The sequence below is a fragment of the Callospermophilus lateralis genome, chromosome 18 (genome assembly GCF_048772815.1).
Source record: "Callospermophilus lateralis isolate mCalLat2 chromosome 18, mCalLat2.hap1, whole genome shotgun sequence".
Lineage (NCBI taxonomy): Eukaryota > Metazoa > Chordata > Mammalia > Rodentia > Sciuridae > Callospermophilus > Callospermophilus lateralis.
The window spans coordinates 18,810,977-18,955,155 of NC_135322.1; the positions used below are offsets into that span (position 1 = coordinate 18,810,977).

The window sequence follows — 144,179 nt, forward strand, 5'->3', positions numbered from 1 at the left end:
GCTGTGCACAATTGGAGTACTGCTGCCACCTCGTGGCCCAGCCAGGGATAGCAAGGTAGCTGCTCAGCTGCACGGTCTTAGCCCCACCTGGTGGTCAAGGATGGTCACTGTGCCTTTGGGGACCACGCAGATGTTACAGGGATGGGGGTGGGGGAGGGCTCAGCCAGTCTGCTGGAGAAGTCCCAGCTCCAATTCCTGAGGCTGCAGTGCAGCTCTGGCCAAGCCTCTGGTGCTCAGCCTCACATCTCTAAGAGACGCTGTCACGTGGTTGGACAGGGCCGCTGGATAGGTGAATTAGGCAATGCGCGTGAGGGCAGAGCACAATACCCACTTGGCACGGTCAGTTGTGAGCTCCCGGTTCAGGCCAGCACACCAGACAATGTGGCAGGGCCACCTAAGCCCAAGATTGGGAATGACTCACTGCTGACCTCTGTCCCTTGACCTATCTTTAAGACTTTTAGCCTGCTCTATTCCTCACTTCCTCAAGCCAGCCCAAGAGCCAGGAGGGGACAGGTCCATCTGTTCCCAAGTGACCTCAGCCCAGCCCCCTGGCTTCCCTCTGCTTCCACCTCACAGAGGAGCCCCTTGTGCAAAGGGTCCCTCTGGGCAGTGGGAGGAGCCGGGAGCAGCACTGGCCTCTCGACAAATCTGAGCCAGGAGCAGGAGCTGGCCCCTTCCAGTACCGCAGCCAGGACTCACAATGTCCTCGCCCCACACCTGGGGGGTGGGGCTCCCCAGGGGATCATCCAGGGCACTGGATGATCCCCACCCAGGATGCATGGGATCCCAGAGATGGGGGCAGTATCTGAGCCCAGACCACACCACCCCCAGCTCCCTGGAGAGGAAAGGGTGGAGACGAGGGCAGGGACAGGAGGTGGCCTTCAGTCCTCAGGGCCAGACTCACATCCCAGTGAGGCAGCTCACCCCTGAGGATCAAACTGGCAAACAGCCCTGCCTGAGAGCGGGGGACAGTGCTGGAGGACTGTCCCTCTGTCCACTGCCTGCCTGACCCTGCCCTGGGCCCCTTGGACAGGACTGTAGGGACCACCAAGCCACATGGAGAGGGCAGGGAGGCCTGTCTCAGAGGCCAGAGCTGCCTGACTCATACCTGTCCACAGTCTGGGCCTTGAGTCTTATCTCCCCAGGAGACTCAAGGCCCTGGGGCTCTCTGGCCCCAGGAAGGACCCTCGGCTGGGGATGTCTGTTTTCTTCACCTCTCAAAGAGCAAGGCTCACATCCGGGAGGTTTCAGCCAGCCAAGGCCAAAGGCCCAGTGGGAATTTCACTGGGGGCTGTTCCAGAGAAGCCCCAACTGGGAGTTGAGAGTTATTCTCACAAATCAATGGGCCTACTTGATTTCTGGCCTGTGGCCCCTCCTTGGGGACATGGTCAAATGGTGCCCTCCAGACTATACCTAAGAAATGGTGAGCAAACGGGTCAGGGTCAGGAAGGGTGAAGCAGACAGTCTCAGAGAGGGACACAGACTGTCCACAGTCACATCCCCAGTCACAAACAGGCTTATACATGTGCATGCAAACCTTCCTCCAGACACAAATACCCGCCCCCCACAGGCACGCACACTGACTCCTGTGCTCACACCCACCTACCCCCACAGCACAGGACCAGGCACCATGTAAGACACACACACACACACACACACACACACACACACGCGTCCCTGTGTTGCGGCTGAGTCCACCTTCCTGATCCCTATGAAGCTTGGGGTGGGCTTGGCTCTGGAACTGGATCCAGCACCACTTCAGTGAATTCCAGTGGAACCTCAGGGCTGGGCCTCTGGCCTCCAGTAAGAGGTCATGCTAGAGGCCAATAAGTGGCAATTATGGTCATTGTCTGGATCCTGTGCCTGCTGTCATTACCACCGGGAAAGAGAGCCCCCTTGATAAATGAGTTGTGTGTCCATCCATCCAGGCTTGGGTGTCTCTGAGAGGTGACTCAATGAGGATGTCTTGTCCTGCCCCCAACACACACACACACACACACACACACACACACACACACACAGTGGGGTGAGGGTGGCCCAGGGCAATCCTGATTGTCTCTAAGCAGCAGCATGGGGTAAAGCTGCCTGCAGGCTATCCCAGCTGGGCCTCCAGGTGTCCCCTTGCTGAGCAGATGACATGTGACACTCTGCCTCAGGCTTCACCAAATGCATCCACGACCAGAGACCCTCTTCCTGAGTCATGAATTCAGTCCCACTTGAGCCCCACAGCCCAGGGGCAGCTGTCTCGGGTCATTGTCAGCCGGGGCCCTCCCTGCCTCCTCTCACATGGCCCTGACCAGGTGGGGGCCAGCCTCTGTCTTTCTGAGCCCCTTGGCATCTGCCTTCCTGCCTTCCCTGAGTCCTGAGCCCCTCAAGCCTGAACCACAGTCTCCTCCCTGCCCCTCTGTTCCAATTGCAGCTGGAGCCAGAGAGGAGGCGCACCCCTGCTTGGGCTCCTGGGTGAACGTGGGCCTGAGGAGGGAGGCAGCTCCTGGCTCTGCCCGTGCAAGGTTTCAGAGCCCACGGGAGAGGCTGGAAGGGAGAAGCCAGTGCGCCTGGCTGGAACCCAGCCCCGCCCACGGCAGGCATCCATCCCTGTCTCCTCCCAGGGTCTGGCTGCAGCTCTACTGGCCAGCGGGAACAGACTGAGAGCCATCTCCTGGAAGGGACTGCAAAGCCGCCCACAGAGCGATACAGAAGGGCAGGCAGAGGCTCCTGGCAGACACAGGCTGACAGAGCGAGACCTCCATAGGCAGGCAGCACTTCCCTCCGGTGACAAAATCCAAACACAGCGCAGTCACACCCACACTCTAAGCCCCAACAAACACTCCCTTGGAGACCTTTCCAGCATCACCCTGGCTTCTGGTAATCTCAGAACCATTTCTGGTGTGAAATGTGGGCGTCGGAAGTAGTTTCTTCCATAGCTTCTCCCGCCTTCCCCCTAGAACTGCTTCAACCAGGCACAGGCAATCCCAGCAGCCCGAAGGTGGTCTTGTCAGGTGACCAAGTGTCATGGTCAGAGTTGGGGGTCTGCAGGTGAAAACCCTAGGCCAAACCCCCGCCTAGCCCCGAGGTTCAGAAGGCTGGGGTAGCATCCCTCCCCACGTGCAGAACCACACCCAGTGCCCCATGGGCCCCGGGGGTTGGTAGCCCTAATCAGCAGCTGACAGAGACCTGCCACTGCTCTGGCAGTCCTCAGAGGGCCCATTGCAAGAAGCAGTGACAAGGGCCTTTGTGGTGACAGGCCTATCTCCTCCCACCTGGGATACTCCTGTCTCAGGCTCCCCTGTACCAGGGCTGCAGCTGCTTGGCTCAGGCGTCCTAGGGAAGAGAGAACTCCAGAAGGCAAGGGGCAAGTTCCCACACCACGTGTTCCCACACCACCACGCACAGGAGACACCGCTGCTCTGAAAACCATGTGCTTTATTCCCCCACCCCCACCCCCGTCATAGAAAAGCTGCAAACCATGTGGTTTGTACAAGGCAATGGCTAAGGGACTGCAGGAAGTCCCTTACCGCTGGGGCCCTCATCCTCCGGGCCTCAGACTTCCCTGGTCATCGGGACTCTTGACTGAGTCCATGGGGCCTCTCCCTCAGGCAAGAAGTTAGGAAGTGGGTATGGGTCAAGGGCCAGGGCCCCCATCCAAGGCCTGGAGCCTCTCTTCTCCACGGGCCTGCTGCCTCCCAGAGACTCAGTCCCTCCCATTCTCGGAGCCCTGGGGCTGTGAGTAGGATGAGGGACCACGGAGAGTGGGAGGCAGCAGGTCCTGCGAGTGGGAGGGACAGGCCCCGCCCCTGGCCAGCCGGCCCCGCCCCTCAGTACAGGTCTGCAAAGGGCTTGGAGTAGTTGAACATCAGGTAGTCCATGTAGTAGAAGTCGTAGGTGCGCTGCCGCTGCAGGGCCGACAGCTGGGCGAAGTACTGGTGCGTGATCCTGGCTGTGGTCCGCGCCTCCTGGGAGTGCCGGTCTTTGAACCGCGGAAACGTCAGGTTGCGTGGAGCGTGGATGAGGCTCAGGAAGAAGTTGGCATCGTCCTCCATGCTCTCGAACTTGCCCACAAAGTCATAGTCGATGAGGCAGGGGCTGCACAGCCGGCTGACGTGGTCCCAGTGGATGTCCATGCCCACGGGTCGGTGCACGTCTAGCAGGTACTGGACGAACTCGGGGAACCGCACACCAGAGCCAGTCCGCAGGGCCTCCCGCGAGGCGTTGGCCCGGTACCGGGCCAGGATGGCCTTGCCAAAGACAGGGTGATAGTAGCTGTTGGGGTGCTCAAACTTGTCTCGGAAAGCTGAGACCAGCCTCTCAAAGGGCTCGCGGACAAAGAGCATCTTGGTGTAGGTGCTGAGGCGGTGCAGGATGCCCTGGCGGTCGAAGGTGTCCAGCCGCTTGAGGGCGCTGCCGTAGTGGACCGTGTTGTGCTGAATGTCCGCGGTGGATGAGGCCAACCCGGCCAGCACCATGAGCACCCGCTTCCAGTTGGAGCAACCCGCCTTGGGCACCTCGCAGTAGAGCACACGGTGGCGGTCCTCCACGAAGATGCGGGACACGTGGCGAGGCGTGACAGCTCTGCGGCTGCTGCTTGCCCGGTACTTGGCACACGCCTCCTGCATCACCCGCTTGCGCTCCTGCTGGCTCCGGTGCAGGCCCACCCAATGGCTGTCCAGCGCCTGGGTCCCCAATCGAATAAAGGTCTCTGATGAGCTGTTGGCTGGGATGGCCACCGCGGCTGGCATTTTTTTGATAAGCAGACGGCGGCGGCGCTGCGGGAGTCGCAGTCGGGCTCCCATCTTGGGGTGCGGTTGAGGCTGGTCAGGCACCCTCACGTTGAGGTCCCTTGGGGTCCGGTTGGACAAGTCCCGGATGACCTTCTCTGTGGATGTCTTCAAGTCACCATCCCGGGAACTGCCCGGTGGGTGTGCCTGAGTCAAAAAGAGAAATAGTTACCAGGTGGACAGGAAAGCTGAGCCCAAAGGTCATGCAATCCATGCCTTCATCGCAGCAGCGGTTTCTGCCGCTTTGTGGTTAGAGGTATTCTCAGGTGAGGAACAGGGAGACAGGCTGATACTGCGGTGTGACATTCTTGAACCCACACCCAGCTGCCCATAGTAGGGTAGTACGTGAGGTGCAAGTGTCAGATCCACCACTAGATGGCGCAGTCCTCCCATAAACCTCCACCTGACCACAGCGGGCGGTGGAAGTTGATGGCCTCAAGGAGGTGGCTCAGATTTACTGGGTCTATTAGCATCGTCCAAAGGAGCCATCTAACAGGACAGGGAAATTCATGAACCCAGGGCCCAGGGCTTTGTTCCCAAGGCTCCTGGGAAGAACTAGACACATTTTTCTTTCCAAGAATGAATTTTATATTGGCTCCTAAAAATTGTTTCCCTGTCTCCCCAACTTTCTCCAGGGTGTGTATGCTGAGATTGATCTGACTCTCAGAACTTACGTTATGGGGCTGCTGTGGTCTGATGTTGAACTTAATTCCTAAAAAGCAAGCAGAGGAGAGGGCAGTATTAGCAGCAGAAGTACCTCATGGTTCCCGGGACCGGCTTACAGTCTGTTGCCCGTGGATGCCCAGGCTGGAGGGAGCTTGGAGTGGGCTCTGGGGAAAGGCAGTTCTGGGGGCAGAGGGCAAGGGCTTGGTTCAGTGCTAGACTCCCTCCACCCTTTACCCATACAGAAAATAGGGGTGCAGCAAAGACATGGTCCCATTGGCTCCCAGCTGATGCTAACTTATCTGCATCTCACCTCCTGAGAGGACCTAGAAGGAGTGGATAGGGAGCTGCCCAGATGTGCTCACAAACCTGCCCAGTGGAATTCAGGGCTCTCACAGACCACCTTCCACCCCACCCCACCCCACCCTGTTATTTAGTCACAGGAAAAGGACTGTTCATGAAGTTCTGTCCATCTCTCTGCACACCTGTCAGCCATGTCCTGGTCCTAGTTGATGTGGATTCTCTGTAATTGGAATATGACCTATTTGCACTCATACCTGGCCCATACCAGGCTTTGGGATGGAAAACACTCTTTCTCCTCCTGCTCCAAGAAGTTCTCTGACCTTGGCATTCACTTTGTGATTTTGATCTTCTCAGCCGTGTCTACGATGGGAATACACCATATCCGGCTCATCTCCAAAGGCCTGCCTGGAGCCAGGCGTAGAGTAACTGCCTAGCAAGCACTAACTGATGACTTGGGGAAGATGGAGAGAGATCTGCTCATCACTGACCAAGCACCAGAATGTCCCCTGTGCTCACCAGGGAGACCCCTCACCTGGGCTGAGCCAGAACAGTCCAGGTTGACAAACTCTAGTGTGGGGAACCTCTGGCCAGAGAGAGGATTCTGCTTGATACCATGTTTGGTCTGTTTGGGGTGAAGATATTGGAAGCATAGAATTCCCTTTGGGGGATCCCATGCAGCACTCTGGGTCACCTTTTTAATCCCTGCCTAGCTATTGGGGTGTCAGGGGTTCTGTCCTTCTCCTGTGCCATGTGGGTGGATATTTGTGCCCTGAGGCTTTGCCAAAAGGCACAGTCACAATCAGAAGTTGCCATCCCTTAAGTAAGCAGAGAGGTGGAACTTCTGGAAAGCTCTGTGCCTGGCCACACCTGACCAAGTCCTGGCTGCTGCCTAGGGCAAGGAGCAGCCAGTTCTGATGGTCCAGCACTTCCCCAACTGTCTCTGTATACTGGGCAGAGGTCCAATGGCTGGAGCCCAGCTGGTAAGGGGGGCATTTAGGTCTTCCCTGACCTGGAGATTTCCCCACAGGGTCCAGTATAGATCCTCCCAGCACTCTAACCTTGACCTCATCGGTCTGAGGCTGTGCCCACACACCTTCACATATTAGCAAACAAGTGTCTATGTGTGTAGGTGGGATGACAAAGGCCACCTATGGGTAGAAAAACCTAAAATTCCCTAAGCTTTCTGGAACCTTCACTTAGTCCCAAGGGAGGTGGGAACAAAGGCAGAATTTGAGCATCTTCTCTGTCTTCTACCGATCCCCTTTAGGCGGGGATCAGGGGAATGCCTTTCCCAGGGCAAAGGGCAGTGTTTGCCATCTTCTTGGCCATTCCCTGTATGTGTGTGTGTGCATGTGAGTGTGGAACTGGTGTGAGTGGTGGTGCCGGGTCTGAGGACAGCCTTTTAGATTTAACGCCCCTGGGTGGCCCCGTCAGCGGCAGAGCCTATTTCCCTCCCCACCTGCCGAACCCCTCTTCCTCATCCATCTCTGCAGCTGTCCCCAGCTTGAGCATCCGGAGCTTGTTTCTCCCTCAGTGTGTGGGGGTTCTCTCCTGCAGCCAACGATGACAGATCTCTTCACCAGGAGGGACCCGCCGCAGCCGCTCGGTTTTCCTCTACACCACCGGGTTTCCTTAATTATTTTCTTCTGGTGACGGCAGCTGGGTCTGTTAAATCACCGCTCCTCCTCGGAGTCTCAGATATGGGAATTTACTCTGCTTGTCACCGCTGTCAACTTGTCAAGGTGTGATGGCGCTTATTTATATTCCTTTTCTGGAGCAAATGAGTCACGCTAGATTTGGCCAAGAGTGGGCCTGAGGAGCCACTTCCAGAGACAGCCTGCCAGTCAGTGAAGCCAGATGGGGATGTCTTTATCAAGGTCGCAGCCCCCATGGTTGTGGGTCCTGTCTGTGTAGACTGGTCGGAAGGGCGTCTCCTGGACCGCTGGACTCTAAGGTTGGCCCACTCTGAGGCTGGCTAGGGTCCTTGGCATGTGCTGGGGCCGGGGGGGGGGGGGAAGTTCCTGCTAGACAGAGCTCAGGGCTAGGTGAGTCTCCTGATCCGTTGGCCACATCAGCCTGCAAAGCCAGAGCAGATCTTAGGTGGCGCCTGTGAGTGTGCCCTAAGCTGTATGCCCACCTCCCATTCTGGGCAGGCCAAACCCAGGGACCCTGGTGCCTTGAGTCTGGGGTCTGTGCCTGTTCTGCTGCATTTCAGAACCCTGGACAGCTCCGTGGAAAGCCTGGGAGAAGGGTGGTTGGCACCCTGCTGCCCCGAAGCCTCCCTGAGGACTGATGCCAGCGCTATGGGAAACTTAGGTGGACAAGAGGCAGCTCTTCCGCCTCCAGTCAACCACCACCAGTCCCTCCCAAGCCCCTAAATGAACACAATCTAGATTTTAATCATCCCCCCCCCCCAAACAGTGAGCTTGTGAGTACCAACACAAGCTCAGCCTCCTCTTCTGCCCAAGGCCACCAGTGCTGTGTTGCACCTCTCCTGTCCCCAACCCCCCCTGAGAGACAGGAGAACTCCAAGGTCCACCTCGGACCTACTCCACTCTCAGGTTCTGGGTTACCTGTCCACATAAGGTTAAATATCTGTAAGGGAGCTCCATCTCCCTGCACACCAAGAAACAAACAACCACTTTCCCTTCCCGGACAGATGACATTTGCAGAGTGGCTGAAACTCAGGCGATAGGTAAGAGTGAGCATCGGTGAGAATAAACTAAGCGTGAGTTATGGGCACTGCCAACTGTGCGCTCCACGCTGTGAACTCTTCATCGGCTGAGGGTTTTCTTCTCCAGGCCGAAGCTTCCTGGTTACCTGCTAAAGCGAGGTGAGGGCTGGGGATGACGGGCAGCCTGGGCCTGGGGCAGAGCTGGGAGGGGCTTCGCCTGCACGTGGGCTGGTGGAGAGAGGGGTCCTTTGCCTGCTCCTCTCCAGAGACATTGAAAGACCTGCTGGGTCCCACACAAAAGCCCCAATCCCTGATGTGCAGGGTCACTATGGGTGGCAGCAGGGTCCAGCCTTTCGGTCAGATTGTGTAGACTCACCACACCAACTGGGGTGACAGGGAACCACGGGCTGGAAGAGCCTCATGCACGTTCGACCTCCCTCTGTGCCAGGTGGGTCCCATTTGAGAATGGGGACAATTGCTCTCTACTTGCAACTTGTGGTCTGGGCGAAGCTGTCTGGAAGCTGTCAATCTTTGAGAGGGACAGGCAGGAGAGACAACTTCAGGGGCCAGGAGAGGTGTGGGGTGGGTGCCAGTCCCAGGTGCCTGCCTGTGCGGAGTCTGGCTCATGATTTCTGAATCTCTTGGAGTTTCCTGGTTAAGCTGTTTCCCTGGCCACTTTCCATGTCCTGAATCTGGTGACTGAGCCTGCGTGGCAGGCTGCCCCACATCCATCTGCACTGTGCATTATACGTCCACTCATATTGACCCACAGGCCAGGGAACTTCCAGGCCTTTCTGCTGCTCTCCTTGGCTCAGTTTTTTGCTGGCTCCAGACCAGGGGAGACCCTGGAGGCGAGGCCCCAACTGCAGCTTGGTTCCCTACATGTGCATGATCCTGGGTCCAAGCCTGGCCCCGACCCAGATCCCCTGGTAGTCGCAGGGCCGGGGCAGAATGCTGGTGCCTGAGCCGGGGAGGGTGTTGGCATCTGCTCTGCCGCTACTGATCCCCAATTAGAAGGCTCCTGCGACACACACAGCAGTGAGGAGCTGTGGGGCGCCCACCCCAGGTGCAAGATGCTGGCAGCAGAAAGAAAGGCAGCAGGTGGGTGTGCTTGTCCCCGCTCCAGCTCTGGGGAGAAACCCCGAGGGAACCACCAGGTCCCACTTACAGGAAATGGGGACGGTTTCCAAATGAGGGATGTATTGACTAGGGTTCTGCAGAAAAACAGAACCAATAGGAGAGAATGTGGAGAGGAGAGGGAGAAGGAGAGGAGAGGAGAGGGGAGGGGAGGGGAGGAGAGACCTGCTGGGTACCTCACAACAGTCCCAGTCCTTGATGCCAGGGCCCACAAAGGGTGACATCTGTCAAGTAGAAGGAATCACTGGTTCCCATGCTTGTGGATGGCAGACTGAAATGTGCAGGGCGGGCCAGGAGGCTGAGATGGAGCGAAAAGCTGATGCTATAGTTCAAGTTCCAAGGCAGTTTGGAGGCAGAATTCTTTCTTCCTCGGGGAACCTCAATCTTTTTTTTTTTTTCCTTCAGGACTTCAGCTGATTGGGTGAGGCCCACCCAGACTATGGAGGGCTCTCTGCCGTCCTCATAGACCACTGGTTTACACTGTAATCACGTTTAAAGATACTTTTACAACCATACTTAGACCAAACAGCTGTGTCTCATGGCTCAGCCACATATCCAATTGACCATCACAGAAGGTGTCTCCCTTTGCCCAGGCTAAAGTAACAAAGTATCACAAACCAGGCGACTCAAATAAAAAAGTATTCTGTCACACTCTCCTTCGGAAGGCCAGGAGTCGGGAGTGTTGGAAGGGCCATGCTCCTTCTGAAGCCTCTAGAAGAGGAACCTCCCCCTCCTGCAGCTTCTGCGGCCAGGGGTTCCTTGGCTCTAAGTTCCATTTCTGCTGCTGCCCCTCCATGCCCCTTCTCGTGTTTGCCTCCTCCCCTCTCCTCACCAGCACGCCAGTCACCCCAATATACGGCCACGCTGATGACCTCATCGTCACTTGATTCCATGGTGCAAAGAACCCGTGGTACCGGTCCTGGAGGTTGGGACTTCAGCATCACTGTGGTTGTGGGGAGGGACACCATTCAACCCAGAACAGGGGGTGACGTGATTTCAGGGGACCTTAGAGAGTTCTGAGGGCAGGGCAGGGACAGCCTGGGGAAGGTGCAGAACGAGTTCCCCTGCTGGGTTGGGCCTCTGGATCAGTAATGATGGATTCTGTCAGTGCCCAGTGACCTCTGGGGATGGGCCACACTTATCTATGTCATTCTGATGGTGCCTGGCCCGTGGCGGGGGCTCACTAAATATCTCTGGCAAGGCCAATGCTGTCCAGATTGACAGCAGGTGCTGGGAGCGGGTGGGTGTTGGGCCTCCCCCACAGAAGCTGAGGCTGGGATTCCAGCGGAGTCACCCACCCCTGGCAGCCTGGGAAGGGCCTGTGGGTGTGGGTGGCAGGGCCAGCCTGGGTGGCCAGATGCAGACAAGAGCAGCTGGAGATGAGGGATCTGTCTACCCCCACCCCTGGCTGGGTGCCTACGAAGCCCTGGCTCCCCTGGACCTTGGACACCCCTGGCTGGCTGCCTTCTGATGCCCTCTGTGGCATGCCAGGCTGGGGGCCTGCTCCTGGGGTGGGCCTTCTCTTGTAGATGCCCTTCCTTTGGCTATTTTTCCCACCAACCCAGGCCTTGCCATTTTGAGATCTCCGCTGGTCCAGGGGTGAGGGGCGAACTGACCCCATGGGCCTCTGACTGCCTCACAGTGAACAGCTACCTTCCTCTGAGCAAGTTGCTAATGTATGCAGATGAGATGCAAAACTGAAGATCAATACACTCAGCAATTAGAGGGCAGCCTGGACTCCAGGCACAGAATATGGGAGGAAGAGGCTTCACTAAAGGGCCTTCAATTCTCTCTTGTGTTCACAGGAAAATGCAGCTTATTAAATTCTCTGCTAGGTTCCCAGGGTACAGCCGAGAGACTGGCGTCTGTCACAGTCATGCCCACCCTGGCTGCCCTGGACACAGGTACCCTGGGATCCTTGTAAATGAGGTTCCAGGAAGCAGGGCTGCCTTGGACACAGGTGTCAGCTGACCTGGATACTGAAGGTGGCTTTGTGGTCAACGTGTGGACCTTCAGGCCACACGTCTCAGGCCAGTGCAGTGGTTGCCCCAGTAACAGCCTCTACCCCGGGGCCTCAAGTCTTGGCCTCTTTGGTGGACTTCTTCCAATTGCTCTGTGACAACTCTACTTAGTTATAGTGGCCTTTCTACTATTTTCTGTTGCTATAACTGAATACCGAAGACTAGGAAATTTGTAAGGAATAGAAGCTTATTTGGCTCACAGTTCTGGAGGCTGGAAAATCCAAGAATGTCACTGACATGGGTGAGGGCCTCTCTGCTGTGTGTGTCAACATGGTGGGTGACATCTCATGGTGAGAGGGAAAGATCTTGAAATTCAGGTCTCTCTTTTTCTTCTTAAAAACTACTCATCCTGTGAAGGGACCCCAACCTCATGACCTCCTCTAACCCCGAGCATCTCCCCAAACCCCTTCCTCCAAATATCACAAACGTGTGGATTTGGGGAGTACGTTTCCAACACATAAATTTTGGAGGGACACTGTGAACCCTGAGCAGGACCATACAGTGATTCCCAAGCTCTGCTTCAGATCAGGGCTGCTTCTTTTTTTATCTGGAGAATCTACACCGAGTCACAGCTTTAATGAGCAGTCAGTGTATCAGAGAGCCAGAGAGGAACAGAGAGAGAAAACACCGTGTGACCTTGAACTCACTCTTGAACCTCACTGAGTTTGTTTCCTCATCTGTAAAATGGGCCAAAATATCCATCTGGCAAGTTCACGGACAAGTCAATGAAATGAGGTACAGTAACGGGCACCGCTGTCCCTGGAAGGAGGCTGCCCATTTCTGGTGTTCCGATGCCCCGGTTCCCTCTGAAGAGGCTGAGTTTCCCTGAGCCCAGCTCCCCCACCCAGTGCAAAGACTCTGGTATGCGTCTGCAGGGGAAGGAATCAGGAATATTCCTGTCTCAGGCTGATGGGCAGCTGATGGCTCTGACGGTTACTTGTTTTGTTTAGTGATTCCATTCCCTCGCCTCTGTGATTAGGATCTGCGATTCAACTGGGTAGTTCCCTGTCATCTCAGCCCTGGCTGTGAATTCCCTTGGAGCTGTCAAAGAGTGGAGCATTGGAGCCTCCTGTCAGTCAACCAGCCAGCCGGTTAGCTGGTCTGCGAACCCAACAGCTGTCTCACCCGCCCCATACCCACCCACCTGCTCATCAGTTGGTGGAGGGAGGGGAGTCCTGAGCATGTCCACGTGTAGCATGGACCCCTGTAGACAGGGAGCGGTCCACAGCTGCTGTTTCAAGGTGCTTCTGTCCACGTTCAGGGGACACATAGGCCCAGGGCACATGTGCCATGCGTGTACAATTTGCACACGTGTGTTGAGAGAGTTGGATTTGTGCGTCTTAGGATCTGTTGTACCACAAGTGCTGAGGGGATGCATCACCATGCACATCTGTGCTTTGGAGCACATGCTTTCTGTTGCATGTGACATGGCATTCGCTAGGTGGGAAGTGTGCGTATGTTCACGTCCCTGTATGGTCTCTGAGAGTCCACAGCACGTGCCTTAGAGCAGGCCACGCCTTTTCTTTCCTTCATTTATTCTTCAACATGCTCCGGCCAGGAAGGACAAGAAGAAGTTAGCAAACACTGCCTCAGATGAGCAAAAGTGAACTTTGGAAGAAGCTGGCAACACTGAGTTGCTGTCCCGCATCTTTGCCTCCCACCCAGTGACTGGCAGCAGGATCAATCAGCTGGCCCACCACCTGAGAGCCCCCAGAGCAGAAAAGTCATGAAGTCTAGAGCCATTGGTTTACCTACTCGACACAGACTTGAGCACCTATAAGGGTCAGGCAGTGTCTAAGACACTGGTGACAGTATCTTAGCCATGAATGGGATGCTCATGACCCCTGGCCTCATGGGATTTACAGCCTGGCCACAAGTGGGCCACTGGCCAGCAACTCCATGCGTGCTGATGTACTGGAGGCCGTAGCGGGCAGTCAGCTAGCCCAGTCCTCAGGTGCTGTCTCTTAAGAGTCGTGACAACAATTGGCACCCAAGGGAAATGAATGAGGACATTCCCGGCAGAGTTTAGTGGCCTTACACCATGATGGCAAGGCTCACAGGATAAAGGGATGGATGTAGAGATTGACAGGTATCAGAAAAAGTCGGGAAGGAGCATGGAGGAGCATGGAGGCTGGCGGGCTCGCGAGGGAGGGGCCTTGCGGTCATGGCCAAGGCATTAGACTCATGCCCTCAGGCCCGGAGGAGTCTGGAAGGACTTCAAGCTATGGAGTTATTTTGAATTTAAGGACCATTCTGAGATGAACAGCGGAGAAGATAGGGCAGCAAGATGGGTCAGGTGACGCTGCCATTGTCCAGGCTGCGGTTGGGTTTGGGATGACTTTGATCTGCCCAGTGTAGAGATCCAGAGGGCAGCTGCAGGAAGGGGAGCGAGGAGATGAGCCGTGGCTGGCGAGGGCATGGGACCAGCACTTTGAGAGGAAAAGTGGGGTTGAAAATAGCAATACGAAGGTGTCAGGCCTGGACCCGAGTTCTGCCTTCCTCTGGGGCCCATGGAGAGCCACTGCTTCCTAGCCCTGTGCCAGGTGCATCAAGTGGGAAAGTTGTAACGACTCCTCCTGTCTTGGGGATGGGACACCTGGTGACTGCTCTCCAGCCAGCGCTGCAGGGGCCTAATTTGGTCCAAATAATGGCAACGTCTTGCACTGGGGTGACTAGGAAATAAAAATAAACGAGTCAGAGGGAGCCTGAGGTTGCAGGAGCTCCACAGACAGGCTGCCAGGAAAGTGCCAGCAACACCAAGTGGCCCAGCCCGCGTCAGGCATTCCGGGCGTAGCCACATGCAGCGCATCCTTCACTGGAATGGGGTCAGGCCAAGGAGGCGGCTGGTGGGGCAGCCTCATTACCATGGTGGCCCAACCGAAAGATAATGATCTGTCCAGCTCGAGTGGCCTCGGGATGTGTCATTCTGGCTGCAGCATCAATTACTGAGCTGGCCTGTGGCTGTCAGACCTGTCACAGCTGTTGCCTGTGATACCCTGAAGAGTCACGGAAGTAAATCCGCCTTAGCCGATGCTTCTTTGAAGTGTCCCCCATTGCAGGCCACTCCATCCTGGGGGAGGCACTTCAGACCCCCCTGTGGAGAGTGGAGTTCCTGCAGGCAAGACTGAAACAGGCTGCCCACAGGCTCGGGGGTGGATGCTCTGATCCTCGGCAGAGCTCCCCAGATGGCCATGCCCTGTCCACTGATTGTATCCAGAGAGGTCCCTGAGTCTAGGCAGCAGCCCCTCCCTCCCAGGCCTGAAGCAAGCACTGGGGATGGGCAGCTGCAGCTCCAAGCCCTCCCTGTCTCCAGTGTCCTCTCCAGCACTCCAAGAGCACTGAGGGGCAGCTGCATTCCAGGGGTCATCCTCTCTGCCCTGGAACAGAACAGGGCCTCTGGCTAGTGGCAGATGGCAAGGGTAAGGCCAGGTAAGGCCAGATGGCAAGGGAGGGTAGAATTTTGTGGAACCACCAATCAGGAGGGCTTGGTGGGGCACTTGAGGGGCACTGCAGGAGCTGAGGAGTGTCCGTCTAGTTATTTCCTACCAAGATTCCAGATAACTACAGTCCAATTTTGAGAGGAGAGGGGTCTCTTCCAGGACAAGGCCTTGAACTTGGAGTTGGATCAGTCAAGGGCAGGGGCAACAGCAGCTCAGGAAGCCTATGGTCTGAGAATTTGGCTGGCTTCTCTAGGGGGTGAGACCCTCAAGTACAGATGTTAACCATGGACTTGGCAGTGGCTGCCTATGGGAAGCCACCCTTTCTGGACACTTGGGCAAGAGCCCACTTCTTGTCCCTTCTGAATGGCCAGCCCTGGCTCTGCCCAGCCCAACCTTCCATAACTAGGAGAACTCTTCTAGTCAGCAGCAAAATCCGCCAGGCCAAATGCGGTGGCTCCAGACCTTCATGGGGAGCATCTTCCAGTGGGGCTGGGCTACATGCTCCCATCACTCACTCACACCCACAGGCCCATGCACGGTAGCACCCAGCCCAGGAGAGGAGACCCGTCCTGCAGCACAGACAGCATGCCAAAATAAGGGGGAGGAAGGGTCCTCCAAAGTTCCAAGGCCATTCTGGAAGTGCCTCAGAAACAGCTGGACATGATGGAGGCCCAAAGGAGGCAGGAAAAAGGATTAGGATTGGGACCCATCTTGATGTGAGGAGTGCTGGGGCCCGAACTTGGGAGGGGCTTGGGGAGAAAGGGGGGTAGATTTTGTGGAACCACCCATCAGGAGGGCTTGGTGAGTCAAGGGTATGAGGGACGAAGGTGAGGGAAATATCTGGGGGACCCCTCCCCAACATGCTGCCAGTATCCTTCACAGAGAAAGGAGGTCTAGGGAGATGGAGGAGCCAATGGAAGAGAAGAGGGAACCCGGGCCATCCTGAACCTGAGACACAGACCCGAGACACACCTGCAGGTTGAACTCTCAACTGGAAAGAGTCCTGAGCCTGGGTGTAAAGTGTTAGCCAGTTCTGGGCCACACAGCTCAGCTTTGGAGACTGCATGGAAACAAACCGTGTGACCCAGCCCTGGGGGATTTAAACATGGCGGCATAATGCTGCCCTCATTAGATCTGAGCCCAAGATCTACTGAACATCAAGTAGAACCAAACACTGGAAATGTCATCCAGAATTTTCACACTTGTCATGTGTACTTAGAGTTTGCCAAGGTCTTTCAAGGAAATCCCTCAGCCCAGATCCCTAGTCTTCTCTCCTTCCAGGATTTTGGGGATGTAGTCTCCATCAGGGAGACACACCAATGCCAGAGTGTGCCTGGGTGGGGATAGTGGGGCTGCTGGGGTCCCTGGAAGACACTGTCCCAAGTCCCTGAATATTTCTTCCAAGGTTTAGTGAGTCTCTTCTCAGCCTCTCTCTGCATATCTGGCAAAGCTCTGGAAATTAGACCCGGCTGGCTTTGCAAATAGAGTATGCTTCCCGTGTAGTGGCTGTGTGGAAGGTGGCTAGGGTCACCGTGAAAGGAGAGTTAAAGATATTCTGAGCTGTTTTCTTGCTTCCTTTGAAATCCAACCAGTGCAACCGGATCACAGGCACAGAGGCGGCCCCTTCCGGCTGCCTGCATTTCCAGAGGAATTAAGACCCCAGTCTAGATCACTAGACTGTGTCTGGGGCATCTCTTCGCAGTCATGAAATGTGCTGTTCCAGGAAACAAAAGCAGTCTGGCTTGCGTCTTTGGCTCTCCATGGCTGTGTGTGGTGGAGGTGAGGAGCTGCCCCTGTAGGTGCGGGTGGGGCCATCCTTTCCAGAATTAATGAATCCAGAGCTGAGAGAGAGAGCTGCTCAGCCCACTGCAGCGTCTTCTGCAGGATTAAACGTCACTCCTTCTAATGACTTGATTTATGTCTGAAGGTTTACAGCTCCAAACAAAATATTGTGATGATGGCAATGAATCACATGAGGGATGCATAGAATGGCGACTTGCGTGTTTGCCGTCTGAGAGTTGATTGCAGAATGAGGCGCTGCAGGATAATGGCACCTATTGGGGGCAGGGTGAGCACAGGGCACAGGTGGCATCAGGTGGTGGGGAGCTTCAACGGGGGCATCAGAAGGCTTCAATGCCTAAAGGCTTTGGTGAGGATCGGTGTTTGGAGATGGCAGGGATTTTGCAAAAGCCAGAAGGCACTATCCTGGGCTCTAAGGGCAGCACCTAGTGACAGATGTCCCAAGAATGTAATTTCCAGCTTTCAGCCAGTGGACCCTGTTGCATGCCCCAAGTGAGAGATGCAAAGATGAGCCAGGCTAGGAAGGCTCCGTGAGACTGAGCTCCCTGGAAGAATGAGGACAGGCTGCAGACAGGTGTCTCCAGCGCTGGCCTCTCTCATTCAGGTGATTGGCAGTCAGTGATCCCTGGAAATCAGAACCCTGCCCTCCAGAGGAACAGCTCAGACACAGTAAAGTCCATTATCAAGGTTTATCTACATAACAGATTTGGGTAGAGCCCAGTCAGCTCTGGCCGGAAGTCTATGAGAGCATGAGTCTCCTCCTTGGTGAAGCTAGTCCTGGCCCTGGCACCGAAACAGAGGGAAAGGGGATAGGAAGAGTGGGATTGGGGTCAAGTTTCAGGCCCAGATCTACTCATCTCAGCAGAACCCAGCTGGTGGCAGAGAGATGTATCCTTGGAAGACAGTGTGTCCAGAAGAGGTCATGGTTCCGGGTGACTCAAGATGCTGGGTACTGGTGGAAAGTGATCCATTCCCGGGTATGCACTCCCAGTGCTGGCTCAGGGCCCTTTTAACTGGGAGGTATGGATGGGATTGGGTTCATATGTTAAGGGATGTTTTTCATGACAGATGCAATGGTAAGCGAGGAGGAGGAGATACACAGGGGTGGCACATTGATGGAGGTGGGATGTCGGGAGCAGTGCACAGAGGATAGTGGGTGGGATGATACCTGGGCTGTGAGTGGTGGATGTGTGGATGGCTCATGGGTAGGTGTGATAGTACATGGCTGGTGTGTGGATGGTGCACAAAGGGTGGGTGGGTGGCATGTAGATGGTGGGTGCCAGATATGGACAGTGGGTAATATTTAAGTTTTGTGGAAAGGATTTAGGGTAGAGGTCCAACAATGGCTGGGATTGGACAGGCAAGGAGCAGAAAGGGAGACGGAGCCTGAATCAGAGATGTGGACGCCACACAGCCACAGGCAAGCTCCTGTCTAGTCCCACTGGAAGATGCAGCCTTTGGTTATGCCACCTCCGTGGGCCAGAGTGACAGGAAGCTTGAGCCTCCCTGACCTTTTTTGGTTCCTCTTTTGCTCAGGGAGGCAGCACACATGACAGTAGCAGTGGTAGCTCCAAATCAAAGGAAAGCAAGCACCCCCCCCTTCCACAGACCCCCTGAGAGCCCTGAATATATACTCCTAGCTGCCAGGAAGGATATTGCTTCTTTTTCCACCAAATGCTAAAAGCAACCTCCAATGTCAGAAGACAAAGCTTCTACCCATCTTTGATTAAAACAGGGCAAAAAAAAAAAAAAAAAAGTGTTGTTTGTTTTACAAAGTCTGGCAAATTTTGATAATGAAACCTTTAGAACATGTAATTCGGAAACCTTTCTAATTCCATGGCAGATAAGAAAGAATGGTAACGTATTTCAACCTCAGAAGCAAAAATAACCTTTTATCACCTAATTTAACAACGTTGCTGGCAAAATATGTTAGGGGAATGTAAAATGCTATTTAAATGATAAAATACGCTGTCTTGGATGGCAAGGAATTTAATTGCCACAATCAGAGTCCAAACACACTTCCACGCCAGCCCTGACAGACATCGCTAATGACGCAGTGTCCTTAATGAGCAGCGACAGAAAGGGTCAGCCTCGACTTCTGCCGTCTCCCCTGGGAACTGCCCAAACCCGACAGCTGTCTGGGCTTTGCGGCACTCATCCACATAGTTGCTTTGTGAAGTATGAATTGGCTCTGATATTAATATTAATCGGCCAACACATTAATATTAATCAGTTAATATATACTTCCCATGACAACAAGAGATAAAGGAATCTTATTATGTGGTGGATCAGGGAACACGGAATATCTAAGTAGATTTCCTCGGGATGCACAGCATAAAGAGGACTAAGCCTCTTAGGCATGTCATCTCTGCTGAGAACCAAGCTGAGGCTCTTGCATGGGCAAAGGAATAAGCAGGGAAAGCCCCGGGGGGGCGGGACGGCGCTCCTCTCGTAGGTCGGTGGGACTGGGATTGGTGTGGGTGGCCCCCTTTCTCTCAGGGCTCAGGTGGCCACTGTGCAAGCCTCAACCCAAGCCCAGGGCAAGCACTGGGCAGGGTCAGCAGTCACAGACCGGCCACATGGGCCCCCTTGATGCCCACAGCAGAGGATATGATGATGGCGCTCTCTGCCCCGCCCTCCTAGCCCTGGTGAAGGGGGAACACGGATTCTGTAATTATTCATTTGGGACCTGGTGCATGCCAGGCTTTGAGCTGAGGACACGGGGTGGTGCATGCCAGGCTTTGAGCTGAGGACTCGGGGTAGATAAATAAATGGTCCAGGCTCAGGTGGTTGGTCCATCAGCAGGGGAAGTTTTCTGATCCTTGATTGGCAGGGGGACACTGAGTCTCAGAGAGGTGAAGCACTTCACCCTTGTGTACACTGCTGGTGTGGTGTGTGGCTCAGCCTGGGTCTAGACCAAACCCGACTCCAATGCCCTGGTTCTAATCATTACCTGTCAGTGCCTGTGGACAGGGGGCCAGCCAGGCAGAGGGTAGGACAGGGGTGGGGGCAGGGGAGAGGGGGTCACAGCAGGTCTCCCACTACTATTCCACCAGTGCACACAGTCAGAATGAGCACAGGGTCTTGGCCTTGGGTAGCTGACAGTGGGGTTCCTGGGGTGGGGGGCCAGCCTGCTTGGTGGGGAAAGGGGGCGGGCGGAGAATCACCTCTGTGTCTGCTGGCTTGCAGACTGCCTCCACAGGCAAAGGCACATCTGAGTACAATTAACATTTTAAGCACTAATTATTTTACTTGGATGTCTAAGTCTGAGGATCCTTCAATTTCAGTTTAATTGGAGAAAAATGGTCATCAGTTATTGAACAGCGGGAGGGCGGCTCCATGCTTCCCCAACACCCCGCAGAGCCATGAATCAGTGGAGCATATGGGGCCCGCCGCAGCAGCTGGGCAGCTGGGACGGGCGAGGGTGAGGTGGGGACAGCGGGGAGGCCTGGGCACCCCGCCCCAGCATCTCGGACATTTTGCTGGGAAGCCTTTCCGGCCAAGTTCATTAGTCGCCTTTTCGTCGTTTCCATTTTGTTCCGTTTTCCGCAGTAGCATCTGTGGTTAAGGAAACCAAGTGCAAGAGGAAATGGGATTCCTTATTAAATGGAGAGCTTTTGACTTTCCCATCTCTCCCACTTGTACTTGATAATAATCGGGGCTCATAATGAAATCCTCAGGCCCTCCCCGCCTGACTGACGGGCTGGCAGGGGGTGCACTTGCCTGTTGCCGGGGGACACAGGTGCTATTCTGGGGAAGAGGCTTCGTCTGAGGGCTCCTGGAGGGGTCCCAGCTGAGGGGCTCAGGCAGTGCCTCTCCTCTGCCTTGGGGAAGGGCAGCTGGTGCCTGGCATCTCCTGGGAGCACCTTAGGCTTTGGTATTCATGCAAAGCTAAAAGGAATGTTTTATTCTGTGTTTGCCTGTTTTCCCCCTTTGGTCCCCTATGCACAACCTATGGAAGAGGATGAATCATCTGGATCCCTGATGGAAAGGTGGTCCCCAGGACCTGGCTGCTGGTGGGAGTGTGGCTTTCTTTTCTGGTGGCCTTCCAGGACGGCCTGGCCAGCAGCCTCGGGATGGACAGTGCAGATGGGGGTGGCCCAGGACGCCTGGAGAGGCTGCCCTTTGTGGTTCCTCCTCCAGATGGCTCTCAGGTCCAGGCCAGAGGGTCCTGGGGTAGCTTCAGAGAGCAATGAACAAGAAACACTGGTCTTGCTCTGTGCTTGCCTTTGCGGGTGACCAGAGTCCCTGAGAGGTCATGGAGTTCTGAGCCCTGGAGAAATGGAACACAGCCATGACCCTACCTGGAAAAGCAACAGGCCCCTGCTCAAGATCACATCCTCCCAGCCCCACTGACCGGCTCCAGGAACCCTCGCCTAATCACACCCCTGGTGATCCCTGCGTCATCACTCCCCTGAGACCCCCACCCCTGTTCTCTCAGGTTCAGGACCTCCTTGCCTCTCCTCCTTGAGGGGGTCTTTACCTTCTCGAGGTCCGCCCAGGCCTGAGCCTTCTGGGCTTTCTTTGGGCACTTTGATCCCCCAAACGTGCCCGTTTCCTGGTTTGGCCCTAGCCAGGGCTCCAGGCTTAGAGGACCTCATGCCTTTTTGGACACAGTTTGAGGACAGGTGAAAGACAGGCACCATCCAGAGACCCAGAGTGCAGGCCAATGGCTATTGCATAATTCTTGTAATGCTGCAGACCCTTCCATGACACAGGCATTTCATGAGCCAGGTGGCACGGCGCCAGGCAGGACCCCAAAGTGACCTGCGGAGTGCCCAGGACGTGGTGGCTCTTGCCTGCTCTTCTTAGAGCACTTGGCCGTTCCCTCCACCCCATAGGGTCTCTTGATTTGGGGGTGACCCTCTGTGAACTGCTTCCTGTCAGTCTTCCACCCAGGCCCTGCTCAGCTGCTAGCGCTCCTCTGCCCTCGGGAGGGCACACCACGGGCAGGGAGCTCCAGGAGGCTTCCTTAGACGCTGCTCTCGGCCTTCAGTCCTGGTGTGGGCACCTCCCTCCTCGATGCACAGCCTTTCAGGTGAGTGAAGATGCCCTGAGTGGCAGGATTTGAGTTTGTGAGCACTCCTAGAAAGCCCACGGCCAGCAGTGTTTCACCTGCCTCAGTTTCACTCTCTCTACAATGGAAACTGTGGCTTTGTATCCAAGGCTGCAAGTGTCTTCTAGAACAAAGGATAACGTGAACAACCTGGCCCACGGCTAGGCGAAGGAGCCCTTGGCTTCCCAGGTCTGAGCCAGACCCGTTTTTTCTCCCTCCCCAGCTGGGACCCCAGCCAAAGCTTCCCTTGGGGAGGGACGGCTCTGGTGGAGGGAACTTGGGCTGTCGGAGGGGAAGGAGCTCCTTAGAGGTGGCAGGAGCTTGGGCTTCGGGACCAAGTCTCTCCACTTCCTGCCAGCTGCAGAGCCCTGGGCAGGTCTAGACTTGATCAGATCCTGCATTTCCTCACATGAAAAATGGAGAAAAATGGATGTCAGAGGTTTCGGGGAGAGAATGTGAAGTGGGAAGCAGGGAGTCTGGCCTGGAAAGAACCTGGGACATATTAGGAGGTGTGAGTCAGGCCTGGCTTTTGACAAGCATCTCCGGGTCAGAAGAATGGGCTTTAGATAAATGGGGGTGACATTGCCCATTGGTAGTTTGGGTAGTCTGGGGTGGAGGAAGCCTGGGACTGGGCCCCTCTGTTAACAGTTCCCATTCACCTCCCTCCACCTCCTGCCTCACCTGAGGGAACTGGAAATCCCCATCCACAGGACCTCATTTGTTCTTCCGCAGAACTCATTAGGAGTGAGAACTCTGTATCATACCCCTGGGCAAGTGCAGGGGAGCCAGGGGACCTGCCTGTGAGCCTCCACCCAAAGCCCTGCCCCATAAGTGTCAGTGGAAAACAATCCCAATTAAAAGGTTTCCTTGGAATTGTTTTTGCTGTGAAACATTTTATTCAAGCAAAAGAAAACATGTGACATACAATAAATGCACTATAAGGAATACGAACAGGACTAGGGGAAGAGATCAGAGGTGAGCACTTCCTTAGCATATGAAAGACCCTGAATCCCATCCCCAGCTCTGTAAATAGTAATAACAACAATACAAACACCCAAGGGTTCATCACCCAGGTGAAGAAAGATAAGTCCATCAGTATCATTGTAGCTCCCATCTGGGACATCCTCCTGCTCCTGCAGGTGACCACTACCCAGAATTCTGTGGTTATCATACCTTCCCTTCTTAATTGATTTTTTTCACATATGTTCTATATCCCTAAGCAACTCATTTATTTTTTACATGGCAGTTTAAAATTGGACATAGTGGAAATATTTACACCATAGAAATTGGCAAATGCTACAGTTAGAGGCTTTCTTTTCTTTCCCCTAAGAGAATGAGTTTACTCGAGTGTGGATGGAGGCAGGCCACCTGCAGGGGAAAGTGTCACCTTCAAGCAATAGAGGTCACTGTCAGTCAAGGTCAAATATCTGATTATGGGTGGCAGCTGTGAGCCACTGGTAATCCATCCAATTTCCAGGGGTGGAGAATGGGCACACCCACCTGCTAAATTAGATCTGCATGGGGTGCCTACAGTTTCTACTATAATAAGTTACACTGAGGTCCAGACTAGAAGTGACCCCACAAATCTGCCTCCTCATTTTTTATTCTATGGTACATAGTATTTACAGGCCATTCCCTGGAGTCAAACACATGCTTACCAGAGCTCTTCCCAACCTGAAATTATTTATGACTTGGCATTCAGGGAGGAAAAGCAATTTTCTCAAAATGTCTGATGTCATGATATATAGTCTGTTTGACATGCATGTGCCAAAACAGATTGCTTTGCAGGTCTGCCCCTCGATTATTATTACCCTGAATTAAAAAAAGGAGAATTAATATTGCTTGTCAGGATGCTAACTGAAGTGGTATCCAAAGAAAACGCCTAGAGCATCTTATGGAAAAATAAACGCTTTGGAAGAAATAACAAAGTGTACCGGTTATTTGACCAAATCATTGTTTCCTAAGGTCTGCAGCTACTCGACTCCTAAGTGGAGTCTGCGCTCCTGGTTGATGTGCTCTTAGTAACCTTCTGGATGGATGGCTGTGTGTACAGGTCACATCTCTTACCTGAACTCCACTAGGGATGACACTGTCTGGGTTCAGGCATGCTGTGACAGTAAATGGAGAGAACGCGTCCATTGACAGGTGAATGGATAAATGCATTATGTCACATCCATATAATGGGGCGCTACTTGTCCATGAAAATAAACAAACTACCAATATGCATGCCAAGGCAGATGAACCTCACCAACAGGATACTGAGCAAAATAAGCCAGACATAAGAGTACGCACTGTAGGATCTTACTTATATAAAATTCTAGAACAGGCAAAACTAATTTCTGGCGATGGAATAAGATCAGTGGTTGCCTAGGGGTGGCTGGCAGGACTTGAGTGAACAGGGGCGTGAAGGCATGTTCTGGAGTGAGGGGATCTTCACTAGGATGATGGGATACATTTGTCAAAACTCACAATGAATGTGTTTTCTTGTTTATAAATTAAACCTCAATTAAATTGACAGAAAATTGTGTGAACATATTTTCAAACGCTAAAGTGTCATGTTAAAAAAAAAAAACCTATTTCAGTTTTGCAAAGATCTTGCTTGTATCTCAGAAACCAAATGGCAACAGTTGGAAAGAAAAGGCTTTTGTAAAACTGTAAAGGGAAGTGGGTTCAATAACACCAGCTACAGTTAATGTTCAATGATCCCTCAGTATGCAAATTTGGAAAAACTGGCGCCTTGCGCACAGCACCCCCGCCTCCCCGCCCCTCATGCAAAGCCAGCTTTAGGCAGTTCTTGACACGCGTGGGTGGTGCTGTGAGCCAGAGGCAAGCGGGCAGGGAGGCTGGGATCAGGTAAGGTGTGGAAACCCAGCCAGGAAGCTCAGAGCTGAGTCTCCCTCCAGAGACCATTCTTTGCTGGAGAAAGTCACCTCACCAAGGTCGCAGTTTTTCCCTGGGGCTGCCTGCATTCTGCAACTGGTTGAAATAATCACATTTCAAAGGCCCAGCCCCCTTTGCATCAATCCAGCACATCCCTGAAGCCCATCCTGATTTCCTCCCTCTGCCCACTCCTTGCTTCTTCCCCTTCCCCGAACAGGTGTCAATCCAAGAGCACCCACCATCCCAATGCACTTCCTGCAGATCCTCAGAATCTGCTGTCAGTGGTCTGAGAGGGAAAATGCTATGATGAAATGTTAGGGTTACAGCACCTGCTGATCCAGCCAGCAAAAGGATATCCCCAGAACTGGTGGCAGGTGGAACACAGGTCACCCCAACAAGAAGCAAGAGGTAGTAATGGCATTGTTAAAATGTTTACTGCTGGTGAATGAGGCTGGCACACGGTGGAAGGAAATACTCTGGTTTATACAAAAGTGCATTCAAATGTGGAGAAATATGGAAAATAGTAGCTTGGGGACAATGGATTATCTGGCCACTGCCTCTTTGGCAGCTTTTTTTTTTTTAGAACTGGGGATGGAACCCAGAGGCATTTCAACATTGAGCCACATCCCCAGCCTTTTTTACTTTTTATTTTGAAACAGGGTCTCACTAAGTTGCTTAGGGCCTTGCTGAGTTGCTAAGGCTGGCCATGAGCTAGCAATCTTTCTGCAGCTAGCAGCCTCCCGGGCTGGGATTACGTGTATGCACCATCACACCTGGCTTGGCAGCCTATTTTTTTTTTTTTTTTTTTAAAAAAAGACCAAAGGACCGACTAGTCCCAGGACTTAATGATAAGAATAGCTCCAGGTACCATGGCACACGCCTGTAATCCCAGCAGCTCATGATGCTGAGGTAGGAGGATCCTGCGTTCAAAACCAACCTCAGCAAAAGTGAGGCACTAAGCAACTCAGTGAGACCCTGTCTCTAAATAAAATACAAAATAGGGCTGGGGATGTGGCTCAATGGTTGAGTGCCCCTGAGTTCAATCCCCAGTACCAAAAAATACAAAAAGAGTAGCTTCAGAATATGAATTCTTGACAATATTAGTCACCTGAATGAGAAGGAATGGGACCCTCAGAAATGGAATGGGAACATCTGAATAGATACATGAGTAATCTTGGATTTCCTTCTTTTCTTGAATCCTGTGGGCTGCAGAAGCTCCCTGCTCTGCAATATAGGCTGGGGGTCACCCTTTCATTGAGAACATTGCAGAGGTCTCTGTTGTAAAAGACAGCACATACCCCCCAGGATCTATTCCCACCTCTTCTTCACTAAACAATTAACTACAGTTAAGTTGTAATATAACCCACCTGGGGCAGTGCCGGATTTGCTAAGGGAAGAAAGGAATAATACCCTGAGAGAGGCAAAGGACACAGAAGACAGGTCCTAGGAGGAGCCAGGAGAGTATATGGAGAACATGGTGCTGAGGGTGCTGGGTAAGAGAGCAGGACATGAAGTTGGATAAGGGAGCATTCTCCTGGGATGCAGGATTGACAGTCTGGTACGGGTCCCAGAAGACAAAGCAGGCATACTACTAAGATGTTTCTTAGAAACACGGAGAAAACAATGGCACACACTGAATGAAACAAATAATCAAATTGCTGTGTCAGAAGAGACAAAAGTTTCAGAAAGTCTATCCTGTCATTGAAGACATACTATCCTACGAAAGGTTGGAAACCCCTCCACTGACTGTTTTGTGGGACACTTGGCATTACTCCCTTTTGTAAAGCAATATAGAAAGCCCTGGTGAGAGAGGGGCCAGCACCAATGACAAGTTCAGCGGGGCCCCTGCTCTGCAGGACAGGGCTGAATGCAGGAGCTGCTATTATAGACCTAGACTCCCTGTTATTGATGGGGGATGATAGAATCCTGAAATAATAGCAACCAGATGGTGATGCTTGGCCATCCTAACTAAAGTGTGCGCACTTATCCCAATGAGCAGCAATGTCAGTCAAGAGGGGCTGACCTGCAGAGAGCTAAGGAGATGGTTAATGGAACATGGCATCCCTAAGGGCAAGAGAGATGGGCAGCCAGCAAGGGTAATGACCAACATCTACAACAAAGGGAAATCAAGACAGGATGATCAGGAGGCTGAGGGCAGAGTTTCAATCAAAAGGCACAACTCCTTGCCTGGTTCTCAGATTCAGAACTCAACAGTCAAAGGAGACGTCAGGTCCCCAAGCGGAAGAGCCCCATGACGTCACAGTACCTGCACATGGCAATGTTTCCCCAATTCTTCCCCAAGGCGACCTGCAGTCATTAATTTGGGTAGGTATACACTAGGATGAAAGAAGCATTCATGAATTTTTAGATTTTGGTTCAAGTTGACATTTATACCCGGGAACCCATAGTGTCACTGTGGCACCTTAGGGAGAGTGAAGGTATATGGAGGCAGGTACAAAATGGCCCACATCTGGCTCCTCCTGGGTTCACAGACGCCTACCTGGTGATCATTTCTGAATAGGTCCTAGAAGAGTGCTACAGACTCTGAATGTGAGACCAGAATGGATTCTGTCTGTGATAACTGGCAGAACCCCTTGACCTGTGGGATAAGAAATATCACAGTAAGAAGCACCTAGAGGAAGCCTTGGAAAATGACCCTTTCTCCTGAGTCAAACATTAAACCCAACGTATTACTTCTTGGGGCATGGCAGAGATTCACGCCACTTTAAAAGACTGAAAGGATTCAGGGGCAGTGATCACCATCCAACTTCCAGGTAATTCACTCACTTAGTCCCTAAAAAAGACAAATAGGTCCTAGAAGAGTACTACAAACTCTTATCAGGTTGTAGTCGCAACTGCAGTCACAGTGTCACATGTGTTATCTTTTCTAGGGAAGATTTATGTGCCTGAGGCATGCGACCACTGGTCGGAAAAGTGGATTTTTTCTTATCCTTGTCAAAAAGGAGGATCAGACATGGTTCACATGGACTTAGAATGGACAATAAACATATATAGTTTTGCTCTATAGTTTTTAACTCTTCTGTCTTCTGTCCTAGTACAATCCCAACAAACTTCCTCCACATAGGACTTTGCCTCTGCTTTCCCAGGGACCTCAACATGCAAACGGATGGTGGGAATATAGGTTTGCAGTCAGAGGCCAAGGCTGGCTGGGAACTGGCAGGACTAAGGTTATAGGCAGAGTCATGATTGACAGAGTCATGATTGACAGCGGACCAAGTAGAAATAGCAAAGGACAATTAAGTGGTCAAAACCAGATGAAGGCCTGGTACCACAGTCACCTCTGACCCTCTAGTGTCAGCTCAGCCAACTGGAAGAAGAAAGAAGGCAGCTCTCACTATTATTTAACACCCCAGATCTAGCCCCAGGTCCTGTTCTCTGGGATAGAAAGGCCCTGGAAGTGAAGATGTGAAATCTGTGAACCATGATTAACCCATCTGAGGTTCTGGCCATCGGCATGATTAACTGACACGACTACACTGGCCTCCACACCACGGACAGCTCCTCAGGGTCTACTTATGCGGAAGTCAAGATTTGCAGATGTACCGTACCACATGATACCAGCTGATCTCTAGAGAGGTTCAGTCTCTATCTGAGGAAGACAGGTAGTGGACATGTGATGGTCTTTAAGAGTCCAAGTTGTATGTGTATGTGAGTGTGTGTGTGGGTGTGTTAGAGAGAGAGAGAGAGAGAGAGAGAGAGAAAGTGAGAGACCCCCAAATGTTAAGATCCACTGCAAAGCATTAGGATCCACTCTTCTCTCTGTACTTTTGACTGAAACTCCATATTGTGGTCTAATCTCGGGGATGTGCCAATCTAGGTCTGTTTCAGAGTGATTCTCCTCTCCCTGGAAAAGTTGTTTCCACTAAATGCTCCGAAGTGACCCAGTCCAGCAGGGTGTCTCTTTCCCATGTCATCAGACCACACAGGCCATGGGCAAATCCAATGGTGTCCTTAGTCTGGCAGGAGGTGATGGGTGTGGCTTGCAAGACAGTTCTGCAAACAGATACTGAAGTCTTGAGAAAGGTTTCTAGTGGTCCTTAAAAAGGTCCCCTGACCCTTGGGTATTAGACATTTCCTCCAAGGAATCCCACAGCCCACTGGGAGGTACTATTGGAGGGGCCTGTTTGAACCAATTAGAGTTTCTCTGCTCAGGGGCCCTAAGGCTTTCTGGATGGTTCATGTACAGTTCATATTTGCATCTCATTCCAGGACAAGGTGTAGGCATCTGTTACAAATTGATTTAGAACATATTTTTAAATAAATCCTTTAAACATTTCTTTTGTGGTGCTAGGGATGGATCCTGGAGCTTTGTGCATGCTAGGCAAGTGCTCCACCCCTGAGCCACTTCCTCAGCACTAATAATTTCTTTGAAAAAGTAACATGATGCTGGGCACAGAGGCTAAGACCTGTAATCCAGCTATCAGGGAGACTGAGGCAGGAGGATGTCAAGCTTAAGGCTAGCTTGGGCAACTTTGTCTTTAAAAAAAAGGGGTTGGCAGGTAGCTCAGTGGTCCAGCATTTGCCTACCATGTCAAAAGCCCAGAGTTCCATCCCCAGCACCAGAAAATAATGTCGACAAAAATAATGCACAAAGGTTTATTAGGAGAGCAACAGCATTCAGGTCCTTTCCCTTGCTTTTGAGAATGCCCTCCTCAACCCCAGCAGTCTGATGCATCTCAGTCTTTAGTAGAGTGTGGCTTGTTTCTCTATGGAACCTTTGTTAGCTGGCGTCTCTTCTGATACTTTGACCATTTTTTTTTTTTTTGAGAGACACCCAGAGTCTAGATATCAGGAAAGAGAGGTCTCATTTTCAGTTCTTGCCTGGCATTGGGGAGTATTAGAAGAGACCAAAGTTACTGGTTTTTTTTTTTTTTTTGCGCAAATCAATAAGTACAGGTGAACCCTTGGGAATGTTGTTTGGGGGCTCATGGAATGAGCCTTGAATTCCATTCAGCACATAAGCAGCTACGGGGGTGCACACCTGTGCATTCATAAATGTACGCACCACTCAAGTATCACTCTGTGATCTGAAGCAAAGAGTAAATGGATGACATCATGTCTAATTATTAACCAAGTGTGATCACGTGGGATAAAGCAACAGCGTAATGTGGGATCACGATTGCAAACACTGCAGGATGTGAGGATGATCAGATTCTCGGGGGAGGAAGACAAGCGGTCTCTCAGTCATGATGGAAGGGGAAGGAGGGAAGGAGGGAGGGAGGGAGGGAGGGAGGGAGGGAAGGAGGGAGGGAGGGAGGGAGGGAGGGAGGGAAGGAGGGAAGGAGGGAGGGAGGGAGGGAGGGATGGGTTCCTGCTTCCATGACTTCTGGGGGGGTGGGTGAAGTCAGAAAGGGGAGGGTGGGATTCACCCTTCTCTGCTTGTTAACACCATTTGCAGGACTTAGAAGCGTCAACTGGGGCTGGGAGTTGGAAGGGGAAGAGGTTAGGTGGTCTGAGCTAATAGTTGAAAGCAAACTCCAAATCTCCATGAACTTACATTTTTCCTTTCTCTCTGTCTCTTCCTCCCTCCTGTCCCCCAAGATAGAAAAGGAACAAAAAGTCAAGGCAAACCCCCTAACTTTCCATGGTCAATGGATTTCTGAAGGAGGGCAGGTTCGGGTGAGGGACTTTTGTCTGATCTCCAAGGACACAGCCCAGGCCAGGGGGGCCTTCAGGGAGGCGGAGGAGACAGGGTCTTCACAGTCTTAATTAATCCTGGCGATTTCCTCACCTCCCACTCTTTCCTTCTCAGGCTGGGAAACAGTCTGTGCATTTGCTAAAGAAATTGTGCTCTATCTTTCCAGATACCAAAAGAGAGAACTAATATTTACATCAAAATAATAGCATAAGGGCTCCTTACTGGTTTTCTTCTTCATTTAGAATCAGTTACTCTTTTGCTTCTGAGAGGATCTGAAGCTTTGAAGCATTGTAGGGATGTGTCTAATTAATCCTGCTCTACCTAGGGCCACCTGGTTTGGGGCATTTTGCCAAAATCCAGGAATAGGAGTCCTGGATGACTGCAGATCCATGAGTCTTCCTGTTTCTGTTGTTGTTCCGTTTTCTCAATTAATGACGCGATGAAGAGCAGGGATCAGACTTCCATATTTTCCAGGCAAATATTTTCAGGGCCTTTTAACTTGGCCAATCCATGACCCCTTGCTCTCATACAGGCTGATGGTGAATGGGAGGGTGCAGAATCCTCAAATCAGCCCCGGGAAGTTTTGAGCAGTCAGAGATATGATATATTTATCTAACAGAATGTTCTAGCTGCATGTCATATCCTCATCAAGAATAAGAAAAGGGTAATTGGATTTAAATGTCAAGATGTTCCCAGTGTAGGGTAGAAGGCACATATCTATTTTCTCAGCTACAGTTTTTTTTTTTTTTTTTTTTCCCTTCTTGTCTTAGGATAATGAAAACTGCAACCACTTGTTGCCCAAGATGACAGAAGAAAATTCTCCAGGACTTAGGGATAAATGCTGAGTCATAATCTGGGGGCCAGGAGAGTGGCTCTGGAAGGCACAATCAATGCAATGAGTGGGGGTGGGGGCAGGGGAGAGTGAAAAGCCTGGGACTGGAGGAGGAGTTGGCTGAGCAGAGCATGCGCTGGAGGCCCAGGGGAGCTCAAGGCAAGTGCTGGCTAGCAGGCCCATCCCAGGAGGGTGACTGGAGTTGAGAGGAGAGTGACAAGCTCTGGCAGTCCCTGGGAATAATTCTCTTCTGGAAAATCTGTCCTGTGGCTTTTTTCTGGGTTTCAAAAAGCTGTCAACTGTCAGCATGAAAGGTGGACTCTCTCTTCCCTTTTTTTTTTTTTTTTTTGTTGGTACTGGGGATTGAACTTAGAGGTGCTTAACCACTGAGCCACATCCCCAGCCCTTTTTGGTATTTTATTTAGAGACAGGATCTTGCTGAGTTGCTTAGGGCCTCACTAAGTTGCTGAGGCTGGCTTTGAACTCACAGTCCTCTTGTCTCAGCCTCCCAAGCTGCTCTGATTACAGGCATGCACCACTGCACCTGGACAGCCAAATTCCACCACTGGGGGAGATGACTTCAAATCCTTGAGCCAGTGGCCCTGCACCTGACTATGGAATGATAATGTCACCACACACATCCTTTCCGGTATGTTGGGGCCAGGGCCGTGGACTGCATCCTGGATGGCCACAGACCCTCAATTCCCATGGTATAGGGTAGGAGGTGGTGACCAGGACATCTGCAGGTGCTAGAGACTCTCTCCAAGAGCAGGATGGGAATTTGGACAGGCTATTTCCCAGCTACCCTGAGGACCTGGGACCTCTCTCAGTGCCTACAAGCACTCAGACACATTCATCTGCCAAGTAAGTGGTCATCATGGTTGGCCTGGCAGGCCATGTGTCCAGACTGCATTCAAGTAGACACCCAGAGTGCCTTCTCTGTGGAAGTGAGGTCCCCATCCTACAGGTAGGACGGGGCAGGTCCAAATAAATAGCCAGTATAAATCACAGGCAGGGAAGCAGGCTGTTACAGTGAGGCCAGTCCAGCCAGAGCCTTTCTAAATGCCCACAAGAGGTGTCACCATGCCCCACCACTCCATTCTGATACGAGGGCCTGGGGGGCATGTGATCCTGATGTGAGTCCACAGTTCACCCTGGTTAGAGCAAGCCCTTCCACCTTCCATCAATTCTCACAGCTGCTGAGGAGAGGGGTGCTCCCGGGAGCTGGGGTGGAGTGGAGACAGGCAGAACTCGGGTCAGCACTGGGGCCAGTGTGATCAGCCCCTGTCTAATCCCCACTGCTGATGCCCAAAACCACCCCTCGGTTTTGAGGCTTCTCTAGTCTATCCCCAGCCTCCTCTCTTGCCCTTCGATGGTCCCAAGTCGCAGCTCAGAAAGCACAATCGACAGGGACAAGAATGAACACAAACCACTCAGCTTGACAGAGGTGGGGTGTGGCTGGGTCCCCAGCCTCCGTGGAGCATGGGCCTTCGCAGGGTTTCTAGGGGTTGCCTCTACCCGGACAGTGTCCAAGGAAGATGGGCTTCTGAGATAGCCCCAGGCTGGGGGCTCACGCCAGGGGAATGAGGTCAGAGGCCCTTGCAAGTGAGCTGGGCTTAGAATCCTAACCCACCCAAGTTCTCGGCTTCTGGGTCTCTCAGTAAGGACTTCGCCAGGTGGTGGGAAATGCGGGTCCTTAGAGACGTATGAAAGGGGACTCCATTTACAGGTGGAAAGCAAGAATTCACCATCCTGCTGGAGGAAAGCAAGAATATGATCGTCTATAACTGATAACCACCAGAGAGAGAGAGAGAGAGAGAGAGAGAGAGAGAGAGAGAGAGAGAGAGAGAGAGAAGACATTCTGTCTGCCAGTGGGGGCAAGAGGTCAGGGGAAGCCCTGTGCCTGGCTGGGGGCAGACTTTGCTTCCACTGCAATCCACATTCTGTTGCTGTCAGGGGCTCATTTGACACCTTTCCCCATCAATCTCTTCTGAGCTCAATTGCTCACTGTCTAGGAGGTGTTTTAAGCCTTGTCTCCATGGATGTGCCCCCCCCACTCCCCACGGCTTTGAGGCAAGGCTGGCTCCTGGGTGGGAGGGAGGCTGGGAGCCAGGGGGGAGGGGGCCTGGAGCAGTCCCCGCCCCTCTCTTCCATCTCTCCCCAGTCAGGCTGTTAGCAAGGATGGTTTTTGTGTCTGCCAAAGGCTGGGATTTTCTGATCCACGGCCAGGCCTGGCACCGCTGCATGCCAACAAGCACAGACTTTTAAAAGGATGCCTCCTTCTCCCCTGGGCCAGGACTTCCCTGCCCGCCATTTGCTATGCCTCTGGGATCACCCAGGCCAAAGCAGGGAGGAACCTCGATAGAGACCCCCAGAGGAGACAGGTGGCCAACAGGACCTCATCCTACAGGTCACACCCCCACCCCACAAACCAGACCAAGAAGGTAACTCAGGAGCTTCCTGGGGTGTTGGCTGGGCATGGGGGACAGGGCAAGTGCTGGGAATAGGAAGGTGGGTCCCCATTCCCACAGAACTAGCTGTGGGTGCCCTTCTGGCCTGAGTGCTAAGCAAGCCATCCTCTTGCTCTCCTGTCCCCTTAGGAGCTCCTGGAGTTGAAGCTCCTGGAGTTGAAGGGCATTCTCATGGTCTCACTGGCCATCACCAGGTCCCTTCATCTCCACCTCCCTGAGGGGCTGCAGCCCTTTGTGTGGGTCCCTCAGACTATCTTCTCACAGAGTAAGGACATGTACCTTGCAGGATCTATAAAAGTTAGCAACTGAGGTTCATGGGCCTCTTTCTCTGCAGCAGGTTGCAGGTTCGGCATGGGGACCCTTATGGTGCTGCTGGCTGTTCGGTGTGACACACAGAGTAAGTTTCAGCTCTGCTGTTACGTGTTCTTTTGGATCTGAAGCTAGACCCAGCAGTAACTGATCTGCTGCACTCCACCTTGCGCAGACCAGGTTTAGGGTAGCATGTATGAAATGAGAGCATAGATTACAAGTGGGACTGATAGAGGAAGTTGAAATCACAGCCATGTGTGTGTATTTTCTTGGTGCTGTGATTGGATAAGTGATCCCCAAAGGTCAGACCCCAGCCTGTGGTGCTATAGGGAGGTGATGGACATTTTAAGAGGTGGAGCTTGGTGGTCATTTGGGGCATTCCCTTGCAGGGGATTTTGGGACCCTGGTCTCTTCCTCTCTTTTTGTTTCCTAGCCCCCATGATATGGACAGCTTGCTCCACCACACATGCCCAAACATGATGTGCTGTCTTGCCACAGGCCCCAAAGCAACAGCACTAACAGGGCATGGACGGAAACCTCTGAAACAGTGAGCCAAAATAAACCTTTCCTCCTTATAATTTGGTAATCCTGGGCATTTTGTTGTAGTCATGGAAAGCTGCCTAACACACTTGGAAATGGGTGATGATATAATAAAGAATTTATCTGGATTTTGTCCTTTGATTCCTGACACAGAGCTGCAGTTTCCTGAGTGATCAGAGTGTGAGGTTCCTCCAGAGTGTTATGTTAATGAGACGACTAACTCATGTGGGCTTCAGGATGGGGGCTGATCACCAGAAAATTCAACCACCTGAATAGAGGGTGGGAGCTTTCAGCACTCAATCACGGATGACAGGAGGACTGTTGGGGATTAAGTTCAACTATGTGACCAATGAATAATCAATCCTGATTACTCATAATTAATGAAACCCCAACATATAATGAAACCCCAATAAAAGCTTTAGACAGCAAGGCTCAGGGGGGCCTCTGGTTGAACACACTGATACACCAGAAGGGAGATATGGGGAAGGACTGGAAGCTCTGTGTTCAGAACCTCCCAGACCTTGTTCCATGGCTCTCCCTTTTTATACAACTGTAATGTTAAGTGTTGTACTTTTCTGAACCCTGTAGAACTTTCTAACAAATCCAAAATCTAAAAGGGTTATAAGAACTCCAAATTTGTAGCCAGCGGGTGGTCATCAGTGTGGGTGGCCTGGAGATCCTACTTAGAGCTAGTGTCTGAAGTTAAGGTCAGTCTTATGGAGGCCCCTGTCCTTAACTTGTGGGGTCTGATGCTAACTCCAGGTGGTCGGTGTCAGCGTTGTATTATAGTATAGCCCAGTTGGGGGTGGAACAGAATATGGGCTTATGCATTAGACATGAGCATCCCAATAGCCCACATAGAACAAAGACTCTTGGTAGTGAACTAGATAAGAGGATCTTCCAAGTGACAGGGGAATATACTTGAACTTATCCTTAAAGTAAGGTCAGTTCCGAGCTGCAGGGGACTGTTTTTCAGACCCTCAAAAGAAAGAGGATGCATCTCAATGGAGCACAATCTAGATATCAACTAAACTCACAGACTAAGTTCAGACCTGGCTGGTTTCAATGGAAGCTCAGCTATGGATTGGGGGGGTATGTGGATGACGGGCACCCCTCCCCCTGCCCTGCAATCTAAGCCACTAACACAGGCTCTTCTGTGTCCCTGAAGGTGTGAGCAGCTTCAGGTGGAAAATGGTTCTTAGGCAGCCTGCAAGGAGAACAGGGCATCTTTGTGTCTTTTCTCTTTGTGCAGGATCTTCTCAGAGACAACCCGAGAATCTAGCCACACCCTCTGAAGAACTTGAACCTTGTCTCCAATCATTGTTTGCACTAAAGGAGACACAACAAGACAAATCACGTGAACTGAAGAGGCAGCCAGACCCCAAGGGAAAGCAATGGTGCATCTAAAGGATGAGCCAGGTCTCCATGTTAGCTCAGTTAATTCTCACAATGCTCTCTGAACCAGGTTCTATTAAAGATGGTCCTCAACTTACAGGGGTTCAACTTGTGATTTTTTTTTTAACCCTATGACAGACAGAAAGCAAGAGGCATTCAGTAGAAACCATACCTCGAATTTTGAATTTTGATATTTTCCCAAGGTAGTGATAGGTGGTACCACCTTCTCTTGTGAGACTGAGTAGTGACAGCAAGCTGCAGCTCCTAGACAGCCACACAATCACAACAGGAAATTGCAGAGTACTGTGTGGCTAAGCTATGATGTAGGCTGGATGCAGCAAATGCATTTTTGACTTAAGATATTCTCAACTTGCCATGGGTTTATCAGGGCATAACCTCATTGTAAGTTGAGGAGTACCTGGATTGACCTTATACCCACCGTACAGATAGGAAAACCAGATTCAGTGAAGTAAAATTCTTCCCCAACAGACTCCCTGTATCATCCTTGCTCCACCCCAACTGTTCCCACATAGCAGCCACAGCAATCCTTTTACATAGTAAAGCAGAACATACCATCTCTATGAAAGAACCTCAGTCACATCCCAGCTGTGGTAGGCAGTCTCCAAAATGGCGCCCAATGACTCCCACTGCCCAGTAACCTGACCTTGTCATTCCCTCCCCAGGCACGTGAGCTAGATCTAGAGACCACTTCTAACAAACAGATTACAACGGAAGTGATGGGACGTCACTTCTGAAGTTAAGTTACAAAGACACCATGATTTCTATCCTGCTTCCCTCTCTTGCTTGCTCACTCTAAAAGAAGCCAGCTCCCATGTTGGGAGCTGTCCTACAGAGAGGCCCACGTGGCAAGGAACTGAGGGAGTTCTCTGGCCAACAGCCCGAGAGGGACTAAATCCTGCCAACAGCCACTTGGCTGAGCCTGGAAACAGATCCTCCCTTAGTCGTTGAACCTTGAGAGGAGAGTGGAGCCTCAGCCACACCTCGATGACAGCCTAATTCTCACTGGGCCTCTACTGGAGAACTTTCCACCGACGTCTGGAGCTCCAGAGATGCCCACATTACGGGGAATTCTGGTGCAGACTGGTGGAGAGCGCATCTCCCATCCGTTCACTCCTGCTACATGTCAGAGGAGCACTCCTCATGGCAGAGGTCTTTCTGTTTGGTAGATGTTCTTGTTTATTCCCAGCCCCTCCCACAGGACTCAGATGTGGTCCACAAGGTCTGGGGCCAGTAGTTGGACTATAGCAGCCAACACAACGTGGAAGGTGAGCTCACCTGCCCAAGAGAAAGCTTGCTGTATGACGCATCCCCTCTCCTCTTCCTTTTCCTCTCTCTCACTCTCCCCACCCCCTTCTCCCTTTCTCTTTCTCTCTCTCTTTCCAGCTCCCCTTGTCCTGGGCTCCCAGGTCTCCCCTACTTCTCTCTCTCTCTCTCTCTCTCTCTCTCTCACACACACACACACACACACACAGCTCGACTCTGAGTGTGCATGATTCCCTTTTCAGTAGGCTGGGAGGCGGTGGAGGGCAGGTGCATGTCTAGGTGCCTATGGCCAGCTCAGGGATGCTGATCGAACCAAACCCAAGTATCAGGGGAATGCAGGAGTGCTCTCCCAGATGCACGGGGCCTGCAAGGCTTGGTTATATAGGTTCTGCTAATGTGCTTCTTGTTTCTTGCCTAGCACCAGCTGGTACTCCATCCCCCACCCCTTCCTTTGATCAGGCGGCAATCCTGAAAGACATCCATTGTTGAAGTGTGGGATATTGTTTTAGTCCGTTCTCTTTTGCTATAGCAAAAATTCTCAAAGCTGGGTGCTTTGCAAGAAAAGATGCTTATTTAGTTTTGGAGGTTTGAGAGTATGACTCCCTATGAGTCTCACAGGGGCCCTTTGGCTGTATGACATGGCAGATGGCAATATGGCAGGAATGTGGGTGAGAAAGAGGTCGCAAGGTGAGTCAGGAAGCCATAAAGTGGGGAGGGGGGCAGGCTTACTCTTTCATAACAACTCACTGTCTTGGGAACTAATTGGGGTCTCACAGAAACTACCCTTTGGAGAGAGGCACCCCCAGTGACCTAACTACCTTCCATGAAGACCTCCTGCTATGCCAGAACGTGCGTGGCTGCCGCAGGTGTGGCTATGAACCTGCCACGGGAGCTGAGGCGCTTGCCGGGGGCCCCAGGCTCTGCTCACAAGAGCCCTAGGTTAGTGGTCCAGCTACACACAGCCTGCCCTTGGCTCTTTGGGCTGGAGGAAAGCATCATGGGGTGGGGCGATGTCCCAGTGCCCCCGTCTCTAGATGAACAGCCTGGCTGGGTTTGGGGCTCAGCAAGGTAGTGGGGTCCAGGAAACAGGGGTGCTGGGTGGGAAGATGCACAGGTTTATGCAAACAGCACACAGACTCTGGAACACTGCCACCAGCCTGCTCCTGCAAGAGGCTTCCCCAGGGAGCAGATCCACTTGGCACCTGGTCACGGTAATTACTGCTGAACTTTAAAACCTAACGCAGCAAAACCGCAAATATTTAACATGTGCTTCTCCTCCTGGCGGGGATGGGGGGTGGGGGGGGACAGGAGCAAATGGCCAGATTCACAACATGAACTCCCGAGTCTACTCACAAAACGGATTAATAAAGAGGCTGAGACGAAAGGCACACCCACCATCAAGCAGCCCCAGCGCTGCCTGGCTGCTCTGTGGCCCTCTCAGACTTCGTGGCACATATACGATGACAGACACTCGTGCAGAAAAAGGCCCAGGACATTGGCACTTTGTCCATAGACATGGGCCCACAGCCCTGCTCCCCTGGTCACGTGGGCAGTGCCAAGAGCACCACAGGAGCCTCATCCAGCCTTCCAGGTTAGCACAACTCATGGGCCTGCCCTGCCCGTCTGTCCCAAGCCCTCCAGATGGAGGATTTCTGGCAAGGGATGCCCAAGGGGCCTGGCAGGAACTTAGGATCAGCATGGCGGCAGTGGTTTGAAGCAAGAGAGGTGGCAGGAGAGGATCCCAATTGTGGAATTTATCTGGGGAGCTGTGAGTGGCTCCCGTGTGACTCTGAACGTGTCTTCATTACAGTGAGGGCCCAGGAGGGGGAAAAGCAGACTCAGGATCAAGCCCAGAGAAGGTGAGCTCTAAGGAGCTGGGCTCTGAAAAGCAGATGTGATATCAACTCAAGAAGGGGACCGTCAAGTGGACGAACAGGTTGTGCAGGAGCTGGGAGGGACCTGTCACAGAAGTAGCATTTAGGGAGCTTAGCAGGAAGCAGCGTCTGGGTGGGAGGGGGCTGAGCAGAAGGGAGGGCCTCAAAGCCACCTGCAGGCATCCATTGCCTTCTCCTCCTCTCTGTCCCCAGCCCTGGTCCCCTGCTCCTAGCCCCCTGTCAGAAAGAAGAGGCGAACCCAAACCCGCCCTTGCCAAGGTTGGGACCATACCGTCACCCACGGGAGCATATCTGGTGGCTTTCTTTGCTCTGGAGAATGGACTCAGCTCCATTCTGAGTCCCAGCCTTGCTTTACTTCTGGGTTGATGCCTCATATTTAAATGGGTCAGTGCCAGATCCCAGCATGGCCAGGTGCTGATGATCTGGAGTGCTGCTGGCTGGCTCTGGGCCCCACCCTGCCATGGCCACATCTTCTACTCCTGCCCAGGAAAGCAGTCATTTCATGAGGTCAGTCCCCTCTGTTTAGTTCAAGAGGGCCTCAGGGCAGACCTGGTCAACTCAGATCTCAGCTAACCACCATCCCACTACATCAAGCAATGAGCTTCGTGCCCATCCTGGTGGCCTCTCTCTAGGCCAGAGGACAGAAACCCTCCAGGTAGGAGTCCCAAATGCCTGGCTCAGCCCTGGGTCAGCTGCCTGGGTCCTATAATCAGGCTCCAGTGCAGGCCCCTCTCCTGAACCTCCCCAAAGCATCTATTACAACCCGGCAAGGGACACAGGGTGCAGGGAGTGCTGTGGCCAGGACAAGGGGCCACCTGAGGTTGAACATTCCAGCCCTATTCTCCAGGCCACCCTCAGCCCCACCTTTCTTTGTTCACACCTCAGTGCTGAGACCCCCAGAGTCCCAATCTAGGGAGGACCAGGGGAGGGCCGTGCGGGGGGGTGGAGGAGAAGGCAAGGAGGCAACAAGGGATCCCAAGCTCTCTGTGAAGCCCTGGGGACAAAGCTGGCACAACTGCCTCCAAGGCCAGACATGAGCCCCATAGGGACTCTGGGCCACTGTAGTGACCAAGAGGCTGTGGCCTTTGGATTTCAATTTTCAACTTTCTCAAATTTCACTACCAGGGATTTCAGGTTTGAGGGATTAAGACTTTGGGCTCAGCCCATTTAGGAGGAGCCCAAGACAGTGGCAGGTGGGGAGAGGATGGGGACAGAGTGCTCAAGGAGAGTCCCTGGGAAAGTGTGTGGGGGCGGTCAGCTGGCGGTCAAAGAGAGAGAGGCGCCTTTCCTGGCTCTGTGACTCTCAGAGGCAAAGACGTGGAGACTCGGTGGTGTTCCACCATCACACACAGCTCCCTGCCAGTGCCCGGGGCACAGCTGCTGAGAAGAGGGGCTGCTGGGAACAGCCCCATGGCAGGCTTCTCCAAGCCCATCCTAGCCCTCTCCAAAGCAGGCCTCTCTGCCACCCAGCTCACTGCCAGGCTTGCCATGCCCACCACCTGCAGCAGGCCTTCCTGGCTGACCCTTTCCTGACCTGGGGGCTCCAAGGATGGGAAGAAAAGGGGAGGCTGAAAAAGAGAGGGCAGGGGTCAGGGCCTGGGAGTGGCAGGCAGGTCTAGGCCTGGCCTCCGACTGGCTCCAGGGTCATCCCTGGCAGATGGGGCCCACCCAGCAGCATTGTCTGGGCCTGCTGCTGCACGCGGTGGGGGAGGGGCGTCCTCCGGGCTGCAGACACACATCTTAAGGTGTCTTCAATTATTCATGGAGACTTGGAAGAGCTGCCTGCCAAGAGCAGCCCTGCAGCAGCCTCGCTTTGCAGGAAGTCTGCTTTCAGCTCCTCTGGCTATCCCCCAGATGTCCTCATCTAGGAATAAGGGAGCCACTGGGGAGGGGGCTGCCCTCTACACTGTACCTGACCCCAGCTGTAGGGGCCTGCCATTCTCTGTCTGGGGCCTCTTAGCAACTTCCCCTTTTACTGAGAACCTGCACAGGATTAGGAGACAGGGGGTACCAGTCCCCTACACCTAGGGCACACCTGCCACCTGGGGGCGGGGTCTGTGGGGAGGGAGGGAGGTACAGTGGGAGAGAGTGTTCACCAGCCCAGGCCATGCACACGTTCCTGCTGAGCCATGGAGTCTAGGAAGGTGTCTGGGTTGCTGGGGCCCACCAGGGAAGACTAGTTGAGAGGGATGTGGCAAGAGACACTTAGGGCCTGCAGAGTGTAAGTACACTTAGTGGCTGGCAGCAGTGAGGAGCCAGGTCCAGTGTCCTATAGGCTGAGCCTTGTAGTGCCTGGGATAAAAGCCTGCACCCCAGGGAGGAAAATACCCATCTACCTCTTCTACCCACTAACCCCTCCAGCCCCATCCACACCACCACATGCTCTTCCTCAGGAAGAATACATTGTTGCCTGATGCTGTCACTTGCAATAGAAATGTTCCTGTCCCACTCAGGACCCTTCTTCCTCACACTGCCCTTGGGCACTTGCTTTCTCCAGCAGGAAGAGGGACAACAGGGCTCTGGCCACCCTTCCTTCCCAGTCATAAGCCAAGTAGGGAGTGACAGTGAGATGGTCTCAGGTAGGGGCAGCCTGCAGGGCATCTGGTTTCTTGGAGACAGGATTCAGGGGTACCCAAAAGGGCTGCAGGCTCTGACATACAGAACAGCTTCTGAGGCTGAACCCAGGCCACGATACACTGTCATGAAGACACACGTAAACACACATGCAGACAGACAGGTGTGTGCATGCACACGCTCACATGAAGACTGCAAGATAATGCACGAATGTGCACACAGACACCCTCACAAGACAGCCATGCATATTCTCAAATACCTGGATGTTCAGACACTGACAGGTGGGCTCACAGGGATCCCACAGGCCAGTCATTCAGCCTCTAGGCATGAACACACATGAATCTGCTCACACTCACATATGAGTGTTCACCAGCCCAGGCCATGCACACGTTCCTGCTGAGCCTCACACCCACCGTGGGACCGCATGGCCTGGGCCGGGCAGCGAGCAGGGCTGAGGAGCCTCTGTTGGTGCCTTCTTGTTTCTAGAAGGCCCCTCCGCAGAGCCGTGCTGATCTTTGGAAGGGTGAACACCAGGTGAAAAATGATTAGCTGTCACTCAGCGCGTGATAGATGCAGACCCCTCCTCCCCTTGCTCTTAGCAAAGGGCTGACATGTTATTGATCCACTTAGCGTATTCATATCAGCAGTCACAGAGGCTGAGCCAGACTAGCTGAAGAATAGAACAGTAAGCAGAGGAAAGATCTGCGTCCAGGTGAGGGCTGCCAGGCTGCTCCAGGTCCCCAGAGCCATTGTGGGACGAGTGGTTAGGCTAGGGGTGGGCAATATTTGTTTCCCCCTTGAAATCTCATCTTGGGACACTTTCCCTTCCGGATCGTGTCACTAGTCACAAATGCCCAGGCCCAGATGAAGGAGGGAAGGAGGGTGAGAAGGAGAGAATGAGGTGGTGAGAAACACAGGGGGCAGAGGGGCACCACAGAAGTGCTGGGTGTGAGAGCCACAGAAGACGTCAGCTCTCAAAGTGCCATTAACCTTTCTCCCTTTGGTGGGAGAATTTAGTGCCACCAGGGGTGTGGCTTCAGTCTATCAATAAACCTTTCTGGAAGTTCCTTTATGTACTTTGTTCTTATACTCTATTTATTTATGCAGTCATCCAGCCAGCCAGCTATCTGTTCATCTATTTGTCTGTCCATCCATCCATTCACTCATCCTTCTTCTGTCTGTCCATCTATGCACCCATCCTTCCACTCACCCACATATCCATTCATCTATCTATCCACCTACCCATCTATTGATCCATCCATCCCAACCATCCACCGTCTTACCCATCTACTCACCTAACCATCCTTCTGTCCATGCATCCATCCTCCCACCCACCCTACCACCCACCCGTTCGTCTTCCCATCATCCAACCATTCATTCACCCATGCACTCTCCTGCTAACCTATCCACCCATCCATCTACCCATGCACTCAACAAGCATTATCAAGCACACTGCATCTGCTAAATCTCTGCACCAGTTATGGTAATGGGTGCTGGGAATGTGGCTACGAGTGGACAGAGGCAGGAAAAGACCTGGGTGGGCCCTGTCCCCGGGAATACCCAATGCCAAAGGACTGAAGGGTGGACTAGACTCAGGGTGGACTAGACCACTGTGAGCTGGCTCAGGGTGCCCTCTGCTGGTGTCAAGGCAAACACATCACTGGAGCCCACACTGGCTCTAGGGACCTTAAACAGACCTTCTGGTTTCAGCCCCAGAATGGGTCCCCAGAGACCGCCAGACTCCACACTGGGCCTTCGCCTCCCTCAAAGGTTTCCTTTGTGTATATGTGAACTTTGGATTTCCTGTTTCCACAGACCAAGAAAAAATGACCTTGAATCTGGGGACAATTGCAAGTGCAGGCAGATGGTATCTGTGGTCAGACCAAGTCACAGCCAGGCTTGGACCAGATCTGAGCACCATCCGCCCTGGTTCCAGATCAACCCAGCGCCAGCAGCCAGTCTGCTCTCAGAAACGATGGGCATGCCCCTCACTCTTGGCCCCAGACCCAAGCCTAGGGGTGGCATTTAGATAGGGACCAGGCATCAGTCCTCAGATGCACCTGACACCATACCTTGATCTGCTCTGCTCCTTGACTCTTGTGTCCTCCTGGCTTTGCAATGGAAAAGGTCGTGAGCTCTCATCAGTGTGCCTTGCCGAAGTCACTGTGGGACTTGGCTGCCCCTCCACAGTGAGCAGATGCCAGGCTTGGCAGAGGAGCTTTGCCTGGGCAGTACTTTGGCTGGAGAACAGAGGCCAGTGGATGGTGTGTTGTGTATGTGTGTATGGGGTGACATGGTGCGTGTATATGGGGTATGTGTATATGTGTGTAGTATACATGGTATATGTGGTGTGGTATATGTGTTATGTATGTATGTGTGGAGTGTATATGTGCGTGGTGTAGCGTGTACATGGAGATATTATGCAGTGTATATATGGGTGGGATGTATGCGTATGTGCTCTGATGTGTGATGTGTGTACGTGAGTGATGTGGTGTATGTGTATATGGGTGTGTGGGCATGTGCACACTGTGATGCTGGGGTCCAGCCCATCTCTCTGGGTTCCCTATCCATCCATCCATCCATCTGGTGTTGCGATCCACCTGTGCCCCTCTGCGGCCTCTGATAGGCAGGCAGTTTCTCTAGGGTAGAAGGCCTGGCTGTGGAGTTTGGGGGGCCCAAGGGGTAATCCTGAGCCTCCTCAGGAGTGAGCCACCCACAGGGATAGCAGGATGGCCCCACATACTGTTGGCCCCCTGCCCATGAAGAAAACCAGTGGTGCCGAAGCCGCCGAGCTTAGCCAATAGCCAATAGCACCGCTTCACCTCTTTCAAAGACACTCCTCCCTGCCTTCCCAAGGACAGTCCCTCAGTGAGCTCAGGCTTTCTAAACAGATGCCAGATATCCTCAGATACAAAGCCACTTCCCTAACAAGGACACAAAGGCCTCCAAAGGAAAAAATTTGACAAAGACTGAAACCAAATTACCATCCATATGGTTTATCTCGCCTCAGCTGTACAGCCCCTTCCTGCCTGTCCTTCGGGCCCCCAACCACTCTCAGACACAGGGCGAGAGGGACCCGTCTCAGCCCCATCCCCAGGGTCTCTCCTTCTCTCCTGGTGACAACCCAGAAGCCCAGGCTGCTCCAATCCTGCCTCCCCAGAATCAGGGTTCCCCACCCGACCCACCCCCAGCCGACAGAAGGTATTTGCCTTATATCAAGGGAAGTGTAAACGTTTTTAAAAAACATTTTAGCAGCTTCAGCAACAGTTTTGAAAACACATTTTATTTTGGAGGTGGCAGACACCACCAGCCTGCCCGGTCTCTGGCTGTAGAGAGTCACACCTATGACATCATCACCAGTGGGAGCAGGGAGAGGAGGCCTGGTGGGTCCCAGGTCTGAGGAACTGGAGACCTGGGCAGAGGCAATCAAAGGAATGAGTAAACACACACCCATCCAGACTCTAGACCCTGCCTTCTGCAGGGCAAGATCTGGGAGCCCCCTAGGACTCTGGAGTCAAAGGGCAGAGGCACAGGCCCCGCCCACGGCCTCTGTCTCTCTGCCTCCTAAGCCCCAGGTGCCCACTGGATCCAGCAGAGCCTGGAGAGCTGGCAGCGGGCAGAGGGGGAACTGCTGCAGCACCTTCCTCTGCAGGCTGTGGCTTCTACCTCTTCTTGGGGAGAAGCCAGGAGGCTTTCGGGTAAACACAGAGAACTGAGCAAATACATTTATCTCAGCTTCCTCCCCAAATCCCAGTATAATGACAGCGAAGAATAAAACAGGTCCATAGTCACAAACAGAACTGGAGGGAACAGCAGCCGATGATGGATTCCAACACATTTTCAGAGATGAAAAGTGGATGGAGGGCTGTGACAGATTACCTGGAGAGAAGGGGACACGTTACCTAAGCCTTCAAGGGCATGTGTGATGATTTGCCCCATAGAATCCAGGGATCCAGGGAGGTGTGGACTTGGAGGTATCAGGGCAAGCAGACGGCAGGGACAAAGGGTGGGCTTGAAAATCCAGCAGCCAGGCATCTTTCTCCCATACCACCCCTGGCAGGAGGCAGAAGATTCACCTCTTATCAACCTTCAGAGAACAGGAGGACTCCACACTGGGAAGAGCAGGAGAGCCAGAGGATTAATTGGCAAGAGCAAGAGGATTAATTGGGAGCTTGGGTCTTTCCCAAAGCTGGAGACTGTCTCTTTGTTATGGGCTCCGTTGCGCTCCTCTCCACAAATTCCTGTATGGACATCCTAACCCCTAGTTCCTTACACTACGACTATTTAGAGACAGAGTCTTTGAAGAGGTGATTAAGTTAAAATGAGGTCATTAGGCTGGCCCTAATCCAATATGACTGGTGTTCTTATAAAAAGAGGAGAGTAGGACACAGACACAGAGAAGTCCGTGTGAAAACCACAGGGGGAAGATGGCACCAACAAGGGGAAAGGCCTCAGAAGAAACTAGCCCTGCCAACACATTGATCTTAGACTTCTAGCCTCTAGGAATGTGAGAAGATAAATTTCTGCCGTTTAAGCCACCCAGGTTGTGGTATTTTGTTATGGCAGCTATAGCAAACTAATACACTCTCCCTTGGAAATCTCCAGCAAGGTGGATGACTCCTCACACAAACACCTGGGTTAGGCCTCACCTCTTTACTTCACATCAAACAATCAGGTGTTTAGTGCCCCTCTCTCAACCATGAATGGGTCACAAAGTGTCACTCAGCATCTGAGGCCAACTCCCACCAGAAAGATCAAAAGAAGCAAAGAGGAAAAAGATGACCCCAGAGGAAATAGAAACCATTCAGAGAATGGTTTAAAAATGCTGGAAACAGATTAAACATAAATCACTAAGGATCTGGTTAAGTAAAGCAATGGTATATCTTTATAATGAATATAAAGATGCTGAAAGGGGTGACAACAATCCATGCGCATTAATGTGAAAGAGGTCTACCTTGTAGCATTAAAGGAAAGAAAACAAATCCCAGTATGTGAAGTGTGACTGTTTATACAAAGGACAGGTACATAAGAAGAGTCTGACAGAAGATGGTCAATCCATTTGCAATGTGTATGGGTTGAAAAATGTCTTCTAAATGGGACTAGGCCCATGCTGGGTGAAAAATCTTTATAGACTTCCTGATTGCCAAGCTTGATTAGGTGCCTCTGGACCCACAGACGTATTCCTGGTTGACCTCGAGGGAGAGGAACTCACATACGTGTCTGAAGACGCTAAAATGAGGCCAGGAACACAGCAGATGCTCAATGCCTGCTTGTTGGATAAGTGGGTGGATGGTTGGGTGCATGGCAGGGAGGAGGAGGAGCAGGTGGTTGGACATGACTATATTATCACGCAGGCAGCTAGATGACAGCCTGGGCCAGCTAACCCAGCCAGGAGGTGAAGATTACCCTGACCTCTGAGTCATCTGCCCACCGAAGATCCTGCCCACCTCCGTGGGTCTTATCACCTTCTGCCTGAGCAGACACCAATGCACCGGATAGATGTTATTCTGTTGTGTTGCCAAGGCAACAGAAACATGCTGGAATGCAGAGGTGACAGTCCCAAGGAAGTCCTGTCTTCTATTTGTTAAATCCCTGTCCATCGCCTCTCCCTGAAGGCCTGATCCTATCGGTTCAGAAACTGGATTGTTTTTCCTCCCTGACCCCATCTTCCAGGGGACACTGCAGCAGCCCCCAGCCAAGATCCTTATGTTGCCCACACATGGGTCTGAACTCCAGCAGGGGCTTAGATTATTTTGGAGACAGTAGGACAAGGACAGTGATGTCATACCCCGAGAGCATTGGGAGATTCCGGCCCTTCACAACCCATGGCCTTGACCAAACTCTAGCCCCAGGTGAGTGGGGAAAGGGAATATGGAAATGACCTATCAAGAGCAGGGCCAGAGTTCTTTAGGGTTTGGAGAAGGGGACAGCTCAGAAGGCAAAGGCAAGCATCCAAGACAGGTCACCTAAAAGAGGAAGAGAAAATGGAAGAAGTGACAGTAGACTTGGCACTTGGGTCTCTCTGGAGAAAGGGGAGATGAGATCTGTCGGGGTGGACTGGAGTTGGGGGACTGTGCTTGGGGAGACTGCCCGGTGGTCAGTAGGCTGCACTGTTCTCCATGGAGCCCAGTCACTCTGGGCCTGAGCCTCGAGAATGAATGTGCCAAGCCTGGACCCATGCTTGGAGGAGGTGGGGAAATGTGGGGCAGGCCCTGAACTTTAGGAACCCACACCATAGCGGGGTGGAGAAGATGGGCCGGAGCAAAGCAGATAGGACAGACAGCCACAGGACAGCGAAAAGAGAAAAGAGCTGTCAGGAGCTGGAAGGATGCAAGCCCAAATCTGTCATCTGATGGTGAATAGATGTTCTTTTGAGACCCTTTTACTGGCCTCATGAAAGCATATGCCACCTCTTCTTTGGCTGGGGCACTGAAGTCTCCTAAAACCAGTGTTTCTCAAACTCTGAAGTGCATTCAAAACTCCAGGAAATCTTGTTAAAATGTAGACTCTAAAGTCAGTAGATCTAGGGTCAGGAGTGAGAGTTCACACTTTTAGGATGTGCAAGTATTGCTGATCCTCAAGGCCCAATGCTTTATGCAGAATGATTCTGAATATAAACTCTCCCTGTTAGAAATGCAGACTCCTGGGTTCACTGCATTGCCCATCAGAACCTGCATTTGAACAAGTGCTGTCCAAGTGCTTGATGTTTATATTCAAGTGTGAGAAACTCTATTTTGAAAACAATGGCTTTCAAACTTGCTCATCCAATGGAGGCACTTGGGTGCTTTGAAAATTTCTGCTGCCCGATTGGTCTAGGATGGACCCTGGATAGTGGGGTTTCTAATATCTCCACCAAAAGCCTTGGTAGGTTGAGAACTGCTGTTTTAACCAGTGCTGGATCCTTCCGGTGCCAGTGGACAGAAGCCATAGAATTCAGGCTGCTCTTGCCCCTGCCTGCCCTCTTAAGCCAGGCTCTGTCAGGGATTCTGCAGCTCAAAAGAACGGCAGATGCAAAACACCAATCTCAGTCTTTCCAGACATAACTCAAAAAGCTCAGGCTTTGATGGCCAGCTGCACATTCACAGGGGAAAGATAAAGACCCTGAAGGAGAAGAGGGAGGTAGGGAGCTGCCTGGACAACTCAATTGCCTGGCCACAGAGAGTGGTGTTAGAGGGAGCACCTCCAAGTCTGTTGAAGCAGGGGCCAGGCATACCTCCAGCATGCGGGGGCAGGTCCCCAGACACGGAGCCTGGCAAGCATTAACCAAGTCTCATTCTCCCACTGAGAACCAGAGACTTTGTCCTCTATACAGACAGCCTCCTTATCAAGGGACCAGGCACAGAGACTCATGGCATCTCCTGGATCCCTAAAGAAGCATTTAGAACCTCCCTGAACTATAAAGTTCTGGAGAGGGCAACAGGCCCCCTTGCATGGGCCAAGGATGGATGGCCTGTGCCAGCTGAAGCTGAGCTTACCTATGACAGGTAGAATGTGAGTACCGGTCACTCAATGCAGGCTTCAGAGCCTCATCACTGATGCCCAGCTGTGTCCAGGAGGTGGACCCACCTGAGTGGATCAGTCTCCATCCCATCATTTAAGAAGCCGGGGAAGTGAAACCTGGGGCTATGGGTTTTTACAGCAGGCTCCTGTAAATGGGGGTATACAGATGGTGAAGAGAGAGATGTACAGACAGGCAGAATGGGAGGGAAGAAGGTGACCAGGACGGATGCTGATCCATTCTGGTGCCCTACTGATCCCCTCCAGGTCATTGTCTGGGGCTTCCCCATTCAGGTTAAGGTGTTTTTACCATTAGGCTCCTATGGGACATTTTGCCACTGCAGTTTAAGGCCAAAATTAGGGCCCTTAAAGTTATGTGTTACCTTGACATCTGGTGATATCAAGGAGGAACTCAGGTAGCTTAATTCCAAGTCCCCGCCCAACCCCATCTCTACCGCAACAACTTGATTGTGCAGCGTCCTCCTTCCCCCGGCGGTGGGCATATACAGCTGATAAGTTCTGTCTGCCTTATCTATTTAGTGTACTGCATTGACCCCAAAAACCATCCCCCAAACCACAGGATGATAATTCCCCTCACTAAGAAAAGTCCAGTCCCAGAAGGCTTTGCTAGTGAATTCTACCAAACACTTAAAGAATAAATAACACCAATCCTTCCTAGACTCTTCCAGGAAAATACAGGAGGAGTGGGAAATACTCTCCAACTTATTTTAAGACCTGTTAACCTGATAACAACGCCAGACAGAGACATCATAAGAAAAGTAGACTACAGATACCTATCCCTTTACAAATCCACAACAGAGCAAAGGATAAAACTCAGGGAAAGTATTTACCTAGCACGTGTATGGTCCCTCATTTGAACCCCAGTATCCTCACACACAAAACCCCACAACCTAATCCTAGAAAATTGAATCTAGTAACATATAACCACGATCAAGTGGGTTTTAACCCAAGAATGCAAGGTTGATGTGTTAATATAATACCAAGTTAACAGAACAAAGAATAAAACCACATAATCATTCAAATAAATGTAGAACAAGCATTTTTCTAAGTTTTTTTTTAAACAAACAAAAAAGGAATAGAAGAGAACTTCTTCAAACTAATAAAGATCATACACAAAAATCCTTATAGCTATCCTTATATTACTGGTGAGAGATTGGGAACAAGGCAGGGATTCTCACTCTTACTACTTCTATTTCATATTGTGCTAGAGTGTCTAGCCAGTTCAATAAGACAAGAAAAAGAAATAAAACATATTCATACTGGAAACAAGGAAGTAAAAGTCTATTTGCAGACAACAGGACCCCATTTGTAAAAAGTCCTAGGGAATTCATGAAAAGTGCCTGAAAAGAATTAGTAAAATTAATCAACAAATTGCAAGGTAATAAGTCAACATGTGAATATTAATTATATTTCTGTAAACTAGTAATGAAAAACTCAGAAATGAAATTAAGAAAATAATTCCACTTATTATAGCATCAAAAAGGAAAAAAAAATGCTTCAAAATAAATTTAACAAAAGAAGGGTAAGAAATGTATACTGGAAGTTACAACATAGTGCTAAGAGGAATTAAGATCTAAATAAATAACTGGAGACACCCATTTTCATGGATTGGAAAACCCAGTATTATGAGGACAATTTTCCCCATGTTTACTATTGGTTTTAGTGAAAATTTTAGCAGACTTCTGTTGGCAGAGATTGACAAGCTGATCCTAAAATTTATGTGGACATAAAAAATACTCATAATAGCTAAAAAAATAGCTAAAATCTTGAAAAAGATAAACAAATCTGGAGGACTCAGACTTCCCAATTTCACAACCTTAAATAATAAAAATATAAAAGAAAATTTTGACCTCATGTTAGGTAAAGATTGCTTAGATGTGTGACCCATAACATTAAAAAAAAATGACCCCTAAAATAAAAAAAATGCTGAATCATATTTCTTCAAATACAAAAATTTTTGCACTTCAAAAGACACCACTAAGAAAATGAAAGGACACATCACAGCTGGGAGAAATTATGTGCAAATCTAATATTAGTTGTGCGCAGAAAATGAAGAATTACAACTCAATAAAATAGACAACAAGTTATTTTTTTAATAGGTAAAGGATTAAATACATATTTCACTAAAGAAGATATTCGGATGGCTGATAAGCACAAGAAAATATGCTCCATATCATTAGTCATTAGAGGAATACAAATTAAAACCAAAATGAGATACCACTTCACACCCACCAGAATGGCCACACCCCTCAATGAACCACTTCCTTCAGCCACACCCCGTCTCCAGCTATCCCCCAGTTAATTCCATCAGGGATTAAGTCACTGATTAGGTTAAGACTATGACCCAATCATTTCTCCTTCTTGCACTGTCTCAGACGTAAGTGTTTGGGGGACACCACATCTAAACCATAACAGTGTGTGCTGCCGCTTCTGGCTAGCATAATGCTTTTGAGATTGATCATGTATTAGCTCATATCAGTAGTTTGTTTCTCTTTATTGCTGAATAGTATCCCGGTAGATGGAACTTGGTGTTACCTGCTCACCAGCTGATGGCCATTTGAATTGTTCCTACTTTTGTTATTAAGAATTGTGCTGCTATGAACATTCACATGTAAGTCTTTGTGTGAACATCTTTTCATTTTTCTGGGGTAGATGATTAGAAGTAGAATTGCTAGGTTGTATAGTAAATCTATGTTAAATTTCTTCTCCTCTACAATTGTGCTGGTTGGGTCCTTTACTCACAGCAGTGAAAAAGCTAAAACACACGCCTACAATCGCAGAGACTTGGGGGTGGGGGCACTGAGGCAGGAGGATTGCAAGTTCAAGGCCAGCTTCAGCACCTTAGCGGGACCCTATCTCAAAATAAAAAAGGCTGGAGATGTGGCTCAGTGGTTAAGTACCCCTAGGTTCAATCCCTGGTACCAAGAAAACAAACAAACAAAAAAACATTATGCTAAAGTGAAAGAGTCTGGATGCGAAAGGATCACATATCACATGATTACACTGATATGAAATGTTCAGGAAAGGCAAATCAATAGAGACAGAATATAGATTTGTGGTTGCCTGGGCTAGGGGTGGGAATGGGGAGTGACTACAAATGAGCAAGAGAGTTTTTGGGGAGACAATGGAAATGTCCTAAAATTGGATTGTGGTGATGGTTGCACAGCTCTGTAAATTTACTAAAAATCATTGAAGTGTATGTGTAAAAATTCGTGAATTTTATGGTATGTAAATCATACAGTCAGCTCTCTGTATGTGGGCTCTGCATTCTCAGATTCAATTGATCGCAGAAGAAAATATTTGGGAAAAAAAAAATTGCAGCCATACTGAACATGCACAGACTTTTTCTTGTCATTATTCCCTAAGCAATACACTATAACAACAATTTACATAGCATTTACATTGTATTGGATATTGTAAGGAATCTAGAGATGCTTTAAAGTCGACAGGAGGATGTGCCTAGATTATATGCAAACATTACATCATTTTATATAAAGAAATTGAGCATCCTGGGGTGGGGGTGGGGTCCTGGAACCAATCCTGATGATGTGTGCCTGAATAAAGCTCTCTGTAAGTCCTAGCTCACATGTGGGAGGTGAAGCTCAGTGGAAGAGAGCTTGCCTAGCATGTACACAACCCTGGGTTCCATCCCCAGCACACGCGCACGAACGTACACACATACACAACCCGAATGGGGAGACTCTCTAGGCATCCCTTGGAACTCATTGCTTCCCTCCAGTGCCGCTCATTTTCTGGCTCCCAAGATTTCTCTTCCCTTCTGGAGTTTGAAGGAAGTTTTAGGTTCTGTTACCCAGGGGCGGGGTGGGTACATCAGCTCATGGGCCCCATTGCTGGGTCAGGCCACACTGCCGGTTATTTGCTCTCCTGTGATTCTGGTTTTTTGCACCTACGTATGAGACAGTTCCCAGAGGAAGGCCGCCTTCCCCTGAGTGAAGCAAATTAGAGAAATCAGAAACAGCTTTGGGTAGAGGGAGGTCCTGGCCAGGGTGTGAAGCTCCAGGCAGACTCTTCCACCACTGAGCAGGGCTCTCTCCCTTCTCTCTAGTGGTTAGGCCTGGTCAGATGGGACCTGCTGTGGTTTGAACATATGCCTCAAGTTTCAAGTGTTCGCAACTTACTCCTTGGTGTATACCCAAAGGATTTAAAATCAGCATTCTTCTTCTTCTTTAAAAAAAAGAAAAAATAAATTAAAAATAAAATCAGCATTCTACAGTGTATGCAGCCACATCAATGTTCACAGAAGCTCAATTCACAATAGCTAAGCTATGGAACCAATCTGGATGCCCTTCAACATTGAATAAACTAAGAAAACAACACACACACACACACACACACACACACACACACACACAGTGGAATATTACTCAGCCATAAAGAAGAATGAAATTATGGCATTTGTCAATCAGTGGATGGAATTGGAGACTCTCATGCTAAGTGAAATAAGCCAATCCCCCCAAAACCAAAGGCCAAATGTTCTCTCTGATATGTGGATGCTGACAAACAATAAATCGAGGGAAGGGAAGAACAGAAGTTCATTGGATTAGACAAAGGAGAAGGGAGGGAAGGGAGAGGGGATGGCAGTAGGAAAAGACAGTAGAATAAATCAGACAGAACCTTCCTATGTTCGTATGTGACTCCACGACCTGTGAAACTCCGCACCATGTACAACTGCAAGAATGGGCTCCTACACAGAGTGAGGTGTACTCCACATGTGTGTAATATGTCAAAATACACTCTACTGTCATGTGGTATTATCTAAAGAGAACAAAAGATTCATCTGTGAGTGATATTTGGAGGTGGGACCTTTGGGTATTTGTTACAGGAGTCGCACCGTGCCACTGGCCCTGGCCCTTCTTCTCCTTCTCTGACCAGCGGGAAGTCCATCTGTATGATCTTAGCTTCGTATTCTAACTTACGGGCCCCTAAGCGGAAGGAGGAGGCGGCATCATCAGTCCCCTCGCCTGGGTCCTTGCTGGAGACCTGTGTGGGAAGAGACGGGGTGGGACAGGCATTCCCCACCACTTTATCCACTGTGGACTCCATCAGACCAGGGACCGCCCAGTAAACATGGGTCCAATAAGTGAGTGAAAATGGAGAAGTTCCCCAGCAGTAACCCCATCGCCCCCCGCCTGTGGCCCTGCCCTGTCCTCCCCGTTCCCCAGGGAGGGGAGGAAGCCCTCAAAACCTCTGCGAGTCCTACCTACTGGACCTGCTCCATGAGACCTGATTCACCCAGGAGAACCCTTTAATTACGCCGTTACTTCTGAATGGGTTCTGGGAAGGAACTAATTCAAGCAGGGATCACTCGACCTGCGATACTATGAATGTCATTTCATTATTTGGCCTGTCCAGGTCACGGGCGAGGGGTTACCATAACCATTTTTGCTGCGTCCCTGAGGGAATGGCAATTCCTCAGTCACTTCTGGGGCTGGCAAGCCACAGATAACTCATCCTCTGGTCCCCAAGTCGCCTGGCCCTGCTTGGGCTATGACTGTGTGTCCTCTCCCTGTGTGTGACTGGTGAAAACATCAGGGGATTATGCTCAGAGCAGCCAAACTTCACTGTGAACTATTTTTTTTTTCATGAGGCACAACCCCACTTCCATGGTTTGCTGAGGGGAGAACATATACAGGATCATGGATGAGAGCCAGACACACACATTTGCAGGACTACCTGAGCCTCACCAACCCACTACAGTGTGCATAAGAATCAGAGCACGTTTGCAACATGCAGAAGCAAAGCATGCCCAAAACATCAGTGGGACAGTCATGTGCAGGCCCCCTAGGCCGACCTTCCAATGCCCTGTGTCTTAGAGTGGGGTGTTCCCAATCCCCAATCGCTGTCAGGGTCATCAATAAGACTTTACAGATCTTTGGAATCTGGGGACCCAGATTCTAGTTCAAGTACTGCCACTTCCCGGCTGTGGGAACTTGGGCAAGTGACTTCACCTCTCTGTGCTTCAGTTTCTCCATCTGTAGAACAGGTGGGTGCTGAGGCTCCAGTATGAGATATTTACAAAGTACCATAAAGTATAGAGCCTGGTATACAGTAGGCACTCAGGACCGTCGTCACTTCCCAACCTTCTTACCGTCTTGAAAGCTATCAGGACCCTCTGTCCCACTCACAGTGACATTGCCGCTCACATGGAGGCAGCAGAGAAGAATCTGCAAAAGACCCCCTTATCCTTCCTCCCTCCAATGATGAGCACCAGGGGCAGCCTTCCCAGGACTGGATCCGGACAGACACACCCAATGCAAACGCAACCAGGGGCTACAGGCCACCCTCCTCAGGACAACCTTGGTGAGAGCCGTTGGCTAGAGGCTGGGCCTTCTGACCTTGGGGACAACCAAACAACTTCACTGGGAGCTTGGACAAGGCCAGCTTACTCTAACAGTGGCCTTCAGGCCTTCCCAGGGAGCTAAACAGTGCCTTGACAAATCCTCAGGGCAAGGCCAGAGCCAGTCCCCAATACCCCTATTGGACGGAGACCGTGAGAATGAGGAGAAGCCCCCAGGGGTCCTTCTGGCCCCTCCCTCAGGGCCTCCCAAGTGACAGCAGCAGGGGCAGCAGAACTGATGAAAGCTTGGCCATTTCCCCCATAAATAAATAGACGAATAAAAATAAATGAAATTTTAAAACGAGAGAATCTTCCAAGGAGCTCCTCTAGGATTCAAACTAACACAGCAGAACCACAAACCCTCTAACAGGAGCCTTATCACGGAAACGTCCGTGGGCACGGCACGGTGAACTGTGGGCTTCAATGGGATCTTTCAAGCCGCGGCTCCGGGCTCCCTGCAAATATCTTGAGAAGCACAAGAGCTGTGTTGGCCCCGAAGGCTCAGGAATGGCGGCAGCAGGAGCACAGGGCCAGCTGACCACCACCGTGGGCAGCTGGCCCCAGGGCATCGGCCTTGTCCCACGACCAGGCCTCCCTGGCGGACCCACTCCATCTTGGACAGGCATCAGCTTCAGGGCCCTCAGGACTTCTGTTGTCATGACTACCACCATGACCTTTTCTGGGTTTTCCACGACCAGGACTCACCCAGCGGCTATGGAGAAGGACAACCGCAGCCCAGCCGTGAAAACAGCCCTGTCCTTGGAGCGATGGCTGCCTCAGAGCCACTTTCTCACTATTCATGTTAGGAACAGAGGCTCCCGTCAGAAGGATTGGCAGGGGTTAGGAGCCCACTGGATCTGCCCCACCCTGGCAGTGGGTGCCCTGAGGCCCTCCCAGCTTGACCCCGAGGCTCCAGGCCAGGTGTGGAGAAGGAGGGGGAGGTAGGTGAGCCAGGCTGCGGGACCCACCTCTCAGCCTTCTCCAACCTCCTGCCGCACTCTGCCCTTCCCCTCTCCCGGCACACCTCCTTCTGAGCGCCAGGCTTGCCCAGTCAGTGAGTGGGGACACAGGCCAGGAGGTATGGGGCACCCGTGGAGAGTCAGGAAGTTCAGCCCCACGTGGATCCCTCCCAACACCCAGCCTGGAGTCCCCATGGAGTCCTCATAGGGCACCCTGCCTGGCCTTGGTGCAGTCATGGGACATTCTGGGACATCCCACACGCAGATCTTGACCTCCGTCTCCTCCTCCCTCAGTTCCTCCAATTCAGTCTGAGCCAGGCAGAGTGGGAAAGGGGCCACCCCACACCTGAGACCCATTCTGGACCCACCCAGCAGTGATTCACGTCTCAGGTGAACAGAGCCGGATTCATCCCCTGCATGGGGGTCCTCTGGGGGAACAATGGCCTGCTGTGGAGGCACAACTTAAAACCGGGGCTACCTGGGGACGGAGTGGGCATCGGAACCGCCAGCCCTGCTCTACCTGTGGCCGGGCCCACACACAATGGGAGACCCAGTTTCCAGCTGAACTGTAATTTCAGAAGGTGGCTTTGTTGTGAGCTGTTTAACCGAAACAGTGGAGGAGCCTTGGGGCCTGGGATCAGGGAATTGGGCTCTTACCAAAATCGGCCAGGTGTCAGCAAGAAATACCCTTTGAGGAGTTGGTAGAATAAAATCGAAAAATAAAATAGAGAACTTGATATTAACTAGTAGCAACAGGCAAGGGGGACAGAGTGGGTCAGATGCAGTGTGGGGAGCCACTCTGAATGACCCACACCTTCCATCCTGAAGCAAGAGGCTCTGACAGAGGTGACTTAGGCGTTGTCCCAGCCTAGGAAGTAGAAGGCATGTCTTTAGGAGCTACGCTCACCTGTTCCTTTGTAGTACTACCCCTTGGCCCTGTTTGGGGTAGAATGTTCCATGGAAATGCCCTTTGTGTGTCCCCTGCTCTTGCTCTGCCTTTGGGTGTGGCCTTCCTAGCTGTCAATCAACCAGCTGACAGCAGACATCAGGAAGCTAGACTCAACCCCTGAAACCTGACCCCTTGCCTCATTTGAATGGCTTCTCCCCAATAAAAGGGGTCAGCACACCCTTGCTCTCTCTTTCTGCAGACCCTTAAGGTCAGAGGAGCTGTCACAGGACCCAAAGAGAAAGGTATCTCTGGCTCTTATGTGGTTATTTCGTGCAGCCCAGTTCACCTGGAGTGACCCTGAGTGTTTTAGTCGTGAGAAACGCGACAACACGGGTTTTGGAATAAGCCAAATCTGGGTTTGATCCTGGCTCAGCCACTTCAGGACTTTGAACAACTGACTTAACCTAAGTTGAAGGGAATGGCATTGTAGGGAGAAGGGAGAGTGGATGAGGGCACTTGGGGACAGTGCCAGGCACCCAATTCACAAGAACCCTGACTTTCAATCCCACACACTGAAGCTTAATTACATTGTCTCATTTCAGAAATAATTAGCATGCAAGAGTATGGATTTCTGTGGTTTTTCAAGGCCACTTTTATCCGTTAATTCATTAGACCTATAGAGTGATCCTGTCTTCTGTTTTTAGCATTTTACTATGTAATTCCTTTAGAACATAAATCTCACTCTTACTGGATCTGATTGTCCCAATTGTCTGTTCTGTTCTCCTTTCTAATTCCGCCCCCCACCCCACAGAGGAACTTTTAACATAACAATTCTGGGACCATTTTCTATTAATATCAATTTTCAGATTACAGCAATATGATGTCTGTTTCCTAATTTAATTAGGTGATTCCTGTTATTAGTTCCTACATGCTCATTATTTTTCATTTAGCATATTTTAATGCACCAAAGGAAAGTGAGGATCCAACTAGAGACACTCCCCCCTCCACCCAAGGCATCTTTTGTAGGAGGAAGTGAGTGTTCCCCCACCTACAGAAGGGTGGAGGAACCCAGGGAATGGGGCTCTGTGGAGAATGGAGATGCTGGGGAGCTGAGGGCTAGGGCTGCTATAAAGAATGACCCAGGCTCAGGTGAGAGGGGGTGGTGACAGACCAACTCCCACTGCAGAGACAGGGCTCGAGGTGGGTTCTGCCACCTTCAGGGCTGTCTAAGGAGTATGGGAGTGAGGGTCACTTCCACGACCCCCTCCCCACATACAGTAGCATCCAATGATGGTTCCAAAGTCAGCATCTAGAACACACCAGACACACTGGGCTTAGAGTTCCAGCCCTGGTGCCTCCCTCTGGCACCTGTTGATCATCACGTGGGGGCTCCATGTCTGTCCCTTCGTCAGCACTGGCCTCTGCACAGCTACAGGGGTACCCTTCACACTGCAGCCTAAATGCACACTGAACACAGAGCAAAGAGCCATCTGTGTCCCTTGGCCGTGTCCAACCCCTAGTCCCCTCTCCATCTGCATCCTTCTCACGGTGCACGCAGAGCCCACCAGCCTCCTTCCTTGGATGGCACAGTGATGGCTGGGCTGGCTCAGAAAGAACCCCCATGAGGATGCTCTGGAGCCTACAGAAGAAAGGGGGCAGGAAGTCCAGGCCACGGCTGGAAGCGCGCTTTTACAAGCTCCTCCAGGAAAGCCTGGTGCAATTATGTGACAAGTTGGGGTCACTCCAGGAGAACTGAAAACCCAGTGGGTGGCTTTCCCCCAGAGTGAAATTATCTCTGCTGTGGCCCCAGAGAGGGGAGCGGAGGCCGGGAGGGTGCGGCAGCCCTGGTGAGCTCTGGGTGGGGTTTGGCGAGAGTTGGAAGAAGCTGCAGGTGCATTGTTTAGAAACATTGGGATCCGAGAGTCCCAGCCCTGCTGATTTTGCAATGATATATTGCCAGCTACTTAACAGGATGGATCACTGCAATTACATGTCACTTCTGATATTCACAGTCACAACAAGGATGTGTCAGCCTCGCAAGGTTTGTAGGAAATATATATGATGTTCCGCAATGCCGTTAGAAAACCGTTTCAGGAAACAGACTCGAGAGGATTCCAATAAAACCCACCTGCCTGGGGAAAGCAGCGGCTCCATGGAAACGGGAGGGGCTGGCTCCCCGGCTCTGGGGGGAGCGTGGGCTTAGGCAACCCAGTTCTAAGAGGACAGGGCTCGCTGCCAGGGAGGGGGCGGCTCACACTTTGCTTGGGTGAGCTCTTGAGAGCTCTTTGGCATTTGCCCCTGTGGCCCTGGTCCACCCAAAGCTCTTGGCCTGAAGCTGTGGTCTTAAATCTCCAGAGAAACACATCTGGATAAAGACAGTCACTGTAGGGTCCAGACAAACCTTCTGACATTGCAATGTGGCCCTCAGCACTGTGTAGGTAAAACTGTGGGCCCTGGGACTTTGGCTCTGTGGATTTCTAGCTGAGATGTGCGGCAAGATGCTCAGCAGGGTGTACTCCAGGGAGAGACCCCTGCTCCACAAGCCTCCCCCAAGCCCACTTTGCTGCTTCCACTGGAGCTCATCGCTGCTTGAGGACTGGAGAGGGAAGACACTGCTCCCCTCCTGCAGGAAGCCCTCCTAATTCCCCAGGTCTCTCCTCCAATGCCCCCAAATTAGAGCCCCTCTAAGAAAAAGTCCCTGACCCCAAAGATTGTGAACACCTAAGAGCAGACCTCACCTAATCGTCCCCAACCTGTTTTCACTCTTCCTTGCACCCCTCAACCAACCCAGACAGCTGAGTGGCTGGATCATGGCAGTCTCTGCACAGATGGGCACACACAGTGCTCTCCACCCTGCCAAGCCCAGCGACCCAGGCACAGAGGCTCCATCCCGGGACAAGGTGAGCAGCTCTGGCAGAAGCCTGATTGTCAGCTCTGGCCTCCAGCCCAACCAGGAGTGGGCAGCTTCCAGGGAAGACTCCAGTTTCCTGGCCTAGAAAAGTGGAGCAGATGCAAGACTATAGAGATGCCAGCCCCCTCCCAGGGCAGGGTCTCCAATAGCCCCTTCCAACCCGTGTGACCCGGCCCCTGCCCCTGGGTGTGTGAAAGTGAAGGAGAAGGTGAAGGAGCAGGGGGCGGGAGGGGGCAGGTGTGCTTCCTGTGTCTCATGCCTGGTTCCACGGCCCGTGGCGCTGGAGCCCCTTGGACAGGAGTTATAGGGCAACACCCGCATCCTGCCAGGCACGTCAGATGCCATAGTCCAAAAGGAAACACGTGGCCCGGCCTCTCCCAAAGACCACTCCCATCTGTCGTATCTGCTTTGGTGAATGGCACTTCTGACTCCCATCTGCCAGAGTCCCCCTAAACTGAGACCACTGCCCTCCTCGCTCTTTATATCCTCCCACCCACCAGCTGGCCAGCTCTGCAGCCAGCCACTTTGGTGGTCCTGAATCCAGACCTCTCCCATCCCCATCTGCCCTGGGCTTTGTCACCCCTCTGCATCCCTGAACCCCCTCCCAGCTGGTCACTTGGGGTTGTCCCCCCTGCTCTCTGCCCACACTGCACACCATGCAGCCACTCCTTCCCACCCCAGCATCTCCAGAGCTGCCCATTCCCTGGGCAAAGGCTGGCTCCTCTACCACTGGACTCACTGGGTCTGGGCCGGGCTGTGTCCTCAGCCACTAGTCGTATTCCAGCCCCTACACCACTTGGAGTTCTTCAGGGGCCACACTCTCTCCTGCTCCAAACTTTTGCCCACACATTCTTTCCACCCAGGCTGTCCCTGGTCTGGGTCATGGCAATGCCAGGTGCCTCAAGTTCTGGGGAGGCAGATGGTGTGTGGTCACTGCCAACTGCATAAAGGCACATCCCAACTCTGAAAGCCAGAAGCTGTGTGGCTTGAGTACCATTCTTAACCTCTCTGACCTTAGTAGTTTCATCTGTTAAATGACATAATAGTAATTAAGTTATGAGGGGTTTAAAGTATTAAATGGTATTAAATACATGTAAAGCGCTGGTGATGGTGCCGAGCACATGGTGAGGGTCTGAGAGCCTTTGTATTGTCATGGCTTCCATGTCTGACCCAGTCAGCTCTCAGCACACTGTAAGCAGAAATCGTGTATAAGAATCATATGCATTGAAACCTGTATAGTGCTTAGCACAAGAAAACCTGGCACATGGTAAATGTTCCATCAATGTAGTTTTTATTATTATGATCTGAGAATGCTCTTGTGCCCTGCAAGGAATGTCCCGGGGGCACGCTTCAGACAGAGGTGTCCTCAGGGGCTGTCCATTCCCTTTCTCTGCACCAGGAGTCCCCGAGAGGGAGCCTTACTGTTCACCAGGGCTGACATCCCTGCACCCGCCCTTAGTTCCTCAACTCCGAGAAAGAGGAAAGAGCCCTGAAACCTGGGTGGCCCCACCCTAAGAAAACTCACACTGCAAAATCCAAAAATTAAGGGGAAGAGGAAGAAGAAGAAGGAGGAGGAGGAGGAGGAGAAAAAGAAGAAATATATTTATAGTGTGTGCAACAGAAGCTGTACCCGAAGGTGCTATTATTTTATGTATCAATCAACCAATCAATCCACCATTCACTTTGGTTTCATGGGTCACTAACAATGATTCGCCTGGCCCCATTAAAACAAAATCCATTCCACTTAAAAGAATGAAGAAGAATGATAAAGTGAGAACACAGGCCTCTGGAATGGCTGAAGAACGGTCCTAGGACGGACCATCAATGGCTCTTGGACAGCACAAGAGAACCTGGCAGATACAAACCTCCTGATAGAGGAACACAGACTCACGTGTAAATATTTGCCAAAAACCAAACAAACAAAACTCAAACCCCAAACCTACATCAGATCAGTTCGCAAGATTTGTCTAATTTGTGGAGACTATCAAGAATAAAGGGCTGGGCTTGGTGGTGTACACCTGTGATCCCAGTGACTCAGGAGGCTAGGGCAGGAGGATTGCAAGCTTGAGACCAACCTTAGCAACTTAGTGAGGCCCTGAGGACTTAGTGAGACCCTGTTTCAAAGCAAAAAGTTTAAAAAGGGCTTGGGGATTGGCTAAGTGGTTAAGTGACCCTGCGCTCAATCCCCAGCACAACCAAAGAAAAAGACGAGATGTAAAGACTCATTGATCAACTGTAATGTGTAGCCTTATCTGGATTCTGGATAAAACAAAATGGAAAAAAGCGGATTTATATTTCTGAGATGATTAGAAATTTGATGTTATTAAGGAATCATTGGATGGTTTAGTGGTAAAGCTAAAAAAAAAAAAAGAAGGAGTTCTTTTCTTTTGAACTTAGAAACATTGAAATATTTATGAATGAACTGATCTGCTTTCTGTTTATAGGTTTAAAAATCAGATAGAAGGAGGAATACAGATAAAGCAGTGGCCCAGCCAGGTTGGGAGGGCTGGGTGACACATACATGGGGTTTACTCTACTACTCTAATCGATTACCATTCTACTCAAACTCTCTGCAGAAAAAGTTCATGGAGAAAGGTGGTTCATAAAATTCAGTTTGCCCCAGTGAATGTGAATGGACTCTGCCTTCTGCAGGCCCCAGAGTCAGAGGGCTGGCTCCCACTTCTGGCCTGAGTTTTTTCCCTGGAAAAAGGGATGAGTTTTATCTCTTGGGACAAGAAATGAACTTCCTGAGGGCAGAAGCCCTGAACTCAGTAACTTGCAATATTGAAAACTGGAAAATATTTGTAATGGGATGAGTAAAATTCTCTGATAGGCAAGAAAATTTTGGAATGCAGGTTGGTTAAGAGATAGCTATCCCTGTTTCAAATATACTGATGGAAAATATAGCAGCTGGGCACGGTGGTGTATGCCTGTAATCCCAGCATCCTGGGAGACTGAGATGGGAGGATCGAGAGTTCAAAGCCAGCCTCAGCAAAGTGAGGCACTAAGCAACTCAGTGAGACCCTGTCTCTAAATAAAATACAAAATAGGGCTGGGGATGTGGCCAGGGGTTGTGTGCCCCTGCGTCCAATCCCTGCTACTAATCCCTAAAAAAAGAGAGAAAATATAGCAAAAAATGAGTTTTTAAAAAAACATAACATGACTTACAAAAGTTGGCAGCTGCGTACGATTCCACCTAACAATGCATTACCCAGGTGAGATGGGCTGGCCCATAAGAAGTTTAGGAGCTACCTACTAACATCTGGTAGCTGCACTGGTAAAATCTGACTGGTGCCAGACCCTGAGGGATTGTAAGCAACACAGAATGCCCATCACCTTCTCAAGCTGGTTCCTGGATTTTCACCTGCCCACCCTCCTCCTCCCACCTTCGTGACGTAACCAATGACAGAGTTCAGAGAACGCCATCCATTCACAAGAAAATTTATGACGCCACATGGATTTTCCTCTGTAGACCGGGGCTCCCCAAGTGGCCTTGCCAATCCTGACGGCAGGGCAGCCTCCCTAGTCTGCACCTCCCTTGGACAAAAGCCCATGGGAAGAAGGCTTGTCAGGGGCCCCTGGGGCCACCCAGCCATGCAACTGGACATATACACTTTGTAAGCACTGGTTTCCAACAGATAAATGTAATCAAGGTTTATATGCTCAGAGAAGCCAACAGGATGGGATTGTTTCACTTGAAAGATCAGAAGAAAATTGTAACTAATGTTGTGGAAAATTACTTTGATATTGCTTTCTTGGTACCGAATCACAATTAGGCTGCTGTGAGAAGTACAGGGAAAGAATAAATGAATAGTAACAAATCAACACAAACAGCTTGTGTCAGGAGCACTTTGCTCGGGGAAAGTAACGTAAGCATTACTTAAAGTTTTATGACTGTGTTTGGCGTGATTTACCTAGAACGTCAAAGTTGCCCATCACGTGGCCCTTGGTGAGTGTGGTCCACCTGCATTTACCAACACAGAACATGGCTCAGGACCCAAGCGTGTTCCTTGCCTGACTCTGCCGACTGCGGGGGATGCTCATCTCAGCTTCACACCATCCTACGTGTCCTGCCTGCCTGGGGCTCCAAGCTCCTCTCTGAGCATGCCGCCTCATGGGCCCTTACCCACCCGTAATCCACACATTTGTGTACTTGCACAGCTGTTCAGGGCACACGGGCAACTGTCACAAGAATCCACTGCATGTAGAAGCAAGTGCTCTGCTTTGCCAGCTGGTTGTACCATGGTAGGGCAAATGTTGGGGCCACCAAGGCACATAACAAATGGGAATATACCACCTGTCCCGAAAGTGGACCACTGATCCATGCCCCTGTCCCAGGGGAATGCCACAGAAACACTCAGGCATTCTCTTCATGGCTCCTCCCACAGAATGCAGGACATTGGGCATCTGGAACCTCTGCCCATGTGTGCATCCCCAAACATGCACACCAGGGCATGCACCATGGGTGCATGGCGCCCTTCTCCCCTCACCAGTTTGCTTTGGCACAGATAATACAAAAACCATGGGACCAACTCAGTCTGCCCTGATGGCACCATCCTATGGCTCACTGCTTCACCGACAGAGTCATCCACTATTATAGGGCTCCTGAGAGGCTGCAAAGTCCCCAGAGGAGCCAGATTGGTCAGGCACACTTGCTTCCTCACAAGACAGGGAGCAGACAGACAGACCTGAGACAGCCCCCGGCTAAGGGGGTCAGGTCAGGTGCATCAGCACTGTGGTCCTTTGGCTGACTCCTGCCTCTCATTCTTTCTCATGAGGAAAGGTGCTGCTCATTGTGCCTGGTTCACTCTGTCAGCAGCTTCTGGGCCTGAGTGGGCTCTGGCCTCCTTCCTGGTGCCCACGGTCTTCAATCTGTTCGTAGAAGTGAAACAATGAGGACATGCACAGAGGAAGGGGTGCAGTTCTGCTCAGAGAGCCTGGGTCTAGAGAGCAGATGGTGAAACGGCAGAGGTGGCCTGGAGACAGGGTACCCCAGCTCTCGCCAAGAAAAGGCAATCCTAGACCAAGCACCCCCATCCCATGCTACAGGTCGCAGGCAGGGGGTGGCACAGAAAACCTAAACCTCTGGCTTCCACAATTCTTCCATCCTGTCCCTGGTTCAGAGCCCTGAGCAAGTGGGGGGTACATGCACGGGTCTCCTGGAAGGAGGGTTATCTGGGAGTGCATCGGTGTGCCCATGTCGTGGAGCATGTGAACTGGGAGTAGGGTTCTTCATGGACCCTCTTCTAACAGAAGCTGCTGCTGAGACTTGCTGATGCTGATGCCTGGAGCCCTGCCTTCCTCTCACTCCAAAGCAGAGCAGCCCCTGGCCTTGGTCCTATGCCCGTGACCTGCAGCCCTGCCATGTGCAGAGGTGGGGGACCTTGCAGAGCTCTGTCTCCACATTTGGTCACCCTGAGATGCCAAAACCACCCTCCTGCTCTCGTCATGCCACCTGTCCCCAGATGACCTCAGTGCCTCAGGAAGGGCACCATCCTCCTCAGCGGGTCACAAGGCCCAGTGGGGATAGGAGGAAGGCAGCATGGATGGGTTTTGGCCTCACAAAGCCAGGTGTTCTGCAAGCCACAGGGGCCAGATTCAAAGGATCTACAGGGAAAGTGACTAGTGTCACTTGGGCAATATGGATGGGTGCAAGGAGATGTTTTTCAACCTCCAATGACCTAGATAATATGGAAGAGGCCCCAAGAGGTGGCAGAATCATCCTTAAATCCGAGTTTCACCACAAAGGCAACACCTGGCTGAACAGATGGGTACCTCACCATCATCCCCAAGAGTGGACACCTTGTTGCTATGGATGCCAGAGGCCAGAGCCCTGAGGTTGGTGACTGGGCCTCAGACAGAGTGTTCCCATATTGACACAGGTGCCCACCAGGGGGAGGACAGGACCCCTCTTCTGCCTGCTGGGACTCTCGTCCCCAAACCCAGCACACCAGGGCAGCCACAGAGGCCTGCACCCCAGGTGGGAAAGCAGGAGGCCAGTGACAACAGGAACAAATGCAAGGGCTCACCTGGCACCTGCTGGGGGGCGAGCTCCGTGGGGTCCTGCAGGCTGATAAAGAGCAGGAGGCCTGCAGCTCCGAACAGCAGGATGGATGAGAACATGCAGGCCAGCCGCATTGTGCCAGGTCGCAGGGTCATCCAGGGCACACTCAGGGGTCACCTCTTGGGTGTGGGAGGCACTTTCTTCCCTCATCGTCCAAATCCGGCATCCATCAGGCTGAGGTCTACAGGGCAGAGGGGGAGGAAAGAATCACCTCTGAGTTGCAGGATATTGAGGCCCTGGTCACTGCAGTAACCCCGTGTAATTCAGATCCTACTGAAGCCTGGGAATTCAGAGGGGAGCCTAAAGACCCACAGCTGAGGACCAGTGGACACCCTCTGGCACTGTCCAAAACTTCCTTGAGCCTCCCAATGAGTATGTGTGCTCCCCTGCAGGGGTCTAAGTACAGGCAGGAATATGGGTCCTTATCTCTGGAAACTGGTCCAGTGGATAGATCTGCCTATACTCTGGCCCCTCTCTAGAGGATGTTGGGACACGGGTCTCCATGGACAGGAGGCTCCAGAGCCAGGGGATGCTCAGACATAGATCAATTCCCCCACATCAGGCAGAGCCGTCCTCACAGCTGACAGACAGACAAATGGCCTGGCAGGATCCAGGCCCTGCTGGATAGTCACACCAGCAGGAGCTGAAGCTCTGGCCACTCCTTGGTTGTCCCAACACTCAAGGAAATTGGCGTGGAGCTGTGGTGGGGCAGTCAGATCTACCAACTTCAGACCCCAGACTTAGGATCAGAGGCTGAGTGTAACGGCTCTTCTCTTCCTGCCTGCTTTTCTGGCCCCTGCAGACCCAAATCAGGCTCATGTCACTTGCCCCTCACCCTGGTTTCTCCTAAAAAGCAGAAGAAATGCCCAATATCCCACATATCAATCTGTGATCCCCAGCTGGGTCAGGCTGTGGATCAAGATAGAAGCACCCCAAGGCCATTTGCCCAAAGGAGGGGTGGGCATGGTGGAGTGGGATGCGCTGAGGAACAGGTGCACAGATGGCCAGGCTGGACAGGAGGCAGGCGTCCTGGGCACCTCCCCTTAGAAAGACCCTGTGTCCCCTTACCTTCAACCAGTTCTACTGGCCTGAGCCTCCTCAAAAGATCAGCCTGCCTCTGCCTTCCACCCAAAGAGCCTGCAGGGGAACTTCCCATCTTAGCACAGGGCAGTGCCCACGGGAAGCTGAGGTACATGGGCAGCTCCCAGCAGCCTCCAAGACCACAGTGAGGTAGCTGGTCTGGCCCCAAACCAGATGTGCTCCTTGACCAAGGAGGTTTCCCTACCCAGGCACTGAGATGGGGGAAACAGCCCCCACCACTGTCTGTGTGTCCAGCCTCTGGAGGGTGAGGCAGAAAGTGATAGAAGGAGGCCCTCCCTTCTCCCCTGCTCCCCCCCCCCAAAAAAAAAACGCTCCCAAGGATGAGAATGCTTCTCAGGAAAGTTCAGGGGCTGAGGAGTATAGACTGCAGGTTTGGGTTTCTTCCCTCTGCAGTCTCTGTAATTATTTTTTCACTCAGTTAACTTTAATTAACCTGCCTTAGGCCTGTACGCGCCTGGCGCAGGGCTCCCTGGACTGTGCCGAGCAGGTGCTTCCCACGATCTCCCAGCTTTTATGTTCTGAGGCAGCGCTGAGCTGGGCTCGTTTTGTCTCAGGAGCTGGCTCTGGAGTTTCGTGCAGGCCCTGGCCTCAGTGGGGAAAAATAAAGGACTGCCACTTCCTGCCATCAACCGGGCCAACCCTGCCCTGCTTGCAGTGGGTAAAAATGGAGAGCCATATGTCCCCAAAAGTTCAGACCCAGAAACTCTTTGTGTGGAGCCAGGGCCTCTCCTCCTCCATGATGGCCCTGGATGGAATCCTACTGGGGGTCTGACTCATCATCCTGCAGAGACACAGGTGCACAGTGCAGGTTTCTGATGTCACTGAAAGACAAGGCCAATCAACGCAGCCCCCTGCCAGTCTCCAGCTCCTGGAGGAACATGAGCAACTAAGGCAGAGGTGGATCTCCTCTCTCCCTCCCTGGCTCTGCCTGCCACAAGCAGTTGGCTGAGCCCCTCAAGATGCCCAGGCAACCTTGGAAAGGAGATAGAAGGGTAGAAATGACATTTCACACTGATGCAGTGGAGGTCAGATCTTCAGGCAGGGAACAGAAAAGGCAGTTCAAGTCCTCTCTGGGCTCATTTGTATATGTACCTAGCCCCGGGCATGAGCAGGCACATGCACACTAACACGTATACACACATGCCTTGGTGTGTAAAGGCAAGGCAAGTGCCTGAACATGTGCGTACACACACACACACACACACACACCATCAATGGTCCCCAGCAAGGCCCCAGCTGGCCATAGTGTTGACAATCTTTGTGCAGCCACGTTGGCCTCCTGAGCCAGACAGCAGGCAGCCAATTTGATTGAGAATGGGTAACTGTGGACATCAAGACCTTTTGTAAGGAAGGAGAGAGGGATGGAGACAGGAAGGACAGAAGAAATGATAAATGATAGCTAGCATACTGAGCTGCCTGGCAAAATAGCTAATAATGTGACCCCCAATATCTGCCCAAAGACTCCATATGATGAACAAAGGGGCCTCAGAAGCATGTGTGATCGTCATCATGTTTGTTTAATAGCTGGTGCTACAGATGTGGCTACAGGAAGCTGGTCGGCCCTCCCCTCCCCAATCTTCTGTCACACTGTCACCATTTGAGCTGATACAGACTTCCCCTGTCGATGACTAATGGGTCCCTACAGCTGTGACCTATCTTAGCTTTCTGAACCTTGCTCACATCAAACCCACCACACGGAGCCAGGCTCCAACCACCCACACGCCTGGTAGCTAGGACAAGGATCACATCCCTGCCCCCAAATCTGGTGAGGAAGAGAACACTGTGCCCTGCCCCGCACCTTCACTGCAACAGGAGAATCAACTGTGTACCTCTGTCACTTCCGAGAACCTCCAGAGGACACAAGCACCTTGGCCACAGTCAGGAAGCTGGGGTTAGAGCACCCTGTGGCTTCTCTGTCCAAGCCCCTAAGCCCCAGACCCCAGACTTTCCCTTGGGAACCCTCTTCTCTGGGTCTGCTCTCACTGGGGACCACATGACCAGCTCACTCCTCAAAAGATCAGCCCGCCTCTCCCGGATAACCAGCTTGCAAGCCTAGCTGGGTCTGTCATGCCTTAGGAGGGGGCAAAAATTCTAGAATCTGTGCGAGACTCCCCGTCCCAAAGGTGAGGAGTGGATGGGAAGTCCCTGACAGGCCAGAGACTCACACTGCAGGTGCCGTGGGCCTCACCCCCCCACTGTTCCCTTGAGGGTTCTTTTCTACAAAGTCACAAGATATTTTCAAGACAATGGGGAGATGCCAGTCCAAAGCCATTTTCTCCACCTCTTTCAATCAAGCTATTGCCTGGGGTTAGATGCTGTAATCTGTCACAGACCAAGGCTTGGCTGTCCCAGCGCCCTATCAGGACTCAGCTCCCACCTGGGACTGTCCCATCCTCACCACACATGACATCACACTCAGCTCCAGTGACAAGTGCAATTTCCCCTCACCTCCCTTCATCCTTTCTGAGACTGAAAAACAATAAGAAAATTCAAATGATTAGGGGTAGGTAGAGAAGGAGGAGGCTTAAGGCAGGAAAAACACACAGTCCTTTTGAGTTTCCGGAGCCACCTGCCCTTCTCAAAATTCCTAGTCCTCCCAGCAGCTTCTCTCCCCAAGGCCTGGGTGGCATCGCCAATTTTTACTTTAAGAAGGAAAAAAGATCCAATTAATCTTGTAAACACCTCCTGGGACACAGGGCAGGGCCAATGATTCCTCCCATTTCCTTATTTATCTGATTTAAATTTTTGTCATTTTGAAGACACTGACTTCAGGGCACAAGCAAGGACTTGGGAATCGGGCCAAAATACACGCACCTCCAGTGGCGACAGCCGGACGCTCGGACGGCTCCAAGGACACGCTTGGCTGCAGCTGCTCCAAGGCCTGGACACTGGCCACCGTCACCCAGAGGACCCTCTGGCGGTGGGAAGCCACCCCAGCATCCCGATCCAGACAGCCTGGGTGCACCCACGTGGTCAGTGGGCCCCAGGCCCAGGAAAGTTCTCTGTCCGTCTTTCTCGTCACACGGGCAGGAGCGAACAATGACGTCCCTCCCGGCTGAGGGCTCCAGGAGAAGCTGCTCGTTGGGAGAGAGGCTGCTATGGCAACTTGAGGAGAATGGAGCCAGGCACTGCCGTCACCTTGAATCCGGCACCGTGCCTTCTGCCACAGCAGCCTAGGGGACCTGGCGCCCAGCTCTTCCCCTCCCTCGCCGGAGCCGGGCACGGGCAGCTGACCCCTGGCTTCCCTCCTCAGCCTCCTGGCCTCAGAAACTCATCTGCTCCTCGCTGATCGGAGTACACAGCCCGGTTCCCCGAGAGTACCACCTCCATCTGTTTTGTCAGACTAGTTCTTCCATGTGTGCGGCTCCAGCTTACTTCTGAGATGGGGCTCTTCTTGATTTCAGCTCATTAAAATCCTGCAGCTAATTAAAACCGCTCTAACAGCGGCAGCAGCAGCAGCAGCAAACTCTGGGACAAGTCCCTCCAGTTTTTATGCGTAGGCATAAAGTTGCGGATGCTCTCCCAGGATGATGGATGGCTGCAAGGCTAGGATTCCGAGGCAGGGCTGCAGACTCAGAATTGCTCCTGCCCTGCCCGTGCCTGCTGGGTCTGGGGGACGCTGGCCTGGGTCCTGAAATCCTCAGGGTCCAGCCATGCACACCTAGGCCTGTCCAGCTGCACTGGGTCCTGGGGAAACAGTAATTCACCTGCCATCCACTCTACTACCACGGCACAGGATCCCTTTCAATTCCTTAAGATTTCTGTGGGGCAGAACAAGGGTATCCTAAGGTGTAAATCAGGCTCAAATACCCCCCAAACATTGCTCTGGGACCCCCAATCCCCTGCCGCCAAGGAACACTGCAGCCCAGCCTCCCACTATCACGTACACAAAGAAGAGCTACGTGAAGGCTAAGGATGAAAATGTGCAGCTGCAATGAGAGGGTCCTGAGGGTCTGACCAAGGAGCCACAGGACACAAGACCATTGATTGCTGCCAGAGACAGAATGAGACCATGGATACCATCTCTGCCTAGGACTTACATGCTTAGGCATTTTACAGCAATGGGACAGAGTAGGGGATAGCAATTTTCCAGGAAGAGAAACTGAGTACCTCTTCACCCCCATCCTAGCAGCTTGGAATGCCCACTCAGCACCCCAAATCCCCTAAGCCTGGGGGCCTCGGAGCTGGCCCCTCTCCCCCACGTGCTTATCACCAGACTCAGACTCAGAGCCTTGGGAGCTGCTTCTGAGCCTTTCCTCATCTTTGTATTCCCAGCACTTAGCACAGAGCCTGGCACAAGGAAAGTGATCGATAACCTGTGCCGCATGTGGAATGAGCACGAGTTAATAGATGGAAGTGTTGGGGGCCATCGGGAGAGAGGCACTCCATGAACTTGGAATTTTAAAAAGGTCATTTATGTTTCAGGGAGCTGTGTGTTTGTTTTGATCAGGTTTGGGATGGAATCAGGTCCAAGGAGTAGCCCAACCCAATGATGGGAGGAGAGGCAGGAAGTAAGCTCCACCCCACCTGATTCCTGCCCCAGGAACCTGATGGAGCTTGAGAGCTCAAACATACTCAAGGCACCGACTCCACCCAAACCCAACTTTTGAATCCTCATGTTGGGGATGAGAGATTGCTGATCACGAGGCTTGAAGACTAATATATGTCTCTCTATATATGTGTATATTAACATGCTTAATACTTGCACAAACACATGCACAAGTCATTTGGATGCTGGAAAAGTGATTCTCTCCAAATCTTTCCAATACTGTGTGATGATAGGAAACCTCCAAACAAAAGTACAGTTTTCCTGGGTTGACCAAAAGCTGGTGAAAGCAACACATGCTTTCATCAACGTGTCTTACCCTTGGAAGACAGGCTAAGTGAGACAAGCCAATTGCATATATATGAGGTACCGAGAGTTGTCAAATTCATAGAGACAGCAAGTAGAATAGAGGCTACCAGGGGCCAGGAGGCGAGACAGGTAGCTATTATTTAATGGATACAGAGTTTCAGTTTGGAAAGACAAAAGTTTTAGAGATGAAAAAATGGTGAGGACATACTAAAGGCTACTGATCTGTGACACTGATAAATAGTTAAAATTGGTAAATTTTATATTTTTTAGAAAGAAATAAATGAGCATCTTGAACGAAGCCATGGGTATCATGGGAGGGACACCAGGATCAGAGCAGGGAGCCCTGCTTCTGGGCCTGGCTCCCCCTCCTACCAACCGCACGAGCCCCATGACTTGATTCCCCTAATTTTGGACTCAGTCCTCCTTCAAAATATCTACTGCACAGGATCTTCCAACTGCCTTGAAGCTCTGCTGTGAGACAAATATCTTAGAAAACAGAAAGGCACCTTGCGAATTTCATTTATGTGATGCTACTTTCAGGCAAAGCAGGTGGTCCTGTGGAGAATGTCCCTCATCCACACCTGTCACCTGTTTCTCACCATGGATCTGGGCCACTGCCACACCATGGTCTCAGGAAGACTGCCAGGGGGCATATCCCAGTGTCCTACACCCTGAGAGGTGCTGTTCCAGAGATAACAGGTTCCCCATGGACCCAACAAGCCTGCCAAGCTGTTCATGACAACTCTGTCCTTGCTTGAGGGATCAAAGGCCCTGATACAGGAATTATATTCTTGGGTTCTTTCTGGTCTGCAAAGCCTCCACCTGAGGCCATCCTGGCTAAAGTGAATCGCACCTGGGGCTACGCCCTACCTAGGGGACCATTCCTCTGTGTGGGGACTTCTGCCCTGGGTCTGCTGAGGCAGTGTCCCATATAATGATAGAAATCATTTAGAGGCAGAAATCTACAACAGGGCTAATGATATGGATCCTGCGATATCTAGAGCCACCCTTTCCATTTAAAAGTCTTTAATTTTTAAAGAACTTAAAAGGATAACCTAGGGACCCATGTGGTGGTGGAAAGGTTCTCTTTCTCGACTGTATCAATGTCAATATCCTGGTTGTGATATTGTACCATAGTTTTGCACAATGTTGCAAAAGGGGGAAACCGAGTAAAGACTTCACCCGGTTACTCTGCACTCTTTCTTACAACTGTATGTGAACACATAACTATCTCAAAATAAAAAGTTTTAAAGAATCAAGAAACTTAAAAATAAAAATCACTGGCCTTTCAGCTCATGCATAATGGAAGCAGATTCTAATGTTGTACACGTAAATAATAGATAACCATTTTCATGGATCAGTGCCATCCCTTGTTGTATAAGAAACATTTTAAAGTTAAGGGACTATGCCTTTAATAAGAAAATTTGATGTGTTAGCAACTACTGGTTGATCTTTGTACATTTTTCAATTGCAAATTGCACTTTTAAAATGCAAACAATTATTAATATTGATTTGGACTAAAACAATATTGAAATTCAATATATTTCCAGCTCTTTTATGAATTACCCTGTGGATACGTGGTGATTATGATAGAAGAGTATTTGCATGCTCAATTTCTTTTTCAGTGAGGATCCTTGAAGAGGGCTGATGTGATCCATAGATAATGAACTTCATAGGGACAAGACTGGCTCTGGAGTCCTCGGCCAGGATCTCTGATTTAGACACTGCACAGTCTTTGAGCTACCACTTTCTTTGCTGGGATTTTCCCAAATCGGTCTTAGAGAACACGGGTGCTAAACACCTGCTCACGGCCTAGAATAGGATTTCAGTTTTTAGAGGCAGGCTCAGGAAAGGAACAGATATTTATCATGCTCTGCCCATGTTTCAGGATACACAGGATACAACAGAAACATCTCATTTAGCTTTCACACAATAACCTCTTGAAGTGAAAGTCATTATCCTTATTTATCACAGGTTTGGTACTCTGTAAGGAGAGGCTGAGATGGAGTTTGGGGGTGCAAGATGCTTATTAAGAATCAACACCTGTGAAGGGAAAAGAAGAAAAAGTAGACAGCAGAAGCTCTGGGGTGAGAAGAGCCTTCAGAGTATCTGGCAGCAGGCAGAAATGGCCATATCTTTAGATCTCCAGAATCTTCCATAGCTAGACATGGGCTGACCAGGGCAAAGTATGACCACGGATGAGGCAGTTTGCCACAGCTGAGGCATGTCCTGAAGGAGCTGACAGCTGAGTCTGAATGCTGACCACATGGCCTGTGGGTGGTCAGCAAGTTCTCCTGGAAGGGAATCCAGGCAGCGTGTGTCAAAGCCCACCTCTGTTTCACAGCTGACAAAATTAAGACCCAAGGAGACTAAACACGCCAAGGTTACAAAGTAAATAAGAGCCATCCCCCATCTGTCTGACTCAAATCCTGTCTCTCTCTATTCCAGCCACTGCTTTTCCCAAACCAAAGCTTAGATTGGACGGTCCTGACCTTCAGTTACTGAGACATGAAGGTTTGGAAGTCTCTAGAGGAATATGCTGAAAGTAAGCAAATAAACTCACCTCAACATCCTGCCAACACAAAGGCAAACGTGTGCTCTGTGTACACACAGTCACGCACGGACACACGCCTGCTTCTTGACAATTATCTCAAGAAGGTGGGGACATGGATTATTTGGGTTAAGGTCTCCCCTGACAGCACAGTCTGGAGAACATCTCCCCCAGTAGGGCCCTCGGATCCTGCCAAGAGCAGCCAAGGATGCTTCATGCTGCATGGCCGGCCTCCTTTTCCTTTTCGAAAGCACTGAGCTATTCACATTTTCCAGCTGCTCTGACATCCACAGCCTCAGCAGGGAAAATTATAGGGAAGAAAAAAAAAATTGCATATTTACTTCTCAAAATTGAAAGTTGGGGTATAATATGGCTAGAAAGGAGTGTGTAGTAAACCCCAAGTGCTCTGGCCCCTGGCAGGGTGCAGCTTCCTCCAAGCTGCCAATAGCAATCCAGAGACTCCAGAGGGGGAGAAAAGGGCAAGGAGATTGGCTTCTTTCCAGGGAATCCCTTTCCCTGTGGTTGGCATCAGGAGGGCCCAGGGGACTTGCCTTTGTGTTTCCAGTTCCAACTGTGCCTGGCACAGAGCAGGTGCTTGGGCAATGTGTGATGAGCAGAGAGACCTAGAGGACGGTGAAGGTGAAGAGCAGCTCCTATAATCGAGAATGTTCCATGGGCCTGTATCCATGCATGATCATCCCCTTTGCAGGCTGGCTGACCTTCTAAGCTGTCTCCGGCAGTGACCACTGCATTCTCGGTCCCTAACCTCTCCAGAATGATCTTTCGCTGGAGCTCACCTCTGAACAGGCTGTTCTCTCCCAATCCGAGGGACTCAAGTACTAAGAAGATGGCAGAACAATTAAACCTCCTGGCCCTCTCCTGGTTGCTCTGTGGCCACAGGATGGGGTCAGGTTTCGGTGACCTGGAAATTCTAATGCATGGGTAGCCTGCCTCTTCTATGAGGTTCCGCCCCATGTCATCCTCCACCTGATATCTTCTTTTCCAAGTCCTCTTCAGCCCAACTGATCCCTTGTTGCCCCCTTCTTTCTCCAGGGGATATTGAAAAGATAGAAATTTGGGCCTTCCTTACCCTCCTCCCTTCCCCCCCCCCCCCATCCAGCCACAGACTCAGCCTTCTGAGTTCAAGTTGTCTCTCTTTTTCTCCTCCTTGGTGCTACACAGATTCAGCACCTAGAGCCTGGACAGCTCCCGGCCTCTGTATAGATCCTGCAGTACATTTGTGGTCCATCTGGTCAAACTATCTGAGGGCTCCATTCGACCAATGTCCTGAGTTCTTCAAACATCCCTGGGTGACCCACAGGCTAGGTGAGGATCAACTCTCTGCTAACCTCTCACCATTCCCTAGTAGCCCCCAGGTCCCCTCCACGGATCCCTGAGCTTTCCTCCAACACAGGTAATGGTAAGAGGATAGTGTAGAGAAGACAGCCCCGGGCTCCAAGGGCTGATACTGAGCACTACATTTTCTCACTGAGTGACTTGGAGCATCATCTTGTCACACTTCTGAGCTTCAGTTTTCCCAACTAGTAATTAGATCCTTTGTGGACTGGCACCATGGGGCTACTGGGTAAGATTCCTGCTGTGGTGGGTGGCTGTCCTGGAGTAAAAGAAAGAAGCTCAGGGCAGGCAGATGTGCTGCCTCTGCAGAGGGCCCACTCCTCCACAGCTGGTCTTGCCTTCTTTACAAATGGCTTTGCTGATTCTTTGCTTATCCTGAACAATACAAAAGGGGGTCTAGCTTCTCTCTCCCTGAGCCTGCAACCTCTTTCCTACTGTCTTGAGTGCTGGACGTGTTTACCACTCAGTCTTAAGGACACAGGTAGAAAAGATCCCAGGTGTGGAACCCCATGGTATCTGTTTGCCTGGCCAGGGTGGTGGGACAAGGCAGCCCTGAGCTGACTGGAGCATTTTAAAATAGAATGGCACCCACACAGGCCCCGAGCTTGTGCCCTGTACCACCCTGTCATCTGATCACCTATGGGGCTGCGTGAGCCCTGACTTCATTGCCAAAAGGAGGAAGGCAGACAGGTAGAAGCATGCATTTTTATAAAGGGAACCAAAGTGGTCAATTGCTGATCTTTCGTGAGTACCTGTGTGAAGAAGCCCATTTCCAGTAATAACCATATGACCCTTTTATAATGAAAATTATTTTTAAAGTAATACATCCAATAACCATCTGCAGCAGATCCAGAACTTCAGATCTGCCAATTTGGAAACCTGGATTTTTAACTTAAAGTTTCTGATTCTCAAATTGGCATGTAATGCCCATTTTAAAAACCTACTCAAGGGGCTGGGAGTGTAGCTCAGTGGTAAAGCACATGCTTAGCATGCACAATCCCAAACAGAAAGAGAGGATGAAAGACAGACAGATGGAGGAGGGAGGAAGAATAACCTACTTCAGCCAATCAAAATCTGTGTCCAAGCTCTGTCTGGGGTCCCCCCAATGCCTCCTTTGCTATGAAAAACAAGGTAGCCTGGATTGTGAAATGGGTGTATAATCCCTGGGTTTCAAACTGCTTCAAAGACTCTGGTGCAAAATTAGCTGAGCAGAAGCAAAGCTAACTTTGCCTCCCTGACCTGTGAGCTGATCGTGTGAGGAAAAGCTGCAGTGGCCTTGCTGGTCAGCAGCTGGCTCCTACGGCTCTGTAATCCAACGGCACAGTACAGAACGTGGGCTTCAGCACAAGGCAGCAGCCCCTGCCTGGAGGACAGTCATGGGCAGGGGCAGGGGAATGGGGCACAGTCCAGCTCTGCCTCTTTCTCCCCACGCACACACACTTGCACTCGTTATGGGTTGAATTGCATTCACCCCCTCCCCCATGCAAAATTCTTATGTTGAAATCCTAACCCCCAGCACCTCAGAATCTGACCTTCCTTGAAAAAAAAAAAGGTCATCATAGAATATTAGTTAAGATGAGGTCATCCTGGAGTACAGTGAGCCCCTAATCCTATAGGACTGGTATCCTTACAAAAGGGAAACTCTGAACACAGATGCATACAGATGCATGGATAAAGAGAGAATCTTTCATGCCCCCATGGCTCTGCGCTGTACCGGGGTGAGCACTGGGCTGAGTGGACACAGGTGCACACACATGGTTTCAGAACCTCTCGTTCCTGTCTGTGGCCACCAGCTAGGAGCAATCCATTGGCAGCCAGGCCCAACCCTGTTCCTGGCCACAGGAGAAAGGGCCCTAAACTGCCCTCACCCCATCTCAGCGATGTCGCCCTCCATTCCGGTGGCTGCTCGAGGTCAGGCTCCTTCCTGGCAGAGGAGAGTGAGGCTTTCTTCTTCACGCAGCCTGGAGGGAGGGTGGCGGGAGGGTGGCCTGGGTTGGGAGGGCTCGAGAGTGGCAGCTCAGCAGGGCCATCTGCCATCTGTGCCTCCACTCCACTCTCTGCTCTGTCCCCTCTCTGCCTCAGGGTGCATCACTCTGGCGACCCCTGGGAATTGGAAGCTAATTTTCCACGATCATTAGTGATGGAAAGACCTCAGGTTCTGCCTTTAATTAAAGTCAAACGCGGGGCCGAGGAGAAGCGCTGCATGCAGACATCCTCGTCTCACTTGTAAAAGCCATATGCAAATAATTAAGCAAGGCATGGAAGCCATAATTAAAAATTTCACAAACCCCCTCATTAGCTGAACAGTCTGCACAGAGAAGCAGGACCGAGTTCCTCCCCCATGCCGATGGCAGCTCCTGCAGATGGTTAATTGGGGCTGGGGGGAGCAGTAGGCCACACCTAGGTGACAGTGCACCTGGCAACGAGCTGGCAGGGCTCCTGGCCTCCTAGGCCAGCAGCTATGACTGTCACCTCCATCTAGGAAGCCTCTTAGGCAGAGTCAGGGCTCCCAGGGCAAAATGAGTGAATCCATCCCTTCATCGCAAAGCAAGGAGCCACCACTATACAGGACCCTGGTCACAAATTTCTCTGTCCCTCTGGCCCCAGCTCTGATTTATGCACAGTTGGGATGCAATAATAGAAGTGAGAAGGGTCATGGCTAAAGACTAGAGACCCCACCAGGTGTAGTGGTGCACAACTGTAATCCCAGCAGCTCCAGAGGCAGACAGGAGCATCACAAGTTCAAAGCCAGCCTCAGTAACTTAGCAAGGCCAGGCCTCAAAATAAAAAGTAAAAAGAGCTGGGGATGTGGCTCAGTGGTTCAGCACCTCTGCATTCAATTCTTGCTACCAAGAAAAAGAAAAATTGAAATTCCTCCAGCTGAACTCCCCTCCCCCCCAGTGTGCCCAGGAGGGAGGCAGGCTCAGCAGACCCTTTCTCTCTGCTAGTAACTATGTGTCCTGAGGCCTTTGAAGCCCTTCCAAAGGGCAGATGCCCCTAGGGCCCGTGGTCGCTGTACACAGTGACCCACCTCCAGACAAAGACCCTGGGCAGGACACACCCACACACCCAAAAGCACCCTGGGCTCAGGTCTAATCAGCGTTGCCACAACTAGGGGAGGGTGGGATGGGAGGGAAATGTGCTGGACATTCCTGTTCCCGATTTCTCTGGTCCCTTCTCTCCGCCTACCAAGGGGCACTAGCTGTCGCCCTCATCCCCCACAGACATGTGGTTCACCTCATGTCAGCCATCGATCCAGCCAGGCAAGTCCCGCAGGCACCATCTCCACTGGCTCATTGACATTTCCAAATGAATATTCACTCGTCCCAATCGCGGCCACTTGTTTTTCATCCGGTCTGATCAATGGCACTCCTCGAAAGGAAACATGACCAGAGGCAATATTGACATCCGGGAAGCTGCCTGGCTTGTGCAGGGACCAGATGTGTCCTCCCAGGCATGAGACTTGGATGTGGGTCAATTCACCTCGACCACAGACAGCCCTGCCCTGGGCGGGGCCGGAGCTTCCCAGACAGCGCTGAAGCTGTGAACTGGAAGTGATTACCAACCAGTCCAGAAAGAGGATCTTATGGGACTGCAGGGAGTCTCCGAGCTGAGTTCGTCCTGCCTGGGTGCCTCCAGACCCCGAGGACTCCTCCATGTGACATCTTCACCAGGTCCTTGAATCCACCCCCCTTGTGGTTCAGGCCCCACCCTTCCTGGTGGCTCACAAGACATCATTTCTCTTTTCTCTCTCTTCTCTGTCACACAAGAGAGGACACGGGACCCTCTAGACACCGCCCTAGGCATCCTGCTCTTAGAAGCTGGCCCAGCGCAGTCTCCATGCTGGCTGACGGACCTCTGCGTTTCTCACCCTCCCCAGCAAGAATGCGACAATCGGCACCAACCCCCAAACTTCTTGGGTGTCGACCCAATGTCACGAGTGGGGAATTCCACACCAGGAAACTTGGCTTCACATGCAAATTCATCAAAATATTGTATAGGAATACTTTCAGCCTATGGGTATAAAGTGTATATGAAATAAATGAATGTTGTGCTTAGACATGGGTCTCATCCCCAAGATATCTCATTGTATAAATGCAAATATTCCAAAATCTGGAAAATTTAGAAATCCAAAACACTTCTGGTTACAAGCATTTTACATAAGGGATACTTATCTCATACTACACAAACAAAGCGATACATTTGGATGAGGAAGTGAATTATCCCACTCGTACAAATCATGCATAAAATTTGCTTTCTGTGCTTCTTGATTTTTCTTTTTCTTTCTTTTTTATTTTTATTTTTTTGTGGTGCTGGAGATTGAACCCTAGGCCTCACATGTGGTAGGAAAACACTAGTGAAACATTTTGAATATACAAAATATGCAGATATATATGTATATACACACACAAACAGTGCATTCAGCACCCAGCTTAAAAATAAAACAATTACCAATATTTGGAGTCGCCTTGGATTCCTTCTATTACTTCTCTATTTCTTACTTCTAGAGGTAACCCATCCAAATAATAAATATTTAATGAACACCTACTACATGTCTGGCATTAATAGAGGCAACTAGGATCCATCAGTGAAAGATCCTGCCCTCACAGAACTCTATTTCAACCAGGAGAGAGACAGACACTATAATAAACATAATAAATTAGTAAATTATATATATCACTAGAAGGCGATCAATACTATAGAGAAAAGAAAACCAGAGCAGAGTGAGGGGGTGGGGAAGGCTTGAGGCTATAGGTAGGGTCTCAGGACCTAAGTATGTGGGAGTCCTCTTTGAGAAGATGCATTTGAGCCATGTGGATACGTAGGGAATAGACTGTGCAAAAGCCCTGGGGTGGGGGCCTTCCTAATATCTAGTATGTCTAGAGAGTCAAAGGTGACATGATATAAGGGGGAAAGGGGCCAATCCCATGGGCCATTGCAAACACTCTGGCTCTGTCTCTGAGTGACACAAGAGTAGAGGAAGGACATGTTCTAGCTTGGATTTTGGCAGGATCCCTCTGGCCATTCAGGTATGCAAGGGCAGAAGCAGAGAGGCCGGTTGAGAGACCCAATCATGACATGGAAAGCTGTACCTGCCGTTCTTACGTGAGCACTGGTACTTTTAGTGGAGGACTTTATTTTGATGTCGGAGCGCACAGGTTGTTTACTTTGATGCTGTGATATCCACGGGTATCTTGGGTCTACTTTGCTGGCCAGGAGCTTTTTCTGGAATGGATATTGTGGATCCTGTAAAAACTATAAGTCACTCTTATCATCACACCTGGCCCTCCCTGCTATTTTTCCCAGTCAGAAGGTTAGGAACTCCAGTTGCCCAGTATATGCGTGTGAAATGGGACCGCAGGACAGACAGGGATGACCGGAGGTGGGGCAGGGGCTTGGAGCTGCCAGGCTACCTGGATCCACACTCTGGCCCCCACCACTTAGCAGCTACGTTACTCACCCTGGGCAAGTTACTTAACCTCTCTGTGCCTGTTTCTGCAAAATGAGCACAACAGTGGCAAGACTGTTGCCAGACTACGGGGACAGGAAGGGTGCTGTCCCTGGGGCACTGTGTGGCTCCTAGGGAGTGCTTGACCATGTGGGTGATTAAGCTGGGGAAGACGATCGCAGCTCCCCTGAGTGCTCTCTCTCAGGCAACCCCAACATCCTGGAGTTGGCAAGTTCTGAATGCCTGCAAGAAACAGGAGCTGTGGATGCTTCCAAGGAGGTCTCCAGGAAATGTCCCATGAGCCCAGAAAAATGTGACATTCCTGGAAAGGGCTTCCAGGAAACTGGCCCTGGAGCACTTCATCAAGAAAGGAGGGGGAGCTGCCCATTCTTGGCACGATGCTCTGCAGCGAGCGCTGGCCTCGGGCTACCTCTACTGGCGTGTGTCCTGACGAGCCATGGGGTTGGTATTTATTTGTAAGTTCTGTGTTCACAAAGCTATTTCAATCACATCTGCTGAGTGTGCCAAGCGCCATGCAGAATGATCCATTTGGAAAGTCTGACGCAGCTGCTTTTCCCCCCAGATGATTAAACTCATGGTAACCTTCAGCCCATACATGCGCCCCTCACCTTTGACAATTTAAGTTCAGACCAGAAGAACCCAGTGGTGCAATTTGAATTCATTGGTCTTCGACTTCTCAGCATCAGGAAGACAGCACAGCACCTGGTGGATTTTGTTTGGTGGGTTTTTTGATGTTTTGGATTTTTTTTTCTTCTTCTTACATAATTAATTATTTTGTTCACAAGGTTGAAGTCTCCTAAAAGAAATATGGCAAAATGCTAGAAGCTGACACTTGGCAGGGAATGACAGAGTATATTTTGAAAATACTTGTAAAGTTTTTTTTTTTTTTTCTTCTCCTGTGTTCACACACAGGGACACATACAACATCGTTGTCTTGAGTTCAGCTTTGCTGGAAAAGGCATGGAAGTCTAATATTATTTTCTAATTCAGCTCATTTACTTCGAAGAAATCTGACTCCAGTCCAGAGACATAATCAATTCTATTGGCTGTCCCCAAGGCTTAAGAAAACAAGATTTTTCTCTTTTTTTTAAAGATATTTTTTAATTGACATATTGTGCGTGTTCATGGGGTACAGCGTGACATTTCAATACATGTATACAATGTGTAATGATCAGACCTGGGTAACTGGCACATCCATTGACTCAGACATTCATCATTTCTTTGTGTTAGGACTCAAAAATTCTCTCCATTAGCTATTTTGAAATAGACAATTAATTGTTGTCATCCATTATTATCTTACTGTGCTACAGAACATTAGAAGTTATTCTTTCTACCCAGATGTACCCCAATACCCCAGCATTTTCTTAATGATATCTTTTTTTTTTTTGTAGCAGGGATTGAACCCAGGGGCACTTAACCACTACATCCCCAGCCCTTTTATGTTTTATTTTGAGACAGAATTCTGCTAAGTTGCCCAGGGTCTCGCCAAATTGCTGAGGCTGGCAATTGAGTCGCTGGGATTGTAGGCGTGCACCACCACTCCCGGCAGCGACAGTGCCTTTAACCACATAGCACATACACCTGGGCCCTTGCATGTGGTTTCCCTCCCACCCATTCATCACAGATAACAGGCAACACAGGTTTACCCGTCTGCAAAACTTGAAGTTCTCACTACGTCACATTTGGTGAGATGTTTCTCAAAAAAGTCCTCGGGGCTGCCTTCTGAGTTTCTTGGCCAAATCAAGGTCCAGTTGCCCTCAATGAGGGTTTCATGGGAATTTCCCAAGAAGGTGGGGATCTATGTGTTTTAGGATTGTGAGGGTTTTGTACAGATGGATGATGGACATTTGGGATCCCTGGGAGGTGTCCCGTTGCTAATTTCTCTCAGGTAAAGCAGAGAAAGAACTTCTCAGAAAGAAACCCAAAATACTTAGGTTTGGGGATCAATTTCACATGAGCTCAGTCCAAGGTTATTGAAGTCATGAGGGTGGTGCAGTATCCAGAATTTTCCAGCATCTCCAAAGAAAGTAAGCTCCAGCTCTGCAAGAGACATCCATCCATCCTTGAGAGGTGCTTCAGGCACCATCGTCAGCTTCTCCAAAAGGGACAAAGAAAGGAAAAGCAAGAGTCCTGATGCTTGTGCCTATTTTTGGATGCCCACTGGGATCTTGGTGGCCTGCAGCCAGAAGCAGGGGGTGTGGCGGGCCAGGCATCCACCATATTGGTGCTCTAAGATGCAGGCAAGTGTTGGTGTGTCTGTGGGTTTGTCTAGCACACAGAGACAGGTGCCAGCACATCGTACAGGTACCCATGGCTGATGGAAATGATCCTACCCTGGAGGCCTTTGGGACTCCTTGTCATAGTGTCAGGACCAACTTCCACGCTTGTAAAGGATAACACTGAAAATGTAACTCAAACAAGTTTTCCAAGTCCGTTTTTCAGCACTACTGTTGTGAATGTAAAAAAATAAAATAAAATAACTTTTCCTCAGAGCATGTATTCATCACCAAATAAAAAACACTTACATTTATGACACATAATGGGAACTACAGTATAAATGGCAACATAAACACACAACGACAGTCCAGAATGGACCTAGCACAAGGGCTAGAGAACCAAATCTCTTCCTCAAAATTCTGCAGAGCCCTACTTACCAGAAAAATGATGAAAAGCTTTACCTTCATAGTTTGATTATAAAAACATAATTTTCTATTTTGAACTCCTCCAACAAAACCTCTCCAGTTATTAGATATTCTTTTTCAAGCTTTACAAATCCGCCTTTCCCTCCCCAGAGATTCTGATACATCGAAGTTCCCCTGATCTGTTTCTCCTCTCCTCCATCTCTTGGGAGAGCTACTGCACTTCTCAACCACCTCTGGGGAGAGAATGTTAAGACAATTCCACTTGTTTTTCCAAAGACTAATTGCTCGAAGGCTACCCTTCCCTGCTCACAAGCCATGGCACTCAACTCTTTCCACTTCAGACACATGTGGACCATGCCCCAGCATCCAATATGGCGGAGACTGTGGGTTCTCCCAGCCCAGCGATGAGGAAGGCTGGTGAAGGCTCCCCAAAAGAAAGCAGGATTTTAAGCACCATGCATACAGCATGGAAAACCCAGGGTCCCTGAGCGATCAGCCTCCATCCCTTGGCAACAGTCACTCAGATGCAGTTTAGTTTAATTCCTTTCCACACCATCTCAGCATGCATGGCCACCTTCCTGCATATAATACCAGAAGGGGCAGAGTCATGGGGATGAAGGGACCTGAGAATTGTCCTTTCTCAAGCAGAGACAAGATCGAAAAGCAAATGTCAGATTTGCTCCCTGACACATGTGGGGTCATGCCCACTCTTCCCCACAGGTGCTGTTGTTTTAGGATGATATGAAGCGACTTTAAAAATGGCCAACATTTCTCCCCCGACACAAGAGCATAAATCACTACGTCTTTGGTGCTTTCTTTGTGGTATTGATTTTTTTCCGAGAATGAAGGCAGATGGTTCCGATATGGCATCATCTAATATTCCCCCAGCTTGATTTATAGATTTCTTTGTGCATTACCTGAACATAAACGAGTCTTGCATTATTTCCTGCACACTTGTCAAATTAAGGTAAGATATTCTTGTTGACCTTTAAGCCTAAAAAATAAATAAATAAATAAACGTGTCAGAGACATTTTCCAGCAAGCATTAAAACCGAGCTGGGTCCTCGGATGCCAATTAAGAGGATGTAATTATGAAGGGGGATTGTCGTCTGTGCTGCGGGTAATGATTTAATTTTAGTTTTAATGCGTTCACTCAATGGAGGAAAAGAAAATAAGCTGGTTACGAATCATCTTGTGAAAGAGACGAGAACAACTTGGCACCATTTGTTCCCTAATTTACCAAAACGGGAAGGAGCTGGGGGTGCTTGGCACCCGGGCTTTCCAGAAGGAAAGAACGTTTCTCAGAAGGTGCAGAAGGAAGAGGCACTGGCAGGAACCAAAATAGACACAAGGTGGCCGTTTGCTGTGATGTTACCAAACAGAGCCCGCGCCAGGCAGCGCGCTGGGCTGCGAGAGGGTGTGAATTGGATCTGACTTTGGGCAGCGAAGGATTCCGCTCAGGGGCTGCACCAAGCCTTTCTCCTATGCTGTTGTTTTTTTTTTTTTTTTTTTTTTTACCACTGCCCTTTCCGTGGTCAGGCCTAGACCCAGGGAAAGGGTCCCTGAGTAACCCTGCCTGCTGGGACACAAAGGGATGCAACCTCCCAGCACCTCCACTGTTGCGAAAGGTGAGACCATGCTGGCTGCACCCATCTGGGCTAGTGTCAGTGTGTCCAAACCTAGGTACACGTGCGTATGTGCACACCCATGCACAAGCACATGTGCCTGTGACCACGTAAAGCCTGACCCACCAGGCTGGGTGACAATCAACCTCTAATAAAGTCTGTCTTCAAGTTAAAGACACAAAGGAAATTGCTCGTGTCAGGCCAGCTGCTCTACAGACCCTCCTGTCTCCACTCTGTCCTGGTATCTCTGCTGTCCGTCTCCCTCCTCTCCAAACTCCATCAGTGCCCTCTCCCCTCAAAGCCTCCAACCCCTCCAGCCTCCTGTCCAGGCCCTGTCCCTTCTCACTTTCCGGGACCTTCTTTTCTTTGCTCTTTTCCACGTAACCCTGTTCCCTCTGCCTTCCTGGGCCACTGGGATCTGTCTTCTTCCTTCACACCCTGTGGACTCAGGAGACACCAGGCAGACAGCATTCTCCTCTGGAGACTGGGAGGAGACACTGGAGTCCTCTTCTCTTAGGGATTGTTCTCTGTAACACCCATTTGCAGGTACACACACACACACACACACACACACACACACACACACGTGAGCACACGCATATCCTGGAGGGCTTTGGTGGGTGTAGAGGAAAAACACCCTCCTTCTGGGTACCCCAGTCACATGGGGCATGAGGTACTCAGTTTCAGCCACGACTCATCCATCTCCGGCCATATGACTAATAGCCATGTGAGCTCATGGGCTCTTCCTGTCCTGCAGCCCAAGTTGCTTCAATGTCAACCCCAGGCCACCTGCTCAGATGTGATCCACCAGAAAGCTGGTGAGGCACAGATCCTGAAGCTGCCTTTCCGAATCCAGTGTGGGGATGCCACAGGTCTCTTACCAAACCTGAGGATACCATTTGTCTGCTCCAGTCTGCCCACATCAGGGCCCTTCCTGGGACTGGGCAGACCCCTCAAGGGCCAAACACTTACCGAGTACCCACCATGTGCAAGCTCAGGCCCCCTCCAGCTTGCACAGGATCTGGGAACCACTGGTGCCCCTAGAGGGCCTGCTCCCCACTAAAGTCCCAGAGGATACAGTTTTGGCACAGCCTTGCTCCTGGGCTCTGGCAGCCCTATCCTCACCCTGGTCCAGCTGGAAGAGGCTGCAGGACAGTGCTCAAGAAAAGCAATCCCTCCCACCCCCCAGTTTTGCAGGTTCTCAAACAATCCTTTGAACACGACAGTTCTGATTAAATGCCCTTCTGTGACTTGAGATCAATTAAACCAGGGTTGAGCAAACTGTGGGCCCTCCAGGCCAAACCTGCCAACTACATATTTCTGTAAATAAAGATTTATTGGAACACGGCCATGCCCATTCATTCCCACAGAGTCTACACTATAATGGCAGAGCTGAATACTTTCAGCCAAGACATTTTGGCCCAAAGTCTAAAATATTTACTACCTAGCCCTTTAAGAAAGAACTTGCTGACCTCTGACCTGAACTATACATACTATTTATTTACAAATTGTCTGTCAAGTAACCTTTTAGGATGTCCAATAAACTCTGGGTAAGCTGTTCAACAAGGAAGTAAAAATGAAAATTCCAGAAAATCAGAGTGAACAATATAGATTCCCAATGCTATATCCATACACACGCACACAGGAATACACTCTCACAGGGGGGGGGGGGGAAACCACTTCAGACATTACAATTAAAGTGAAGATTCTTTTGAAAGTCACCCCAGGTAGATAGAGCACACTCCTGAAATCCCAGCTACTCAGGAGTTTGAGGCAGGAGGATCCCAAGTTCAAGGCCAGCCTGGATAACTTAGTGAGACCTTGTCTCAAAAAATAAAAAGGGCTGGGGATGTAGCTCATTGGTAAAGTGTTCCCTGGGTTCAATACCCATTACCCCCGACCCCCGCCAAAAAAAAAGAAAGTCACCCCAATTCAGTCCACTCTGCACTTGGGATCATCAGTGCAATTCCTTCCAAATGTCCTTCTAGATATGTATTTACGAATATGTAAATAGAAGATATTGTGACTTTTGGGGTGTCTGAGTTTTTGTCGTAAATGATGCAGATGCAATATTGTCCTACAGTTTGCTTTTTTGACTTAACAATGCCTTTTGGACATCTCTCCCAAGCAGTACAAACAGACCTACCTCATGCTTTCTAACTGTCCAGAATATTCCATGGTGTGGGTGTCGCAGAGATGAATCTCAGTGCACACAGGCATCGGGATTGGACCCTGTGCTAGCACAACCTTTTTCCTCTAACCTTGTTAAGCTCTCCTTTTCCCCAGGTAAAGGGATCCACTGTCCACAGGTCCCTTTGGAAATTGGCCTGGCAGGTCCCTTGCCCCACACCCTATGCCCCACACATTTGGGAACACCTTCTATCCCACTTCCTGCCCCCTCTGGGAATCCCTGAATCCTTATCTACAAAATGAGCACCATCAAGGTGTCGCTGCATGACCCTCAGCCTCTCCTAGCATGGTCCCTCAGATCCACGACTCCAAATACCCCATTCAAAGAAGCTATTTGAAAAGAGAATCACTGTGAATATAAATGACTTTCTCAGAAGCTTGACTTTTAAAAAAGGAAGATGGATCTGGCCCTCGCAAATAAAAAACAGATTGAGAAGCTGAGCTTCGTGGAGTGACTTAAACAGGCATTCAGAGTTGGCACCCGCTGGGAACAGTGCGGCAAAAGCGGGTGATCGGAACAGGCAGAGCCTGGAGCCTGGCTCAGCAGCAGCCCTCCCGCCCCTGTTCATCTCCTCCTCCTCCCCTCCTGCCTCCACCGTCTCCTCCCTCTCTCCCACCCCTGCACCTTCATCTCATCCCTTTGTTCCACAGACCCTCTCTGAACACCTACTATGTGGCAGTCTGTGTGCTGTGCAGCACCTGGAGCCCTGCAGAGTTCCCAGGGATACAGTCAGTCCCTGAGCAAGGGACCACGGCACGCAGCCCTGGTCTGCATGAGAGAAGGCCTCAGTGCTAGGATGACATGCGTGGTGAGACCTGAAGGAGGGGTGGGGGCGGGGAGGGTGGGAAGAGCATGCCCAAGAAAGGCCTGGTGGGAAGGATTTGACCAGGAGAGTGAAGCATGTCACTTTCTTTTTTAAAAAAGACTACTGTGGCTTCAGGTGGAGAATGGATTGGTGGGGGCAGCTCCTCTGCCCCATATAATCTGCCCATGAGGCGGGCAGACAAAGAAGCAGGAGCCCCACATGCAGCCTGGGCAGGGGCTGTGCAAGCTGCGGGGCAGACCGTGGCTGGGCAGTGGGCACTACCTTTCTTTGAATAGCCCAGCTGTGGGATTGTCCCTTGGGGAAAGACAGAGTGGGTCCAGGGGTTACTGAGCTTTGGAGAAGGCCAGGAACAAAGGACTTGGATGAAAATCCCACCCGGCTGCCGAGCAGCTAGATGGCGACACACCTGGGTTTAAACTTGACTTCCCCTCGTGGGCTGTTTTCAGGGGTCTGTTGTGAGAACTCTATGTGATAACACAGTAGTGCGCTGGGTCCCAACCCGGGCACAATGAAGGTGCTCCACAGACACCATAGATGACCACACCCTCACATCCAGTCAGCAGAACAAGTTCCTGTACTCCTGGTGACCAGAGCAAAGTACAATGGTCCCCCTTAACCATGGTTTCCATTTTCCCTGGTCAACCATGTCTGAATAAGCATAATATATAGGGTTAACCCCATCCATGGTTTCAGGTGTCCCCAGGCCAACACGTAGCTCTGTGTCCACAGGTAGAGGGTCAGGGGTGCTAGATACAGTCCTTCCTGACCCAAACTCATGTATGAATGGACCACATTCACCTAGAGAGAGTGGGGAACCAGGCTGAGGGAGGTGCTGAGGCTGAGTCAGGAGGGAAGGAACTTTCATGTTTCAAAAATAGCAGCAGAAGGAGAGGGGCTCTGGGCTAAGGATGGCAACAGGCACCACTTGTTTAGTTCCTTTCCTTCCAAATTCCCACTGGAAGGATCAAAGAAGTATAAAAATGGGAGTGAGGGGGTGGGGCCTGCATCCACAGAGGAAAACCAGTGTGTCAGCCAGCTTTCTGTCACTGTGACAAAATAACTGAGATAATCAACTCGAAAAGAGGAAAGATTTAGTTTGACTCCAGTTGCAGAGGTTTCTGTCCACTATCGCTTGGCCCCATTGCCTTTAGGCGTGTGGTGGGGCAGTGTATCATGGCAGAAACAGGTGGAGGAGGAGGCCTGTACACATCCAGGCAGCCAGGAAGCAAAGAGAGTAATCAGAAAGGGCCAGGGCTCAATATCTCCTTCAAGGCCACGCCCACAATGACCTCACTTCCTTCCACTAGGCCACACCTCTTAAAGGCTCCACCACCTCCCAGTTGCATTCCAAACAAGGGGCCTATCCTTGAACTCATGGGCCTTTGGGGAACATTCCATATCCAAACCCTAGCAGTTGGTTAGGGTGTGACAGCAAGTCAGTCACAGTGAGGAAGCCCTGCAAGCCACAGTGCAGATGGCACACAGGAAAGGCTGGGCAGTCTCTCAGAGGTCAAGGAGCCAGGCAGAGCCCAAGGAACCAATGCAGATTCATGAAGACTTTGAGGGATGCCAGGAATTATCCCCCTGAGGGATCTGCCATGGACAGGCATGGATACATCTCCCAACACAGCTTCCAAGTCGATAAAGTCAAGGATTGGGGCCAAAGAAGGAGACTTGACAAATCCCCAATCGTCTCAAGGCTTTAACACATTTGAAATGAACAATTTACGCGATCAAAATTCAATGAAGAAAATTAAGGATCTGACTAATAAAATCTGGTGTTCCTTCTCACACCTTTGTGTTCAGCAACCAGAATATGGTTTTCTCAATCACTCACAGATTGCATAGAAAAATGGGCATATATTAAGCTAGTGAAAAGAAATCTCAATGGAAATCATTACCTAACCACAATGCGATAAAAAATAGACTCTATTAGAGAGAGAAAAAATGTTGGTTTCAGCATTGTTTTGTTTTGTTTTTTTTAAAATATATTTTTTAGATGTTGAGGAACCTTTATTTTATTCATTTATTTATATGCAGCGCTGAGAATCGAATCCAGTGCCTCACACATGCCAGGCAAACGCTCTACCACTCAGCCACAACCCCAGTCCTACAGCATTGTTTTTATTGAAAAACACTAGAAAAGTATACATTTCCCTTAGTAGAAAAAATGTTTAAATAAAATATTAAGTAAATGCTTATGTGAATAAATCTGAACTCCAGAATCCTATACAATTGTTGAAAAGAATCATCTTGTTCACCTGATAAGGAGGCTCTAGAAAAAGAACAGGGTACTGGTTTAAAAAGGGGGGGGAGGGGGATAAATTGAGGGGATAATGGCTGATTATGTTCCAGAGTTAAACAAATATAATTTATTTTACTGAAAATATATACAATGTACATAGTAAAAATCAATTAAGACACTTATCTTGGTAAAACTCCAGAATACCCCCCAAAAAGAAAAATATCTTTAAAATAATTTATCAGGAATAAAAGATACTGTAGTCCCCCCTTATTAGCAGAGGATCTGTTCCAGGGCCCCAAGTTTCAGTGCATGCCTGAAACTGATAATACTGCACCCTACATATACTACGTTTTTTCCTGCACATACATACCTACCACAAAATTTAATATATAAATTAGGCACAGCAAGAGATTGAAAATAATAATTAACAATAAAATAGGACAATTATAATAATATCCTGTAATAGAATTGTCATCATCACTACAGTTGTGCCTTAGGGCCACCATTAAATAAAATAAAGGTTACTTTGAACACAAGCACTGTGATACCACAGTAGTCAATCTGATGGCTACTATGTGACTAACAGGCAAGTAGCATATACAGCTTGGATACACTGGACAAAAGGAAGAGTCACATTTCAGGTGGGGCAGGCAGAACTGTAGGAGATTTTATCATGCTACTCAACAGTGTGTAACTTAAAACTTAGGAATTGTTTACTCCTAGAATTTTCAATTTAATCTTTAATATTTTCAAATTGTACTTGACCATAGGCAACTGCAACAAAGGAAAAGATAACAAGGTAAGGGGAGACTACTATACCTACCAATAGTTAGACGGACAGCAGACATCTTAAGTATCAAGAGATGCCAAGAAGACAATGCAGTAAGGCAATATTTTTTTCCTGGTACTGGAATTGAACCCAGGAGCACTCTACCACTGAGCTACACCCCCAGCCCTTTTAATTTTTTATTTGAGACAGGGTCTCACTAAATTTTTCAGGTTGTCCTTGAACTTGTGATCCTCCTGCCTCAGCCTTTCAAGTAGCTGGGGTTACAGGCAGGCATCACAGTGACCAGCAGTAAAAATATATTTTTAAAGTGCAGTATTGAATCCTATTTAATTATTGAATAAGAGCAAAATAAAGACATTCATAGACATCCAAAACTTAGTTTGCCACCTAAATTGAAAGAATGACTAACAGATATGTTTCAGCACAAAGGAAAAATGAACCCAGAGAGAAGGAGGAAGATTTGCAAAACAGAACATTAATACAATTCATTAGTTAATTTAATTCACTACAACTGTAAATATTAATACTATTTTGTATTCTAGTGGAAAAAATCTCAACTATCACAATAAGGCCTAGGGAAGAATGCTCACTCAGTGCATATTGTGCTGTGTGAAGGTCCTTGCCTCTTTGGGTGGGGAACAGATAACTTTATACTTGCTAAAAAATTTATAGTTAAATCACAGGTTAACATTTTAAGGGTACTAAATCAAATGATAGAAACAATTTATAGCTTTCAAACCAAAAGAGGGGGAAAAAAGAAGAATATTGTATTAATTGAACAAGAAAGAAGCGTGATAAACAGAAACAACAAATAAGGAGATAGAAATCAGCCCAGAATAAAGTCATGGCAATAAATACTATGGGGTTAAACCTATCTAACATTTACTGATTGCTTGTTAATATGCCTAGTTGTGACCTAAGCATTTGACATATGTTGGCTTGTTTGATCCTCAAACTCATGAACTAGAAATTATTATCACATTTTTATGGATGAGGTAACTGAGCCCCAGAGAGGTTGAGAATCTGTGCAAAGTAGGAAGCAGAAGGAGGATTCACACTTGGCATCCAGCCTGCCTAGCCCTTGTCCTTCCTCATATCCTCTGCTACCTGTAGAAACAGGTTTACAAATCATGACTCCATAAAATGAGATAGTATCAAACTAAAAAGCTTCTTTACAGCAAAGGAAACAATCAAGAACGTGACGAGAGAGCCTATAGAATGGGAGAAAAATCATTGCCACCTGCACCTCAGATAGGGCATTAATATGCAGGACATCCAAAGAACTAAAAAAAAAGCACACAAACAACAACAACAAATAATAATAATAATAATAATCCAGTCAATACATGGGAAAGGGGATTGAACAGGTACTTCACAGAAGAAGAAATACAAATGGTCAACAAATATATGAAAAAATGTTCATCATCCCTAGCAATTAGAGAAATGCAGAATGGCAGTTATCAAGAATACAAGTAACAATAAATGTTGGCAAGGATGTGGGGGAAAAGGTACACTCATACATTGCTGGTGGGACTGCAAATTGGTGCAACCATTCTGGAAAGCAGTGTGAAGATTCCTCAGAAAACTTGGAATGGAACCACCATTTGCCCCGTTACCTACTCCTCAATATATACCCAAAGGACTTAAAATCAGCATACCACAGTGATGCAGCCACGTCAGTGATTATAGCAGCTCAATTCACAATAGCCAAGGTATGGAACCTGCCCTTTGACAGATGAATGGATAAAGAAAATCACACACACACACACACACACACACACACACACACACACACACATATAATGGAATATTACTCAGCCATAATGAAGAATGAAATTATGGCATTTGTCAGTAAATGGATGGAACCGGAGACAATCATGCTAAGTGAAATAAGCCAATCCCCAAAAACCAAAGGCTGAATGTTTTCTCTGATATGTGGATGCTAAGATACAATAAGTGGTATGTGTGGGAGGATAGAATTCATTGGATTAGACAAAGGGGAATGAAGGGAAGGAAGGGGGATAGGAACAGGAAAGACAGTAGAATGAATCGGACACAACTTTCCTATGTTCATATATGAATACACAACCAGTGGAACTCCACATCATGTACAACAACAAGAATGGGTAGTTATACTCGATGTATGTATGATAGGTCAAAATACACTCTACTGTCATGTATATCTAAAAAGAATAAATAAAATAAGAAACAGGTTTACACACGCACAGTGTCCGCTGTTGGTCATGTACCAAGAGACGAAGATCATCATTCTGGGTGGAAAACTTTAAAAAAGCAACACAGCTGGAAAATGAACAGGAAGTGAGATATCAGGAAGTAGTACCCAAAGAAAAGCTGACACCAATGTTGCATAAAATTGAACTCAAGGAAAACATCATTAACAGGGTTAAAGAAGAGGCACGATAGGAAATGCAAACAACAATCTAAAAAGAAAGTGTAACCATTAGGAACTTTAGGCCTCTAGCAACAGAGCCTCAAAAGATACAAAGCAAAAGAGGCAATCTGAAGATGGAGAGGAAAAAGCCCAAATTCAGGCTCAGTTTCTCCTACTCTGTGCTCATGACACAGGTTGTTATTTCTGTGACCCAGAAAAGTGTGGGTATTTCTCCCCAACAGGAAGCAATTACTTCTGCAGCAGACACCAACCGGGTGTCCTCTAATTTGATTCAATTCTTACGCTATCTACCTGGAGATAGCATCAGATCTCACAGCTTGAGGGCCACCCACCCAGAGCCACCCACCTCCACATTAGATGACAGTCAATAAGGCCCAGGTTGGTTTCCCTGTGCTTTGGACCCATCAGCTACAAATCAAGGTGCCCACAACCTCTTTCTTTGTTTCAATTAACTTGCTGAAGCAGCTCACAGGACTTGGGGAAACCCTTACTTACATGGACTGATTTATTCCTGGTAAAGGATGTTACAAATGATACCGATGAAGAGATGCATAGGGCAAGGAATAGGAAAGAGGTAGAGAGCGTCCAACCCTCCCTGGGCATCCTGCTTGGCTCTCTGGATGCTCTCTGAAACTCTGTTATTTTGCATTTTTTAGAGTTACATGCTGCACTGGCATGAGTTAAGGAAGCATGATTAATAGTGTTGCTATGTGACCGGACAGAAGGAATGTGACCTAATGCTAACAGACTGGGTGGGGAGACCCAGCCAGGCCTCTCTGTTCAGATTCTTTTTGGCTTCTCTGTGCAGCCTGCCTTCCTCTCAGATATGAGACAGGACCTCTTCTGAAATGGAGGTCTTATGACAAGGGAGGTCAGAGAATGTCTTTATGACCAGCAAAAAAATCAGAGGAGATAATAGAGTCTTTGACCTGCCCTGGGAAAGAGAAATTGTTTCCATGGCCTGCCCAAGCTATGAGCCAGGAATTGCAGATGAAAACCCAAATATCATAATATCACAGGCCATCACAGGGAAAATTAACAAATCCACTACCACAGTGGAAAATTTTCACAGGTTTCAGCCAGGAGTAGGGAAAGATCGAGAATAAAAAAAAAAATTAACAAGAATATAGATTTGAAAAGCTCAATGTCAACATTCATTTTATATGTCCATATGAGTATATGCATACATAATGTATAAAATGCATGGAAATTATATATATATATATATATATATATATATATATATATATATATATTCCTATAACCAGCAAAAGGGAAAAAATACATATTTTCTAGTATATGTAGAACATTTATAAAAAATGACCACACACCACATGACAGGTTATAATATATTGCAAAGAACTAATACACTATATATCACATTCTTTGGCTACAATACACTTAAATTTATGAACAAATAAACTCCATATTTTATACATTCTAAGATGTACTTTATTTTTTAATATCATCTGGAAACCAGGATGCTTCGAACAATTGATGAGATGTTAGAGTTTAAGTAGCAATTTTTTTTTTCCTTTTTAGTGACACATAAAATAATGGAATGCATTACAATCAGCAGCATTTTAGATTTCATGAAAGTAAGGCAGAGTTTTTTTTTTTTTTAATGTACAGGATATGTTGCTATCTAGCTAGAAATTAATAATAAAAGGAAAATGCTCTAAAGTACACTCCTGAATATCTCTCTTGTATCAAAGAAGAAAATAAAAATGACAATTTTAAACTATGAAAAATTATGATAATGACAATTTATGCATATCAAAAATTATGGAATACGGCCAGAACTAGGCTCAGAGGAAACTGTGAGTTTAAGTGTTTCGTTCTTAAAGAAAAAAAAATACCATAAATAACCTGGACATTGAACTTTATAAACTCGAAAAACGAGGAAGAAAATAAGTCTTGATGGTTATTAAAGATAATCAGAAGTGCCAATTTTTAAAATAACTCAATAGTAACTCAAATAAATTCAACAGCTGTTTTTAAGAAAAGGCCAATAAAATAGACCCATCTCTGGTAAAGTCTAATCGGAAAAGAAAGAGAAAAATGTTAATGAGAAACAGATGCCAAAAAAGTCATTAAAATGGAGGAATCCCACTTAGGACTCTAGGCTAATAAATTTTAAAATCTTGATTAAATATATGAGAGTCCAGGGAAGCAAAAATGATACAAACTGATTTAAGAAGTAGAAAAGTTGAATAGAAAATAATTATGCCCCCCTCCCCGGCAAAAAAAAAGCACTGTCCTCAGACAATTTCAAGCCTTTAAGTAACACAAAATATTCTATGCTATTTAAAATATTCTAGAGGATAAGAAAGAAGGAAAAAAACTACTTAATTTTTATGAATAACTCATAACCCTGGTACTAAAACCTGTCAAAAATGAAAGAAAAATAAAATCACTGACTAATCTTGCGTGGCACTATAGATGCGAAAATCCTCAATAAAAAAATCATGGCACACAGCTCTCATTGTCACCACCACCCCCAGGTCCCAAAATGATGCATTTCTATGCTGGTACAATAGAATATAAACTAATTAAACATATGTAGTTGAGCTTGAAAGAGAGCAAAGGAAATTCTCAAGATTTCTTCATAGAAGAAGGAAGATGAAGAGGAGGAAGAGGAGGAGGAGGAGAACTAGATGCAAGAATCAGAGCACTAAACTGTTAGCTGGGTGTCTCAGGAGTCCTGAGTGACAGATGGTAAAACCTCAGAGGTCAGATATCTCGGGCCCTTAGTACCCACAATGGGAGAAAAGATGCAGCCTGGTTCCTTGTAAGAGGAGGAACCGGAACTGAGCTCTTATACAAAGCTCAAAAAGATATCCTGGGGGAGAAGGGATTCTCCAAGAAAAGAGTTTGCACCAGTCCCAAGCCTGCATCATAGCTGTGGAATCCAAATTTATACTACCTCTGTGATGCTAGAATCCCCCAAAAAAGAGATATTAGGAAAAACAGGTCCCAAACTGATGTAATCATGGGAGCTCCCAGCAGAAACAATTTCTGAAATGTTCTGAAACAACACTTTGACAGCCCAGGAAGCACAGGGCTATCATAAAAAAAAAATCATCCATCTTAAATTAGTTTGGATAATTTTTGCTTCCCTAGAATATTATGTAGAAACTATAACCCACCAAAGGAAATGATTCATCATGAGGGAAAAATCAGCTAAGGCACTAACAGGAAGGCTAGAACCTGAGATAAAGGCAAAACCTGATTTATGTCAATTTACTTATATTAACATTTATGTCTTAAATTTTAAGTGAGTAAAAGAAAGAACAAAAGCAATAATGAAAGAATCAGAAACTACAAAAACAAGCATTAAAGATTTTGGAGATCTCCATGGAATTTCTAGAAATGAAAACTATAGTGACTGAAACGAAAACCACATTTCTAGAGTGTAGGAAGAGATTAATTAGTAAACTAGGAGATGTAGGGATTCGAGAGATGAATCTGACATAATTACCCAGAAGGTCCAAATTAATGTTATTAATCATGGCAACTCTGACAGAAATGCATCCGCAGAAACTGAAGTGGAATCAGGGTGCATTTCAAATACTTTACAACAACCACCTTTAGGCAAATGTGTCAATGTCTGCATGAGGACTCTGGTACATTCCATGATACAATAAGAACTAAGGCTTACATAAAGCTGACCATGTGCCAGGAGTTATTTTAAGTACTTCACATATATTAACTCATTTATTTCTCACAATCAATTAAGACTTTGGTAATAGCCCCAATATATAGGCAAGCAAACAGAGGAACAGAAAGTTGAAGTAATTTCCCCTAGCTTTCAAGCATTTGAGGGGAAGTCAAAGCCAAGTGGATATCTCTGGAGCCCATGTTCTTAACCACCATGCTATACTGTCCTTTAAACAAGTGACTGGGATTTTCAAAGAACAGGTGAAAGTAACTTGAAGAGATGATAACTGTAAAAAAAAATTGCCAGACATAAGAAAGCCACTAACTCTAAGGCTAAATAAGTGCTTCAACTTACAAGAAGGAATTATATACCTAGATCTATCTCAATAAAGGTGAGGAATATCAAAACAAGAAAAATCACAAAAACACTCATAGAGAAAGACATTATTTGCAAAGGATTGAATACCAGAAAATATGCAAAAGGTCTTCAAAGGGCTAAAAAAATAATGACTACCATCTAAGAATTCTATACCCAGCTCAACTATTAAGAGTTAAGCATTTAGAGGGCTGGGGTTGTGGCTCAGCTGTAGGGTGCTCACCTAGCATGAGCGAGACCCTGGGTTTGATCCTCAGCACCACATAAAAATAAATAAATAAATTAAGGGTATTGTGTCCAAATACAACTAAAAAATAAATATTAAAAAAAGAGTATTTAGAGGACTTCCCTGAAAGAACTATGAAAGATTATATGAGATAGTTGTAAATAGAATGCAGAAAGAAAGGGTAAGTAAAAGAAATCTGTAAACAGTTGTAAATCAAAACAATCAATGGTGATATTAATTGTTTAAATCATGGCTTTTTAAAACAATAGGGTGCTAACACTAGACAACAAAGAATACGTGATGGGAATATGATCAGAATTAAAGTGTTCCTAAGGTTACTGTGTTGCTGTAGAGAAAGGTAGACATTTTTATTAACTGACACTGTGTTAAACCAAGTGTATGTGTTAACAGTGCAAAGATAACAACTGGAAGAATAAAAACTAGAAAGTATAACTTCCAAATCAGTGGAGTGAGTAAAAGAAAAAAAAAAGGAATAAGTATAATCAAGAGTTTAGAAAGGATAGGTTTTTTAAAAGAAGCAATTAAAAAATCAAGGTAAGTAGAAAACACAAAATAAAACGTAAAAACACAAAGCAGATTACATTAGTCAACATGAGAATTGGAGACAGATGAAAGTTGCCATGAAAGATACTTCCCAAACCTGAGGATGCAGAAATGTTGAAAGTGAAGAGACGGGAAGGCAAAGTTGTTTTTACAATACTAACATAAAATTAAAAAAAAAAAAAAATGGTGGAGTAAAAGGATTATTACCCAAAGAAAGGGAATAACTCCTCAGGAAGATACAATAATCTTGAAATATTGTGTGCCTAATAACATCACTTTACAAAAATACAGAGTCAAAGTTGAAAAATTACAAAGACAAATTCAAAACCACATTGGGAGATTTTTTTTTTAACACATCTCACTCTAATGCTGATTTAAAAATTTTAAAAAATTAAAGATCCTGTTGTGGTGACACATACTTGTAATCCCAGCTAATTGAGAAGCTGAAGCAAGAGGCTCCCAAGTTCAAGGTCAGGCTGGGCAATTTAGTGAGACCCTATCTCAAAAAAAAAAAAAAAACATTTTTTTTTTTTTTAAATAGGGGATATTGGGCTGGGGACATGGCTCAAGCGGTAGCGCGCTCATCTGGCATGAGTGCCGCCCAGGTTTGATCCTCAGTACCACATACAAAACAAAGATGTTGTGTCCGCCAAAAACTAAAAAAAAAAAAAAATTAAAAAAAAAGGTAGGGGATATGGCTCAGTGATAGAGTGCTCACCTAGCATGTGTAAGGCCTTGGGTTCAATCCCTAGTATTGCAAGTAAGTAAATAAACAAAAATACAGAAGATGAAAACAATATAATTAACAAGACTAAGTTAAAGAATGTATACAGACACAGATATCATCTAACAAGTAATGCATTATTTCAAACATAAAGGAACAAAAATGACCATATCCTAACCAGGATCCAAAGCAATTCTCAACTAAAGTTAAACAATCAATATCATGCAAACCACAGTCTGATTTCAACACAATGAAATTGGAAATTGATTTTTACAAAAGCAGAAAAGAAAAAAAAAAGGCCTTGAAATGGATGAGTCTAAATAATTCATGGATCAAAGAATCACAAGGAAATTATGAAACTTATAGCTGTTGAACAAGCAGTATAATAAAATAATTATGTATACCAACAAATTAAGAATTAATTTAGAAACACATTAAAAATGGCCCAATATTCAAATATCTACTAATACAATTAATTGCATCAATAGATCTAAATAGAAAAACTATGTTTATCTCCACAGATTAAAATACATGGGGGGGCTCCTTGATAATTTATAAACATTATTAATATAAAACACATTTTTAAAATTTAAAAAAATCTCATTCTGTAAACAACATCATGATTAATGGCAAAATATAGAACAAGAGAGGCCCACTACTACTCAACATTGTCCTGAGAATACTAGCCAATACTAGAAATAAAAATTAAATAAAAAGTATAACTGTATAAAAAAGCAGAATAAAGCAAATCACGACCATATTGTGTCTAAGAAGGCAAGACCTTCTTAGACATAATATCAGAAGCAACAAAAGAAAATGATACATAAATTGGACTATAACAAAATTTAAAACTTTTGTGCTATAAAAGATACCATCAAGAGGGGCTGGGGATATAGCTCAGTTGATAGAGAGCTTGCCTCGCATGCACAAGGCCCTGGGTTCAATCCCCAGCACCACCAAAAAAAAAAAAAAGTCAAGAAAATAATTAAGCAGTGGTGCACACCTATAATCCCAGCGACTCCAGAGCCTGAGGCAGGAGGACCACAAGTTCAAAGCCAGCCTCAGCAACTTAGTGAGGCCCTAAGCAACTCTTAAAAAAAGTGAAAGCCTGTCTCTGAATAAATTACCAAAAAAGGTCTGGGGATGTGGCTCAGAGGTTTAGTGCCCCTCAGTTCAATCCCTAATACAATAATAATAATAATAACAATAACAACAACAAAAATAACAACAACTCACAAAATTGTGTAAAATATTTGCAATTCATATAATGGGGTGGGGGGGACAGGAAAAAAAACCCCACATAATGTAGGATCCAGTTAATAGGAACTGTACAGAACAGGCAAGTTTGTAGAGACAGAAAGCAGACTAGTGGTTGCTGAGGACTGGACAGGTAGGAGCAGGGAGAGACTGTGGATAGTGGGCTTTCTTTTGGGGGTGATGAAGATGTTCTGGCATGGACTTGGGGGAAGGTTGTGCAACTCTGTGAACACACTGAAAACCAGTGGGTAAATGGTATTGTAGTGGCTCTATCTCAATAGAGCTGTTGACCCAGAGAGCTGCAGATCCCAAGCACCACCTTGGCACCCACAATCCTGCATTTCTTCTTCTACCATAGATTAACTGTATCACAATGTGGTGTAAAAACACAAAGCAGATTACATTGGTCAACATGAGAACTGGAGACAGATGAAAGTTGCCATGAAAGACACTTCCCAAACACCAGGATGCAGAAATGTTGAAAGTGAAGAGACGCGAAGGCAAAGTTGTTTTTACAATATTAACATAAAGTAAAAAAAATAATAATAATGCAAAAAAAAATGGAGGAGTAAAAGGATTATTTCTCAAAGAAAAAGGGAATAACTCCTCAGGAAGATACAATAATCTTGAAATATTGGGTGCCTAATAACATCACTTTACAAAACTACAGAGTCAAAGTTGAAAAGTTACAGAGACAAATTCAAAACCACATTGGGAGATTTTTTTTCTAACACATCTCACTCTAATGCTGATTAAAAAAAAAAAAAAAACAAAAAAAACAACCAAAAAAATTAAAGAGCCTCTTGTGGTGACACATACTTGTAATCCCAGCTAATTGAGAAACTGAAGCAAGAGGCTCCCAAGTTCAAGGTCCGACTGGGCAATTTGGGGGATGGCATCGTGGTGGAAGTAAGTATGAGAAGGGAGGTGGACTCTAATGGTCAGAAGAGAAGCCAGAGAGACCAGGGTCCATGCTTGCTCTGTTACAACAACTCACTCTCTCAGGCACTTAACCAGGCCCACGGAGAACTACACTAATCCAAGGACAGAGCTCCCATGCTCTGACTACCTTCCCGCTGGCCCCGCCCCTGGAAGGTTCCATCAGCTCTCACATCATCTTGGGGACCAAGGGTCCAGAACATGAACCTTGGGGGGACACACTGAAACCATATCCAAAACGTAACACCATCCCTCAGAGTTCTTTGGCCCATCCTCCCCTCCCCTCCCCTCCCCTCCCCCATACTTCTAATCTCTACCCTGCTTGGCTTTTCCAAGCAACTCCCCTGCTCTGAGACTACAAGGCTTCTTCAGTCCACTTAGAATCATTGTCTGTTCCTGTGCTAAAAGGCCAGTGCCACAGAGGCGGGGATTCCCCCGTGGCTTGGGTTCCTAATGTATTTTTCAATGCCTAAAACAGTACCTGGATCACAGTTGTTTCTCAGTAAATATCTGTTGACTCATTGGATCAGATCAGAAGACTCAATACGTAATAAATATAGCCACCAGGAGTGGTGGTGCACGCCTATAATCCCAGCAACTCAGGAGGCTGAGGCAGGAGGATCACCAAGTTTCAGGCCAGCCTCCGTGAATCAGGGAGACCCTGTCTCAAAAATAAAATGTAAAAAGGGCCAGGGATGTGGCTTAGTGGTAGAGTGCCCCTGAATTCAAGTGCCAGTACGGGGATGGGGGGTGGGAAAACACACACATAATAAATGTAGCAGAGTTCCATTTATCTGTGAATTTATCCTATATTTCTCTCCACATTGAAACACAATCCCAACACAAATCTTCACTGGATATTGTTGGAAACTTGACTCCATACTTCCAGAGGGCCCCTAAAAGAAGAAAAAAGTGATGCGACTCAAGAATCATAATGAGAGGAGACTCGCGCTCTAAGATATTAAAAACGTGTTCATAAGCGACAATAATTAAAATAGTGGATTCCGGCATGAGAATAGATGGACTAGAACAGAAGAGTCCAGAAGCAACCTGAGTTAAACACAAGCATGAAGCAAATGACAGAGCTGCCACTTATAAATCAGGAAGCAAAAAGCGAATGTTCGATAAATGACGTGGGGACAAAGTGGCTGGCCATTTTATACCTGCAGTATACACATGTTATTCCAGAAATAAAGAGTTGGTAATGCATGGTAGGACGTGGCTGCAGGAGTCATAGGTGGCTGCCTCTGGAGCACTGTGGGGGGGGGGGGGGCTGCTGAGTCCATTATAAGCATTTTATTATTTATGCCTTTTCAACTACATACATATATTACTTTGGTAAAAATAAAAGTCATGTTTAAAAAGCAATAATCGTGCTCCTCTTTGCCCTGTCAAATTGACACCGATTTTTAAAAAATGAAGATTCCCAGTGCTGGTTGTGATTATGAGAAAAAATAGGCATGCTCAACGCACCACTGGGTCTTTCTAGAAGGTGATTTGTCGGGAAGTATTAAAAGTCTTAAAATCGTGCCTCCCCTTTGAGGCAACGTTTTTCCACTTCCAGGAATTTATCCTGAAGTGACACAAAGGTATACAGCAAGAACGTTCACTTCAACATTCTTTAAAATTGAAAAACAAAAATGAAAACCACCAAAATGTCCAACAGGGAACTGGTTATATAAATTATGATAAATTCATGCAAAAGAATACAGCGCAGGTGTCAAAAGCAGAATAGAAATAGATCCATTACCGGAGAAAGGTGTTCATGATATATAAAGTGATTAAACAGGTTATGTGCAGTAGGCATAAAGATTATTGCATTTTTATAAAATGAATGTGACTTATGAGTTTATAAATACAGAGTGATATAAGAGACCCTCTCTCTGTAACGATAGATTGAGAGCACAGCATCCAGGAGGATGTTCTGGATGGCGAGACTTTTATTTTCTTCTTTTTCGCTCTTGTGAAAGCATTTCTACAGGGTGAAAGTGGAGGCAGGTAAAACCCTTCAGAAGTAGAGTAGGGGTCTCTGATAGGCTCCTCTGTTGCCCACTCATCCTCAGAGCCCCGGGAAGAGTTGCCCACTGGAGGGCTGGGCTTGCCAGGATCCAGGGACACTCAGGGCCCAGCCAGCAGCTCACACGCCCAAAGGCCCAGAGGCCAGGACTTCGATCCTCTTCCTGGCAGGTGGAGACGTCCCAAAGCAGAGGCCCTACTGACCAGTGCCGAGCCAAGCAGCTCTGAAGCCTTGGCCTATGGTCTTGGTGGTTAAGGTCCCTTTCCATAGCTCTGGCCAGGCACTGTGCACGAGGCCCTCACCTCCAGGGAGGGAATTACCTACCTTGCCAAAGAAGCTCTGGGATCCCAGTGGGTCATTTCCAGAAGCCAAATGCAACTCACAGCCATTATTTGGTCAAAGTAGGACTGTGGTTTTAAACTGTCCAGATTTTAGAGGGGAAGAGGTTCACATAAAAAAATCTATCTGTTCCTTTCATCTCACTCCAGTCAGAATGGCAGCTATCAAGAATACAACGATAAGTGTTGGCGAGGATGTGGGGGAAAAGGCACACTCATACACTGCTGGTGGGACTGCAAACTGGTGCAGCCCTACTGGAAAGCAGTATGGAGATTTCTTGGAAAATTGGGAATGGAACCACCGTTTGGCCCAGCTATCCCTCTCATCAATCTATACCCCAAAACCCCAAAAATAGCATACTACAGGGACACAGCCACATCAATGTTCACAGCAGCACAATTCGTAATAGCTAAACTGTGGAACCAACCTAGATGCCCTTCAATAGATGAATGGATTAAAAAAATGTGACGTATATACACAATAGAATATTACTCAGCAACAAAAGAGAATAAAATCATGGCATTTGAGGTAAATGGATGGAATTAGAGAAGATAATGCTAAGTGAAGTTAGCCAATCACAAAAACCCAAATGCCGAATGTTTTCTCTGACATAAGGAGGTTGATTCATAGTGGGGTAGGGAGGGGGAGCAATAGACGAACTCTAGATAAGAAAGAGGGGTGGGAAGGAAAGGAGGGCAGAAGGTTAGAAATGATGGTGGAATGTGATGGACATCATTATCCAAAGAACATGTATGAAGACATGAATTGGTGTGAATATACTTTGTATACAACCAGAGATACGAAAAACTGTGCTCTTTATGTAGAATATGAATTGTAATGCATTCTGCTGTCATATATAAATTAAAAAACTTACAAAATCTATCTGTTCCCGAATATTTGACTATCTGGCCACCCTGGACTCCCATCTCTTCATCCAATGACAGCTGAACTGAGTCCCATTGTCTCCTTCCCAAGTAGCAGGTGTACCCAGGAATCCCAGAGCCCATCACTCCCTTACCCTGAGGACCTCGGGGCAGCTGACATTTTTACCCTGGGCTGTCCCAGCCTCCTAGTTTCTGGGCTGCCTGGTGCTCCCTCTCCTCCACTTTGTCAGGCCCCCCTTACCTCCCACCCTCAGTGTGGGAACCAGAGCTGACCCTCCACTACCCCAGCCCCTGTCTCGATTTGCCCCCTTGGGACATGGAGGTTTCCTATTTAAAAAAATTCTTCCAATTCTGCTCCTCACTCAGAGCTGGGGGTCTGGTCCACCCGAGGCTGACAACTTAGATCCGGGAGAATGTGGCTGTCCTGCCGCTACTCAAGCCCTGCCCAGGGAGACCTGGACTGAAGCCAAGCATTGGTCAGTGCCTTATCCCCCAAGACCTGGGCTCCAGAAGAAAACCCAGAGTGGAAGGAAAATTCCTGATCCTTGAGGACTTTGATCCCAGACTAAGAGGACTCACCTGACAGGTTCAGGAAAAGGGAAATCCCTGCGCCCAGGAGCATGGGCTCAGTTCCCCGGACGCCCTGGGATGGAGAATCCAGACAGCTGACTGGGGGAGGGGTGGGTCAAGGGAGGAGCCCGTGCCAGTGCCTCACCACTGTCCCACGGACACTCTACAGCTGTCAGGGACCTCTGTCCCAGACAGAGGCACGGGGCGGGCCTTTGTATCCCCACATCAGTCAGTCACTGAATGCAGAGTAAGGCGTGACCTTGGGCAAGGAACCAACTCCCTGAGGTCCAGGACAATTCTCCCTGGGGGACACCCCTGGGAGCATCAGCAGCAGATTTTCCCAGTGGCCTCAGCCTGAAGAGGGTCTCAGCAGAGCAGCACCATGTCTGTGATCCAGGTTCAGCAGAGAAGCATCCTGAGAAACCGTAGCAGGCGGAAAACAAGGAATCTGCCTCAGAGCTGCCCGGCTGGAAGGACCGAGTCCCCTTCTTAAGCAAGGCCACATAGGGAGGGCTCAAGAAGAGTGCACTGGAAATTCAGTCACATCCCCGGCATTTATTTGAAACAGAACATTAATTCTGACTGTCATTAGAGTCCATTTCAATTTTGTAATAACATAAAAAGTTAAGAGTCTAATTTATTCATACAAATCTTGTTAGCAACCAATTTCCACATAATGTAACATATTCCTTAAAAAGCTGACAAAGCAGGAGAAATTAAAAACACACACACACACAAAAAGACATTCAAGGGCTCTCACTGACAGAGCCAAAGGTGAGGAGGGGGAGACCAGGGCAGCTCCAGAAATCTCTAGAAGCTTGCAACAAAAAGAAGCAAGACTTGGAAGAGGCAGGCTGAGCCTGGCTCCCGTCACAGAGCCACCTGAAGGAGCCCTGGCTCCCATTACAGACCCGCCCCCCCAGCGGAATCCTTACCACCTCCTTGGCCCCAGGGCTGTCCCAGCAGCTGGTCCCCACCCTGGGGTTCCACAGACAGCTCCCTAGCACTTCCCTCAGCAAATTCATCCTCGAGAGCCTGTAACTCCTCTTAATTACACGTCTGCGGTGTTTGCATTAGATAGCTGTCACCCTGTAATTTACCCGTACACGGGTTTTAATTGTACATTAATCTTTCCTACACGCCACTCCCCTGCTAGAATCTGTAAGAGCAGCAGTTTGGGCCATTTTGTTTATTTCTCAACCAAAAATAGCTGATGAGTGTAATTGTACATTGTCCCTCCCCCGCCACCCCCCCTCCCTCCCTTTTCCAAGATTACCTGCTGTATGCCAGGGCTGGAGAGAAGCTCCTGTCACCTGCAAGCCACCTTTAAATACAATATTTGACTGTTTGGTGGCTGACATCAATTTGAGAGGAAAGGTCAGCGGCAACAAACAATCTTCCCATCACCTGCCAAGTGCTTTCTGGGTCCCCCTCTTCGCATCCTTTCTCTAAGCTCCTACCTGATGAGTCCCCGGGAGCCCTCACTCCCGGGGACAGAGGGCAACGTGGGAACCTAAGAAATCCACCAGCTTGCAGAGGTTCCAAGGTCACTCGGAGAACCGCGAAGGAGAACTATAAATTACAAAGGGCTGGATGGCTGCCAGGGCCCCAGGAAGCTACATTTAGCATATCATTCTCCCAGCAGCGGAATGAAGCCTTAACTCCCTTTCTGAGGAATTTGAATGGAATTTGTTACAAGAACATTGTGATTGAAATATCACCAATTGGCTTTTCATGACAACTCAGCAATAGATTGCAATTGCGATGGGGAGCCAGGGTAGGTGTGTGGGGGGGGTGGCTGTTGTGTTCCGCTGGCCAAGGTGGCGGTGAGGGAGCCCCATACAATATTTATGAAATCCAGATGAAGCCCTATGCTGGCAATGAGCTGATATCATAACACAGATTTCAAAAAAAAACGCCTTGACATTTGCCCAAGATCAAATTTCCCCTTGTGAAAACCCAGAGGCTTTGTGCTGACGGCGGTCGGTGCGCTCTCCACCCCCTCCCCCTGCTCCACGCACACACCTGCAACCTTCTTCATTTCAGCCCAGGTAATTAACACTGGGATGGGAGGCAGCGGTGGAGAGAGTAGGACAATGGGTGCAAGGCCAGGTGTCTTCTTTGTGGAAGACATTAGCAGTGGTTTTCAATGACGAAAGACAGGAGTTTTGATAATTTTTATTGCTAAACACTTTCTGATGTGCCAAACAAAGCTGAGGTGATCTCCTTACATTGATGAGGCTCTGACAGCATATTCAGGCAAAGAGAGATGGCGAGGCTGAGATCTGTCACACAGTAGCCTGGGAAACAAAAAGAAAAGCAAGGGGCCAAAAATCTGCCCCTCCTCACCTTTGGCTCCGTGGCAAGAGAGCCCTTGAATGTCTTTTTTATGTGATTCCTTCTAGGATACCCTTAGAGATGGAGGAGCGGTTAGGAAGGGGACATTTCAGTCATCCCAGAGGAGGGACCATGCTGCAGGTCCTGAGCCTTTCCAGAGCCTGGGTTCGTTTATGTCACCTTACACCACCCCACCCGGGGCTCCTTCCGTGGCTAATTCTGTGGCTTTTGAAACAAAGACTCCCAGTACATGTATCAGGACCCCAAGAGGTGACACATGAAATATTGCACGGGATTCAGGGCTGAAGTCCCCAGAGTGTTTACGAGTCCAAGGCAAGGACGATTTAGGTGGTTTTTGATAAACACTTCATATTCCACATCCTAAGAGAAGCAGAATACTTGTCAAGCATGCATCTTTATGAGCTGTCCGCCTATAAAACTTGCACGAAAGGTCCGTGTTTAATGTTGGTTTGGCAGTAAATTGGCGCGATGCACGGGTCGGCTGCATCAAATTAGCATCGACCCGTAAAACGTTACTGAATGATTCCTCAAATCTGCCAAGTCTTCAAATCAATTTTGCAAAAAGCGTCAAGATTTTTTTTTAACTTTGATAAACCTTTCATATTAGTTATCACAGAAGAGCATAAACCTCTCTAATCTGTCTTCCCACCAAAAAAAAAAAAAAAAAAAAAGGTGTTGTTTTTCCCAAACTGCTTTTAGCTCTTCCATCTTTGCACACCCGCCTACACATCACATAAACAATGTGTGTGTCATGGATTCATTTGTTGTCCTATTTTAAAGTGACGGGTATTTGGTTCACACTGCCCGTGCCCTGTGGTCCCAAAGCTTGGAAAGAATTTCCACCAGTGCCAGGATGGAGTTCTGGCCCCTCCTGGCTTTGGAGATGTGCTGTCCCATGCTGACCTCTTCTAGGAAGCTTCTACAGAGCTGTCCAGTAAACTGGATCCTTGTTCCATGGCCTGGGGTGTCAGGTTAACAAGACCACCACCTCCTGGGAGCTCAGCATCCTTCCTTCCCTGTGGACTCCCTGTGCTGCTGACCCTCCAGGGCAGGGCTCATACTGAGCAGCCCATGAGGTGTGGCCTTCAGGAGGTCAGCCCAGGCTTCCCTCCTCCATATGCCCCAGCCAGATTCCCTGGCCCCCTGTCCCCAACTTCAGAGACCTCAGCCAACCCCCTCTTCCCACAGTTGCATCAGAGTTCTGTATGGATCTGCCTCCTGGCCCAGGTCTCCAAACCACCTAAAGGACAGAACTGTCCACCTGAACCCAAGGACTCGAACCCAGAGCTCTCATCCCCCAACCATGCTGCTTTCCAAGTAATTCTGTTCAACTAGAGGAGAAAAGGGGACCCATCACAATCAAATAAAAGGAGGGTTTTATTATGGACAAGAGTGAGTGGGGACAGTATGGCCTTTTGCCTCCATTGGACTGGGGAGTATGTCAGCTATGAAAAGGTGGTACTGAAAAAGCTGAGGAGGTGTGTGGCACAGGGATGGGGTGCTGCATTCACAGGGAGCTTCCAGGCTTCTGCAGAGGGACCCAACCTCAGGCACACCCAGTGGAGAAGTCACCTAAGAGATGCTCTTAAATGTTCAGTTCCTGGAGCACGGGGGTGGGTGGGCGAGCATGCTGGGGGTGTGGCTGCTGCTCAGTGGGCAGCTCTGGGGAGGGGAAGCTTGTTGAGAGCAACAGGCTCCAGCTCATAAGACCCTTTAGGGACGGAGAACTGACTCACAGAGCCCCCTCCATGGTAACCCAGTTTACTAACAAATCCCCATCAAGTGAGGCTGGGGTGGAAGAGGCCGAGGAGGCCAGCAGGCAGAACTCCATCCTTGTGGGCCTCCATCCAGTGGGTTTTCATGGGGCCCACTCTCTGCCAGGACTATGTTCACTCAGCAGTGAACACACCCACAGGGTGGTCTCAAGACTCACGGCATCTGATAGAGACAAGTCCCAGAGAGACTAAGGGATCAAAACTCTAGTGATTCTGGGGCTGAGTGAGACCAGCTCTGACCAGCGCCCCAGGTGATTCTGGGGCAGGTGACTGGTTTCCCAGTCTTGCGCCAAGAAACCTCTGTCTACTTCATCCCCTGCCTTCCAGCATGGTAAATTCAAACTCACTCAGCAAAAGGAATCACAAGCACCCCTAGACATTTAAGGACCCTACAATTTGGGGATGGATGGAAGTGAATTTTCAGATTTGTCGAATAAGGTTTTCATGTTCAAAATATCCTTGGCAAAAAATAAGCTGCATTAATCATCTGAGAAATGATGTTAAAACCATAGTGTGATGTTCTTAGAATGGCTAAAATGAAAAAGACCAACACCACGAAGTGTTGGAAAGGACTGGAGCAACTGGACCTCTCAGGCATAACTGAAGAGAAGGCTAAATATCTACAACTGTTCTAGAAAACTGTTTGATGGTTCCCACAAAAAGACGTGTACCCTGAGACCTAGCAATTCTCTTTTAAGTCCATGCTTATCAGAAATGTGTATATGTATCCAAGAAACACATGCAAGAATGTCTGTAGCAACACTGTTCTAAGAGCCAAAAACTCTAAAACACCAGAATGTCAATCAACAGGAGAATTGAAAATAAATTAGGTTATATCCAAACAATGGAATTGTATCAGTCAGCTTACTGTTGCTATAACAAAGTATCTAAGGCAATTCACTTATAAAGAGAAAATGACTTATTCAGCTCAAGATTCTAGAGGTTTCAATCCAAGTTGGGATGGCCCCATTGCTTTGGGCCTCTGCTGAGGGCTCCCGATGGCATGTATTAAAACAAACCACTCACATCACAATCCAGAAAGAAGAGAGAGAGGACCAGCAGGTTCCTATAATCCCTTTTGGGGCATTCCCTCCAGTGACCTAAAGAGCCCCCACCTCTTAAAGCTCAACAGCACCTCCCTGTAGCACCATCCTGGGGACCAAGCCTTAAACACACCTTTGGGAGACACTCATCCAAATGAAAGTAGGAATCCTATAGGGTAATAAGAACTAACAAACTGCAGTGAAGCACATTGGAGAGGAGTGTCACAAACGCGATGCTGATGCCGACAGAAGAGCGTACATATCATGTAACTCCATTCTTACAATGTTTAAAATCAAGGAACACTAATCTATACCTTTAGAAGCAAGGGGTGGAGAGGAAGTGACTAGGACAGGTCACAAGAGGGTTCTGGGGTGCCTGTCATGTCCTGATTCCTGCTCCCCTGCTGGGATCTAGGCGTGTTAGGTCGACAGATATTACTTGCATTGTACACATGTGACCTGCCGTCTGTTCTGTATGCACACGATACTTGGAATAAAAAGCTTAAAAATGAACTGCAGGGAATGCCTCTCTACAGGGAAAGGTATCATCAGGAAACTACTCAGAAAAAGAAGAACTCGAGGGGACACTAGCCAATGTGGCCACACACCCCATAAACCATTGTGACATCACCAATTTAGACTCCTGACCAATATGCTTCCTGGTACCCAAGATGGAAAGGGACTGAGCCTTGGCGGAGGGACCCAACACAGGGGATAATGATCATTTACGGTGGGATGACAGCTGGGTACACTGGCTCCGGGAAGTGGGTTCCACTGTTATTTCCATTTTAGACGTGAAGAAACAGTCCCTAGGCCACACGAGGACCAAGTGGTAAAGCTGGGACTTGAACCCGGGCAGTCTGACTCCAGGTGCTGGCTTCAGTCACAAACCAGAGGTGGCTGCCTGGAGCAGAGCACGGTGTAGGTGGTTGCCATGGCTATCCATTGACATTTTAATTCATGGAAAAGGGAATTGAGAAGACTTAAATAATAGGCATAGACTGTGCTTTCACGGGGATGAATGGTCATGAAATTAAATTTGCAGATGAAGCCAAACCTCATGAGACCCAAAAATCTAAGCAGGAAACAGCAAAATGGGCCAACCAGAGAAATGTAATTTACCATGCACCAAGCAGTCATCCACGCTCAGTGACTTTCCTGAGAAAAGGGCGTGTGAGGGGCCGCCACAGGGGATGGGGGGTGGGGATGACCACTGACAGCAGACAGCTTCTGCACCAGCAGAGGCAACCGGGAGGGAACATCCAGGTGAGATCACAAAGCCACATCGAAGACTTGAGAACTGTCAAGGGGAAGTAGATCTCAAATTAGAACCAGATGTGCTCAGGGGAAAAGGACAAGGAAGGGTATTCCCGGAAAAGAGACCCACGCACAAAGGGCAAAAGTGACCAAGGGAACACAGAACAATGGCCTCAGTGAGCCACACTGGCTGCACAACCACCACCCCCCCCCACTCCTGGGTTCAACTAGTATAGACAGACTACCTGCATCACATGCTGAGCTCACTCAACCAGTTTGGATAGAATGGCTCTAATAATGCACTGGCTTGGCCAGTGTAGACAGACTATAAGAATCGTAAATGGGCCTGTATCATGAATTAGGGGCTCAGCCAGTGTAGACAGAAAGAGTGCTTGCTTTGTGCATTGGCTCAGCCAGTGTAGACAGACCACATTGCACATTAAGCTTAATCACCCAGACTCTGGAAGAGGAGACCTGCTAGAACAGGCCAACGTCTGAGGGGAAACTGGTACCTGAGAAGGGCTTAGTTACAGGGAAAGTGACTAAAGCTAGAAAGAGTTTAAGAGCTCTAAATCTTGTACAAAGATCCTTCAGAGAGAGGGGCAGACAGAGATTAAATGGAAGTTTCTAGAGCTCACGCCCTAGACTGAACCAGTGTGGACAGAGAGCCTGAATCACACTACTTTAGTTAGCAAAGACTGCACACGTCAGGCTCTGGCTCAGTGTAGACAGACTGCGTAGTTGAGTTCTCCCCACCTTCCAACAAGCAAAAGCTGAGGACTTTCTCTGGGTGGCACCTCTCATGGCCAGTACCGCTGGACAGAGTGGCATTTGCATTAGCATCGTAGTGGGCTGGTGTCCACACAGCTTCCTCAGGGCCAGGAACAGTGTTCTGCACATGGAGGACTATAGTCAGCATTTTCTGGGTACCTGGATGCTCCCTCAGGCACTGTCCCCCCAGCCCCCAGCCCGAGGCACAGGAAGCCAGCCACCACACCCCACCCAAGACTGAGAGGGGTCTCGGTGCTCACAAGCCTGGGTGGATGAGTCTTGTCCAGAGAGATGAGTCAGCCCCCCAAAAGAGGCAGCCTCAAAGCTGGAGATGACTTATCTGCCAAGCATGAGTCAGTCTGTGCCCAGGCTAGGGACTGATGGCACTGGGGCTCTCCTGAGTTACCTCCCCACTGATAAGCATCTGGGCATGACTCGTGGCCCAAGAGCAGCAGTCGGAACAGATGAGAGGGCAGGCCAGCCCAGGAAGCCAGAACGGAGGAGAACCGCCCCCCGGGCAAAGAGCCCAAGGACTGAAAGAATCAGCCTCAGAGAGGCCAAGGGAACCATCCCCTGAATCTGTGCCTCCCAAGGTCCTCTTATCACTCCCATCCCCAAGACTGGCCCAGCCAGGGAGCAGCTGGCTTAGGCCCAGGCAGAGAGAGGACAAGGTGACAGCAACCTGGGTTGATGCCTGCAGCTCGGCAGCCACCCAGCTCAGGGCCCACGGCCAGCAGCGTGGGCACCACGGGAAGCAGGGTGACTCACAGGCCTGCTCCCTGTACCCCAGCACTCCAGAGCCTGGGAGAACCAGTTGAAGGCTCTGGGGACCCCGGGGCCTGAGCAAAACTGCAGCCAGCTACAGGAAACTCACCAGCTCAGAGGGCGCTGGGAAGCCTTGGGCAGGAGCCCTCAAGAGGAGAGAAGCTGGCACAGACCAACTCCATAAGAGGAGCTGTCTAGGAGGAGGGAAGGGTGCAAGAGAGTTCTTTCTGGGGCAAGCATCAGACAGATGTCAGTACAGATCAAGTGGGTGGCAGGTGAAGGTCCTGCTAGGGGACCAGAAAGCTAAGTGGATAAAGCATAGGCCAGGGCCACCTCTGGCCAGCAGGCCTGAGGGCAGGCGACTCCAGAGGAAGGCGGGCATCAGGGCCAGGGCCAAAGTAGAGCAGGCAGAGGGTAGCAGCCTCGCTCCACTCCTCAGGGGGAGGTGAGTGCTGAGTAAGTTGGTCCAGCAGGGAGGTAAGAATAAAAGGAAGGAAAGACCCACACCCTGGTCTCCAGCAGCTGTCTCCACTACAGAGACCAGGCACGGGTTGTCACTCACTGAGCGACCGAGACATGCATGCTGGTGCTGAAATAGTGAGTACAGAGAGGAGGTGGCAAAGGCTTTGAGGATAGCCAGAAGGAGGTGAACTGGGGCAGGGTGGAGGCAGAGGCAGGACGGCACAACCAGCCACCTGATCGCCCAGTCCTGGGAGGACAGAACCCACCGGGACAGGAGAGGAGCTTTGCACCCCAGTGGAGCGCTGCCTCAAGAAACCAGCCATTCCCACTAGTGTCCCACAGGTCACACCCCAATCACCTACCAGCTCTCTCCAGCACCTCACCCAGCTCCAGTGCCTGTGGGATTTGTGCCTCCACTCTTCTTTGGGGTCATGGTCATCCTTCCCCACAATCTGCCTCCTCACTGGTCTCCCCTACTCTGCAGCAATTTGTAGAATAAAATCCCCAATCCCAATGCACCCGGCCTCCAAGGCCCCACATGGCCAGGTTTGCAAATGCCTCTTTTCCCCTTCCTTTGTCTTGCCTGCCACAAGGGCCTTCCCACTGCTCCTGCATGGAGCTCCAGGCTTTCTCAGACATTCCCTTGATAGGGACCTCTGTCAAACTCTTGTCAGTGCCCAGAGCTCTCTTTTCCGACTCCATCCTTCCCGCCTCCTACCAACAACTTCATCAGATCTCAGCTGAAAAGCCAGCACCACCTCCTCAGTCCTCCCAACCCCTCAGTCTAGTTCTTAGGTCTTGCAACAACCTGGACATTCCCTTTTATCTTTGTCAAGCTTAGAATCACACATGCATCGATTATTGTTTTCATTAATGTCTTCGGCAGAGAAAGAGCTAGTGAGTGATAAATGAATGATGGGGAAATCTCTGTCCCACTAGATCTACAAACCCCACAAGGGCAGGGACCACCCTTATTTTGCTCACCCTTATTTTTATATCCGCTGTGTCTCCAGGGCCTGGCACAGTGATGGGCGCCTAATACATGCTCCATAAATATTAATTGATGGCAGAATAGAGAATGACAACAGGGCTGGCCCTGGGAGTATGGCATGGAGAGTCATTTGGCTCCAGGTTTCAGTGTTGACAATTCCAATTTAGTTCAAATAAATGTCACTTCCAGGGCCAGTTCTGACCATGGTTTGCAGGAAAAGGGTGCCTTATCCTCAGTCACCAGCCCCAGAGAGCTCTAATTTCCTAGAAATGCATGACATTCCAAGTGGGGAGAGACCCAGGATGGCCAGCCTGCATGTAGACAGACATTCTATGACTTCCCAAAAGATGGTTTTGAAGGTAGTGCTATTTCTTAGAGTCAGCCCACCCAGACATAGCCTTCCCCAGTCTCTTGGTAGCCGCAGCTGCGCTTTCAAATTTCTAACCACCCAGGAACAAGTCCAGCAGATATAGCTAGAGTGCCAGATCACAAATGACAGGTAGTTTTGTACAGGGTAAAAGTCACAACTTTTTTTTTTCCACGACCAATTTGTAAGTTTCATCTTCTGCCACAGTGATTTACCGACCAGAGGGTCACACATTCTTCAGCTGATAAGAAATGAGCCGATGACGACCGCTGCCTCTGCCACCTGAGCTAATGTAGCTGTCCCCAGGTTGTCTGAGCCCCTGGGTATCCTTGCCTTTGGGCAACCTTTTCCTACGAGGGAGGGGACACAGCTGCTGTGGAGTCAGATAAATCCTGAGAGTGACTCCAAAGCACCAGGAAGCCTACTGTCACCACATTGTCACCAATGCAGCCTGCCCCTGCAGCAAACTTCCTGAGGCTCCGGGATGCCCTTTATACATCCAGAAATCATCCTTGACCTTTTGTTATTTGTTTTATGTTGTTCCTCGTCAGGGCCACATTGACCTCTTCAAGCCAACAATATATCAATCCCCTTTTATAACTCATTATCTTCTGATTAGCTGAAAGTGTGGTCACTTGTTTGTCACAGCGTACTCTGACTCTAATTGCCATGATCGCTTCATTCAGGAGCTTCCATGATCCTCTGTCCATTTTCCTGCCTCTAGTTTCCTCCTCTGCCCCGTAATTCTCCTATATAGCTGTCATACAAGGTAAATCAGAGAGGTGAGATTTTTCCAAGCTGGAAGCAGCAGGCAGTGTTAAGGCAGAGGTCTCACACTCTAAGGCAGACAGGGGAAGGAGCGCTGGGAAGTCAACTGGAACCACATCTTCCCCACCCGCCCCCACCAGCAAGCCAGTTCCACTCACCAGATGCACTAGCAAACAATAAAAGCTCCGAGCACCCACCCTCTTTGATCAATCAAACCACAAAAAGCCTATCAGGCAGCCACTGGCACAAACTCAGAGTAAAGAGAACAGGGAAGCCGACTGTGCGATGTTTCCAATCAGGAAAATCTGACTCTTCTTATAAGTGAAAGGAAGGCAAATTCTGAGATGAGCCTGCCAGACACACTTTTGCCCAACAACCATACGGCAAAAAAGTAGTTACTGAACTTTCCCAGACTTAGCTTACATAAACAGATATTTGAATAAATGTTTTAAAAATGAAATTCCCTTGATACTCTGTAATCAGTAAATGTTCATTACGGAAACACAGCAAATATGCATGAAATTTCCCAAGTGATATTCCAACTACAAGATGAAAAAAAAAGCATCTCAAAAAGCAGAATGAGTTACAGAGCATCCTCTTCTTGTCACAGACCAGCAATTCTTTGCCAAGCACAGGAGGTCAAACAAGCCAGCTTTCCTCTCCCGACTGGAGCCAGGGAAAAGCAGATCTTATTTTGCACTCTCAGGCAATTTATAAATGAACGCCCCCCTCCCTGCTGATTGATGTCTCTCTATAAATAATTAATCCTTGACCTTGCTTTAAGAAAGCCTTGACTTTTTAATTTGGGGTCTTTTAAAAAATCAATACCCCAGGAACATAATTCACTCTTGCAGAGTTTGACTCCTGGTAAATAAATAAATAAGTTTTACCATCTGCCTGTCCCAGGCGACTGTATCAGGCAATGAGATGGAATCAGACTTTGAGGTTTTCTGCGTTCAAATGATAATTATTGGTTATCCCAATGGCAGCTCAGTCTCTTCAGGGTCTGAATGCTATTCCTCCTGTGTCACTTCACAAGAGGCTAATCTGTTGAAGGCAAGTGGGAATGCTTCTGCTCCCACAAGGGGTCCCCAGGTCCTGTCTGGCCATAGATGGTGGGATGCCTTGATTTAAAAAGGATCCCCTATGGGGACCAGTGTCACTCTTTCCTGTGGCCTGTCTTGCCTTTGGGACAAGAACAGGGTCAGCCAGATCATAAAGAGGGCTCTAACACTCCAGATCCAGGGCAAGACCTAATTAGGAAAAGCCTGGGTAAGGTCAAGGTGAATTGGGAAGTGAACCTAAAGAAATTGGCCATATGTAGCGTAGCCTATGAGCAACTGGGGGATGGGGAAGAAGTTAATATAATCTGCCTCTTACCCCATTACCCCTCCCATCCACTCTAGAGCTGCTGTGTCCTTGCACGAACGGCCTCTCCCACGTGCTCTGCCAGGCAGATCCTGAGTTCTGGCAGCTCGTTTCCCTTAGCAGAGCCAATCACCGCTCAGGGTCCAGCTGGGAGGCAATTCAGAGATACAGGAATCCACTCTGACACCTGAGAGGGATGCGGGATTGACCCCTACTTCTGGATTGGTACTGACAGCCAGGCAACTAGTGGCGCTGCGCAGGTGCTGCGCCAGTTCCGGGTCGGGGTCTCCGGGCCCAGACACAAGGTGTACTACGAAAGTTATGGTGGCGAGAGTCCTGCGCCGTTAAAGGGACAGAGGTCACTTCATGCCCAAAAGCCAACACTGAACTGCCAAAACCCGCGAACCGCACCTTCGCCCAGCCCGGCCGGCCTCGGGCGAGGCCAGATCTTCTGTGCAGAGAAGCAGCCTGCTTCGCAGCTAGAGTTGCAGTAGCCGCCAGAGCTCCGCTGGGTCCCGCCGCAAAACGGATTGTTTCACCGCCTACCTAAGCTGCCCGAGGCTCGGACTCCCGCACTCTGGGACACTGACGCGCACACAGTCTCCGGGAACATAAAACAGGCCGATGCCCTGGAGAGTCGCGGGGTTGGGAGGCGCGCGATGGCGCGCGAGGGTACCTTTCGCCACTTGGTAGGGGAAGCCAAGGCCTCCACAACTTTCCCCCTTTGCCTCTGGCCACCATCACGCGCCCCTGAGTCCCAGCGCACGGGAAAGCCCCGGGGCCTTGGGCGCTCCAACCCGGCCCTCTGCGCTCGCAGCTAGGGGCCCGACGCTGCCTCTGTGCGCCACCCAGGGCTGGGAGGAGGAGCGGAGGGTCCGCAGAGACCGCGCAAGCCAGAGGGAAGGCAGATCACAGACGCGCGGCGGCGAGTGAAATTCAAGGAGCGAAAGTCTAATTAAAGTTCCCGCTACTGGGGCTAGTCCCCAAAGTGCAGTCAGACCCGAGCCCTGCACAGCCCATTAGCACCCACGACTTTGGATTCCTATCCACGTCGGGTCACCAGGTTGGCGCGCAGTGCAGTCGCCGGACGGCGCAGGAACCCTCGCTGCATCCCTTCGGGCCAGCAGCCAGTGTAGGGCGGGAACCGGGTGGGGTAAGGGTACAGCCACTCACCTGGCGCAGCCGGAGCTCCCGAGGCCGCGCGTTCCTCTAGTACGGGCGCGGTCCTAGGCGGCGGGCAAATCCTCCGCTCGGGGCGCCCAGGCGGCTGGGAGAACCTCCGCCCCAGCTCGGGCCCGATGCCTTCTCTCGCTCTGTGCGGAACCTGGGGCGGTCGGCGGGCGAGCTTTGTGAGGACTGCGATCAGAGCGCGTGGGAGAGAGAGGGCACGGTAGGGCGCGTTCCTCCTCGGCCCCTAGCCCGGGTCCGTCCCCCGCCTCCGCCGCCACCGCCTTGTCTTCCCTCCTTCCCGCAGCGACACCGGATCCTGCTCACGCGCCGGGAAGGCTCCCAGCGAAGTGCGAGCGAAGCCTCCGGCGAGGCTGGAAATAGCGCCGCGCCCGCCCGGCGCCCCGCCCCCGGCCCGGGCCCCGCCCCGCGGTGGTGGAGGCGACGGCGGTGGCCGGGCCGGGAAGGGATCTCTCCCGCGATCGCCCGGCCCTCCTGGGAGCTCACGGGCGCAGCGCCCACGCGCGCTCTGCTGTTCCCGCGGCCCCGCTGGCCGCGCGCTCCTAAGGAGCCGCCGCTGGGTGCGGTCCGGCAGCCGCGGGGGTGGGGCAGCCATGGCCAGGGCTGTGCGGGTCTCCCGAATCTCTGAGAGCTTGCACTCTTGTCTGGCTCTTGGCTCCACTCCAGCCAGAGCGCTTCTCCGCTGCGTTAGTGCTGCCACTGTGCTGACCTGGGAAAAGGACAAGGCTCCACTAGGCAGGCCTTGACACAGCTGGGCAGAGTCGTGTACTCTGGACCCAGAGGCGCAGGGCCTGTCAAAGCCATCGGATGGATAATGAGGAAGATTTGAAGAACTTCCTAGGCTACAGTCTTATGGAATTTGGTCAAGGCCTCTGGATTCCCAAATCCTTGGGGTTCTAGATTCTGCTAAAGATGCCCAGTAACCCAAGTTCTCCCTTGCAGGCTTCATCCTTGAAAGTCCCTGTCCAGTCACCACCTCAGGGCTGGACCAATTAACATCTCCTCATACACACCCAGAATAACAGAGTGGGGATGAAACCCAGCCACCCTCACACAGCACCAGACCAGAGCAGGAACACCAGAGTGGAACTGTGGATTCCAGTCCCTGTTCTGCCTGAGAAGAGGCAGCCCTTACCTGCAGGGGGCAAACCGGTGCTGGGAAGGAACAGCAAGCTGTTTTCTCAGGGGAACTATAGGAAACTGCTGGAAGCCAGTCACCTCTTGGTCTTGAAGGGACATGCATTATTTTCCAAAACATACAGAAAAGCCTTTAGTAAAACAGAGTGAAGGATTCTCTCTCTGTATCTACCAGTTGTTTGGCGTGACTCCAGGAGGCTGACCCAGAAGACACATGGAGTTGAAGAGTGGGATGAACCTGTGGCTCTTGAGTGACCAGAGAGGAGTGGGGGGAGAGCCAATCCTGAGGACAGTCGGGGAGTGAGGGTTCTTGGACTGCCTGGATGACCTTGAGGCTTCCTTAATGCCCCAGGTAGCATTAAGGAAGCATATCCAAAGATATGTGTGTGAAGATGAACTAAAGCATACCAATGCTTTCACGATCTTCCTTTCTTTCCTGCAACAATAAAGTAGATATTTCATTCCCATTTTGCAGAAAAGGAAACTGAGATGCAAGGGTGCCAGCAAGTTGTTAGAGTCCACAGCATCTGGAGAATGGCAGCGCCAGGATGGGGATCAGGTATGCTGATTTCAAAGTGGCTAGGTTCAAGGCTGGGGTTTCCTCTCTAGGACTCTGAGCTCAGACTGTCCCAGACTCAGGGTTGTGCTGTGGCCCAGCTCTGCCAGCTGCATTTGTTACTTTATGTGTGCAGTGTTGTATAAGAATGTGACTGAATTCACCCTACTCTACCTCAGGTGCAGGTTGAATGAACTGAATACAAGGGGCAGGGACTCAAGTGTCAGGAAGAATAGAGCAGTAGATTTCTTATCTGTCCCACCTTCAAAAGCTGTCAGAGCAAATAAGGAAGAGAGAAGACAGGAACAAAGAAGAGCGTGGCTTGAACAGAAGGCTACTTGCCTCCAGATTAGATCAGAATGCACTGCCCTGTCCCTGTCTCTGTGGTCCCCTGGTCCCTCCATTTCTTGCCTCCTCACTACCCAAGATCCTGGTCTATCTGTCAAAGAGTTCTCTGTCTGCAGTTGGACCTGAGCAGATCACAGGACTTTGGCCACAGAGGCCTGATGATCAGGTGAACTTCTTCAGCCCCACCCACACTCCAGAGGGCAGGTGAGGGCTCTCATGCAAGTGCATGAACATGGTGCATGCACACACACACACACACTCACACACACAAACACACACACACACACACACACACACACACACACACACGGCAGTTGGGAGAGAGTGGGAGTTTCCATTCTCAGAGCCCAGCATCAAAATTAGGAGGAGGCTGTGGACAATAATAAATACCTCCAGAGAACAAGTCCACACAGGCTTTATTTCCATGGGATGAGTCTGCACAGGCTTTATTCTGACCAGTGAGTGGGGCGAGTAAGGCACCTCAGCTGCCCTGCGCATCTGTGTATAGCCATCCTCCGGGAAGGGTGGTTTTTCCATTAGCTTTTCCAACTGTAGTTATTAGCACTTATTTGCATCTAATATCCAGGCAGATACCACTAGGAATCAACAATGCTGCATTCCTTTGACATTCTCCACACTTCGGATTTTTCACCTAGACTTCCTTCTTGTTTTGTGAGGCTTTCAGAGGAAATCCCTAAAGGAGGATCGAGGCCCCTGGCACTAACATGCAATGAGTTTTCCTCTGAGATTTGCCAAGGGCTGCGTGCCCTTTTTTGAAAGTCAGGCTCAGCCTCTGCAGTGAGGGAGGCGGAGGAACCTGCAAATCCCCGTGTGAAGCCCTGTGTGCGCGCCTGCAGTTTTTGATATGTGTGTCTCCACCAAAAGATTACTGGCAAACTTGTCTCTTTGCATCCCAACTAAGGTAAAAATACGCTTGCAGTGGCTGGCCCTGTGAGTTCACAGTTTAAGCTCCCAAAGAGCTAAAAGGATGCTTCCAAAGCCCCTCTGCTGCAACTGCAGCTTGAGAGTGGAGAGGGGACTTGACTAGGTGCCACAGGCAAACCAGATCTGGGCATCCAACTCTTTTCCCCACCCTACAATTTTTGCCAGTGGAGAGTCCTGCCCTCCTTTGTGCCAGCAATGAGGGTAGCATAGCTATGAAGCCAAGATGTGCTCCATTGTTTGGAAAAGGGCATGGGATGCATTGGCAAGACTGAGTCTTGAGTTTGAAATTCTATCACATAAGAACCTGTTCTCTGGGGGCTGGGGTTGTGGCTCAGCAGTAGAACACTTGCCTTGCATGTGTGAGGCACTGGGTTCCATCCTCAGCACCACATAAATAAATAAATAAATAAATAAATAAATAAATAAATAAAATAAAGGTATTGTGTTAGGTACAACAAGAAAGAAAGAAAGAAAGAAAGAAAGAGTGAGTTCTCTTGAGGGAAGCTTTTCCATCCATTTCTCTGGATCCAATGGGAAAGGAAGAAAATAATGGGATGGAGCAGGAGGTTGGTTCTAGCTTTTCTGGTGCCTTCCAGGTGGTCTTAAGCATGTCTTCTAGGCCCTCAGATCCTGTTTCAATAGAGGCACAAGAGACGGCCCTGCAGAGTGAAGGGTGAAGGACATAAAAGTATTTTTGAACAACGGAGTGCAATGAGCAGCTCACCCTGAGTCACCCCCAGATTAGCTGCCTCAGGGTTCCAACATCTGGTCCTGTAATGGGCTCCAAAAATGTGGTGACCCTTAAGGTTTCCTGAAGTCAGTTCAACAATCGGGCAGGCCAGTGACATGCTGATCAGAGCGTGTTCAGGTGGGAAATCTCCCTGGAAAAAAAAATAGCTGCCTCCCCCAGCTGTCTCTGCCTGGGGCCCTAATATGAGCACATGGCCAAGGCCTTTCCTTCACAAGCCTCATCCTCCCCATTTAAACAGCCGAGGGCATTGGAGCCCAGGTTCTTGAGCCCCACTTCTAGGCCGGAGTTGCGATTCCATGATTCCTCACAATTCTTTGGCTCAGAAAGAGACTCAGAACCATTTCTAGCAAGATTTCCCTTAGCTACCTTATTGGGTGAACTTTCCTTCCTGGTCCCTTTTCTACATTCTCCCATGATCTTTTCCCCTTTTCTCTCACCTCTTGGGTTTCCAGGAATTTGCAGGATCATTTTGTTTCCTTCTTTCCTGAGCTACTCAAAATTCCTGTTGTTAGCATGCCTTCACTAGCAATGATGCACCCCCACACCTCAGTTCCCTGTTTCAGTTTCTGAAATTCCACCATTATTCCTCAGGGCATCATAAGAATAGTTTGTTTTTATAGAGCAGGTTTCTGGGCAGACTGAAGTGACACCAGTGTTGGTCCTTAACACAGATCAGAGTGGGGACCAGTTAGGTTTTCTGGGTAATATGTAATAGAACTGACTGAATAACTTGAGCAGAAAGGGGGGACTTTCTTGAGATGATTCTGGGAAATCTAACAGAGTAGAAAGACAGCCAAGCATGCAGGAAAAGGGAACTGTGGGGCACAAGACCTGACCTGGCCTGGAAGACCACTGCCATGAGGGCCTTGTCACCTTCTCCACTAATCTAAGGCAGGCAGACCTGCAGCAGGGGCCTTGTTGACTCCCAGGGCCTAAGAGTGACCCATGTCCTAGCCCAGATCTAGCCCCTCCATGCAGACTGGGCTCAGAACCAGCCTGGCTTCTTTTCTGAGGTCTTGTCAAGCTCAGGTTTATTTTCTTTGTTGCTGTTGTTTATTTGTGGGTGGGTTTTGTGTGTGTGTGTGTGTGTGTGTGTTTGTCGTTTGTTTGTTTTTTGAGTCAGGGTCTTGCTAAGTTGCCTGGGCTGGGTTTGAACTCAAAGTTTTCTACCCTAGCTCCCAAATTGCTGGGATTATAGATTCCAGCCAGTATGTCTGGCTCTTAGATTCATTTTGATGTTTCTTAACTAAAATAAAATTAAAAAAAAAAAGCCCGACTGGACTGTCTGCTAATGGTTGCTCCTTCAGTTCCCAAGAATCCTCAAAAATCTGCTCATCCTCCAGTTGCTTAGTCGGGCTTCCTTACCCAGGTCTGCCCACAGTCAGGGGAAGGGACAGCTAACCAACTGCAGGAAGGGAGGGCCGATCATACCCTGACTTGAAATGGTTGCGATTTTTCTTTTTACTTTGCAGTAAAGAGTTTAAAATCCTAGAATATTTTTATGTCACAATTCAGTAAATGCTATTTAATTTGGGCCAAAGTAATTCAGCATTCATGTCATGCAGGGCTGGGCTGAAGTTTACTTCTTTCACTGTTAGTCAAAGACAGTGGGAACAGGCTTGCAGGATGTCATTCCTACCTTGTAGAGTAAATGGGTTTTGACATCTCGTAACGCTGAAGTATTTCCATGCATCTATCTGCATCTAGATATGAATGAGCTCATTATAAATGGTTCTCTCTGTTCAATCAAGTTAGCTTGGCCGCCTCTCCTTTTTGGCTATATGCTGTTAGTCATTAACTGAGGTGACTATTACAATAAGGAAAATACTGTATAACATAAATAAATGGCACTTCTTTTTAAATGCTCCCTAATTGGGAGAGCTTGTTAATTCTCTCAATCTGAGTCAGAGCTCAGCCCCTTTAGTGCACCTGCTGGGGGTGCCCCTGAGCAGCTGCAGTTCTCTGGGGGAGGGCATGGGGGAGCCGTGGGGCCTCTCAAGGAGCGGGGGAGGGGGGGTTGTAAGCATCTTCCAAGTTCTTAGCTAAAAGCATTTTTTTCTAAATGCAAACTTGAATGCTATTCTAAATTTAATGCTTAGTATTAAGAATCAGGTTTAGAGATTTTGAAAAAAAAAAAAAAGAAGATTGCTTTGAACTGAATAAAAATATTTCCACTGGAAAACTCCTGAAACATTTGTCAAATGCCACTGGGGGCATGCCATTGGATAAGGATGTGCACATTAAGAGGTCCCTGCCTGGGGAGGTTGATGATAGAATGGGCTTAGAAATGTGACATAAAGATAGAGGTCACACACGTGGCAGTGTCCTAATCAGGCTGGAAGGACCTCATTCAGGAGGATTCCTTATTTCTGTGCCCTCAGAGCTGGAAAGCAAATGTGTCACCAAGCTAAGTGGTGATTGCAGTCTGTCTGAGAAGAGATGCTCTAAAAAATTTTCCAAGCGCAGTCGGTTGATCTCCAGGTTTTCTCAGACCTTTTTAGCACAAGTAAGTTCTGCCATAAACTGTGTGGGTGGCCATAAGAGAGATGGAAAACCAGCGGCAGGTATTGCCCTTCTCCATGTGGTCCTGAGCAAGTGGTATTTTCACACTGAGCGGGGAACCCACACAACACCTGGTGGTATGAATCTTCCTACCGGGACTGAAAAACAAAAGCTTGGTAGATGTTGCATCCAAGGAGAGAAGACCCAGAAGAGCCATCCATCAGGCAGAACACCCACAAAGGGACATCCAAGGGTAGCAGATCAAGAACACCTGCCGCTTGTCCAGCACCCAATGGGACCCCTGACCTGCAGCCTCTGCTGCCCAATCTCCTTTGGAAAGACACCTCAATAGGAAAGACCCAAGTTAGCCTTGGAGGTTCTCTGTGAAGAAGAAACTAGAAAAGCCTAAGTGGGTTTGCTTCCCCATGTACCCCAAAGCTCTCAATGTTGGAAAAACTTACTGTCAGCCTGCTCTGTCCCACGCCCAGCAGGTGGCAAGAGCCAGTCCCAGGTGGCCCCCTCTGAGCTTTGCTAAGCTGTCCACTTGTGCAGAGAAGGCACCAAGGACAGTGGCTTTGGAAGCAGATGACACAATCTGAAGAAGGCTAATGAAGGAGGGACATCTCCATCTACCTCTGGACACCTGGACAAATGAAAACCTGCCACTGAAAACAAAGGGCAGTTGGGACACAAGCAGAGACCAGCAACTGTAACTTCATTGCTGAGTTCTCCCAGACCTCAGGAAACTTCATCCTGCAGGCAGAGCCTGGGATGCCCCAGAGTTCAGAGCGCTGCCCAGTGGCGTCTTGTCTGTAGCCATGGAAACAGAGACAGTTGCCTTCCTGTTGGCTTTCTTACCGGAGACATCTCACTGTCAGTCGTGTTTAAAGTTAGCTTAAAAAAAAAAAAAAAAAAACCAAAAAAACCCACATCTCCTCTATTGACATCATATAAAGCACCCTGTGGCAGGAAGGCAGCATAAAGCTCCCAGCATGCAGCCTGTCACACTCTGTGCCCCTCCTTGTCCTCAGACGGAGCTTCCCCTCTGCCTGGGCTTAGCAGTGATGGCTTAAATAAGTCCATCTTTTGTGTTCTCCCATTCCTGCATTGTTATTTATCCCAAGATGGGGAGGAGGCAAGTCACAGGTCCAGCTCTGCCCTGGTTACAGGTATGCTGAAATGAAGTCCAGGCTCAAGCACCGACTCCAGGATTAAGCCAAGTCCCCCTTCCCAGACCCGGGATAAGCAGCTCACCACCAAGGAGGAAGAGAGACAGACACACTTCCACCTGGGAGGGAGTTGTGAAAGGGGTGGTAGCTGCGTGCCCCAGGGATCAGGGATCAGAGGTGGCATTTGGCCTGACCTGTCCTCACTCATAACAAGACTCATCGTCATAGAGAACCAGGGAAATAATAATTCAGTATGTATTTTGTTCAACACTAAGAATATTCTGGCAACTACAGACAAAGGACTCTCACATCCATCGTCAGAAAAGAATAGAATCTGCAATTAGAAGGTAGGATAGCTGAATTCTGGTAAACACGCCTAGCATTTAGAGATGACAAAGTCTGCAGAAAACTGCTTATCAACAGCGTCTTTTGAGGGAATAAAGAGGATGTAGGCAAAGAAAAATAAACATTTTATTTGCGTAGACTAAACAGATTTCTCATCAAAGGCCATTAAAGCATTAAGCTAACATTATTCCATTTTTAAAAAGGAGAAGCAGGTAACTTCACACAAGAGATGCTTGGAAGAAACAGGGCTAGTAGAACACAGCTTGGTGTCTGTCTTGGGGTTTGCTCTCCCAAAAGCAAACCAGAAACAAGCACTTGGGTTAAGGTCTTATATTTTGGGGTTGGAACTTCTCCAGGGTAAAATCTTGAGTGGGTTGAAGGGAAATAAAGTCTGCTACAATGTCATAATCAGCACAAGACCCTCTACGCAAACTACTATTTACATACTTTTTCTCCTCTTATTTGGTTTAATAAAATATCTCTTAGTGATGTCAAAGTGTCAATATTAAAAGTTCTCACCAGGCACAGTGGCACACACCTGTAATCCCAGTGGCTTGGGAGGCTGAGGCAGGAGGATCATGAGTTCAAAGCCAGCAACATAACCAGGCCCTCAACAACTTAGCGAGATTCTATCTCTAAATAGATAGAAAAAAGGGCCCGTGATGTGGTTCATTGATCAAGTGCCCCTGGTTTCAATCCCTGGTACCCCCCAAAAAAATTCTCCCTGGAGTACTTTTGAGAAGGTGGCAGCAATGCTATGGCATGATACATAAAACACACATGGAGCTTTAGCTAATTGGAGAGAAAACCCCAAAACCTGTGGGAAACACAGCAAACCTGGAGTGAAATGCATTCCTGACGACACCAGAATTTCAGCAGGTAGCGGCATGTCACTAACAGCTATGAATCCTGCATGTATGGGAAGAAGGACGCAAAGGGAAGAAACAGGGTGTTTGTCATCCCTGAGGATGGGAGCAACCCAAAATAGGCAATAGGTATTTGCTGGAAAACACAGAGACCCAATTTTAGAACAGTCTCTGACATGGGGTGGGGTTTTGCTCAGTCCTGAAATGCATGAGAGCAAAGGATCTAAAGAGGGAGGAACATTCTAGGCCCATTGGACTCTTGAAACTGACCAGCTGAACTTTCCTTCCAGGACAGGGGCCCAAACAGAGGAGAAACTACTATAAGAGGAATCCAATTTGAATGAAGCAGGAACAAGAGAAGGGATGGAAACAGAAGATCCAGGGGAAGAGTAGAGACATTTTCATAAAAGCCAGGAATCTCAAAAAACAAACTTCCATATATATATTTTAACACAGCAGGAAAACAACTAAGGTGGGAGCTCTGTGAAGTTAGAAAAGCAATCTTGAACTCACACTCCTAAACATAGATTAAATATTAATTTTGATTTTACAAAAATGAACAATAGGAAAGGATCAGGGTCATATCCCACACAAGGTGATTTTAAAGAAAGAGAATAAAGATTCAAATAACTCCAGATACTGAAATGCATACCAGAAAGACATATCTACTAAATAAAAAAGCTATAACCTGCTGGGGGCACTGTGGCCCAGAACTGTAATCCCAGCTACTACAGAAGAAGGCAGAGGCAGGAGGATCCCAGCCTCTACAATTTAGAGAGACACAACCTTAAAATAAAAACTGAAAAGGGCTGGGGATGAAGCCCCTGGGTTTAATCCCCAGTGCAGAAAAATAAAGGAAAACAGCTACAAACTCGAAGCAAGCACAAAGAAATTAAGGAAATGGCATAAAGCTCTGAACAAACACCATAAATTACAAAGAGAAAAAGTCAGAAATGAAATGGAAATTCAGGAAGGAATATGTATAAAAAATAATAATTTCAGCTGGGCGGGATGGAGCATGCCTGTAAACCCAGTGATTCTGGAAGCTGAGACAGGAGGATTGCAAGTTGGAGGCCAGCCTCAGCAACTTAGTGAGGCCCTACACATAATTTAGCAAAACCCTATCTCAAAATAAAAAAATAAAAAGAGCTGGGGATGTGGCACCTTTGGGTTTAATTCTGGGTACCAAAAAAAAAAAAAAAGAAGAAGAAAAGAAAAAATTTTCAGAAAGAATATCAGAATGAACAAACACAACAGAAAATGCCCTAGAAGAAACAGAAGATGGAAACAAATGGAAATGTTTAAAACTCAGAAAATAACTTGACTCAAAAGATGAAAGAGAAAGTGACGAATCTTGAAGCTAGATTAAAAGGATCCAGTGTACAGAGAATAGAATTTCCTGAAAGGAAAAAAAAAATGTAATGAGGGAACGGTACAAATACTAAAAACTACAGAGTTCAAGAAAATCTTTCAGGAAAAAAAAGTTTTGAAAAATATTGAAAGGTCACATTATGTATCTAAGATTATTGACCCATAATTGACAATATTAAGGTGTAATTTTTGTACAACGATGGAACCTCATTTTATTTTTCTTTTTTTCAGTACTGGGGGTTGAACCCTGGGATACTTTACAAATAAGCAACATCCCCAGCCCTCCCTTTTTCTTTTTTATTTTGAGACAGGGTCTTGCTAAACTGCCCAGGCTAGCCTCAAACTTGCAATCCTCCTGCCTCAGTCTCCTAAGTGGCTAGAATTATAGAGGGGCATCACCACCCCCAACAAAGAAGAACTTAAAAAAATAAATCTTTTGAGTACCTAAGCAAAAAAAATAGCACACACACTACGGTGGATTGAAAATAGAATTACCATCAATTTTTGACTGCAACATGGTGCCAGATGAAAACAGATGTAAGAAACAAAGAAAGAAAACACGAGTAAAGATCTTATATCCTCAGAAACTGACTTTCAAGTATAAGGCTAAAGATAAACTCTTACCAACACAAAAGAATTTTGGAAATCTTGTTCCTTGTCCTTCCTGAGAAATTTGCTAGAGAATGAACTTCAGAGAACCAAACTGACCAGAGGGACATCAACATAAGTTGGTGAACATTACAGATGTAGTTACAGAATTAAGAGTAAATGTGGATTAAAAAGGAAAGACTATAGCATAAAAAAGCTATATGCTCTGACAATAGATACTATAGCTATTTATAAGTTGAGGGATAAGAGAGCGAGAAAAGCATATGGAAAAAGTTAACTGTTTTGCATAATGATGCTAATGAAGGTAGTGTTCGTGTTTCATGCTGACACTGTTGTGTGTGTGATGTGGGGCAAAGGAGATGAGTAATTGTTGGGTATTCTAAGTCTGTCATTTCCCGTGTCCTTGAGAACCAGAATTCTTGGATGAGAAAAGGAATTCATACATAAGAAAGAATTATTTAAGTAAACACCCAATAATTTTGAATTTGGATTAGAAGAATTAGTACATATTTGTGAGGCATTTTATCTTTTTTATTTTTAAATTTATTTATTGTCTATTTATCTATTTATTTAGTGGGTTCTAGGGATAGAACTCAGGAGTGCTTAACCACTGAGCCACATTCCAAACCCTTTTTACTTTTATTTTGAGGCAGGCTCTCACTAAGTTGCATGAGTCTTGCTAAATTGCTGAAGCTGACCTCCAACTTTGGATTCTCCAGCCTCAGCCTCCCAAGCTGCTGGGATTACAGGTCTATACCACCATGCTGTCCCATTGTATTTTTTTAAAAAAGTTAATTGAGGGCTGGGATTGTGGCTCAGCGGTAGAGCGCTTGCCTAGCATGGCGGGGCCCAGGTTGGATCCTCAGCACCACATAAAAATAAAGGTATTGTGTTGTGCCCATCTACAACTAAAAAATAAATATTTTAAAAATGCGGCTTTAAAAAAAAAGTTAATTGAATTTAGTTTTTAAGGCAGTTTCATGTTCACAATAAAGTTAAGTGAAATGTAGAATTCCCACACACCCACTTTCTACATGCACACCCAGCCTCCCCCACCATGGACACCCCACATCAGTGATGTGCCAGCCTTGACCACTGTCAACCAAAATCCATAGTTTAAGGTTCACACTTTGTGTTGTACATTCTGTGGATTTTGACAAATATATAATGATGTGTGTATCCACCATTACAGTATCATTCAAAATGGTTTCACTTCCTTAAAAATCCATTCTGCTCCCCCGTTCATCACTCCCTCCCCAGAGCGCCTGGCAACCACTGATCTCTCTTCTGTCCCCGTCATTTTGCTTTTTCCAGGATGTCACATAGGTGGAATCATACGGTATGTAGCTTTTTCAAATGGGCTCCTTTTACTCAGAAATATGCATTGAAGTTTCTCCCAAGACTTTCTGTGGCTTGATAGCTCATTTCTTCTTATTTATCTGTGTGTTTTGGATGGCAGTCCATTATCAGGTATGTCATTTACAATATTTTCTCACAGTGCATGGCTTATCTTCTTATTCTCTTGACATTTTATCTTTTTTATAAGATAGATTGATAGACAGACACATAGATTTTCTATTAATAGAAACCAAGATTTTTACCACAATGGCTGATGGTTGATTTGGAACAGGAAATGTATAAGATGATCCTGGAACAACATCTTGTCATGCCATTTAGGAAGGATGCTAGTGAGACTAAAAGGTTGAGTCAAAAGGACAGGGAACTATTTGCAAGAGGCTCCCACTGGCTCCATAGAGAATCATTTGTGCATCAATAAAGATAATAATCATGGGGCTGGGGCTGGGACTCAGTGGTAGAGCACTTGCCTGGCATGTGTGAGGCACTGGGTTCGATTCTCAGCACCACATATAAATAAATAAATAAAGATCTATCACCAATTTTAAAAATAGATAATAATCATGATGGATAAAAATTATCAAATATATTTAAACCTTCAAGTGTTTTTTAAATTTTTTTTTAGTTGTAGACGGACATAATACCTTTATTTTATTTATTTATTTTTATGGAGTGCTGAGGATTGAACCCAGTGCTACACACCTGCTGGGCAAGTGCCCTACTGCTGAGCCACAACCCCAGCCTGAAACCTTGAATTCTTAAAAAACTGTCCCTTTCAGAGGATGAGGAAAAAATTCATTCTCTCCAAAACTAGTAAGTAGCCAGGCGCAGCATCGCATGCCTGTAATCCCAGCGGCTCGAGAGGCTGAGGCAGGAGGATCAAGTTCAAAGCCAGCCTCAGCACAAATGAGGTGCTAAGCAACTCAGTGAGATTCTGTCTCTAAATAAAATACAAAAAAGGGCTGGGGATGTGGCTCAGTGGTTGAGTGTCCCTGAGTTCAATCCCTGGTACCAAAAAAAAAAAAAAGTAAGTAGAGAGAAAGAACCAAACATTTATCTTGCCTTCCACACAAGAACGCTACCAAACTATACTACCAGAGAGTAGAAGACGGAAACATCTCTTTACAGAAGGACTCAGCTTAATATGTGAAAAGGCAGCGATTGAATTAGAATGCCACCGTTTTGAAACCCCCAGTGAATTAACAGAGTGAGGCGGTGTACAGCAACAGCTGTCCCCATCATGCAGAGAGGCAACCAGACACTTCTTGCCTCCTCAGGAAACAATGCGACACCTCTGACAAAGGGATGGAAACCGAGCCTGATCCCACCTCTGGATGCAGCCGCCAATTTGCAGAAAATACAGAGGAACATCTTGAACTTCCCTGAGCGTGTCAATCAGCAGCATCCAGACAGTGGGATCTCTGCGGGTCAAAGGTTCAGGTTCTTCAACAGACATATTGTAAGGGAAAGAAAGGGATGGAGGGGAAAATCTATAGATTAAAAGAGACTCGAAAGACAGATCAAATTTTTTAAAATGACAAGACCACATGCTATGTCTAGGAAGGCACACTTGAGTGATAAAACCATCAAGACAGACAGGGAATAGAGAGCCAGAAAAGTCAGGCGAGGGTCACTTTAACAGGGAGTGGGGGCGGGCAGTTGAGATTGGGAGGAGCCCCAAGTGCTAGGGATGCTGGTGAAATTCCATTCCTGAGCTAAGTGGTGGTTGTTGTAATTCCCCTAAGTTATTTATCAATTTGGCTTATTTTTTCTACTTTATGATAAGAATTTTTCTTTAAAAAAAAAAAGTTCCAGATCCACAGTTTAACACTTAGTCTGCACAAGCCAAGTGGTGATGGTGGTGATGGTGATTCTGACTTTCTAACATGATGCCTGGGGTCTCTGTCTCTAGAACAAGGACACTGAGTTCTCAGTAGAAAGACCCGCTGACTCCAGAAGGTCAGAGAACATGTTATCCATCTTTTCTGCTGTGTTTCAGGCTGTACCAGGTAAGAAGTAAGCATTCAGTAAATGTTAGTCGACTGAATATAGAGCAGGGACTGGACTCGGAGGATTCACTATACTGGGTAAAATACATAGCATCAGTCACATAGAAGACACCTTGACCCTATCAGAAAGGTCTGGCTCCGCTCTGTGTCTGGGTCAGTCCTATCTGCATGTCCAAAGTCACTTCCTGACCCCTCCCATCATCTGGACTAGATGAGCTGTAGGAACTTCCTTGGTGATCACTGTCCATCCATGAAGGATTTCTTGAAGCTTCCAAAGGAAGAACCAAGAGGGACTGGACAAGCCAGGAAGGGACTGGACCATCATCTCATCTTCATCTTGAACCAAGAGTTTGTAGATGTACCAGAGAGGCAGAGGCAATGTCCAGCCCCTCAGAGAAGCAAAGGTGATGCTAGGGAAGCATTCTCCATGGCGACTATTCAAGAGAAACGGCCTCGTCTGTCTTCATTGGCTTCCTCCAGAAACAACAGGGATACGCGGCCCAGGCTAGTTGGCTCTGGTGTGTGGCCCTCTGCCATTTCTGCCTCCCATCTAGATTCCTAACTCTAGATCCTCGAGTCCCTCACACTACAGGGATTACACCCTCAAACACAAATATGGACGTGTTCATACTTGGAGATTCATATTTAGGGTGTGTCTGAAAGTTTATTTAGATGAAATCATATATACAAAAAATTGCTGAGAATTAGTTTGTACAGCCCCCTCCATCCTGGTTTGTGACCATTTAACAGATGGGACAGTTGAGGCCAAAAGTTTCAGTCATCCCAGTTAGGGGTTCCGGAAGGCAATGCCTCTGTTTTCCATTTAGCAAATACTGACTGAGCCCTTCTGGGACAGGGGTGGTCCCGTTTTTGACCTGGACCTCCCCAGCTTGACTTTGGAATGAAACAGTTGATGGCTGATGGGACAAGAAGCAGTTCTCTCTGGCCAGCACTTATTTTCCAGTCCTCTCCCAAGACCCTGGATGCTCCCCAGCTCTCCACACAGACACACATCTCCCCTGCCCAAAGGACAGGGTCCAAAAATCCCAAGGACTCCAGATCTCTTGGTCACTTCTTTCAGAGTCACTCCCTGTGTGTATTAGTCCATTTTCTCTCATTTTAACAAAATACCGGAAGCTGAGTACTTTATAAAGAAAAACTCACAGTTTGGAAGCTCAAAGTCCAAAATCAAGTGACTCCATCTGTTTGGATTCTGATGAGAGTCCCTTGGCTCCATCACATCATGGTGATGAGATGACAGTGGGACAGAGAGATCTCATGGTGAGACAGGAAGCCAGAGAGCAGGGAGGGGCACATCCTAGTCTTTTCTAGCAGCTCCCTGAAGAGAACTGACCAGGGTTCCACAAGAACTACCTTAATTCCTTCCAAGGGCTTCTGAGGGCCCCCAATGACCTAACCAACTCCCCTTAGGCCCCACCTCTTAAAGGTCCCACCACCTCTTAACATCGCCACACTGAGGACCAAACTTCCAATGCATCAACCTTTAGGCAGAACAAACCACACCCAAACCTTAGCATTGTGGTTCACTCACTCTCAGGGCGTTGATGATGCCTTCAACTTCATCATCCTACAGTGCATCAGGCACACAGCAAGCTAGATGTTCTAGGATCTACCCTCACAGAGCTTATAGCCTGGCCATCAGACCTGAAAATGTCTGCATCTTGTAGTTTCCAGAATGACGAAGAGGCTCCCTTGTTTATGAAAAAAGAGGAGGAAAGAGGATTAAATCGCATTTCTCTCAGGTAACCCTCTTCACCACTAGTTTAAGTACAGTAAACCCATTTTAAGAGTATCCCCCAGGAAGCATAAACTTTATTTCATTGCACCATATAATCCCCCATAATGGAAAACCAGTAATGAGGATGCCAGCAGCAGGTGCAGAAGGCGGTTTTACATCAATGGAACATTCAATTCTAATTAATCTCTTCACAGCCAACGTAATTGAGTCTTCATGGGGACCACCGGAGTCACCCCACCCCTACTCATATTCCCTTTGACGCTGCCTGTCTTCCCTGTGCTGTGCTGGAATTTGTCTGGAAACAAAGGGAAAAAAAACAGAGCCCATACCATTACCATCGCCTGGATGTGGGTTTGCAGTGGAGTCTCTTTATTTCCATCACGAAGTTATTACTGACATCCAAGGCCCTGAGCTGAGTCTCAAAGGCCTTCCCTTACTATGTAAATAGCATCTTGCTTTGTTATTTATTTCTTAGCTCTCCTCTTCCCTCCTCTGCCCCCAGGGTTTCTTTCTTTCTTTCTTTTTTTTTCCTGAAGACATCACAAGGGTCACATCTCTCTTTGCAATCGCTGTGCTCTCCACTTTAGCAGCATAAGAAAGAATTATGAGCCAGGCGAGTGCCCGTGCCCTGAGCTCGGGTGTATGTGTTGTCGGCCGCCCCATCCTCCCAGGTGGAGGCGATAATTCATGCATGGGAGACAGCCAGTTTAAAAGCGATCCCTGTGAAGCCGCAAGAAAATGCACAGACTTCATAAACTCTCAATATTGCTTCATCTGATCTATTTCCTTCATTGCTTTCTTCCCCCGATGTTAAACTGTGATCATCCTCAGCATTGAGCAAAGTTGCGTCAGCCTAATGTTCAGACCAGCTCCGTTAATTAAAACGCTCCCTCCATGCCGATTTCCAACAGGCTTTCCTCCCAGCAAACGCAAGTGCACAAAAATAAAGCCCAAACCAGGCTTTATGCTGATGGTGAAGAAGACAAGCCGAGACGGGGTGGGGGCACCGATCACCAACCAGGGGCTGACGTAAAAAGCTGATGCCACAACTTTGGAGCTCTCCCTTGAAGCAAAGCTCATAACCCCATAATCAGAATGAGCAGCTTGCCAGGGTGCATGGTCTCCCACCTTATTTGGGGTCTGGGGTTTGCTTCGGATGCCTTGGAAAACTCTTCTCCTTCTATGACTGGAGATAGATCTGCGTTTCTGTGCTGCCCAGGTGAAGCTGTGAGCAGCATCCCAGGAAGCAGAGAGCATCCCCAGGTGTGGCTCTGAACACCATCTGCCCTGGGGGCAGCGGCCCAGGCGATCCTGCGGCCCATCACTCACACCACCACTGCATCCTTTTGTCATCTACCAAATCAAAGTCCTTACACAGGAATCCAGGGATGGGACTTGGGCAGAAAATTGGGATTTATCAGCTGCCCCACCATGAAGGTCATTAATGGTCCTCCGTGTCTCAGAAACTCGGGTCACATGCTTTGCTTTCATCTTTATGAGAATAAACAGAATGAGGGGCAGCAAGATCCTGTGGAAAGCCCAGCAGACCCACAGTGAGGCTTGGAATAGGGTCCAGATAGACTTGGGTTCCTTGGTAGGATGGATATTAGAGGGACAAAGGAGTCTATGCTGGTAGGTTTTTTTTTTTTTTCTTTTTTCCTCCGTAGATGTTTATTCTATTTCAAGTAACAAAACCTATAAAGTTATGCTGGTGTTTTGGCCTCCCTGGGTATTGATTTCCATTGAGAACTTCAAGGTGATCTTGTTTCCCTTGTCAAACTCCCATTTTTAAGCATACACCTCACTGTCCAAAATCCCCATGGTACCCCTGCCAGCCTCCATGAATCCATACGCCTCTCTGCCCCCCAACCCCAGGGCTGTCTCTCCTCTTCTGCCTTGGGTGCCCTTTCCCTGTGGTTTCTTACCATCCCCCCTGCTGGGACTAGTAGATGTTCCCTGCTGGTCTGGGCCCTGAGCTGGCTTCTCCTCTCTCTTTCACAGTTCAGTTCTCATTCTCTGGTTGCCCCTTGCTCTTCCGCTGCTTTGTTGGCTATATATGAAGAGTAGAGGAGCCTTAATGGAAGCCCTGGGGATGCTAGGGAGGTAGTAGGTAGGTGCTGGCCTGGCAGGACTGTGGGTGTGGATCACTGTCTCCCAGATCTTCTTCCCATTCCTGAGATCCAGCAGTCACCACCAACTGGTTGGTGACCCCTGTGGTTCCAGACACAGAGTGGGCCGAGCCAAAGAAAGTCACATCGTGGAACAAGATGGAGGAAGCTTTACCATAGAAGGAGAAAGTGGAGTTATCATCACTGATGGGGAAGATAAATGACTCTGAAGATTGGGGCCACAGCCCCTAGAGATCTGAAACCTTGAGTTTTTGTGGATCATTATTTATATTCCATGTAACAACCAATAACAAAAACAAAATCCACAAGACCCTTCTACTGCTAGATAGTATAGCAGAGAGTGTGGACATTCTTCTTCAGGATGAGACAGTAAGGAGCTGAGGCTGCCCTCAGACACAGTCATCAGGAAGCTCCAATGTCAGACAGGAAACAGTGTGGTCCCTTTCTTACATGAACCCCATTAGGAGGAAGCATGAACCTTTATTCCTGGATTTGCTCTGCATTCTGCACAAGGTGGCAGGGGTGTAAGACCTAATGCTAATCTACCCTTTATCACACATTTGATGACACATAAGTATGGAACTGGTCACCCTGTCCAGGTGGTGATCCATCCTCCATTGTGCCTGAACTATGCTTCTCAAATATAATCTGACCACACCTGCCTGATGCTCAGAAACCACCAGTAACTGTCTATCACTTGCTAAATCAAATGCACAATTCTCATTATGGAAATGAGGACGAGCTTCTCCTTTCTTTGAACCATTTTCTAGACATGTGGCCACCCATTCACACTGTTCCACAGTAACACCTGACCATTCCTCAATCCCCTCTCATACCTGTCATCACCTGTCTGTCATCTAACACCTATTATGGTTCTGAGTGTCTCTGCCTGTGCAATAAGTCAAGAAAAAAAAAGATGTAAATATAATGATATAAAAAGGGAAAAGAACCAATAAATGAAAAACCACCATAATATCAACAATAACAACAACTACCAAAAAGAACTGAGATCCAGACTTTCCCAACTACAAATAGTAACTGATTAAATATAAGGGGGAAAATATTCCATTTCCCATAGCAACAAAAATATAAAATATCCAGGGATAAACCAAAAGAAATTTGCAGCACCTGTATAAAATAATCTATAAAACCATTCTGTGGGATATAAAATAAGAGTTTAATAAATGAAGAGACATAGCATAGGAAGACTTGGTAATAAAAATATTTCAATCCCCCCAAATTAATCTATAAATGTAACTCCAATAAAGATCCCAGCAGGATTTAGGGAGAAGAAGCTGATAAAATTCAATTGGAAGAATTCCAAATGACCAAGATAAACATGTTTTTTAAAAAAGAACAATGAACGTAGATTTGCTTTACTAGATATTAAAACAGAATATAAAGAGTTGTTCGTTGAAAATAGAAATAGACAATTAAGACAATAGGGCAGAAAAGAGCCCCCAAATGGATCCTTTCATATGTAGAAATGTGGAATTATTAATACTAATAATTGATATTAACTAAGAGCTTTCTATGTGCCAGGCCTGATTCTAAATACTTTACACGTATTAACCCATTTAATTCCTGACACTAACCCTATAAGGTAGGTCACTATTACTATCCCAAGTTTACAAATGAAGAAGCTGAGGCACACAGATGTTAAATAACTTGTCCAGTGATGTACACCATTATATAATAAGGGAGGAAGTTAAAGTCGGTGTAAAAAGGATAGTCCATAAGTTATATGTCATCAGGAGAACTGGAAAAAATGAAGTCAGATTTCCTACCTCAAACCATGTACAAAAGTACTTGCCAATATAGTGCAAGGGAGTGACACTGTGTTCTGGAACCTCCACCTAGATACGAAAAGGGGTGGGAGGGAAAGGGAGGGGGCATGGGGTAAAAAAGATGGTGGAATGAGATGGACATCATTACCCTAAGTACATGTATGAAGACACGAATGGTGTGAATACACTTTATATACAACCAGAGAGATGGAAAATGGTGCTTTATATGTGTAATATGAATTGCTATGCATTCTGCAGTCATATATAACAAATTAGAATTAAAAAAGAGAGAGAGAGAGAAGTTGCAACTTTTACCTTAAGAGACATTGCAATTTCTGCTTTGCCCTCCTGGACCCCTCAGACTGCCATTCCCTGAATAAGGCCCATCTAGCCTCTTGGAGCATGAGAGGCCCAAGGTAGAGAACCTAAGTTTCCCAACTCAAAGGCAGAAGCAACTGCTAATTTTGTCCATGTGTGTGATCCAAAGTGAGACCAGAAGGAAGACACCTAGCTGAGCTCTACCCAAATGCCATCCAGAAAATTATTCGAAATTCGAAATACTTTACACATATTAAATTCTAAATACTTTACACATGTACAGTTATTATTTTAAGCCACTATACTTTCTTTTTTTTTTTTTTAAGGAGAGAGAGAGAGAATTTTAATATTTATTTATTTTTTTTTTAGTTATCGGCGGACACAACATCTTTGTTTGTATGTGGTGCTGAGAATCGAACCCGGGCCGCACGCATGCCAGGCAAGCACGCTACCGCTTGAGCCACATCCCCAGCCCAGCCACTATACTTTCCCAAGTGGATTGTTGTTATCAATAAACATCTGATGCCTTTGGGCAGAGGAAGACTTTTTTCCTCAATGCAGTCTTAAAGAAAAAAAAAAAGACAAATAGGACAAATATGACTACATGAAAATTTGAAATGTTGGTTTTAGCAAAGAAAAACAAATATAACAGTAATGCTTATTCTGGGGTTATATCAAAGCTGCCTAAGGAGCTTTTTCATCACACACATACCAGCCTTGGCCCAAGGAGGCGTTGCAGTCTGTCCAGGGTTTAGAGTAAATATATGTTGCATTAGAGTAAGGGCTCTAGCCAGGCAATGAGCTGCGTCCCATGTCCGTATTGTGTGTCCTTGGGCAAGTTTTCTCTCTGTGCCCAGATCGGTACCCAGATCTGTACCCATAAAAATGGTACAATAACAGTACCTACCTCATAGGGTTGTTTTGTAAGGATTGGATAAGTTAGTACACATGAAGTGATCAGAACAGTGACTGGCATATAGTAAATATTTAAAAATGTAGCTAGTATGTGTAGGTTGAAAAATTTCCAGGTGGTTTCCAAACACCATCCATAAAACCAGAAAACAAAATTTTTTTTTGGAGTATATGTGTAGGGAATCATTTGGAACAGACTGGTTTTTAAAATGTTTGCTCAGATATGATGAGCAAAAGGTTATTGTCCTTAACATATAAAGAGCTCTTAATAAGAAAAGATGGGAAAACAAATGCAATCAATTCCAAAAGAAATGCAATGAAAAATAGATACCTCCAAAAGGTAAGTAAAAAACCTAATAATATTTTTCTATTTCAAGAGAAATATGTGTCAATTATAGAAAACCCATAAAATTGAAAACAGGAAATACCCATTGTTCTCATCTGCTCAGACCACTGTATTTACAATTTGCTCAACTTTCCTGATCCCTTCTCCACCTCATCTTTTTTTTTCTGTATTTATTATAAATTTTACATATATGTGATAGCGGAATATGAATGCTCAGTCTGCTTTAGTAGACTCCACACCATTTGATCTTTTTCCCCCCTTTCTTGTGGCATTAGAGACAAAATACAAATATCTCATTAAATTCAAAGACATTCAACTTCAGTGGGGCGGGAGCAGTGGTGCACACCTGTAATCCCAGCAACTAAGGAGGCTGGGACAGAAGAATCGCAAGTTCAAGGCCAGGATATAGCTCGGTGGTAGAGCCCCTCCAGGTTCAATTCCCCCATCCTCCAAAGTGAAAGATAGAAAGAAAAAGACATTCAATTTCAGTGATCATCAAAAATATACATTAAAACAACTTGTTTCTGGCCTATCATATTTGTAAAGAGCAAAAAGGGATAATTGCCACTGCTGGTGAACATGTGGGCAAATAGGAATTTTCATACCCTGTAAGGCAGAGTCTGAATTGCAACCATCCTTCTGAGACCAATGTGGCAATATGCACATACAATTGTAATGGAATACACTTCTTAGAAATTGCCATAAAGAAATTATCAGATTCCCAACAATGTATGAAAGATGTTCGTTAAGCACTCTCTATGAAGTCCCTTGTTAAAACAACTATGATATCAGTTAATAGGGGGTCATGAAGGGTAAGGAATTGATAAGGGACAAAGCAAGTTGAAGAAAAGAGTGAGTATAGTAGATCTATTTTTGTATATAGTTAGGCTCAGTGGCATCACTAACCACTGTGCTAGCTGGTAAGGAGGGGGCTTGTTGGTGGTGTAACAGTAGGAAGCCCAACGGGGCTGTACATCAGCCTCATCAAACCCGAAGCTGATTTCATCTCCATCTGTCTGATGACTATATTTTATTTTTCAATTGGTTCAAAACTTGGTGGGAAGAGAATGGTATTGTTTATTGCACACCTCAAATGCCAACAAACCCCTCATCTTCTCTTGTTCATTCACAATAGGCCTGATTTGATGAGCCATTAAGCCCATCATTCAGCAACCAAAAACCCGGTTACCCTTTCTTTCCTCAAGGGCAGGAAGGGCTTAATATGCAAACCTTCCCAGGAGGAGAAATGAGATATTTGCATTTTGTCTCTAATGCCACAAGAAAGGGGGGAAAAGATCAAATAGTGTGGAGTCTACTAAAGCAGACTGAACATTCATATTCTGCTATCACATATGTATATAAAATTTATTATAAATACCCCCATAATATAAAATTTACTATAAATATATTTTTAAAAAAGACAAAGTGGAGGAGGGAGCAGAAAAGTTGAGCAAATTGTAAATATGGCAGTCTGAGCAGGTGAGAACAATGACTATTTCCTGTTTTCAGTTTTAGGTTTTTTTCTATAATTGACAATATTTCTCTTAAAGTAGAAAAAAAAACTATTAGGTTTTTTTGTTTACATTTTGGAGGTATCACCTTACTTAGTTCAAAATAATCTCTAGTCCTAACACCAGACTTTGACAATGTTGGGGGGTACCTAGTAGCCATCTTGCCTTCTCCCCAGCCCCACACCCCATGTAGATTCTGGCCTAAGAGGTTTAAACCAGGGGTAGGCAACAGCCTAAGTAAGCTGGGTCAACTGAGATCCCGTGACCAGGAATTTGGAATCAAGCTTAGTCAGTATTTCCTTGGCTAAATCAGTTTAAAAAAAAAAAAAAAAAAAAAAAACTGAGGAAAGGTGGGCAGCCATGTTTTCAACCATGTGGCAACAGGGTCCAAGATCTGAGTCACAGACCTCACTGAGGCCTGCCTGGTTTCTATCAGGAAGTTCTGCAAACTTACAAACTGCAAACAAAACAAACAAAAAACCAACAACAGCATGTTTTTGTTTATGTCTATTCCAGTTGGGTATATAATCAAAAACCTATTAACAGAAATCAACTTTGGTACCAGAAGTGGAGTTATAAACAAACAGTCCCTCCTGCAATCAACGAGCTAAAACTGGGGCAGAATGGAAATGAGGAAGTCGATAATGAGAATTTCCCATCCAACACTGAGAGGCCTCCCCCTCCACTGAAGTCATTTGTTATGATTTGGATGTGAGGTGTTCCCCCAAAAGCTCCTGTGTGAGACAGTACAAGCAGGTTCAGAGGAGAAATGATTGGGTTGTGATTTAAGCCCCCTGACAGGGATTAACTGAGGGGTAACTGAAGTGGTAGGTGTGGCTGGAGGGGGTGGGAACCGGGGTGTGGCCTTGGGTATACATTTGTATCTGCCCAGTGGAGTCTCCCTCTGCTTTCTGGTCACCACATAAGCCTCTTCCCTCTGCCACACTCTTCTGCCATGTTGTTCCTGTCTCACCTGAAGCCCTGAGGAATGGAGCTGGCTCTTTATGGACTGAGACTCTGAAACCATGAGCCCTCAAATAAACTCTTGGTCCTCTACAGTTGTGCTGGTCAGGCCATTTAGTCACAGCAGTGGAAAAGCTGACTAACATCACCACTGATGAAGCTGTTGGCTCCTGGTCTGGGTGTAGGGGCCAGTAGAGAGGAAGGCTGTAGGAGGCCCCTGTAATGAGATGGCTCAGGGTTTCATAGAGACATATTGCCAGAAAAGAGAAAGTCTGACCTAGAGGTGCTTTTGATTCTGACACAGGACATCCACAGTTCTGAGCTCAGGCTTGTGCTGGGAGTGAGTGAACCATCAAGATGACAAACCCTCTCACAGGGATCCTCTGAAATGCTCCTCTCTGGGGTGTCCCCAAAGGGCACTGAGTTAGAGAATCCTCCCGAGCCCAGCAGAACTTTCCATGACTAACAAGCCACCAATGAACTGTGGAAGGCAAGAATCCACGGGTCCTGTCCCCACCCTGAAGAACTGCAATCTGCTTTGGACTGGCAAATGAGTGGAGTGCAGTTCTGTTCTAGAAGGTTCTGTTCTAAATAAAAACTCACCGCTGTCCATGGGTTGTGTTGGGGAAGATTTCATCAGAACGCAGTCTCCAGGTGGCTCCCCCTGGGAACCAGGCACACATGAAGTGGAGTACCTTACTCCCTCTATGAGGGAGCGGCTGGTAGGGGTGAGCAAAGATGGGTAGATTACAGGAACTTCCTTTTGGGAAAGAAGTCCTATAATATAGACTGGGGATAATTGGACAGGCAATAGGGGGGATCCTCTTAGCTTTGTACCCCTGATTCCTGGCATTTCAACACTGCCCTCCCTCCTGGACTTGAGCTCCAGCGTGTCTACTGCAAAATGAGATCTCCTTATGCTTAAGTTAGTTTCAGTCGTGCACTTGAATTTTCAAATTAATTTTTGTTTTACTAAAGGCATAATAATTGAACATGATTAAAAATTCAAATAGGTCAAAGGACATTCTAGGAAGAGAAGCTCTCCCTTCCACACGGGGTCCTTGTCCCTCTCTCCTGAGGCGAGGACTCTTAAGAAACTGTCTGTGTACATAGAAGCCCTTGTTTGTATTTTTTTAAAAAAACAAATAAGAGCTTATTGTACACACTGTTCTGCCCTTTGTTTTCCTTTTTACTTAATAATATCTTGGAGATCATTTTGTTTACTAATTTATTTTTAATTTAAAAACCACATAAATAAATAAATGGCTCTGTGATAATTAACTGTTTATGAAAAATATTAAATAGGTTTCCTCTCCCATATCGTGTACCAAAATAAATTCCTAGTAGTG

General features: G+C 48.5%; 1 protein-coding gene across 1 annotated transcript; it reads right to left on the bottom strand.

The window, feature by feature from the left end:
- Positions 1-3,477: 3,477 nt before the first annotated feature.
- Chst8 (carbohydrate sulfotransferase 8) lies at positions 3,478-119,448 on the bottom strand. Its single transcript, XM_076838854.2, has 4 exons — positions 119,127-119,448; positions 66,373-66,588; positions 5,450-5,487; positions 3,478-4,922 (listed from the first exon to the last, which is right to left on the bottom strand). Exons 2-4 carry the CDS (start codon positions 66,500-66,502, stop codon positions 3,816-3,818), a joined length of 1,275 nt encoding a protein of 424 aa, XP_076694969.1. The 5' UTR covers positions 66,503-66,588; positions 119,127-119,448; the 3' UTR covers positions 3,478-3,815.
- Positions 119,449-144,179: the final 24,731 nt, after the last annotated feature.

What these genes read in the sequence shown, in the direction of transcription:
- Chst8 (XM_076838854.2), bottom strand. Translation starts at nt 66,502, where the DNA reads ATGACCCTGCGACCTGGCACAATGCGGCTGGCCTGCATGTTCTCATCC. An exon ending in CGCCCCCCAGCAGGTGCCAG is followed by an intron (nt 5,488 to 66,372) that starts GTGAGCCCTTGC and finishes CTTGCTTTTTAG; the next exon opens with GAATTAAGTTCAACATCAGA. An exon ending in GACCACAGCAGCCCCATAAC is followed by an intron (nt 4,923 to 5,449) that starts GTAAGTTCTGAG and finishes TTTTTGACTCAG; the next exon opens with GCACACCCACCGGGCAGTTC.